This window comes from Chenopodium album, chromosome 20, assembly GCF_948465745.1.
Source record: "Chenopodium album chromosome 20, dcCheAlbu1.1, whole genome shotgun sequence".
Taxonomy (NCBI): domain Eukaryota; kingdom Viridiplantae; phylum Streptophyta; class Magnoliopsida; order Caryophyllales; family Amaranthaceae; genus Chenopodium; species Chenopodium album.
Window position 1 is genome coordinate 29,251,093 of NC_137853.1, and position 144,179 is coordinate 29,395,271.

Here is a 144,179-nt window from a genome sequence, read left to right on the forward strand (position 1 = left end):
AATGATATATTATAATATTAAATCCGAGCTATAACGAAAAAGATATGAAAGGAATACGAAACTCTATCCAAAACTGACACCCTTTCACTATTTCGGCCATATCTTTTTATCTACAAAAGATTTTAATCTGATTCTAATTGCATTGGAAAGTAGACTTCAAGAACTTTCCAAATACATATTATATGACTTATTTGGACTTCTAAATCAAAATATATGATAAAAACAAAATCCGCAAAAACTGTTTCTGTCGCCAAACGACAGGTTTGTCGCCTCGCGACAGACTCTGTCGCCTGGCGACAAGATAAATTTCTGGCGACAGGTCTAGTTTGTTAGCGACAGAGTGGAGTTTTATTCCTTATCAAATTCTATGATTTTCCGGACTATTTTCTTATAAATAGGGTCCTCGACCTCTGTTTTTTTCAATCAATTCACAATCAACTTTCATCAACTATCAACTATCATCAATTCTCTCTATTCTCTCTTAAGAATTACTCAATTCTTTCTCTCTCTCTCTCTCTCTCTCTCTCTAAACTAGCTTTTTACAAACACAATTCCGCATTCACAAGACTTAGAATCTCTTAGCCAAGTTCGAAGTTGCCTTCGCCCTAGACGTGAAAGGTTTGATATTTTCTGAGGGTTTGGTCCAAATCTAATCAAAACTTTATTTAATTTGATTCTTATTCCTTAATTCTTCAATTACTTTTTATTATTTTCATTGAAGTTTACTAACTTGTGTATTTTGTTATTAGAAAGAGGTACGAGGCTTCAAAGTAAGTAGATTAGCTTACTCTCTATTTCTTTCACGATGTAGAAAGCATGTTTATCATTGTATTTAATTCCTAGTATCATGTTAGGATGTTTTTTATGCTTTCTAGTATCATGTTTAGGGTGCCCTTACTCTTTTCTAATATCATGTTAGTACCATGTTAGGTTTAAAGCTTTGATCTTTAATGCTTAGTGATATGCTAGGATTTGTTATTCTTGTTAGTATCATGCCTAGGATCTTGCTATTATTATTAAGCTTTATTATACCTTATCATGATTATCATTATATTATGATTGTAGTTATTATTATTATTTATTATGATTATGTTGCTTGATATATTTTATTGTTATTGCTTGATCACGCCTTTTATGCTTGCTAAAGGGAATTTGTACTTGGAATCACGCTTAATAAGATAATTATTAATTTGGTTTAGGTTAATGTGATTTTAATACAAGTGATCGCCAATAATAGTTTATTTGTGCATTAATATTCAACCAACATAGATAAACAGGTTAGGTTTAATATAATGTTTGTATGTTATTCGAAAAGCGCACATGAATACGAGCAGAACAAAGTAGAGGCCTATTTTATAGGGCGGGTCCTTTCTTTTGTAGATTGGATTCGTACCCTCATCCCCGAACCCTGTTTGGTTCAAGACCTTATGGAGTTGATGGTCCTTTTGGATTGTCTTTTGGGTTTACAAGTTCCTAAAACTTGTTGGCGACTCTTTTGCTCTTCTTTCCCTTTGGAACGCCACCATACTTTAGTGTATGATCACAGTGGGGTTCAAGTTTGGGATCATAATGCTTGAAATATTCCCTACACCAACCTAAATAGGCCTCTACTTAATTATGATATTTATGTGCGCTTTTCGCTCAACATACATACATCAAATTAATCCTAAGCATATTTAATCTACGTTAGTTGATTATTAATGCACAATCAAATCTACTTATTAGTGATCAATTGAATTAAAATCATATTAAGCCAAAATTCAATTATTAATTATCTTATCAGGCGTGATTGTGAATCAAGATAGCTGGATATGGTTTTTGGAACTTCTAGAGAGGGATCTTGCTTGGAAAAACTAGAAAGATTGACTGTAATCTGACATACTTGTTTAGTCTTTTTTTTCTCTCTCTCTTTTTTTTTTTTTTTTTTTGTATTATACTGTTTTATTTCCTTGAGATTTTACTTTTCTAAGATGCATCACATGATCATGCAAGGCTTGTTGTTGGTTGTGTCAATTATATTTCCCAAAGATGAAGTCATATTTTAAGACATACATATCTAGGCAAATTTTAAGTTGAAGTTTAGTGGCACTATATTTAAAGAGATCTTTTGGGATGCAGCTAGGGCACATACCAAGGTATGAATTAAATTAAACACTCCTGTTTTAAATTTCCTTTAGCTTGTTTCAACATATATAGTATTGTAGGCGTCGTTTGAGGTGCGCCTACTTAAAAGCATGTTGTGAATATGCTTGGCACTCATAGGAAGTGGGAATTGACATTATGATTAGGGACAAAGAAAAGTAGGGAGCCGCCAACAAGTTTTTAAGGAACTTGTAAACCGTTCACGGATCATTATAAAGCAACCACGATTAAGGGACAACGAAGGCAACAACGATTGACCCGTGAAGGTTACACCCCTTTCATAATCCATGAGATTACTAACTCCATATGGTTCGGAACCACGAAAGGAGGATCGGGGATGATGGTACGAAGTGAGTCATGGAGTCACATTCGCCCGTATTGGCCTCTACTCGATTCTTATAGTGAAAAGTATTCCCGTGATCTCAAAGGCATACAAACAAAATATTCAATTCGCTCCAAACTATTATTATGCTAAATTGGTTTAATATTAATGCAACATATAATTCTATAATATCGTGACCACTTAATTAAACAACAAGATTAAAAAGGAACCTAAACCGGTTGTCCAAATTATCTTATTAGGCGTGATTTTCAATTACATATTCCCTTTAACATGCAATATGGTGATCAATAAATATAGAATAAATAAACATTAATATTGGAAGCAATATAGCAATAAATCCAACAATATAAAATCGTTAGAAAAATAATAGAAATAAAAGGAACATGATTCCTTACTTTGATTTTGTTTGCTTGCTACTATAAAAACAATAAACGCGTTAGTAACTTCAAGGAAAATTAATTAAACAATAATTAAAATGGAATTAAATTAAATTAAATAGAGTATAATTGATTTGGGGCCAAACCCTCAAACAGTTCTACCTTTCACGCCGTGGTTTAAGGATAGAACCTCGGGTAAAGTACGGACTCCTTGGAGTGCTTAAGGAAGGTATTTTGAAAGAGAGAAGGGTAGGCTAGTGTTTAGGGTAGAGCATAGAAGAAAAATGAGAGAGTTAATTGATGCCCCATACATCAGAAATGAGGGGGGTATTAATAGAAAAAAAATGCTGAGGGAACACACAGAACCCTAAAATGACAAAAACCCTAAAATAGTATCCCGTGACACGGTAAACTGTACCGTGACACGGAAAGCTCCACCGTCAGACGGGATAAATTCCCGTGACGCGGTGCAGTTTTGTAGGACGCGGGATATTTTTAGCAAATGGGGGAAGAAAATGCGTTAGGGTTTACGCGGAAAGGACACATAATGCACCCGTGTCACAGCAGATTTCCCATGTCACGGGATTTCATACCGTCAGACGGGAGAGAATCCCGTGACGCGGGCATTCTTGCCGTGACGCGGGACATTTTTGTCTGCTTTTCCGTCTAAATTCATTTTTAACCCTAATTTCATTCAGCTTTTTAAGTGCCGATTGATAATTTCGGGCCATTTTCTGATTTATTAATTTGGGCTAAGATAAGAAAATAATTAAAAAGAAATAAATAAAAGGTTTGGGCAAAAAATAAACAATAAAATAAAAAAGGTTTTGGGCTGAAATTAAAACTATGCTTTTACTAAACATCAAGACTGATCCATGGACTATTCAGAAATACGAATTTAATTAAATACGATTTTTAAGCACTCTCGGGATTAAATACTGAACCCGACCAATAGTGGCGGTGAAAGGTTGTTCATCATCGGGTTTGGTTTTGGGGAGACATTTTTAGATGTCTACAAGTATCCTAGCTTGTTTTAACATAACATTGCCATGCATTTTCATTGTAATGATTGGTGTGACTTTTTTTAAATAAAAACGCTTGATTTGGAGTTTATCTTGTTAATTTTTAGCATGAACATTAGGAGCATATGGCTGAAATCAAGAAATTGAGTCAAGATGCTTTTGATTTTCTCATAGCAATACCTAAAATGCATTGGTGTAGGTTTGCTTTTTTCACAATAAGTAAATCGAATATGCTCTTAAACAATTTGTGTAAAACATTTAATGCTGTGATCAAAGATGCTAGGGATAAGCCAATTGTAACTTGTTTTGAGTGGGTGAGGAGGTATGTCATGAGGAAAAATGTCGAGAAATGGGAGGGAATTCAAAAGTATGAAGATAGGTTCATGCCGTATGTTGGAAAGGTTTTAGAGTGGGTGGCAGAGGCTGCTACAAGGTGTTCAGTTTTCCCTAGTAGAATATATGTGTGGGAGGTGGACACAGTCCATGATAGGTATGTTGTTGATTTGAAGGACAACACTTATAGTTGTTAGTTTTAGGTGGCAATTGACGAGAATACCTTGCCCACATGCATATGCATGTATTGTGAAAAAAAGAGCTAGACCTGAAGACTTTGTAGATGCTTGTTATAGTAAGGAAAGATACTTAGAGGCTTATACCCCACATATTAAGGCAATGCTTGGCATTAAGCATTAGGCCAAGTCAGATTTGCAACAACCCTTGCCTCCATTGTTGAAGAAGCAAGCTGGAAGACCAAAGCTAAATAAAAGAAAAAAAGAAGTGGGTGAAAGATGAGGAAAGGAAGTATGTGAAGAGAGGTGGGAAGCTAAACTAGTGTTCTAATTGCAAAGAAACTGGTCATAACACTTTGACATGCAAGAAACCTCCTATTGTGATAGAGCTAGACAAAGGAGGAAGATCAGTCTCAATGAACAAGTGGATCAAAACTTGAGGAAGAAAAAGGCTTTCAAAATAGGAACTATAAGTGTGCTATTTGATTTGAATTTTCTTAAGTTCATTAATTTGTGACTAAATCAAATTACATCTGAACTTGTGCAGGGAAATGATGTAGTAAACAATCAAAGTGGAAGCCACTAGCCACAACCTTCTTAGCAACAACTACCTTTACATCAAGCACAAGCATAAGAAGCATCTTCAACTTTTAGATAGAAGCTACAAGTAAGGGCCTAGAAGAAAGAAAGCTTTATCAAGCCTCTGATTTGAGTTGTTCATCAGCATTTTGATCTATATTTTAGGTTTTAGACTATATTAGTTTCAGTTTTAAACTTATATATTCTACTTTTTGAGAACTAGCTCAATTGTATAACATTCTATTTTGAATTTCAATTATGTGAATGATAAAACTCTACATTTGGTAAATTTATGAATGTGCAATTTTTATGGATGTTTGAAGATACGGACATGCAATTTCAGCAATCTATGATTAATAATAGTTGAGATTACCATTACTAAAAATTCAGTCACACACAACCAATGTGTGAAGGGTTACATTAACAAAACAAAATACAAATTACTACCAATCTAGATAATCAATCATCCTCCCCTTCACATTGAGCTAATTACCATAATTTATTGAGTAAAGACTAAATACGGTCCCTGTACTTTTTCATTATGCTCACTTTTAGTCCCTGAAAAAGCTTTTGTGCTATTTTAGTCCCTCAACCACCTTCGTTGGGGTTTGTCAGCCAAAAGTTGAGGGACCTTGCTGACTAAGCAATAGTTTAAGGAACTTGAGTTAGCAAAAAAAAGTTTAGGGATGTTGAGTCATCAAAAGTTTAGGGACTTTGAGTCAGATTTTGTTATTTTAATATTTTCTACATTGAAGCTTCTTCAGCAAGCTAAATTTTTACGGACATGAGCAAGAAAAGTGTAAGGACGAGATTTTGCCACCTGGCAAAAGGGATGGGTTAATTACTGAAACGCGTCGTTTTGATATGTAATAGAATTAAGAAAAAAAAAATTTACTCAGCTGAACTTTGGGAAACATAATACATCATTGCGCTGTCTGATATTGGCGGGAGAAGTGTAAAGGGTTTTGCCTTTATATTACCCTTTCCCCTCATTAGTTACCCCTCACATCATCATTTCTCTTTTCCATAAAAACAGAGCTCTTCTTTCTCTTCCAAACTCAAAAAAAAAAAAAAATCAACATTCTTCTTAGCCATTAATGTGGTGGGAGTGTGATTGTGAACGGGAGTCTAAAAAAGCTAAGTTGGACCAGCTGCAATCTACTTAAGGTATATTCTTTGTTTTTGTCTTCTTCTTCTTTAATTCGACTGTAAATGTGTGATTTTGGGAGAATTTTGCTGTAAAGATGGTTTTTTTTTGTTGTTTGTGTTGTCATCATCTTTTTTGTTGCATGTGTGTTTGGTTTCTTGTGGCTGATTGTGAGAATTTTGGTTTTTTGAGTGTAATTTTTTGAGAAATTTCTAGGGTTTTGGTGTTAGGGAAACAGAGTAGGTTTTGAACATGGTAAAATTCTTGTCTAACTCCATTAATTTACCTAGGTATGGACGCTCTTTCCAACGCGCATCCTATTTTCAGCAACCCCGATCTGCTTGTCCTGCATGTCTTTCCAAAGCTTGACTAGGGGAGTCGGGACACTGTGGATAAGGTTTGCAGGAAATGGCGTCTGTGGTGGAAGACACGCCACCTTGCCCAGTTCCAGCCTTTTTTCGGACCACAGGCCTCCGTCAACGAGTGGATTCTGAACGACCTCATCTACAACGATGGGAGGGACTTTCATGCATGGATCCACAAGGACATGACGGTCTACTTTGAAGGCTTCCCCCTCCTGTTCAAGGAGGTCCAGTAGGCTGTGGTTGTTGGGGTGGGGGCACTAGGCGAAAAAACCATTTGGGCACCGGTTCAAAACCCCCTTATGCCACCGGTTTTGAACCGGTGGTCATTTGGGGGGTGGCAATAGTCAGATACAAAGCCACCGGTTCAAAACCGGTGGCAAAAACAAGTATTGCTACCGGTTAACCGGTGGCAAAATTAAGTATTGCCACCGGTTAACCGGTGGCAATATAACTTTCCCGCTTTTTTTAAAAGGTTATTGGCACCGGTTCCTGTTCAAAACTGGTGCCAATAATGGCCAAAAAAAATAAAAATAAAAAAATTATTGGCTTTGAGCTCACATATTCAAAATAATTTTTTAGGGCACTGGGTTGATATAATGGCTTGTATTTTAAAGCTTCGGTGAACAATATAGTTCTTAGTTAAATCTGCTGCTAAAGTGTTCACCATCACATGCATGTCTTTCTCCTATGCAGTGTATGCAGAATTCCCCTACAGTGTATGTGTGATGTGGGGTAGAGCGGCCAGAGCAAGCAGAATATTTTTACCAATTTGAAATCAGGAGCTTTTTTTCTTAATCATATAACATCTACCCAAAAACATACGAATTATAAGCACAAGTAAAAATCAGAAACACATTTTTCAGAAGCTTTAAAGATTATGAATCTAGATGATAACTTCCTCGGCATATATAACACATAAACCTTACTTCACATGAAGACGAATATTTAAAATTGCATATATTCTTTAGTAACCAAAGAAACCACATCAGAAAATTCAAATTTAAAGTAATGTGTGCTCTTTACATCCAATGAGATTATAGACTCATTACCAGCAAGGGCAGCCCACAAAAAGATGTCAACAATTGACACATTATGGGCAACTAATAAGGTATTAGTCGATAAGTAGGTATCCAGATAGCTGCAACCTGCTTCAAACTCAGATCCTTTCTCAAGAATAAGCAGATACTCCAACAATTGATTAATCTGTGCAGAAATGCAGCCCACAAAAAGATGTCAGCATTAGAACCACAGTTTAGGTTGAAGCATCTGAGCTGTTAAGACCAAAATATATAAAGAATATAAGGAACAAAAACCTCTCCAGTCTGAAATAAATTTTTCCCATATAGAGTCAGTTTATCCGTAACTCTGCCAATATATCGCAGAAGGACCAAGGTTCCACGGAGGTTTTCCCTATGATACAAAAAAACATATATGAACGATGCTTTAGTAGCCTCATAAATAGAGTTTTCTACAATGATAAATTTGCAACATGGCTGTGAGGCATGTCTTGGCAGAGCTTGTATGATGTTAACTCCCAATAACTCATAAAAATCACATACCAGATTCAAGTATACGCAAATTGTAAGCTAAAAGATGCCACAACTACCTCCCCCCAATCTCTTTTAGTTTGGTTGGATGAGAAAGACATGAAACTATACTAATCCTTCATTCCTTCCAAACAGCAATAAGTTCAATCAAACTCTGCATACATTCTGTTTTAGCAAAACGCATAAAATAAACATAAAAATCTATGGCCTAATTAGTTAACTTAGTAGTGGGGTAGTAGCACCCAAACAAACCATGGTCTTTTCTTGAAATGACAACTCATTCAACACAAATTCATCATACAATTATGAAAGGGTAATTCATTTGAGCATCATTCTTCCCAGAACACCCCGCAAAATTACACATTTATTCATTATCAATCCCATGATTTCATTCCAGCAACACAGTTATCTTTATCGAAACTCAACATTACTAAATTAAACTAAAATTACCTATTGGGGTATTTAATTGCAGGAAAAAAAGACCTAATTGGTCGATATCTTTCAAAAAAAGGCAATTACAGAAAATAATATAAACAAGACGAAGATGCAAGGATTAGAGAAGAATAATTATACCCATTTGAGAAGATAAACTTGGGAGCAGAGCCAGATGGAAGAGACGGGTCAGGAGACAGAGAAATCACAACAATTTTTGCAGCAGCAATGACCGATAATGGAGGATTATCAGCTGAATAATTGGACCAAAACGCAAAGCCAAAGAACCCGGAAACCCTAACATCAAATTTCTGATTTTTGAATCGATAATTGATTCAAGTTTATTGTTGTTGTATTTGGTTCAAATTGAAGACGACAGCGACGGTGGTTGTGGCCAATTGATGCTTGCATGGTTCGAATTGGCGGCGGCGTTGGTGGTTGTGTGAGGGTAAATGAAAGAGAGAAATAGAGAACTGAGAGGAGAGTGAATGCGAGGTGGGTTGGATAGATAGACAGAGAGCTGAGAGGAAAGTGCGCCGGCGAGGTGGAATGGACGTCGGCACGGCCGGAGAGGAAAGAGAGAGAGAAGAGGGAGATCTAGTTGAGGAGGGAGGAGAAAGAAGAGAGAGAAAGCTAGGTCGAGGGTTGAGGAATGAGAAAGATAATGCGGAATGAGAGAGAAAATAGAGGGGCGTTTTTTGTTTTTATTTTGTACTATTGCCACGAGTTTTGAACCGGTGGGATTAACATTTTCCCCACCGGTTCGAACCGAACCGGTGGCAATAATCTTCCCTCAAAATCCCGCCTAATTTTCTCCTTCTTTTTCCCACCGATTTTAGAAAACCGGTGGCCATTGATCGGTGCCAATGACTATTTTTCTACTAGTGGGGAGGTCTTTGTGCAGCTAGTTGGTTTTTGGTGTTAGGAGTTGCTAGGTTTAAGCTAATTCTGATGTTTTTTTTTATGCTAGGGTTTAGGCAGTTTTTGTTATTGTCATAGCTTGGTTGTATGCAGGTTGGATGAATGTGACATTCATGCTGTTTTTTTTTTTTTTTTTGTTATGTCACTGCTATGACAATGTATGATCTGATCAGTTTCATTAGGCTTCATTAGGAACTAGGTTGTTGTTTGTGTATGTAGTGCAATGAAGCCTAATGAGTTATCTAATGTAAGTGACAACTTTTGAAATTATGAATGAAATGAATGATGTTTTTCTGTTTACCTTGTTGTTATGCAATCTCTCTTGATTATGCAATTTTTTTTATTATGGATCATCATTATGCAAGTTAAACATTGTGTATGTCTTGTTAATGTCAGATTATGGACTTAAAACCTTGTTTGGTTATACATCATGGTGGTGAATGGAGAATTGGTAAGGAATCATTTTACATTGGTGGTAAAATAAATGTGTTTGAGGACTTTCCAGAAACTGTAGATGGTGACTATGTGAAGTCTTTAATTGATGGGTTGGGGTACATTGATATTGTTAAGATCCATTACTTAGATTCTAGAAAGGATTTTAACTCTGGGATTAGGTACCTTTCTTTTGAGAAGAACATTGTTGATCCATTTTTGAGCTTAGTTCTGCAGTACAAACTGATTAGAATTTACACAGAGAACCATGAACCTGAAAGGCCTTTGTTTGAGAATTTGGGGAGAAGGGGTTCTTTTGTTAGCTTACTAACTAGAGAAGGTGCAGGACAATTTGATCATGTTGATAAACAAAATGAGGGAGTTCAGTTAGGTGGTCATGATCATTTTGAGGGGGACAAGGGGGAAGGATATGATCATATTCCTAGGCATGACAAGACAAACATAGACTATGACTCTGAAGGCACTGATGTAGATGATGAAGAGGTTGTGCAGGCAAGATCTAAAATAGCCAAAGACAAGGAGAATCTGATTGCATATGATGATGGGATGCATATGTTGAGGAGGTTAGCCCTAGACAAGGGGTTGGGTGAAATAGGAAGTGACTTTGAGGAGTTTGATGACCTAGACAGCCCTGATGAGGATGAAGATGAAGATGAAGATGATTGTGGGTATTTAGTAGCACCTCACACTACTAGGTATGAGAAGTCCAAAAACAGATTACTTGACACTGACAAAACCCAACTGTTTTACCTTGGGAAAACATTTGAGAACCAATCTACTTTCAAGGTAGCTCTTAGGCAAATGGCTATTGAACAAGGGAGAAACTTCAATTTTTTTAAGAATGACAAGATGAGAGTGGGAACAGTTTGTGAACACAAGGAAAAAGGGTGTCCATGGAGAATATGGGCTTCATGGGATACAAAAAAAACAAAGTTCAGTGTCAAAACACTTGTGAGTGAGCATACATGTGGAAGGTCATGTAAGGTTAAGAAAATGACACCAATATGGATTGCAAATCAGTACCACACTCAATTCAAAGTGAACCCATACATGAGGCTGCAAGACCTGATGGAGAATATATGGTTGGACTGGGGCATTAGGATCAGTAGGTATGTTGCTCAAAAGGCTAGGAGAAGAGGGCAGGCTCTTATTGTGGGTGAATACAAGGAGCAGTATGCATTGCTTCCTAGGTATGCAGCAGAGATAATTAGGAGCAACAGGAGAAATACAGTGAAACTGAAGTTGAATGGGAGTGTGTTTGATAGGATATACATTTGTTTTGAGGCTTTGAGGAAAGGTTTTTTAGAGGGGTGTAGGCCTTTTATTTCATTGGATGGCTGTTTTTTGAAGGGTCCTTATGATGGCCAGTTGTTGGTGGCAGTAGGTAGGGATGGGAACAACCAAATGTTCCCAATAGCATGGGCTGTGGTAGGTGTTGAGAGCACTGAAACTTGGAGTTGGTTCCTTCAATTGCTTGCAGCTGATTTAGGAACAAGTGAAGGGGCAGGATTTACATTCATGTCAGATCAGCAAAAAGGGTTACTTGCAGCAATACAAGAGGTGTTTCCTCAATCTGAGAGTAGGGTATGTGCAAGACATGTCTACTGTAACTTTAGGGGGGTTTTTGGTGGTGGCTTAGAGTTTAGAAAGCAATTTTGGATTATTGTCAAGTCCACCACCGAGAATGATTTTCTGGAAAAATTACAAGTGATGAGGGAGCTGTCAAATGATGCTGCAGAAGATTTGTTGAAGAGAAATTACAAAAAATAGTGCAGGGCTTTCTACACTCCTATGGCTTCTTATGATAGTGTAGACAACAACATGTCTGAAGTGTTTAATGCATACATACTTAAATGGAGGTATAAGCCTATTATCAGTATGCTAGAAGACATTAGAGAAAGCCTAATGGAGAGATTTCACAAGAAAAGGGACATGATTAAAGAGAAGGACCTCAGTTTATGTCCTAGAATCCAACAGCAGCTTGAGGAACACAAGGTATGGGCCAGGGGATGGAATGCATTTTGGGATGGGGGATTTTGCTATGGGGTGAGGGATGGGGCAACTCAGACCAAATAAGTTGTCAATTTGGTGGCCAGAACATGCTCTTGCAATGCATGGCAAGTTAGTGGCATCCCCTACAAACATGGTGTGGTGGCAATTTGGAACAAATTAGAGCAACCAGAACAATATGTCAATGATTACTTCAGGAAACATATTTATTCTAAGGCCTATGATCATCTCCTTGAGCCTCTAAATGGTCTAGAGGAATGGCCTGCTAGTGAGCTTAGTGTCACTGCTCCTGAGCTGAAAAAGGTGCACAATAGACCTAAAATAAAGAGAAGCCTTCAGTTGGTGAGGTTCCTAAAGAAGGGAAGATCAAGAAGACTGGAATCAAAATGACATGCAGCTTGTGTAGGGTTCCTAGCCACAACAAACAAACATGTAGGAATGCACCAAGGGAAAGGCACACTGCTCCACACACCTCTGCTGCAACAACAGCCCATGCGACAACAACCCCTGCACCACCCCCAACAGCCCCTGCACCAAAAGTGCCAATGCACCATAGAGGGGTAGGTGTATATACCTATCCTAATGAGTTTCAAAGACAAGCAATGTAAGCCCTGTATTTTTTATTTCTTTGTTTGATTAATTTAGAACTTTTATTGTGCTAGTGTACTAATCAATGCACTGATGTGAATGATTTCAGACATTAACTCAATCAATGCCAACAAAGTTAAGAGGAGCTGCTTTTTACTCTGATTATGCAGGAAAACAGACTGTGTATTCCTTCTCCCGAGACTATTCTTTCTCTCAATCACAACCACAAGCATCATCATAATCAACTAAAATTTCATCACAAGCCTTGCAACACTTAGCTAAGACAAAGCAAGTGCAATTTAGAGACAACAACAAATGAGGTAACTTCACTACTTTTATTATTAATATTAAGTCTGACAATTACATTGGTTGATAAGTCAAGCAATTACATTTAGTATGCCATGTTTCTAATAACACACCAAGCAAATAAACATGTAGCAACTGCAAAAACAACCCATAACTCACACTTAACACAAACAGAAAGTCTAGGTCTTCTCATTTTCAGCATAACACACTCTGAGGTCACTTTTCTTGCATATGTGTTTGCCTCATTAACCATCTTCTTCAGCTCCTTGACTTCATTAGACAAATTTTTTTTGTCTTCAAGTAGCCCTAAGATGACATCCCTCTACCACTCAGTCTGATCTTCTTCATCAATCCACTTAAAAAACTTGCAGCCCCTTCTGTTGGTCTCAACATCATAATCAGGGCAGGCATAGAATCTCCTGCCTGGGTTATCTCTTGTCCAAGACCTTGATCTTGACACAAGTAAACCACAATGACACCTTCTACCCCCAGTGCCACTAGAACCTCTGCTGTAGGAAGACATCTAAAAAAACAAAATTCATTAACACATTATTAGTATGCATATATATATATATATATATATATATATATATATATATATATATATATATATATATAACTAACAGAATAAACAGTAATTAAAAAAGATTTACCCTTTCTGATTACAGGTACCTGGAGTAGAGTTCTTGATTCAATGGAAGCACTTTTGTGGAGCAAAAATTATTTTGATGTTCAACAACTTTTTTTTTTTGTTCTGAACTTCGAATATTTATAAGCCTGAATTTTTTTAACGGCTAGTTTTTTTATTCAGCAAACAATATTGTTCAACTATTGTGTAATTGTTGGAACATTAATGGCTGAGGTCCCTAAACTTTTTGCTTGTCAACGTCCCTAAACTTTCTCATAAATTGATGACTCAACATCCCTAAACTTTTTTTGCTGACTCAAGGTCCCTAAACTATTGCATAGTCAGCTAGGTCCCTAAACTTTTGGCTGACAAACACCAACAAAGGTGGTTGAGGGACTAAAATAGCACAAAAGCTTTTTCAGGGACTAAAGGTGAGCATAATGAAAAAGTACAGGGACCGTATTTAGTCTTTACTCATAATTTATTCATTACATACATTATCAAACAGCAAGTGACAAAGGCTAAAACCCCATAAAGCACCCCACCATCAGTGTTCTAACCTTCCTTTGAACCTCTCATTTTCTTCAACTTTTGTATGATCTTCCCATGTTCAACAAGAACAAATGATTTTCATCTTCAACCTAGCTTGCTCAATTCATCCTTTAAATATTTGTGTCGAATAATTTCTTCTCCAAAACCAAGTTATTGATTACCACCCTTTATTTGCCACTCAATTGGATCTTCATCAACCCAGCAAAAATACCCACAACCCTCTTTTCCACTATGCACATCAGAGAACTTGCAAGTAAGGAGCCTTCTCCTCGGGTCATCAGTTGTCTAAGATGTTAGCATTTTTGCAGAAATTGCACACCTGCATTCCTTGCCTCTGCTAGAACAATAGAATTTCGACTCATCTTACAATTTCCATACATCAATAAAATGTTAGGTTTTAAATTTAGGAAATTCTAGACTTATTTAGTTAATTTAACCCAAAGTTATCCTAATTTGAACGAAACTATTGTTGTAAATTACATGAATTAAACATAACTTGACAAAAACCCTAACTTTCAATAAACAATAATTCGTTCGATTCACAAACAAATGAACAATTAACTAGAAATCATACGAAAGAATATGAGATTGAACGAATTACTTGTTCTTCAATCTTGATAACTTGAATTCGATCTCTGGGTGATCAATTTTACTTATGCCCTAAACTTTTTTCGAAGACAGAGGAAAAAAAGGATAAAGGTAGTTGTTCGCAAAAGTTGGAACTTAAAAGGTAACTGTTCCTGAAATTTCCATAGTACAATGATCAAATTTTAAAGTATTCTATAGGTTCAAAAAATTACCTTTCTATGTAATCCATATCTGTCAGTCACAAGTTTAAAAACTAGTACTTTGTATATGGTAATTTGTACCAGTATACATGATAAATTTTCTTTATTGCTTTACTCATATGTATATAATAACTAAATAGTAAATAAATTACTTGCATATATGTATTGGAAAAAAAGTACATGCAATAAAATGGGAAGAATTTCATCAGATAAAGGAGTTTTTAAGAATATATATAAAGTTATTAAAAAAAATATTCATGATTGACGGAGCTGAGTATATCATTACAGTGTGAGTAAATGTTTATTTTACAATTTTAAAATTATAAGATTTTTCATAACAATTAAATGTGAGACTTAAAAAAAATTGAATAATGACTACATGATTAATATAATTATGCACATTGCACACATAAAGTAGAAGCAAAAAGGCCTCCTTACTCTCTCCAAAACCCTAGCCGCCTCCATTGTTGAATTTTGAAGGGGCATCCATCGGTTTTAACCGGTGGAAAGCCTCAATCTTTGTTTCTTTGAAGTTTTTTAGGAATACAATAATGGTTCTCCCTCGAAAGAAAGGGTTTCCGATTCTTGTTAGAAAGACAAGGGTTTTTCAACCTCCTTCGACAGACAAGGTTTATCTCCTTTTTTCGGAGAAGAAATACCTTAGTTTTGAATCCATGATATTAGATCTAATGGATTGTCGTGAAATTATTTCGTTGTTGAAGAAGTTATCAAGTTATCGAATACAAACAGATTAATCAGAAAGAAAACATCCTCATGGCTACAAAGGATCGTTAGAATATCTTTCCAACAAAGCTGTATTTTCATGTAATATATAAGCGGGAGATGTTTCACTGTGCAATATCTACTCGACGATCATAGTTTTTATGAAGGAAAATTTTATTTGATTCAATAACCTATGTATTTGTTAACGTCAAATTCTAATGTTGATGTCGTATTACTTTAAATTAATGAAATATATTTGCTATTTTAAAAAAAAAAAAAAAATAGCTCGCAAGAGAGAGAGATTTTATTGGTTTGTTTTAAGGCTATTAAAAAAAAAGTTGGAAAAAAAAAAAGGGAAGCAAAAGGAAAGTATAAAAAAAGAACAAGAGACCTTAAGAGAACAAGTCTCTTCTAGTTAAAGCTGGAAAAAAAAACAAGAGACCGTAAGAGACCTGTTGTATACACAACATGTCTCTTTTAGTTTGAAACTGAAAGCACCGTGTAGGGTATATTTCAACAATCAAATTTAAGCCCCACTGTGATCATTAACTCAAGCATGGTGGCGTCTAAAGGGAAGGAAGCTAGAGCAAAAGAGTCGCTAGCAAGTTTTAGAAACTTGTAAACCGTCCACAGGTGTGAAGGTTACACCCCATTCACGATCACAGAGATCGCTAACTCCATAGTGGTCTAGAACCATTACTAGATATTTGGGGATGATAGTACGAATTCAACCTAAAAGATATTGAACCCGCCATAAATAGGCCTCTACTTTATTCTTATCATATTCATATGCGCTTTCCGATCAACATACAATCATTAAGTAAGCCCTAAACATGTTTTATCCTTGTTGGTTGATTATTAATGCACAAATAAATCTATTATAGGCGATCACTTGAATTAAAATCATATTAAGCCTAAATCAAATTATCAACTATCTTATTAAGCGTGATTTCAAGTACAAATTCCCTTTAAACCTGCGAAAAAAGGTATAATCAAGCAATAACAATAATATCATGAATAATCATGCAATGTAATAATATTGACACAACAATCATCACAATCATAATAATATCTTTAAAACAGAATATTAGCAAAATCTTAGGCATGATACTAAACAGATTAATAACAAATCCTAGCATGTCACTAAATAATCAAAATCAAAGCTTTATTCTTAACATGATACTAGTATGCAATAAAAACATCCTAACATGATACGAGGAATCAAAATAATAATCCAATTCTAAAGAATAAAGTAATTGAATTACTCGCTTTGAAGCCTCGTACCTCTTTCGATCAAAATAATACATACATTAGTAAACTTCGATAAAACATTAAACCAAACAAATAAATGGATTTGGGACTAAATCCTCAGAACTATCAACCTTTCACGTCGAGGGAGAAGACAATTTCAAATTTGGCTAGGGTATTAGTGTCTCGCAAAGAACGTATGGTGTGTGTTTAGGAAAAGGTTTAGAAAAGCATGAAAGAGAAAGAATAAGCTTTAACTTGAGAGAGCAAGAGAATTGATGATGATTGTGGGTGATCAAGATTGTTGATGATTGAAAAAGGGGGTGATATGACCTCTATTTATAAGGAAAAAAAAGAATCAAAGGATTAGAAAAGATCCAAATTCGAATAGGAGTAAAACTCTTTCGATGGACATCAGTTTTTGCGGTTTTTGTTTTTGTCATAACTTTTGATCCAAAAATCGGAATAAGATAAACTATATGTCGTTGGAAAGGTCTTGAAATATACTTTCCATCTCAATTGGAATAAGATTAAAATATTTTATAGATTAAAAGATATGGCCGAAATAGTGGGACGGTGTTAGTTTTGGATAGAGTTTCGTATTTCATGGCTATCCAACCATCCAAGATTTGGATAAAAATTATAAGACACGAAAATAATATCTGATTATCTTTGAACGCCATTAGATTTAAATGGGATTGAGATTATTAAAAAGAGAAGTTTTATTCAATTTCAAACTCTTTAATCTTATCTTTTCAAAAAGGATAATTAAAATCTCTTAAACACTTATAAAAGCTTTTTATTAATCCTAATTGGTTTATGAATGGGATTAAAGCCTTAGCACCCTCCACATGATCATTAAGTCGTAGGTAACGCTTAGTTTGGGCTCAGTTTAGTATTTTAGCCATAACTATTTCATTATAAGTCAAATTTGGGTTTATTGTATATCGTTAGAAAGCTTTTTTCAAGCCACATCCAATACACTATTATTAGACAGAGATTATGGACCAAAATTAACTAGTTTGGATGTTTTTATAAAGAAGACATGAAATGAATGATTTTAATGATACGAAATGACTCATTTTGGCTTTAAAGGCACAAAATGAATTTTTTGGCTTAAAACATTTTGGAAAAAGTTAGAAAAGGGGAAATTCACGTGACTCTTCAATATTTCACCTTACACGATAATCAATGACGTGAAAGATACTCATCACTAGGTTTGGTTTTTGGGGAGACACAATCAGGTGTCTATACACCGACTGTTGGTCTAAAGTACAATCATTTTACTATCTCTGAATCAAAGAGCCGCCTATTTATAATAACAAGTTTCTTTGATAATTTTTTTTCTAGGGGTAGCACCTTGTGCTTTCCTAGGTCCGCCTTTGAGATGAAGCTTCAAAATATGTAAAACTAGCTAAAGTTCATTTGCAAGTTCAATGCACTGATTTTACTAAATTATATTATGAATTACAATGTTATTTATACAAGCGTCCTCACCGACATGTGCCACTCATCAATAGGAATGACAGTCTAATTCAAATCCGATATTGATCTGATTTGATTCGAAGAAAGAAATATGAGCCAAATCCGAGAAAAATAATCCAAATCCGACTCTATTTGTTTTTTTAAAAAGAAAAATCAACTCCAAGTCCAATAGAAGTCCACTTTATCTAATCTTACTCCGACTTTTTATACACTTATACTACCTCCATTTCTTTTTAGTTGACACGTATTCCTTTTTAGGAAGTTTTTATTTAGTTGACACGTTTTGGGGTAACTTATTTACCTTGCATTTACAAGCTACCTCACTTATTTTTTCATTCTTTTTCACTCTCTCACCTAGGGGTGCTAATTGAGTTGAGCAGCTCGCGAGCAACTCGTACTCGACTCGGTCAACGCTCGGTCAAAACTCGACTCGAGTTGGCTCGACTCGAATTCGACTCGACTCGATATGTTAACGAGCACGAGTTGAGCAAGCTCTAACTCGACTCGATAAGCTCGTGAGCAACTCGATAATATAATATTAATATAGAATTTGCAAACAACAAGTTACTATCTTTAAACAAATTTGACACTTATTAAGCCTTAATTTATATCATAAAAAAAGAAAGAGTAAATTTTTAATAAAATCTATATATAATAAGGAAAACAATATTAATTGAACAAAAAATAAATAAAGGCATATAATAATAGAAGGACCAAAATTTTAACGAGCAGAATGTGAGCTGCTCGACTCGACTCGAAACTTTAACGAGCACGAGTCGAGCAGGTTTTATTTGCTCGAAACTTTAGCGAGCACGAGTTGAGCACATGTAAAAAGTTTTTGAGTTGAGTCGAGCACCCCTCAGCTCGTGATCGACTCGCTCGATAAGCACCCCTACTCTCACCTCTCCTTAATATTTGTGCCTAAATCAAACGCGTCAACTAAATAGAAACGGAGGAAGTATTATTTTATTAAATTTATGGGTTTTATCAGTCTTTGACATTGATTATGTATTTGGTTGCTATTGATAATCGAGTCGAATAAAATTGAAAGACGCTTTCGGTGTAGAATCTGAGCCAGATGTGGGATTTTTAGTCAGATCGAAGTCTAATTATCAAAGTCATCCTCTAGAGTCATAATCGAAGCAAAAATCCGATAGCTTATGGGGTTGAAGTCAAATTATGTCGGATTATGCATAATTCAATATGAATCTGACCCTCTGTCATCCCTACTGCTAATGTCAAGCTTAGTATAAAGTTATAGATGATTGAGAGTGAAAATTTGGTGATTTTGCAACCAATTATGTTTTAATCATATATACTTTTCCTATCATAATATACTAGGGGTGAGCGTAGCAGGGTACCCTGTAAAAATATCAGGACCTGGAACCGGAACCTGTTGCAACAGGTTCCTAAAAATAGGAACCGGAACCGAAACCTGTTGCAACAGGTTCCTAAGAATTGGGAACCGGAACTGGAACCTGCAGGTTCTGGTTCCTAAACAGGGTAGCCTGTCTGTCAACGTAAGCTTAATAGTTACTTGATAAATTGCGACAAATTTATTGTTTTTTAAATAGATGATCACAATAAAAGCTTACAACTTTAGTATAGTACTTCAAATATAACAAACCAACACTAATTGTCTAGAATATTTAATACCATATAGGTTCCGGTTTCATGTACCCTATAGGGAACCTGTACTAACAGGGTACCCTACAGGTTCTAGATCCAAAATTTTATTACCCGGAACCGGAACCTGTTGTAACAGGTACCTAATTTTATTACCCGGAACCAGAACTTGATCAACAGGTTTCGGGTTTGGAACTTGCGGTTCCGAACAGGTTCCGGTTCCATATCAGGGTACCCTGAATTTTTGCTCACCCCTATAATATACTACTCGTAGTATTTCTCTCCTATTCAACGCCTTGTGAATGTCCAATTGGCAAAAAAAATGCACAAAAAATTAGCCTAATAATTGACACATTATAGCACCTACAAGTCTACAACTTAAGTGCTCAATGAACCCTGTTCTAAAATCACCTTCACAAATTGAAGTGCTCAACCCCTTCAGTTGTCTTCTTCACTTATATTCCTTGTGCCCACTACTCTCCCTCTCCAATAGACAGTCTAGAAATGCAACATCATCTTCTCAAACACCAACTGATCAGTAAAATCCCTCGTATACATCCACCTACTATAAAATTTTCCATGCCTAAGACATAAGGAGTCTACACTTGAACTTGGAGTTAAGTCTTGGTAAAACCGAGCGAGAAAGAGGACGATATGTTTGCAATCAATTGAAAGATCATATGAAAAATTCAACCTCAATTAAATTACAACTTCTGATGTCTGGATTTCTTAGTTGCGCTCCCACACCTGTGCTTTGAATTAAGATTGATCTTTTGGAATTATGCTTTAAATTTAGTATTATAGAAATGTGAGAAATAATTGTATGCTGTTAGCTGCAATATGGAACTGATAAACAAAATGGCAATGTGAATCAGAAAAGTCTGCAATTGCAAGGGTAGAAACAGTAAAGATTAGCAGCGTAAAAAAAATAAAGAATTGCTTTCACGGACAGCTCCCAAAAATTAGTATCTTGAGTTTTACTTTCTGGACTACCCTGAAACTAAATTAGAAGGTTGAACTTTTCGAGTTTCTGTACCTATAAGAAAAAGAGCTGTTTGCCTGTGGTAACTGAAGCTGTACACTACACAATTGATCCCCTTTGGGTCAGTCTCAAAAAAAAATGATAACACCATTGATTCCGTTGAGCAAAAAAAAGTGAAGAAAGAAGACCAGCTACTGCATAAAAACTCCCACAGCAATGTCTCAACTTCCTTCAAATCTTCAGCAAAAAAGATTTCTCAACCAATATTATGTTCAGAAAACTACGATAAACCAGCATGATGCTTCTGTTTTCATCCAAGGTCTCTATCAAATTGAAGCACCCACCTGAAGACTTACCCCATCTTCCATCTTCCGTGCTTCACTTGTTGCAATGTTACTCCAACTCGCTTCTTTCGGATCAGGCACACCAATTCTGGCAGCTTTCTCAGTATTTTCCTTCCCCACCTCCTCTGTAACTTCTGTTGTTACATCTAGTAGTTCCACTGGAGTAGCAGCAGGGTCAAGCTCCCAGCAACCCTTGGGGGCAGTAGGAGATTCTTGACCAGTAAGCAAGAATGAAGGAACTTGATGGGAAAATCTGAACATTTCTTCCCGTGGAATCACCCTGACATGATCCTGATCCATGTATTTGCGGAATACAGTCTTGAAACCAGTAACCTTCACCAGTGGAGTGACTGTTGCGCCTATTTCCGGGTTGTAATCATCAAGGACTTCCACCATGTCATATTGGTGTATTACCTCATCTGGGGTATGCTCATTCCACTCAGGTGACCAATTCCGGTACAATGCCCAGACATCTCCCTTACTAGGATATATACGGATTACCCCCCTTGCACCTTTTGTCCACTTTACTCTATGTGAGAAAGAGTTAACACTTTTGTTGAGTTCATACCTACCTACTCTAAAATCGCCATTGGTTTTGTAGAAGCCACAGCCAACCCAGTTCAAGGCCCCAAATTCAGAGGTGCTTTTAGAGTTGAGCCAACTAATGCGCATCTTGAATGGCTTCCTCGAGATCACACTATGAATTATGGCATAGTACCGGGGCATACCATCTTCATTGTCATAAGCAGCCCAAACTTGATTGTCACCAAAAGATTTTTCAGTTCGATCCCTGTCAAAATCATGGAAATCTGGATCTGGAACAGTCATAGACGATGGCACATTCTCATTTGCCTCAGTGTCAATTTCAGAACTGGAGGGCGAAGAGGTCTTGAGGTTTACATCTGTATGCTTGTCTGGTGCAAATGTGTCAGACTTGCTTCCAACAGTTCTTGCTCCATTTACATCAAAATTAGCCTGAATTTTAGAGCTAGATGCTTTCTCTTTTGTTTCTTTTGGACCACATTCCTTGATTAAAGCCTTCAGTTTGACATCCATGTTCTTCCATTCATTCAGCTTCTTGCAAATTTCGTTCTTTGCTTTTTCCATCAACATATTTCGAGTCTCAAGCAGTGACAACTCTCTTGAGATATCTGGCAATCTAGTCCCAAAGGAAGATACCTTCTCTGTTTCAGTGGTACCATTCTGACATCCATTTGGATTCCCAAAGCTAAAAGCTGCGTTTCCCCTCAATAGTACATCATTTTTTGCAGTTCCACTGTCATTCATCTTCTGTTCACTTGACCGTCTTCTTCTTTTAGGCTTTTCACCCTTCCCTGAAGAACAGGTTCCATTAACTTCACCAGCATTAGCCTTAAAGGCATTGGTTTTACTCTTGAATACTGCCTCCATGGTAGCACTCACTTGTGAATTTTCATGCACTCTCTTTGAATTCCCACGTGGTATCTGCATACCATTCATGGCTTGTGTAGCTGAGGAAGCTGCTGCTGGCATGCTTCCTGCATTTCCTGAAGTATTTTCACAATTGCTAAGTTACTTATTTGCTCAATTTAAACGGAAGACAGAAAGAAAAACTAAAGAACTAGTAACTACAGTTAGGCATTTGCTTGGTTTGCCATAGATTAAAGCAAAAAATATACAAATTTCATCCAGAAAACAGAACTGAAATTCAACTAACCAAAGGCTAGAAAGACAGAAACAAAAACTAGAGAACTAGTGGTTACAGTTAGGCATTTGCTTAGTTTACCACAGACTATGGCAAGGAGCATACAAATTTCATACAGAAAATAGAAAACCTGAAACTCAACTAAAAAAAATTCACAAGTTCACATTCAGTTGCAAACAAAAGAAGCCTCCTCAATTGAATAGGCAAACTGAGTATTTCTTACTTCTGAGCACCCTTTGCCCATACAAGACAAGATCCTTGTTACAGGCGTTGAGTTAAATATATATTTAGATGTATAGGGTGGTTATTTACTAATGTTACAATGTAAACTAAAGATAGAACACTTGCGCAGCTCTTGGCATAATAATTTGGTCTCTCTGTGCATCAAAAAGTTTAAAGCCAAGCAGAATCATATTCATACCTGAGGCAAAAGGGTAGTTAGAAGTGTCTTGGGGCAATTGAGCAGCTTGTGATGCATTAGAATTTGTCTCCGGAGGTGGGATTTGTATTGCCAGAAAGGGATCCTTGCAGTTGTAGCACTCAAGCTTTTTGTTGAGGTAGAAAAGAACATACTCAAATTGCATTTTGCAACTGGTACACATAGTCCAAAATGTATTACGTTGTGGTGGACGCACTGAATTTAAATGGGGATTTGGGACATTCTGACTCCTCATATTAAAATTACCATTGTTGGCAGACCGCTGAACACTGTCACTACCAACTGATTTGGAAGGCTTTTTAGGTACAACTTTCTCAAACACCCTTTTTGCACTTCTTTTTTGATCATATACTGTTCTCCTGGCTTTGTCAGACAACAAACTCCAAGCTTCTGAAAGAATTTTAAATGCTCCCTCTGCACCAACTGATTTGTTTTTGTCAGGGTGTAGAGTAAGGGCAAGTTTCCTATACTGTTTTCTCACTGTTTCATCATCACTTGATGGTTCAACACCAAGTACTCCATACCAATCAACTTCCCCATTAATTTTTCGCTCAGCGGAGAGGTAAATGTTTAGAGTTGCCAGCAATGGTTGAAGGCCCTCCAGTCCAGGAAACAAATTATGAGCCTTCATTGCAAATTTCCTTGCTCCCATTACATCTTTTGCCTCGAACTTTTTCTCAGCAATTAGTTTAGCCTTAGCAGCCTCATCTTTGTTACATTCCATTTCTACAGTCCTTGTATCAACTATTATAGTTTAGATCCTTCTTCACAATAAAAGTCACGGAATCAAAAGACTGACTTCTCCTGATGCTATTGTGTGAATAATAACTAAGTGTCTTCTATCACCAAGAAGTTCCTGTATAAAAGATCGTAGCAAAGTTGAAAACAAGATAAGATAAGACATTCTTGACCTCTCTATAAGCATTAATAAAAATAATAAATTAAAAAAATTAAAAAAAAAATGAGAAAAGAAGAAAGAAAAGAAAGGAAGAAAAGCAGCATTCCTGTATAGCAAGAGACAGAAGGCTGTTTGGGAGAAAGGGGCCGTGCTACTGGTATGGTTGATGAATTTGCAGGGGTTCGCCAAAGGGTTTAATCTCAAAAAGCTCTACAAGTCAATAGTGCTATACTAACCAACATCATCCAACAAGACCAGCATAGACAGAGTAGATCAAAAGACTGCAACTCTGCAAGAATATCAAATAATTTCTACCCCCAAACTTTCACATAACTACTATGCCCTTAACATCTCATCATTTCTAGCATCCAAGTCTAAACATGTTTAAGTAGAAAAAACAGATTCGAACACCAAATCTCTACAAATACAAGAAAACTTAACAGGGAAGATCACTGCATCAGCTCGTTTGACATGTATGCATCTTCCAGTTAGGACCCATCAAATAGGTTTCTATTCATTGCATAAATCACCTAATATCATAAAATCATTTATTTACTACTTCCAACTAAGTATCAGAAAAAGGCATGACGAACTAATTTCTGCAATCTATTTCTCAATACACAAAACGAAATGAACAATAATGTCACAGTAAGACACTAAGACAACGTAAAACAGCAAATTTCACCATACATTATATTTTAAACTACAATTGAGGCCACAAACAAATTTACCACAAAAATGGATAAGATTACAATGATCCTAGCTATAATCTTCCCTTCCAAAAGAGATTTAATTCCCGATTGGATCGCCTCGTTACAGTTTCACCCTCGACGATTCTTCCTAGCAACTAACTCCTCATTTTACACCTCAAACCCAATAATACTAGATCAGAACACAAAAAAAACTAAGGAAACCCATCTTCCTATAATCATAATTTATGGCCTCAAATACAAAATTCGCAAACACAAACAGCAGAAACTTCAAATTTTATCAGCACAAATTGCAATAACAAAATCTCACACTAACTCAGCTCAAATCAAACTATACAAAATCAAAAATTTAAACAGACCCTTTAGCGCCAGATCTATAAAATTGAAATCAAAGTAAAAGTTTATACTAAATTCACGCAATTATAACAGAAACAGTAAGCAAATTTTGACTAGCATTGAAGTTCACTAATCAATCAAACCCTAATTACAATTTTAAGATGAAATGAAACAGTAACAAATTAAAAATTAAAATTAAAATTTACGATAACTTACCCATATTTAGGAATTTTGATCATCAATAATAAATACCCATTTTCCTCCAAAGTATGTAGATGAAGATCTTAATTTTTTTTTCACCGTAAAATTACGACTTCTGAGAAAATACACAAACCCTAAAGAAATTATTTACAGGAATATCCAAAATAATTTTATTAAAATTGGACTCGTGATATTCACTATATTTAAAGGTATTTTGTTAGCCTAAACACATTATTTATTTATGAGATGAGTTAAAAGCCTAACCATGGTTAAATTTTAACTCAAGTTAATAAATTGCACATGTCAAGTTGGCTAAAAATGTAAAAAAAAAAAAAAAAAAAAAATCACTAAGAACTTTTCTCAATCACAATTTTCTTGCCTTATAAATAATTATAAAGTACCTTTTTTCTAATTTTGGATTTTAAAGGTGACCCAAAAATTAATAATTATTGTCAAAATAATTTAGAAGTACTCCGTATTACATAATTCTCAAAGAGGAAAAAAAAAAATTACTCAATAGTAAATATACATGCATCAATACAATATACTAGTATATTATGTTATATCTTCATTTGACAACAATTTTTAGATCAAGAAAATATTTGTCACTAATGAAGAAGATGTAATGCAATTAAGCAACCATATATTAGAGCATATGCAAATGCATTGTTAATTGTATACATATATTTAACCTTTCATAACTAGAGTAAAATCCTATCTAAACAAACTAAGTAATCGAGCATCAAAAATGCAAGTAATCCCGGCCCCGATGCTCATAACATCACCCAAAGTTATTTGGCTAAGTGAAGCAAAAACTAAAGGTCAGTTCTCATCAGATTAATTTCAGCTCAGTTCAGTTTAATTTATGTTTAATGATATAAAGCCAAAATTTATACTTTTAAGCTTATATCAACAACGACAATAATAATAATAATAATAATAATAATAATTAATATTATAATAATAATAATAATAATAATAATAATAATGACTATTATGCGGTTATACCATATTTCACTTAATGACTACTATACAATAATTCATTATTTGACGAGCTAGGAGTAAAAATAGGATCAAGTTAGTTTTTAAATAAGATTGGCTCAACTCTTTGTTTTTTTTTAATATTTTATTTTTCTCATTTTATTTTTAATTATTTTATTTTTCTCATTTTGAGAATTTTTAAAAAAGTGTTTTGTGCTCTTTTGTCATTTTAATATTTTATTTTTTAATTATACAGTATATGTTTTTAAAATGTTTTGGGGTTCCATGTTTTTAATATAGTTTTCATAAATATTTTAATTATATAGTATATTTTTCTTATATATTTTAATATGTATATTTGAACATACACATATATATAATAATAAATAATCAAAGATCATTAATCCGTAGTTAAAAATCACTAATTAAAAAGTTCAGTTCATTTCAGCTCTAATAAGTGCAGTTCAGTTCAGCTCATTTCAGTCAATGAGAACAGGCCCTGATTCATTATCATAAGGATGAAGGACTAACAAGACATATGATGATTATGATTTATGACCCACATAATTAAAAGTCCTTTAAAAATTAAAACTAAATATTGTCTCGGGTGATATATATGGGAAGAAAGAGCGTCTATTTAAAATTTTCAATCGATTCGTCTTTATTATTTCACCAAAACATATTGACTAGTGGAGTCTAAAATTAAATCACCAACATTAGAGTGCAAGTCGTGATATTAATTAATAATTAAATCATACTATCTATATCTATACTTAGTCTATACTTAGTATTTAAAAACACAAACCAAAATTGACACATGTCATCATTCTTTCTCACCTTTCTTTATTCATTCTCCCTCCTTATGTTTTCAAAGAAATTCTCTCTTCATCTCCCCCTTTATTTCTCAATAACTTTTATATTTTGTAATCTTTATTTTAATTCAATAACAAATTAAATTTCCTAAACCTTCTCCTCTTCTCATTATTCCATCTATCAATTCAATTTATTCACATTCATAATTCATTTCTTTAGTTTGACCCCTTATCTTCCCCCTCTTCTTATATAAATACAAATTTTCAATAAAGATTTTTTCACACTCATTAAGTTTCAAAAACTAAAAAATTAGTTTATCTCTCAAAATCCTATGTGAAATTTCTACAACAATGAGGGTGATGATTGAAAAGGGAAATATTGAGGTGGCAAGAATACTATGGAAATTCCATAGGATGACATTGTTTGCGTGTCATGGGGCTTTAATTTTGAAGATATTAAGCGCAATATAAGAGACATATATTGGTAAAGACTAAAGAAGAATATCATGTCTTCACATTTGATGTAAAAATTGTAAATTATAATAAGTGTTTGGTATTTACAAAGTAGTTTTTTATACAAATTGTTGATTAATATATCATGCGATAGAGATATGATTTTATGATTTTATGCCACTTTTTCTACAACTATTAGTCTATTACCACAAATTCATAAAATATTATAATATGTCAAAAGACGATAAAATAAATTCATTCAAATAATTTGTAAAGGGTTTTTTTTTTTTTTTGGTGACAAGATAATTTGTAAAGTTTCAAATAAATATATAACTTAAGCATAACCCGTGCGTAGAACGGGTCCAAAAGCTAGTTAACATAAAAGGGAAATACGCTCAAACTGAAAAGAAACATTAAACAACTAGTTGTGATTGGTAGTCTTTTTTTTTTTTCCCCTACTCAAACAAATTTAAACATAAATCACATACTCTATACAAAGTACAAGGTAAGACAATGACACAAATTATCTATGGCTCATTCAACAGATTCAACAACATACTTGGGTCAATAATGTTTCATTATTGCATGATACACCAAGCATATAGACAACAGGTTCATTGTGCGTTTTGATTGCATGCGATAGATAGATAACGGTTTCATTTGTGCACATTTTATTATTGCACCATATTCACTTTTACACTTTTCATATGATCTCCTTTGATTATGTATTGTGATTTATATGTAACGAATAATACTGTTATATGAAATTTAACTTGTTAAAAACGTCTTTATTTTTTTTCGCAAAAATAAAAAGTCTTAATTTGTACTTTCAAAATATCGCAACATATGTTGTGAAATAAGGTGTTTTTCAATGCTACAAAGATAAGAGAACAATAAGATCGAAAAGTTGATCTTATAATCAATGGAACAAATTTGGTGTGTCGTGATTTGAAAACGAAATTCTAGTGCAACCGTGGTACTCAATTGTATTCGCCGGCACGTTCCCTAAGGTTAACACACCACTCTCATACACAGGACCGTCTCATGCAAATTTGGGGCCCTGTGCTATTTTCATTACAATGTTTAATAGTTTAACATATCACTAATAATAAAAAGAAAATGATACAAATATTCAGGTATTTAACAGTAAATTTATGCCTTAATGATATATGGTCATATACTCTGTAACTGATATACATGTAAGACGTAGATAATGTTATAAAATTATAAAGAAAAAAAATCATCTACTTAATAAAAAAAAGGATAAATTGTGTGCAGTGGCAAAAGATACGTACACGATAATAATTTTTACATTTAATTAAAAAAAATTGAAATATATTGTATTACATAAAACCATACTAAAAATGGAAAAGAAAAGAAAAAAAAATAGAAAAACACATTAGCAAAAAATAAAAGAAAAAAAAAATTCTTTCCAAGGTTCGAACCTCACACCAAGTGTAACAAAGCCTAGTTATTCTAGGACCAAGCCATCAAGGCTGTGAATTAAACTTTGTTTACAAATCTGACAATTATACTAAACATTTTCATTTGGGGCCCTTGAAATGTATTGAGCTATGGGGCCCTGTGGAGGGCCTTAGCCGACCTTGTTCATATAAAGGCACTTTTGGATGAGAGGTTGGAGTCACATAAACTTATCCCCAAAAACAGGAATGTCTTTAACTTAAAGTGTTTGATGATTGTATAACGTGTATGTAATCTTTGTGAAAGAGTTCCAAGCAATATATAAACTATGCAAGGAAGATAGAGAGGCAAAGGCAACCTCTCCAACAAGTGAATTGAATTAATCATAATTAAGATGAAGATAACCACCATAAACATCCACATAATGAAGGGAGTTACAAAGAGGTTACAAAGGAAGAGGAAAAAGCCAATATATATACATGTTGTTGAATGAATCTATCCATGAAAAAGTCTACTCAACAGCCCACTTGTGATCAAACATGATAGGCCACAACCTAAATATGTAAATTGATCAAGCACTAAAAAGACTACAAATCAACCAAAAACATGACTTTTACTCTCTTAACTCCCAACAACATACACACATCTCTGCCGCCACATTTATCTTATGAGCGAGTAGTGATAGACCACTACCAGGTATGGGCTCGCTGGGCCCATACCGGGGGCAAAAATGTAATTTTGCGTATTACTTATCCATGTTGTAAAAATGTAGTCTCTTCTCTCAATTACAACATATAAATTAAGAATAACAATATACAAACCAAGAATAATAGTATACAAACTAGTAATAACAGTATAGAAATTAATAATAAATGAGCACCAACAAACATTCACTGTCGTCAATTTTGATCGAACTCAACGACTTCTAGCATAGAACTCACCGTTTTTAATGGCTAGAGCCATAAGTTTGTGTCTCTCTTTTATGGGTTATGTTTATTTGGGTGGTTTCCGGTGATTTTTAACGGAGGTAGTTGCGTGTTTTTGGATTTCGACCAAGGTAGTAGCTGGAGGTGAATGTGTGGTGGGCGGAGGTTTGGCCGACAATGGGAGCCATCCATGGAGATGGGGAAAGGGTTTAAGGGAGGAAGAAGATGAAGAGGAAAGGAAAAAAAAAAAAAAAAGGGAATAGAAAAAAAAAATTATATTGTGGTATTGGGTAGTATCCATACCTAGTAGTGGATAATACTTACTCTTCGTCTTATGCACGCGGCAATGTTTTACATATTAGTACATGTAAGTTTAAAATCTCAATCATAATAGAATACTAATACACGTACATTTTTCAACTTTATATGAGTCATATTATGTAATATCTAACAAATACTATGAGTATTAACAACTTAATACTCATAAAACTTAAAAATTTACCCTAAAAAATAATTACATGTATTATGCTATACTTGATTAAGAATTGACTTACAATTGTATTGCTCAGATTTTAAGGCTAGTATTATGTATAATCTATACTAATATATTAAAAGGCGTTATTCCGTTTCTCATTGTGCCACATCATCAAAAAACGATGATAAGGGGAATCGAACACCTAACCTTTTGTAAGAAAGATAGTTACTTAACCATTTAAGCCAATCATAAGCTATGTTGCAAACATGAAAATAAATGTATATAATTGATAATCACAAGGTCTAATTAAAGTAGCAACCGGTGCAACGCTCGGGCTACTCACTAGTAATATATTAAAAGGCGTTCCTAAGAAAGTCTATGTGCCACGTCCCACGTAGCCCCCTTCATAAAACCACATTATCTACTCAACTTATTATTGCGCCATGTCACCCACTCAACGCCACGTGGCTCTACCTTCCATACATTTCTCATTGCATGTTATGCACTTATATTAAAAAAAAAAATGTTCTCCGCAAGATTAGAACATTACATACAACCTCTAATTCTAAAGTTGAGTATCTTACCACCAAGCTATTGAATAATTTATGTTACCTTTTAAGACAAATATTAATATATATAACAGATATTTACAAGAAAAAATTTAATGACCTGAGGCATGTCCGGGCCCAAATACTAGTTATGTATAATTTGATGTAAAGAAACAAAAACATAGAGATTGATACAATGAAGTGATATCTTATAATCATATCATATACAAAGTACTAAATAAATGAAAACATAGTAATATATAAAGCTAAATGATCGGTCAAACTACGAGAAAATGATACTTAACATTCCAACTTTTCGTCAATTGTCACTCGACATTCTAACTTTTAGCCAAGTGTCGTGTCATATAAGCGACAACTATGCATAAACATGCTACGTTATATGCCAACTAGCCTTTAGGCCCGTGCAATGGTATGTATATAGGTGTATAAATTTTATTTTATACTACTTTTAATTGGAAAATGAATAGTTTACATAAAAGAAGAAAGGGTGACAATTAAATGTGGTTGTATAAGATATTAAGTTAGAAGAAAGTGAATCAAATAACTTTCTTACATATATTCAATTAAAGCTAGTGCTTTCTATTAATTTATTTAAAAAAAAAATATGAGAACGGAGATTAATTAATGAAAAGGTGAGGTAACATGTGGCATTGGTGAAAAATAAAGTGTACATGTGACATGATGGGAATGATGGTTTGTGTTTTTAAATACTAATAAAGTATAGAAGTATAGATAGATATAGATATAGATAGATATAGATATAGATATAGATCAGGTTAGTAATATCGGATAGTTATTTTAGGATTAAAAAAGTGATTTTAGAGTTTTGTATTTGATAAACTTCTAATCTCTTTACGTACTATTTTAAACAAATAATAGCTATTTAATCCGTGCAATGCACAACTGGCATGAAGAAAATAGCAAGATGAAGGGATTTTAACAACATAATAACATAACATTATAAACACATCTATGCATTTAATCATGTAAGAAAATTTGATTAATTATAATTTTATTCTTTTATATTTGCAACTTCAATACTTTCATATATATTATTATATTTTAAGTAAACTAGGGCAGCTAATGCGCGCGTCATAGCGTGCCATATCTTGAAGGTTTTTTTTTGGTTTGGCTTTTAAATCACAAAATTAGTTAAATTAACAATAAGAGAAATTTTTCCTAAAAAAAAAACAATAAGAGAAAATATGTAATCAACTATATCTAGGTGGTATTTTTGTTCAAGACAACTAACATTTATGAAAGCAAAAGTACATAAATATTTTAGAGGGTATAGTTGTCTAAACACTATTCATTAAAAAAGTATCTACATATTAATGAGGGTATGTATGTAAATACACATTTTGAAGGGTAAAATTGGCATTACACTATTCATTAGAGTATGTTTCTACTTTTTATAAGGTAGGGAAGTTGATCAAATATCATTAAATCGAGTTATTATTTATGCCCGTTAGGTTGAATACATAATTTTAAATACTTTTTTGGTTTATAAAAAGAAAATTGATACTAATTTATCATTGAATTTTTAAAAAACTCATATGGTCTAACATGTAGTTTTAAATCCTTTCAATATACTCATTTGTCTAATAGACTCTTTCGTTATAATTCATGTTTCATTTAATTACATACGCAAAATAAGAAGATAATAAATATGTTAAAGTTGTATTTTTATCTATGTTATTTTTTATACAATTTTTGTTTCTTTCATTGACTAAATATAGTGTAATAGCCGTACATGGAATGGGACCTAATTTAAATGACAATGTGTTAATTTATCATATTTCACGGTAATTACATAAAATATATTTTCTACATATTTGTTAGAGATACGATGTAACACCCCAATAATTCTCTCTTTAAACCTCTAAGGACCCTGAACAATATTCAAGAGAATTACTGACGTGCTACCGCCACGTGTTCAAACGTTAAGGCTTTATCAGAAAATAGTAGCGGAAAAACTAAATCAGTTATAAATAAGTTTTAAAACCAACGAATGAAACCAAATTAAGTCATACAACTTGGAACCATTAAGGCCCTTATTCAAAACCCAATAAAAGTAGTAAGTGATTAAATTCAGTTTTCAAATAAATTCAAACCCAAAAGAAATAGTGTCGAATAAAATCGAATTAAAATAAATTCAAACTTGCAAAAGAAATAAAATGCAAACAACCAACTCTCTACTCAAGATCCCACAACTCTGATGAATGCTGCATGTGTAAGAACCTGTGGTAATTCTGCTCCCCAATTACAAGTGTAAAAATTGGATCGTCACAGGGTCATTGAAAGGCGAAGGCCATGACCAAAGAAAGACACACAAAGCACGCAATCAGCAAAGCTGAGTACATACAAGCTGCAAAATAAATTAAGAAATCCATAACATGCTACTAATAATCAATCATCATGCATCATTAAATTATAGACTCAACACACGACTCAACTATTTATATTACTAAGACTCCATTAATTAATATTAGGTAAATCATTATTTTTATTCATTGGATTACGCAATAGACAAGGTTGTCCAACCCATGCTCCATTTGGAACATCAATAAAAGAAAAACCCCATGCCTCCTTTCGGAAACATCAATAAACATCCAACGACCACGGGCGCGACTCCGTGACCGTAGTTAGTATGAGATCTCACCTAACTCCTAGTTTTGAAAAATATTTGAAATAAGAGACTCGTAGATCAGACGGCCTCGAGAAAAGTATACGGCTAATACCCCATGTACCCCAACCCCTGATTGTCATTACTCCAGAATTGCACCAATCCAGAGTTTTATTGCTCATCCATCTTACACTTTACGTTATTTACAGGTTTAGACTTGGTGATGACTCATATGCATAACAATACAAACAATCCAATATCAATTCAATCAAGTAAAACAACTTTTCAATTTCAATTCTTGATTTATTAATGGCAAGCAACATTTATTATTTATTCCTTTACTACCTCGGTGTATAAACACCTTGACCCAAAACCTCAACCTCGTCTTAGAAGACTTAAATTCTTCCTTTACTCATCCTGCTTGCATAATCATGAATGAGTAATAAAGTAATCATTACACCAATCATATACCTTTGCCTCTAAGCGCACCTTGCATAATTAGAGCACAAATAATACTTGCAATATAAAATAGTGCACGTCATACGAAATTCACAATATATAACCAAACAATTTAACTCAGTCATCCCTATACATGATACTAAGTTCTCGATCCGTCGTCCTTAAATATGCACCTAAAAGAAAGGTTTCGTAACTTGTACGTACTTTGAGCAAACAAATTGGTATGCCACTTTACTAACTAGAAATCACCTTCAATAAACTCCTATCCTAAGCCAAATAATAACATCTCAATCAATATCCAATCAATGAAATTTACAGCAATACTAACTTACTTTAAAACCTTCAAAATCCAAATCAAACAACACTTTAAAACCTTCCCTTTTGTTAAAATTAAAGGCTTATATATAGTTCTTTAAATTTTTCTTCATAAAAACCTTAAAATACACTCTTATACATGAGATTACAGCAAGTTCAAAGTTTAATAAAAATCTAAAAATTATATAAAAACCCTAAAAATCTCCCTTTTAATAGGTAATCACACCCTTTTATTAAAATCACAATTATACTACTTTAAATAAAATTCCAACATTCTTCATCAAAATACATCTTTATACTTAAGTTATCCATAGAAAAATTAAATTATCTCTTACCCTTTAAACTCAAGGATAAAATTTAAAAAAAACTTCGTTAAAAACCAAAAACTGCCCGAAAATCATATTTAGAGGCTGAATTTGGCCACGAGAGGGTGGTACTCACTACCAAATATTTCTTAAAACGTTGTTTCCACATGGAAAACACTACTTTTTTGTCAAAATCGGATGAGTTTAGAACCTGATCGGGATTAAAACGGGATTAATATTAACGAACGGAAATCTAAAAATTAAAACACGAATCTATGTGTTCAAAATAATATGGAATTAAGTTAAACTAATCAGTATTTATAATCACCAAAATTTCAAAACATCATTACTATAAAAGCCCTAAATCAATTGTTTATAAAAACCCTAAAATCATGATTTTCAATAAATTGAAACCCTAGGTTTATAATTCATAAAATATGAAATTTATAACATAAATATAATCTGAAATTTATAATCTTTATACCATTAAAATATAATTTGATACTAAAAATATAATCTTTATACTAAAATCAAAACCCAAAACAATTAAATTAAATTAAGCAAAGTAATGAAACAAAAGAGGATGAAAATAAGACTAACCTTTTTGTGTGGGAAATTTTTGGAGATTCATGGGGTATTTATAGGAGAGAATTATTGTAGGGTAAAAAGAAAGATTGAGCCTCATAAAAATAATGGGTCGATTAAGTAAACAAATGGGTTAGGCTTGTGTGATTGGACATAAATTGTAGAATAAAGGTGCATAAAATAATTTGTTCAAATAATTTTTGACCCAGATTAATAATTTGAAACTTTTGAAATTAAATTATGAAAAATAACAAATAAATATTATAAATAAAATAAATTTTCATTTATAAAATATTTAAAAATACGGGGGATTACATACGAGATATCAGAAAATATATGTTATATTTTTCGATATCTCACATCTCTAACAATATTGGAAATCAACTTATGTTATATTTTCCAAAATTATTTATGACGACATTATGTCACGCATATGAACTTAAAATTTTGCCTTTTGTGTTTGTATATGTTTTTTCACCTACTAAATACCAATAATTGATCGAATACACCAAATTATTTATCTTAAAATTGTACGAAGTATTTCATTATAGAATTGCTTAATTATTCCTAAGCCAAATATTTCTAATCAAAACATCAATAGATTATAAATCTATATTGAGTAACCTTTAATTATTTATAAATGTATTGATTAAAAATCTGAGCATGACTTGGGAATTACCTAGGGGTCGTTTGGTTATCTAATTATATTGGAATAGATTGATATGAAATCTCATGCTAAGGAGTAGAGGTAATCATTGCGCGAGTCGAGTCGGGCCGAGGAAAAAAAAATCAAGCCATTTCTCGGGCTGAAAATATGTGTCCAAACCTATTTAAACTAGCCGGCCAATGCAGACTTTTTCGAGCTAGACAAAAATAATCAACTAAAATTGCATATAATCACTTCCCGAGCCCGCCCAAAAAGTTTCTTAAATAAGGCCGAAAAATCCTACACAAAACCTGTCCAAAATCGGGTCGAGCTCACTTTGATCAACTCTACTAGGAAGGTATGGATTCTAACCCCTACTTGTCTAACTTGTTTGGTTTATTCTTTGGAATGTATTGTTAAGCTTCGGAGTTAAGATAGGTATTTTAAATGAATTAGAATCCCTTAATATGAGATTCCATACCTAAATTTGCCTAAGTGAACAACAAAATAAATGGAACTGTATTGATTTTAACTCCATTACAATCCATTCCAAAAATTCCAACCAAATAACCACCTATTTTGGGTTTGTTCTCATTGACTGAACTCAGTTGAACTGAACTCAGCTGAACTGAAATGAACTGAACTGAATATTTTATAAGAGAAGGAAATTAGGAGCTGAACTGAACTGAACTGAATTGGCTGAACTGAACTGAACACAACTGAATTTCAACGTAAGAGAACAAGCCCTTATTGTATGCTAAATAGTGAATTGAGTACATATTGTCCTTGAAATTGACGCTTAATAATGCAACAAAATCACAAAATTCCCAAAAGATTAAGACCAAGATGAGCTTCTACTCAATAACTCATCTTCTCCCACTCCCACCTCCTCAACTCTCACTCTCCACCACCACCTCTCCTACCCTCACCACCACCACCACCACCACCACCACCACTTCCACCGTAAATTCGAAACCCAGTATTCTAAGCAATATAGTGGCACTCTCTCTTTCTCTCTCCTTCACTCTTTGTTCTCCATTACCCTCTTTAGCTCTTCCTTCATTGAGCTCAAAATCACCCCTTTCTCCCTCTCCTACCACTCCCTTTTCTCAATCCAAAAATTTGCCAATTGGGTTGGAAAATGGGTAATTAACTAATTATTTGATTTATTCTCTCATTCCTATTTTCAAGTTTTGATTGAATTTTGTTTTGTTTGGTATAATTGGTTTTGTAATTGCAGAAAAATAAGAGGTTGCCCTTCGATTAATCCTGGGTGTGTTACTACCAACCCCAAATCTTCCAATTTTGAGTTTCCATGGCAGATTCCTTTGGATTCTACAGAAAATGCTGTTCAGGTATGATTTCTTTTGATTTGGGATTGAAAATAGAAGTAAAAAGATTTTGATTGTTAAAGGTAGTCATAATGTGGTCGTTTATTGTTGTTTTCTTTCAATTTTAATATACAAGGAGTTTATTGTTTATTGTGTGGTATTCAGTAATCAATTAATGAGATGAGGTCAATTTGAGGGTTAGTTGTGCTATGTGTATCATACAACCAAGACTATTTTGTTGCTCATTTTTTCACTATCCGTTCCATTTTAGTGGCAATGAGTGAGGTTGCAACCATTTTGCCATTCTGGGGTTTGTAATTCAAATCAATAATGTAGGAGATAATTTGGAATGAAAAGTTAGTAAGGCTGAAAGAACTTGTTTAATTTGGTAATGTTTTGACTCAATCAAAATTCTAAAAGCTTGTTAAAATATGTTGCCTGAGATAGGGTCTTAGACGTACATGTTGGCAATATATAATGATTAAAAGGATCAGAAACCATACCTTTGAGGACATAGATTAGCATAATTTGCAGTGTGTAAGTTCAATATCAATGAGGCTGTTTTTTTGTAGAGATTTGTTGAATGGGCAATTGGCTATGTAATGGTTCTCTCATACAGCCGTGTTCGATACTTATATCCGTTACAGGTGGAATTATAAAACTAATGGCTATACTGACTGATTTGACTCATAGTTGTAGAATGATGCTCTAATATGTTGGAACAAAAACTAATAATTTGGCCTTACACCCACGTCCATTATTGAGTGAGTAGATTTTAAGAAGCAAAAATTGTAGAAAGTATAATTCAAGATTTATCTTTCTAATTTTTTGTATAGAAACTCTAAGAAAAGTTATGGAGCATATAACACTTTCACCGATCAGATAACTCTAAAATCAAAAGTAAACTTTTAAGTTAAGATAAGGGCGAATAAGTTAAAGGTCACGAAGTTCATAAAAGTGAATCAGGGCCATGAAGTTCTGGAAAAATGTTACACAAAATAGTTGTTAATACTGATGACGAAAAAGATATCAGTATACCGTCACTGTTATTGTTTATACGTTATTTGGCTTCTGTTTCTTTAAGTGACATATTACTTGAATCAATATTCTTTAAATGGTTTAATTACATCTAACACTGTAAACGTATGTGGCATAAACAACGGAGTATATTATAAAATATATCTTACACTGGTAGGTGTGGTAGAAGTACTTGACCAAGCTTGGGAAGTTGCTGTGCGAACAACCGCCAGAAGCAACATAGTATACTTTAAGTTGTGGGGAATTGGGGATCCATTGTGGTAGTAATACTTATTAAAGTGAAAATTTTAAGATAGGAGGTAGTTCTTTCCAATCTTCTCTCCCAGTGTTAACTAAATTATTCGTAAGCAATTTGCTACCTTTGGCTAGAATGTACCACATTCATGAGAAGTGTGCTGCTCATTTAATTTAGTTTGAAACTGCTAGTCAAAAAATCTGTCAGTTTGCTTCTTTTGTAAAGAAAAACTAACTTATCTTTTTTCCTAATTTATTCTTTGCTCAGAGTTCCAATTTAATCTTGTAAAGTTCATAATATTATTGATGGAACTAGTGCAGAAATTGCAAGAAGCAATATTGAGTACACAGAAAAATGCTGAAATACAAGTTGTGGAAGACACACCTAATGGTAACTGTCTATTCTGTTTACCTTGTCTTTGCAAATAGTTTTTTATTTTATCTTTTGGTTACTCTCTTATATGTATCTAATTGGATAAGCATATTTGCATTGTGATTGAGAACATTGCAAGAGAAACAATATCTGCACTTGTTATAGACATTTTAATGGAAAAGGCTGATATACTTATTTTACATTGTGCTAGTTCTAATAATGAGAACTGACAAAATGAACTTATTACACCCCTTAGTTCAGACAATTTTAGCTAATAATGAACCATGACACCCAGGGCAATACCTTCGAGCTGTGGTCGATGGAGGATTTGGGCGAGATGTGATGGAATTCTTGGTGAAAGGAGATGTTGTAGCCTATCGCTGTATGGCCACCAAGGTAACGTACATCTACCCCTTTACAACAGCTTTTGGGGACTCAAAAGGTCAGCAAGAGAGAATGAATAAAATTGTAGAACAGTTAGGTTGGTATGTTCCCAATCTGGACTTGATGGATTGAATTCACTAATCTTTTGAATCAGTCAAAAGAAACATGCTGATTGATTTCAACATTGATTCCCAGATTCAGCAGATGTCATTCTAGATTATTTCTAGTCACTCATAGTTTACATAATTTCTCTGGTTATATGTAGTTATTTATTTTTACCAGGGACAGTTGTAAATTGTGCGAGATACTTGAAAGTTTAACCTGATTTCTGTGCATTATATATCTGGTAGTCTGGTTATCATATAACGAAAACTTATTTACATATTTTTGGAATCAGACTGAGTAATCAAATTGGATTCTGTTCCAACGCTGTTGATCATGTTCAAATAATGATTGATGCGAATATAGTGCCTTCAACTCTTGTTCTAGATCCTTAGAGCTGTGAATCTGTGATCACTATGGAGAATGTTCACTTAATATTTTAGCCCCTTGTATAATTGTAGTCTTTGCCTATATTCTTTTGAACTTATTTTTCAGAATTTTTTTTTTTTTTCAATTCAACTCAACTCTATTATGTTCAGTTTAACTCATCTCTTTTATTGTTCAGTTTAGTCTAGTTCAACTCTATTCAGTCCAAAAGAACGGGGCCTTATACCTTGGTAATGGCAGAAATTGCAGTAGGCTCATTATACAATTATCAAAGCAACATCTAATCCAACTCATGAAGCATTGGCACACATTTTTTTCAGACATTGAATCTTATAAAGGATATATTATAGGGATATCAACAAACAGAAAAATACAGTAAGATATGAAAGTTTAGTGTCAAATCATATGACCATGAAATATCATAGAGTAACTTATAATACAATTGTCATCCATAGATTGTTTACTGCCACTGTCGAGTATGCATTTTACCTCACAAGGTATTTGCTCCCTTCTCCATATTTTCTAATGACACCCACATCGTAGGAGTTGTTGGTTCCATTGAATGATTCCAAGCAATAAGTGGAGGAAGAGATTCTTCCCTAATCTCAATCGTTGTTGATCCATTCGAATAGTCTTTACTTCCAAGTTCCATGTCTTGAAGATGCTCAAATGGATTTGGGGGTGTATCAATTTCCATTCCTCCGTCCAACCATTGGACCACAAGGCTCATCATTGGCCGAGCCTTGGGTAAGTATTGGACACACCATAGAGCAACTTTCACCATTCGCTCTGCCTTTTCACGGTCTTTTTCTTGAATTTCACAAGTAGAGAACATATCCAACAACTCATCTTTGTTAAACTTTTCATATGTCCATCTTGGAAGCCACTCTTGGCTACACCCACTAAGATTTGTGTCATGGTTATTTCTCCTCCCAATAATCTCAAAGAGTAGCATTCCGAAGCTGTACACATCACATCGATGGGTAACCGGGTAAGGAGTCCACAGTTCTGGAGCAGCATAACCCGGTGTTCCTCTATAGCCGGATAACACAACATGTGTGCTATCGCGATTACAAAGTGTTGCTAGTCCGAAATCAGCCACCTTGGGATTTAAATTAATGTCAAGAAGCACATTTCCGGGCTTAATATCGTAATGAATAATCCTCTTTTGACACTCCTCGTGCAAGTATGCTAGGCCCTTAGCAGTTCCTATAGCAATGTCATGTAACTTTGACCATTCGATAGTTTTTCTGAGCTCAGTGAACAGCAACTTATCGAGTGACCCGAACTCCATGTACTCGTATATTAAAGCTCTCATGGTGCTATTTGAACAAAAGCCATAGAGCCTGACTAAATTTCTATGGTAGGTTAGCCCAATGGTGCCAACTTCTGCCATAAATTGCTCTGAAGCAGTCTTACTTGTATTGTTGTTAAGAACTTTGACCGCAATTGGTACTCCGCTTGGGAACTCTCCTTTGTACACGACTCCAAATCCTCCGGAGCCTAGCACCTTCGAAACATAAAGCATAATATTTTAGGTGCTCGTGAAATTAATGGAAAGTGATGTAACTAATTTGCTGGAAGGGAGTATTTTATTACTAAATTTTTTAATTCCATATAAATATCCTTAGTTTTGTAATGAAAAAAATTAGTGAAAATTACATATTAATAAAATTCACATTATTATGAATTTAACAAGACACCATTTGATAATTTTTTTTTTTTATAGATTAGAGTACACATAAGGTTAAATTTTAGTCGGATCAAATAATCAAATCAGATTAGAAAAAATACATTCATATCAAGCCAGATTAGAAAAAATAAGTTCAGATAAGCAAAAATAAGGTGAAACAAATGGGATCTTACCACTAATTAGACCAGAAAAAATAAGTTTTGAACATTATGTGCGATTTTTTTTACTAAACTAGCCTTTTGGCCCGTTCGATGCACGGGTTATTACCTAGGTTATTTCATATGTAGGTATGTTTTTCATTAGTTGAAACTTTTGATATGAAATATGAAGTAATTGTTTCATTGATAAATTTTAAAAGGGGGAAAAGAATGAGGGTAAAACTATGGAAAAGGATAAAGGAATTTAGTTACGTATCTATACATGAAGATTGTTGGATATGAAATGACATATTAGGGCCAATTGACCAGATTGGTAAATAAAAAAGACCCTTAGTGACAAATTGGTAAAAAAAACTTACTTCGGCGACAATTTGGTAAAAAATTAACCCTAAGCGACAATTTGGTAAATAAAATAATTTCAGGCGACAAATAACCCAAAAAATACAAAAATTTCTGACAAATTACTCGCGATTGTTAATTTAGTTCGTTTTTCGTGTTTTTTTTTTACCAACCCTTTTAATGAAAATAACAATTTCAAGAAAAAAAATGTTGAAGTATCAATTTCACTTAAGTTTCATACCCTTATTAACGAAATTTTTATAAAAAGGGGTTGGAAATAAATTTGGTATTGAGATTCAGCAAAATAAAAAGGGGATGGTATATTAATTCAAAATCTTAAATTGGAAAAATAAATTTAAAAACACAAATTAAAAAACAAATTAAATTTAGGTTTTTAAAGAGTTTGCCAACAAAAATAAGTTTTTTGGGCTAAATGTCGCCGGAGTTTATTGTTTTTACCAAATTGTCGCATATAGTTAGCTTTTTTTACCAAATTGTCGCTGGCGTAAGTTATATTTTAAGTCTAGGAATTGAAAAGACAATTTTTATATAATTCAATTCATATGTTTATGTGATGTATATTAATTGGTTCAACTTTATTTTATTATGATGGAAATGAAACGTTTCATTTTCTTAATTGAATTTGCAAGTTATAGAATGCATAAAACAAAAAGGTTAAAAGGGGTGACATGTGTCATATGTGGTAGTCACTAACTTGTGATGACATGTGTGATATGAAATATTATGATTTGTATTTTTAAATACTAAGTAACTTAAAAATCTTGAAGATAACATATATATCATGTCATATTAATAAAATATTCATTAATACAAATATACGGAGTAGTTAAAAAGACTTAAAACTCATTTGATATGCAAACTAATTATTAATCTAATTTCTTTATTTTTTAAGGTTTTTTTTTTTTTTTTTTTTTTTTTTTTTTTTTGTATTTTTGTATTCAGAGAACCACAATGGACAAGTGATGAAAATCAATCTCAAGATCTCCTAAAATCGAGAGAGAAGCTCTAACCACATGAGCTAAGTAGTTAGCCTAGAAAAACATCGAAAGAGTACCTTAGAGAAATTTTGGGTGAATCGAGCAAGCTGGTGGGAAGAGAAACGAATGGGTTTTTCGCGAGCAATGTTGCTTAAAAATCTCTCCAAAGTGGCTGCAGTTTCATCTGCGAAATTTGGATTTGAAACATTTTGGTTGGGTTTTGCTTGCATCTCTATCTCTAGGACCCTTATGAAGCAGCGGCATATCATCACTAACAGTACAAAAGCTAGTAAGATGACAATTACAAGCCATCCTGCAAATTAAGGGCACAGCACCAATAGGATTAGGGAAAGAAGGTGGCGCGTCATTCACATTCCATTATACTCTCGGGTGTACACGTAGAATAGAATGGATAAAATACAATTTTACCTGTTGGAAAACCATCAAAATTGTCCTCAGCCATAATTGGCAATTTTTAGAGAACGTCCAGCAAAGATTAGTATCAAACTATCAATCAATACTCACTAGCAAAGTATGAATGAAACATTGTGTGATTAATGGCTAAAAATTAGCTACTTGGTTATTTGAACTATATTGACTTGTGATATTAAGTCAATACTAAGGATAAGAAAAGTCATACTCTAGCTTATTAGAGATTATTTTGGTCCTCATGTTATGATCAATATTTTGGTCCTCAAGTTAGCCATAAGTCATAACGCGGTTAGTTTATTATTGTTTAATTTCCTGATCAATTTCAAAATAGTTTAATGTGTGGTATCCAATTAATGGAATTAGGTTATATAAGTCATGAGTTGAGGGCAAACATATACTTCATTCCTAATAAGTTCATATTGTATCATATGTATTGTTAACCAAGACTATTTTGTTTGCTCATATATTCCTATATTCTACAACCATAATTGAGCCATTTCGGTGTATGTAATTTAATTAAGTTATTATTAAGGAAAAAAGTAGGAATAACAAAGACAGTAATAACACGACATATGAGCTACTGGCGATTACAAAGTGTTGCTAGTCCGAAATAATCAGCCACCTTTGGATTCAAATTAATGTCAAGAAGCACATTTCCAGGCTTAATATCCTTTTTTAATTTGACACTCTTCATGCAAGTATGCAAGGCCCTTAGCAGTTCCTATAGCAATGTCATGTCTAACTATATTTCTATCGTCTCAACCAAAAGCTTAAACTAATGATTAAAACCCAAAATCAGCTGATGTACTCTATCAGGTTAGCCCAATGGTGCCAAGACTGCCAACTTCTGCATAAGTATAACAGCTGTTGCATATTAGAGACTATAGGGGTGAGTTCGACACTTCAACTAACCCATCTGTTCCGGAACTCTAAGTGCCTTCGTGAACGCGTTAAATGACAAAAGATATGGTTCAATTTTTCTCGTACAGACGTACGCGTTATAGACACCCTACTTTTCTATGGATAAGGTAATTCGTACTCTTGCATATTAGAGACTATCTTGGACCTCATGAATCATGATCAATATCCTAAGCCGATTACTAATGTGTATGTTCACATTTGTAATCAGCCATACATTAATTATGCGTTGTGATAGTCTTTGTGATGGTCCCCTGGAGATGGAAAAAGTTTGTCATGATTAAGCTCTAACTCTCTCGCTTTCATGATACCTACTCATGCGAGTACTTTTCCGTGGTCAATTGGTATGACTATAAGACAAGTTTACTGAAATGTACTCCTTTCCCCAATTTTTTTTTTTTTGGTCTCATTTGGTTTTCTCGGTCTCCAAAATACGTCTTAAAACATAATTCCTCCGTTTTTAAATACTTGCTCCTTTCCCCCAATAAGGAAATGAAGTAGTTACTTCCTCCGTTAACTATTAGTTGCAACAAATGGAGTGTTTGCGGAATCCTAGGCAAAATTTATTTGTGAGAGTAAAATGAAGAGAGAAAAAGTTGGGTGCATGTGATGAGAAGAGAGATAGAGAGAAATGATTACCTAAAAAGGAAAGAAAACATTTGTTGCACATAATAGTTAGCATCCATTTATAGTATATGTTGCAAATAATAGTTAACGGAGGAAATATTTAATAACGGTCGGAAATAGAAAATGGAGCAAGTATTTAAAAAAAAAACAAATACAACAGAAAACAATGCCCATATAAATTCTTACCCTGGTCATAGATGTGAAGAAAGAACATACACCGTGAGAGATCACTCTTTTTTTTTCTTTCTTTTTTTTTTTTTCTTTTTTTTTTACAACATACTGGGCTGGAGGAGCTCCGAAAGAAAGCTATGGGAAGAAAATATTCTTTGGTTCTTCCCAGAACTCATCAAGGTAAAGCAACAACCAACAAAACATTGACTCTGAAAGAAGACAGCATTACAGAGATAACTGATATAAATATCCTATAGCAAAGAAAGGCACTTTAGTTTCACTGAAATGTTTCTAGAATTTTGTGACTTGTGATAATGCTACAATGCTAAAAGTAGAGTCGACATAAATGATTAGAAGTGTAAAGCATAGATTCATGCAAGTAATCCAGTAATTCTGAAGGTCAAAAGCTTCTAGTTTGTTACTCCATATCACATAAGTGAAGTTACAGGTGATGGACCAGTTCAATCAGACTTCATATTGCTTTCTTCTCATGTATTACATTGGCAATTCGGTACAAAAAATGGATGAATTTAAAAACTAAACTACAATTCATGCTGAAAGTGACAAATTACTTTGAGAAAGGATATTTAATCCACGGCCATCTAAAACTCCCAAGCTATCCTTATTATCAAATTAGTATATCAATTCTAACACCATACAATCTAACTCTTATGAGCTTTAGGTTTCATCGAGATGACATTCGTTGCTGCAAATCATCAGCCAATATCTGCCTCAAGCTCTCACCATAAAAGTAGAATGATCTCTCACTCTCCAAGACCCTAGGAGGAGAGCCGTTTTCCTCAGGCTCCTTAAAAAGTTCAGGCTCAGGTTCCCTTGCGATCTGACACAAATTATGCAACACACAACAGGCCACAATGGTTTGAGGAGCATGATGAAGGCCAACATTAAGATCCTGCAAAATTTTCCACCTCCCTTTGAGTAGCCCTATGGCCTCCACTGATGCTGACCTGGCCTTCATCAGAGCAGCATTGAACATATTTTGGGCAGGGGTTCCTCTACCAGTTCCAGAAAATGGGGTCAGCAGGAAAGAGAGCAACGGAAAACACCAATCCCCAACAATGTAAGGCCTAACAGGATGTCCCCTCACGTTGACGACTTTATCCCAGACAACATCACCAGACATGAGCTTATTGTAGAGAACACTGTCCCTGAAATGAGTGGAATCATCAACACTCCCTGGAGCCTTGACACAAACATCCCAGAAGATCTTCTTATGGTCAGCCACCACCTGGAGCTGTATGGCAGGGTACCCATATCGACAATGATAAGATGAAGGGTCACTAACATCAGTAGGAAGGCGATGGAGCTTGACAGGGGTGGAATCAATGGCACCGCACAAATTAGGCAGAGACGTGAGCTCCTCAAAGGCCTGGGTGGTCTCATGGAGGCGTCGGCGGCCAGCAGGGATCTTAATGAACTCAGGGTAAAGTTTGGTAGAGAGGAGACGGGTGACCATGTTGGTAATTTTGGAAACAAGGTAAGGGTCCAAGGAATGGCGCTTGGCAAGGGTTTTAGCAGAGAGCCCATGAGTGAGGCGGGAGAGAACCATGGCAACAGCATAATCAGCGGGAAGAGAGAGGTTGGACTCGGCTATGTGAGGCTTGAGCTTATCGACAACAGTAGTGAAGACAGGGTAGGAGAGGCCATAGGAAGAGCGCCACTGTGCATCACGTACAGGGGGGTCCATAGACCATATGAGCTCAGTAGATAAGGCTCGGAAGGCAGAGAGGGAGTGATCAGAAGGGGATGATGAGCGAGAGCGAGAAGGAGAACGGGAGGAAGAAGAACGAGAGGAAGATGGACGTGAGGCAGCAACAAAGGAGAGAACTGAGGCAATTGTGAAGAAGAGAAGAGGAGCGGCAGAGGAGGAGGTGAGGAGAGAGGAAAGAGAGGTGGTAGTGGAGGCTGATAAGGAGGCGGCATCAGAAGAGAAGAGAGAGGAGGAAGGGTCCAAGTGGTTCTGCAAGTGAAGCAGATTCGTCAGCATCACCAGAAACCCTTGATCCATCACTTCTCTCTTTTGATGGAAAATGGCAATGCTATGAGTACATCTCCCAATTCTCACTGAGGAGAAAACTTAATAAAAGTATCAAAAACTTTCACGCTCAACAGCCCAAACTGATAAAATATTGTTCATGCTACCCAGTCAGTGGAGTCAGGCACATCTAGATCTGCATATAGAAAGAGGGTCTTAAGATTTAGAATCACAAACACCTTTTTTTAATAAAGCAAGCTCCTGAATTTTTCCATAGATTACGTGCAATAAAAAGAAACTAGACAAACCATTATACCCAAACAGCCAAATTTATAAACTCAGAATATAATAGAATACTACGATTACTAAACCTACCCAGTACAATCACAATATCATTAGTTCATCACATTTCAAACATCACCAAAAAAATTATCGCAATTTAGAACATTTCCATCAACTAAAGAGTATGAGATCAAAGAGAATACATGCTCCTAAATTACTGATATATAGGACATGAAAGCAATTAAGAAACTTCCATTCACTAAAGTGTAAGAAGTTAATATATATGCTCCTAATTACTGATTATAGAAACGGGAAATATCATTCAGAAATTCAATACAAATCCCTGCATCTTCGTCTCTTCCAAACCATCTCCACTTTCTCGATCCACTAAGACGCCTAATCAAACCCGTGCTTAAGAAACCTATCTTTGCAATCGAAAACCCACAACAGGGAATATAGGTATTGATATAAATAACAACAGACTACCAGGAAAACATCAATTTTCCCTTCTCATTCAACAATCTTTGATTTTAACTAAAATAACTTAAATGTTAATACATTCCACAATTTCACATCCACCCAAACAATCAACAAACAAAATTTATTGATTTTTTCAGTAATCTAAATAAGACCATACTAGAAAAGCTGAAACTTGAACTCCTTGACTCATTCATATAGAAACACAGCACCAAAACCCTAATCTTAACCCTAATTTAGAAATACCTTGGCAACATCAAACATGAGAAATTGAAAACCCTTTACCCTAATAACTCAATCGGAGACGAACAAAAACAAAACCATAATTCATTAGAAAAAAATACCCAATATTATCCAAAATCAACAATTCAATCCCTTTTATCATCAAATTAAGGACCCAACATAGAAAAATAACAAAAATGAAAAATATATAAATTGATGTCAAGAAATTGAAATCAAATACAATTAACAGAGATAAATAAGAAGAAATTTAACCTTGAGAAATTGAGGAGATTGTTGCAGCGAAATTGCCGGCGGCAGCGCGAGGAGAGAGAAAGAGGTCGGAAGTCGAGAAAAGATGGGTAAATAGCTTGAAAAAAAGGCTCTTTACTTTGGCTTCAATAATACAAGTAACAAGTACAATCACCGAGGCTTCTTAATTAAAACAAGATAAGCTTGAAAATTAAATTAAATCAACAATCTTTCTCTAATTTCTGCTCACATTACTAGATTGATGAGTGTTAAAAAACATTGCCATTTTCTTTCAAAAAAAAAAAAAAACATTGCCATTCAGTATTAGGTAGATTATAGTCCCGGGAACTGGGTGAAAAAAATTAGAATTAGTTCATCTAATTGAAAATTTAGGATTTTGATAAATCTTTTTTTTTGGTGTTCCACCCGCTTCACTCTTTGGCTAATCAGGATTCGGGGATTAGTTTTAGATGGTTCCAATCCCCTCCCAATTGTTGTTGCGGGCATCGAACACCGATCCTCCCTATCAAGTGTAGTCCCAATCACCACTACACCAACAACCAATTGATTGTATAATGCATGAGATGTCTGTTTTAAGAGTTCTTTTAATTTTTGGGATATTAAGAATTCTACACACGTGAGCAATAACAATCGAGAGTCACTAAATAATGGTAGAAAATAATTACAGCTAAAAAGGCTTAATTTCTCATGCTCATGTCAAGTGGCCAAGTATTATTCCTTTAATGATAAATATATATACCCCCTCCATTTTTTTTTTATAACTGCAACTGTTTGACCTTTACATTCTTCATTTATTTTAACTTAACTTTGACTAGATTTGATGAATCATAGCTAAGCAAAAATATAGTGAATTTTGTTAGATTCGTCTCAATTTATACTGTTTAAATATCATATGTTTATAATTTTTACATATGGGTAATTAAAATTATAAACAATTAAAATAGTGCATTAACAAGCGTGAAAAAAAATGTTGCAAGTATTAAAAAATTAAGTATTGCAACTTAGCCCACTTGCATGAAATCACACTTAGGCCCATTTTATATCTCATACTCAAGTGTGGGATAAACCACATATTATGAATAATGCCAAGATTTCAAATTGGAAGAATGTATAAGAATTAATAGAGTAAGACCCTGTTCACTTCACCTTAAAAAAATGATATTAAGTAAAATAATTTCAATTCAGTAAAATATGTTCAGTTCAGTAAAATTAATTTCAGTTCAATAAAAATAATTTCAGTTCAGTAAAAATAAGTTCGGTACAGTAAAATTCAGTTTTCTTAAAAAAAGAATTAAAATAGAAAATCAGTAAAAATAATTTCAGTTCAGCAAAAATAATTTTAGTTTAGTAAAATTAATTTAAGTTCAATAAAAAATAATTTAAGTTTAGCAAATGTAATTTTGTTTTAGTAAAAATAATTTTAATTCAGCAAAAATAAGGTGAAGTGAACATAGCCTAATAATTTCATTTTATTGCTAGGATAGCAATATAACACACAAATAAGGGCACGTTTGAGATGATTTATTCAAAAGTAGAGGGTCACTAGTCTCACTACTCCCTACAATTATCAGTTTTCAAAATTAACATCAGTGAGTATACAACAAATTTTAAATTTTTAAAAGACATATATTTATAAGAATTTTTAATTACTCAATATAAAAGCTGGAGATCGAGTAGCAATGATATTGAACGAGTCCTTAGTTTTTGATAATCCAAATAAGGTTTGGAAGAACCAAAATCAAACCACTTTGGTTTGGATTCAATTTGAGAATGGTTGGGACCATAATTTAAAACAAACACCAAACTAGTACTCCTAACTAAATAATTAATATGTTCCTTGCATTTCTCTTTACTTTTAATTTATAATTATCCTACAACTAAAAAGCCAATAATTACTAATAAAGAAAAATAAAAAATGAAAGGTCAATCTTTAAGGGACGGATGGAGAATTACTAATTACTAGAGCACACAACTAAAAACTACCAAGTTATTTAATTTCCAAGCATTTCTTTTTTCTAGGAAGGCTTCTAATTAAAGGTAAACCATAATACTTAGCACTATGGCTACCCTTGAACTGTGTACACTAAGATTATTATTCCTTAATGATGAACAAAGGATCTAGTAGTGAGGGAAGCCCTCATATTTACAATGGTGGACTCATCAGCCCCAAGCTTAACTGCCTCTTTCCCGGCTCGAAGAAACCGTGACACAGCACCTGTTACGTACTCGTGAGCTTCCTTTACATTCATTTTATCCGCCATTTCATTAGGGAAACTGCTCAAGAAATGGTCACCATTCAGAACAGCTGCTAACTGAACTATTTCGGTCTGAAACTGTGATAGCTGCCTCTCTTCGTCTGCTTCGGTTTTCCTCAGTGGAGATACATCAGGTAGAAACTCTATAATAAACAGCAGAGTAAAATGATCACTATTTCAAGTAAAGTTAATTTTTTCGGACATCATAAACTAGTATGCTCTATAAGTGTAACGGACAATTAATTCTGAACAGAAACTCTATAAGAAACAGCAGAGTAAAATGATCACTATTTCAAGTAAAGTTGATTTTTTCGGACATCATAAAGTAGTATGCTATGTAACGGACAATTAGTTCTGAACAGAAACTCTATAAGAAACAGCAGAGTAAAATGATCGCTATTTCAAGCAAAGTTGATTTTTTTCGGACATCATAAACTAGTATGTTCAGTAACGGACTATTAATTCTGAAAGAAAGGTGTATATGACTTACGTGGGCAATCAGTTCGGGGAGAAGTTAAATTCCCAATAACGACCTCAAAAGTACCAGCCCATTCATCTCTGTGAGTTAAGAAATTGGAGTTGAGGTTGAATATTTTCTTAATGGTAGCTGGGATTGAAGAGTGCTCAAACTCGGAATCCGGTGTTGGTCCATTTGGTTTACTTATGACTGCACAAAACAACAGCATCTTCATAGTCAAAATCATTAAACACGTGAACAAACATGTTAGAGATTTTCTCACCACGTTCACAATCAAATGTCACATTGATGCTGTAATTTAAACTAATAACACAACTAAATCTTGTCTGAAGTAGTAATTACGAACATATGCTAGCATAAGGAGAGCAGAACCACATGAAAATATGCTGATTAGCATGTTCTGATAAAAATCGCATTAAATTTCAAGTATAGTCCTGAATTAACCATCATCAAATCTCAACCAAAGGATTGTCCCCCAACACATGGGTTGGTACAGCATAACTACAAGTATTAAGACAAAGTCCCTAGTCCTCATAATGTATGGTGTCAAATTGTCAATAGAAGTACTCTAGCACCCTGTCGATTTGTCATTGTTAACCTTGAAGACGTACTATGTCGAGCTGATCTGGATTAGGACTAACAAAGTTGTTTGTACAACATTTATTTCGTGTTTGTTCCATATGCTCATCATATAATGCTCATCATATAAGATATAACTATCAAAATCGGTTGAAGTGACTATGTTAGGAAATTTTTGAAGATGAGATTAGAATTTTGACTTCCTACTATGGTGTCAAGATACTTGTTTCAATACTAACTCTTACTCAAGTAGGTTGGATAATGGCTAGGGAGCTTATTGTAGTAGAATACAACTAATTTATCAGCAGGATGGGCATCCTGAATAAAAATAAACCCTGCAACCCGAAACATATTAAACAACATAACCAATGTGTCAATTTGACTTTTACATTTGCTTCGCACACAAGTTTATTCAACTAAAAAGTAAAAATCAGGAAATTACACACATCTTTCGTCCCACTAAGATTATCCCATACGGTCATATCCTTACTTTACTTTATTAAAAGAATAAAAGTTATTATTTTATTATTTTAAACATGGACTTTTAGGTGAAAAAATACACCATATAAAACGGGGCAAACTAATAGAACAACCTCTAATCTTTTTTTTAGACGGGTAATCTTAATAGAACGGATAAAGTATAGCCGGTACCGGCATAAAAGGCATAGTAGGATCCGCAATCACAGCCTTTAAAAAAATAAAAAGCATTGATTTAGCATGTTGTCGGTGCAACTAGCCAAAAAAGTTTCACGAAAGAGTCCACTACCGACCAAATAAGTAATCAATTTATTCTGCCAATACCACAAAAAAAAAAATTGGCAATCCAATCCAATCCCATTTCACACAGAAATTAGACCAAACAAAAAGCACAACAATATACGACTACCTAACTTTCATGTAATAACAAATTTTACAACTTGTTTAACACAGGATTTCACAAGTTCATACTTTTTATTGTAATTTTCTTTAATTTTATATCGAAAGAAAAAAAACAAGTGTGCATCTAAGGGTGGCATTCATGATATATTAATGCATATTATGTAAAAATAAGATGATATTTTCCGTCTCATACACAAAACTGCTCATGCTAGATTTAATTAAAAAATTGTCGTTATGCATTATAAGACGAGTAATAATAACGATTTAAATGGAACTGAAACTAATTTTGAGAATACAAAAATTAATTTTACTGTACGAAAGTTAAAAAAAATGTACCAGTTCCTTTGTTGATCCAAGGGGAGACCATAATAGTCGGAACACGAACACCGAGCCTATCGAACTTGAAGAAACTCGGGGGAGGAGCAGTGTTGCCATCGGGGCTAGGTACATTGATGTAAGGTGTTTGTACATGATCATAAAATCCACCATGTTCATCATATGTTATAACCAAAAGACTTTGATTCCATTGAGGACTTGCTCTTAGTGTTTCATACACTTCCTTCACTAGTTTTTGTCCATTTGCTACATCATGTGATGGATGGTCGTCGTTTGCTGGCATTCCTTTCGTATCGAAATATCTGTACCAAAATTTTCATACCCATTAAATAGTGCCATCATCATCATTGTCGTAACCTCTACATGCCAAAGTCAACATTATTATTATATTATTATTGCACGGTCCAAGACCACTATGTTATCTAAGGTCTAAATAAATTAATTAATAATAGCTCGATATAAATTTACAATGTTGATAATTAAATATTTGATACTCAATATGGACACTACATATACAAAGAATTTGAGAAAGTCTTTGTCAACAAGTATTTTCATTCAGTTGTTCTATAGGACAATAACAAATCCTCGTTGGTACTTCTAGACCTCATGAGTCAGGACTAACATGAGGTCGAAAGAATCCAAGTGTAGATTTCTCTGAGATAAAATTTAGCAGCAAAAAATATTGTCAATTGTCTAGGTACTCATTATATTACGAGTTAACAAGTGTATCATTAGTCATTATATTACGAGTTAACAAGTTTATCATTAGTCATTATATTACGAGTTAACAAGTGTATCATTAGTCATTATATTATGAGTTAACAATTGTATCATGTCTTGAAATGAACTAATATTACTCGGTAACAATTGTCTAGTTACTTATTAGATTACGAGTTAACAAGTGTATCATTAGTCGGTCTTGGACCACCCAATAATTATAATACAACACCAACAAAGTACATAATAATAAATGAAGAAACATAAAGACTAATAGTGGAGTATGTACCTGGGTTCAATAACAGATAAGCTGGGGAGTTTACCATCATTAGCATGCTTCTTGAAAGTATCATAGAGATGAAATTTGAAAACATACTTCAACTTTCTCAAATTCCTATAAAACAAAGTACTTGGAATTGCCTGAAAATAAATCCCAAAATCAAGATTATTTTCATGCAATGAATCAAATATAGTTTTTTGTGGGTATCCAAGAGCCAACTGTTTCTTCACATGACTAACAGCACCATGTGATGTTCCTGAATAAACAAATAATCTGTTTGGTTGAGTTGGTCCAGGAATTGAAGAAAACCATCTATCAAAAACAGCAAATTCCCTAACTAAACTTTCAAAAACAGGCACATTTTCAGGCTTAAATCCCTTCATAACTGCTTCTGAAACATTCTCTGACATTGAGAGTGCCTGTTCTATAAACCCTGTCATTGAAGGAATGCTGCTGTTTTCCCCAAATACTTGTTTTGCTACCTCTTCAAAGGAATGCCCTGGATCCGGGTCTACGTACTCGGCGTCATCGGTGACGCAGACGGAACTTGATCTCGGGTCTTTGGTGGATACAGGGTTGCACTCTGTACCATCTACACCGTTGATGTTCGGGTTTACGGATTTTTTCATCCACCCAATTAGGTGATCGAATGACCTGTTTTCTAAGACTAATACTACTATGTTTTTGATGGGGGATTGAGTTTGGCTTAAGCATTGTTTGGGAGGGAAAATGGTGGAGAAAGAAATGAGGAGGAGAAAAAATATAGGGGTTTTCATTGAATGAAGTAGCTAGAGAATAATGGGGTTTTGGAAAATGGGTTTGTTAATAATTTGTGGGGTTTATATACTTGGTATATAAAAATATTATTTCTCCAATAATTAAAGCATATAATACAAAATTGTGACTAGGGGGGTTTATGATTAATTTGGAAGATTATGAGTGATATTCTAATAATTTATGTGTTTGAATATACCATTTAGAAAAGATTGTATTGTTTTTAAAACTATGAATCTATGGTAATATGGTTGTCATCTTGATTTTATATCTTTATTAAAAAAAATGATAAGGGTGCATTCTATTTAATTTGTTTGTATTTGCCTGATTCTATTTGAATTTATCCGAGCTCATCAAATGATAAAAATTTATTGATTGTAATTGAATTAAATTCATGTTAGCCTTTATCAAATCTTAATTGAATAAATCCGAGCTTATTTCGTGTTTTTTTTTCCTTGAACTAAGTGAATATAAGATACCCAATATAAAGCCAAAGATAATGATTGTGTGAAAGGGTAAGAGGATTACCTCCCGTTTTCTTTTCCTCTTATTTTTAGTTTTTAAAAGTACCAAGTACAAAAACTAAAGTAGATACTTAACCAGTAAGTAGAGCAAAAACTGGAGTAAGTGAGAGTGAAAGTGGAGCGAAGAAAGCTAATTGCAATCATGTGGACCCATGTTTTATGATGGTGTTGGTAAATCTTTTATTCTGTGGATACCAAACTTTTTAAAAAAAAAACTACAAAATTTATACTTCCTCTGTTTCTATTTAGTTGACGCGTTTGATTTACGCACATATATTAAGGAGAGGAGGGAATGAAAAAGCAAGTGGGGTAGATTGTAAATGCAAGGTAAAAAAGTTACCCCAAAAGAAAACGTGTCAACTAAAAAAAACTTCCTAAAAAGGAATACGTGTCAATTAAAAAGAAACGGAGGTAATATTTGAGTTGCAGAAATTAGGAATTTGATACTAGTGTATGTTTTGTAAAATACAGTGTTAGATCAAGTTTTTAAGTTGTAACGTCAATCCAGCAGCGCAGTTGGTGACAAATGGACAAAGAGTTATTCTCGTGCTCAACTTTGGTAATTGATTACTTCCTTTTTTTTTTTTTTTTTTTTTTTTTAAGTCTTTTGACGGGAATAATGGGTAGTAGCAACTAATTTCGCAATGCATGTCGTGATATCATCGATTGAGTAGAATAGACCATATTAAGGGTCCTAAGAGTGTTTAATGTTTAGGTTAAATCGCACCAAATTGCAAATCAAATCGTATTTTGATTTTGGTTAATGGCTTCAAAATTATAATTTGATTTAAGGAAATTTAAAACAGCAAATGGCTCACTTTGATTTCGTGAATATTTGAAATCAAACCACAAAGCGCAATAACCATATTATACACAAAAAAAAAAAAAAAAAAAAAAAATTATTTTTAAATATTCACTTTAAAATCAATCTATACTATATACTAAAGTAATCACCAGAGTTATCCCTAAGTACACATGTCACATTCACAATGAAAATTTTCCTGCCCAAATTATTTTTTAGGTTTTTTTTTTTTAAAAAAAAAATGATTCCTTAAAAAATAACATGATAAAAAAAAAAATTAATGAATAAAAACTTTCAATAATTTACAAAGTATTCTAAATAATATATCTAACAATTGAATTTTAAGGTCAAACATGATATAAATTCAAATTCAAAAATAAAAAAATGTTATATATAAGCAATTTTATTTAAACTAGCTCTATTTTAATTGACTTTTATTTATTTCAAGTCTTATTATTATAAATCCGTGCATTTGCACGGGGATAAAACTAGTTAACTACTACCTCCGTTTCGCATTATCTGCAACAAAGGGGTATTATTTGTGAGATATAAAATATTCCTTTGTTGCAGATAATGCGAAACGGAGGTAGTATTACTAAAACAGAAGTTGCTGACCTCATCATTGCTCACGTGTCGCTTTCTCAATAAAAAATTTCCCGCCTAAATACAATGATGATGTTTTTTTTTTTTTTTTTTTTTTGTGGTAGAGTTATCATTTTTGAAATTTAAATATTGGAAGTTTCTACATTACAATTAAACCTATCAATTTATCTTAGAAAATTAATTTTAATTTTAAATAGCACACTAATAAATGACCTCCTGCATTGAACTATGAATTAGACAATGTTGAACAGATACCGTATCATAATTTTGATGAAAATAAAAATTATAAAATATACTTAACTAGATGAAGCCCGTGCGATGCACGGTTTGTTTGAATTTTTTTTTTTTTTTTTTGTATTTATTAGCTAAAATTTGTTATATATTTAGATAAAATTCCTAATATTAAAAGATAATGTTTAATATTTAATTATTTTAAACTTAAAAATCTCATTCGTCAATTTTGCTTACGTGACATTTGAATTATTTAATTTTAAAAGAAATTAATAATCTCTTATTTAATTGGCTATTACTAAGATTTATAATCCTACATGGCGCGCTAAGAAAATTAAATCCTACGTGGCTCTCTAAAAACTCGGGAAAAAACTCCCCTTTATATAAATATATTAGATTCTTATTTATATTCATGTATAAAAACGATTTATTTTTAAAATATACAAATTAAAAATAGGTTTTATATAAACTATGCATCACACGGGTTCTAACCTAGTTCTTTAATATGTGATTTATGTTATTTAACTTACTAACATGCATTTTTCAACTCATTTTGAATATTTGAGTTGTCTAGTATTGTAAATTAGAGTATTTTTTACAATTTCACCTCCAATGATGTATTGCCTCAGAAGAAAAAAAAAAAAAAAAAAATAGTTAATCTCCAAACAATGATGGCTTATTAACCAATACAGGAAATATACTTGTTATGTTATGCAAAAGGCAGCAAATAAACTGTTAAGCACCTATGTTAGTGTTAAAATCTTAATGAGCAACAAACATATTAAAATGCAGGGCCAAAAGGCCCAAAACTCCACCGCAACCAGATCAACAACCCATCTCATCTCATTCTTCATTCAAATAACGAAAATTAAAAGGATAAAAGATCATAGGCACAGTTTTCTCCCAAATAGTCCCTGTACTCCTCCATGTGAAAGGGTACATTCGCATTACAATCAAGCTTTTAAACTAAATACAAACAGCAATCCAAACAATAAGCCTATCCATTCAATATAATCTTTTCATCATCATCTTGTTAGCTGGTTTGGTGTTTATTATGAATCAAGAAATTACACGAATATGAGGAATTCAATCATGAAATTATAGCTTTCCATGAAACAAATAAGTATAATCGTGTATCACACATGGCCTAACGCTCAGTTAGCCAGCAAAAATTCACATTGGCATCCTTCTTTATAGATCTATACAAAAAGAGGCTGCTGGCGCAACTCACTCCTTGGTCCTCAATAAACGCGAAGCCAACCAACAAATATGTATCCTGCCAATGAAATGTTGTCATGCCTGCAGCTTTAGTAAAAAATTTCAAGGCCATAGTGTTGTTAGCCATTTCTCCTCAAATAAGCAAGTACACCCAATCCAGCAGCGAATGCAGCACCAGCTGCAACTGTACTGTATGCAGATGACCATGCATCAGGCTGAGCATAATCCAGGCTCGTTGCCCCAGAAGCACGTCTACGACGACGTAATCCAGAGTAATCTAAATGTAGTTTTAATCCCTGTTCAAATGAACCAACAATGTTTAAGAGTCTCCTGAAGAGTAATGAAAATTGATAGCAAGTTGACAAAGAAAGCACTAAAATCCAGCAATCCACGGCAATACCAAAGTTTAAATTTTGTTGTCCAGGTTAGTTCCCAAATCCCAATAGACACACTATTAGTTAATAATCAAATTTAGACCAATAAACAAGATAATTTTCAGAGCAGTGGATTGCATTTCAGTAAATTTTCCAATCATAAATCAAGTCACCTTCCTAATGAAGAAGTAAAATATGAGCTCAACACATCCACAAGATATAGAACCACTAACTAGCATGATATTAATTGCAAGTGTGAATTGGGAGCTTCAATTTATACAGAGGTCTGTTCAAATACCCCTAAGATAAAAGACATACTGGTTTGGATGAGAATTCCATTCTAAAGCACACATGTTCAACATTAAAATTAGGGATAAGAAAAATATACAAGGCAAGTTTTTTTTTTTTTTTTTTTTTTTTTTTTTTTTTTTTTTTTTTTTGTGAACAAATACAGGGCAAGTTGTTGAAGCACCCCCCCCCCCCCCCGGGGAAAAAAAACAAAAGGGACTTCACATGTGAGAGGGAGTGTTGGAGCTTGTATAGTGGACTCTCTCTCTTTATTAATAATGCACGCGGCCCAAGTCGATATCTAACACAAGTAATATTAATAATGATTAGTTAAATATTTGCAGGCTTCAAAACAAAATACCACGACAGAGGTCACCTTGACAACTCTACTAGCTGTAAAGAACACATGTCCAAGGCACTTGTTACACATTTCTTCTTTTTGTACATAATTACATATGTTTGTTCAAGAGAAAGGGAATACAGCTGCAAAGAAGAAACTATGTCTTGGCTGGTGAATAATTAATGAAGAAAAAAAAAAGTAAATCAGCAAAAACATGAATGAAGGGATTAAGGTTAAGGTGGTGGGGTGTATTCCACGTTTTTTTTAGTGGACAAGTTAAAGAAGTTTATAAATAATCCCACAGTATTTCACTTGTGGCAAATTATGACCAGTTTAATTTGAAAAGGCTTCAAAAGGAGGCTCTTGTATGGGGCCTACAAGGACGGCCTTCTAAAGCAATTCCTGTCAATCCCTGCCTACGCAAAGAGTATCGGAAAGTAACTTTTGGCAATTGGCATTCTCTCAATATTAGTAATAGCAGGATCAAGGGAACAGCAAGTACAAAATATAGTCACCAAGTTTAGAGAAAATGCCTACGCTAGAAAGCATGGTGGCATAGGACTGGACCTACAATTGTTCTAATTGGCTCTTATTGCAACACAACCGTGCAGCACTTCCAACACCAGGATGGTTATAATTCAACCTGAACTTCCAAGGGTGTTATACAAGCCAACTAGCTTCTTGACAGAAAATGTGGTCTGTGGAGAGCTTTGAAACATACCAAAGCACAAAAGAAGTAGACTTCTTTATTCTTTCACATTTGATCCATCAGGTAAAGGCAAAGCTGGCAGTATTAATCTATTCAAATCAGCATGAAAACTACTACAATGCCTTTACATAGTCTCTCACCTAGAGCACTGTAAAGGGGGTTTGAGGAACATAGGCCATGTTTGGGAGAAAGCTTATTGGGGGTATATTAGCTTATTTGACTAACTTTAGCTGATTGACTAGTCAAACAAGCTAATACAAGTGTTTGGTAGTAAGATTATTGAAAGAGCTTATTCCACTAAATAAGCTGTTTTTGAAAAAGCTCATTTTAGGAGCTTTTTCAATTAGCTTATTCATTTATTATTGTGAAATGACACTTATAACCTCATTTAATTTAAAATCCTATCTAAACTACTTACCCCACAATTAGCTTATTGGTCATTTCACATACTCAATCACCTTTAAGCTATCAGCTATTTACCAAACACTTTTATAAAATCAGTTAATACAATAAGTTAGTCAAATCAGTTAATAAAATCAGCTAGTCAAAATCAGCTAACTCAATCAGCTTCAGCTTTCAGCTTTCTCCCAAACAGGGCCATAGTCTTTACCTTGTGTAAATAAAAAATTGATTTTGACTTACCTTTAAATTACAACCACCCTCAGACAATTCACAATAAATAAGCACACGTAGTTCAATGGAACATCTTTCTTGCCCACTATTACCAGAAAGCTAAATAGATAGAAAATGTTTGACTCATTTTGAAACTCAAATAGTTTGCTCAATTATGCAAATTGGATCACGGAAAGTTAAATTCATCCACTCAATCTCCTTAGTCGAAAACCCCCATGGTGAAGTGTGTTATAATCTCACGAGTGAAAGACTACTTAAGGATTTCAGCACTGGGCACCAGGAAAAGAAAGATTCTGGTTGCATCAGTCTGTCTTCTTAGTGTAAATACAACTAAGATCATATTTGGTTTCCAGTTCAGCTTAGCTAACTAAAAGTATCAATACCTATAGGATCCCAATGCTTGGGTTATGCACCCAGGTGCACTGTGCACCCATTTTAAACGTAAAGCCAGTCAACATAAAACGTGCATGCCTCACTACCCAAAAGCACACAAGGAAGAATACATAGAACATAGATAATATAACACAGTTCAAACTCAAATGACATAGAGTAAAAGATCCCAAGAATATATATCTCAAAACCAAAGAACGTTTGACCAGGTACACCAACTAATTTGCGATATGACCCTGTAAAATGGAAGTATATTTTTGTAAATTAAGCCAACAATGCTAGACAGAGTTGTGGACATAATAAGATAATTGATGACAGTAAACATAGAATAGTGGGTGGCAGAGCAGATGCTAAAATTTGAAGGGGGATGGAAGATTGATTATGAAGGGCAAGGAAGAGGAAATAAGGTATTTGAGAGGATGTTTTATAATAACTCACCAAATAAGTTGGATTAGTTAAAAAAGTTCAAATATATCATTCACGATGTTGTAAATACGAGAATGAGTACACTCTTCAATGCATACCTTCTAGTCACATTCTAAATTCAAAGTTCATGCGTTAAAATGTTATTATGGCATTATATTACAATTGTTACTTTTGTTTTCTTAAAATTGCAACGTTTCACACGTACCCTATCCACATAATAACTTTTACCTCGTCTTTTTACGTATGTTATTTAAGTGTTATCCCGTAAAATGTGAGAGCTTAGTCTATATGTATAATTTCAATATATCAATTTTTTTATTAATTATTACTTATAAAAAATTACAGATATTAATAGTCAAATTGATGCGTTGGCAAATCAAATAGTCAAATTGTTGAAATTTTTAATAAGCTGAGGAAGTGCAATGGATATGTATGGTTATAGACTATTTTGAACAAGTTTTACGGGCCTATGGGCACAATAGGTCAATAGGGACACTTATAAGATTCATTGTTTACATGGTTTTTTTTTAGGGTTCACTCTGATATTGAAATTTCTCTCCATCCATAATGAAAGACAGTTGCTGCGACCAGCTTTCTAGTCAATAAATCAGAATGGGTACCAAACAAAATTCTCTAGCCAAAAATCAACCAGCAATTTCGACAGCTGATATTTGAGGAGATGAACTACATGGATGACAAAGGTGAAGTAAGCATTACCTTCCATCCAGCTAATCTAGCATGATCAACAGCTGCAGCAAGATCACTGTCTGAAGCAAGGACAACTTTATCGCCGTCTTCATCTTCATACTGCAACATGCGGCAAGCAGTAGATATATGTTCAAGAACGTATATAAATCATGCAATCATAATTATAAAACCCAAAATGGTGAACAAACTATATTTCGTTTTACCAAAATATGAGGAAGACGGTTGCGATCAATATCATCGCCCACTCTTTGAAGTATACAAGTAATGAGATCAGTCAAATTTCGTGTATCTGCATTCACAAAGTAATATTCTGTTAGGCAATTTTAAAAAGTTGATAAACAAGCTCAATCTTGCCCTCTTCTCTTAAAGAATTGGCATGAGATGTCTGAGTATAAGACCTTGTAGGGTATATGGTGTGGAGATGGAGTATGCGAATGTATGTCGGAGGTATAAGGTTTGGTGGATGTAGAAAAAGCGCTAAGGCTGGCCGTGGCAATGAAGAAAAGCCACATATAGGCTGTGGAGTATGCTATCCATAGCATGGAAAGGAGAGAAGCAACTTTTATTTCCTTGTGTGAAGAATCATTTCCAACTAGACTACATAATTCATATTTGTGCCAAAGCATAAACACAATCATATAATAAGTTCATTGTGCTCATATAAAGAGAGAGAAAGCTTTAAAGGGATCTTGAGAGATTTTGTAAACTGTCATTGAAAATCATAGATTCCATAGAGCAAGTTCGTGGTTTAACTTTTTCTGGCAAAAAAGGTTTTTCCCAAATTGATTGACATTTGTCTATTATTTTCTTTGATTATTTTGTTGTTCAATAATCTATATCATTGTTTGACTATAATATTCTAGATTGCAAAAAACAGATCTTGACAAACCTACCACATATAAACCGGTGCATCCTGCCTCTCTTGTCTTCAATTTTGAAGGCAAAGTTATTTGGTTGAGCTGATGAAGTGAGAAAGGATTTTGTAGTATCGCCACTTTCAGATGCCAATTTAAGGGATCCCTCACTAAAATAATACAAAGAGTCACAAAATGTCTCAGTAATATTTTAAATAAACATAATATAACACAAGATCACAACACTTACCTCCTTGAATCCTCATCATCGTCTGCAGGTCCCAATTGCATGGCAGAATCCCAAAAATTTTGCATCATATTGGTAGTAGCCTCAGTATTAATTCCACCAGTATTACCAACCTAATAATCAAATATGAGAACAGGAGAAAATTCATTACTCGTGAACAATAGCAGACCATAGCAGATGCCACTGCACACACATCAAAACACTGGTACAAATGATCCATCCACAGACACAAATGGAAATCATATTCATACAAACTTCCGCCATTTATAAAAAAATGCCTACAAATTTGAAAAAGACAGTAAGCAGAAAGTTGCATCTATGAAGTATGAATCAGTTAACAATAATTTAGCACAAATAACAATGCCTCGTCATATGGAACCACGTGACGGCCATTATCAAGTGAACAAAGGATGCATGTAAGAATCACCACATATATAGATGCATGTAAGAAAAACCACCCATCCCCAAAACAACTCAATTTATGTGCAGGACTGGCAAATGGAAAGGACATATTTCACACTAAACAGATCAGTGAAGCTGCATTTGATATGAAAACTATACATATGGTTTAGAATTAAAACATAACATATGGTGGCATTAAAAACTAGAAAAGCTGACTTACAGTGGCAACAGCAGCATGGGTGATGTGAATCACATCAACAACAGCAACAACACACCCATCTGTTCCAAAAAAAAAAACTCACAACCATGAGAACAGATGCAAAACAGTAACTCAAAGCACAAAGTTACTCCTCTAAACAATTATACCTCTATCCAAAACTGGCAAATGCAAGAATTTCCCATCATGCATTGTGTGCAAAGCATCAACTATAGGTGTATCAACAGTTGCACATTCTGGATTAGGTGTCATGATCTACACATAGTAACAAAAAAAAATGTTGACCATCTTAATTGACAGCATATACTGGAACTTCAAGGGTTCTGCCTCGACAATGCATACCTTTTCCACAAGTGTTGAATCTGGAGGAAGATTTTGTGCAATTACCCGCATTAATATATCCTTGGACCTGACAGAATGCAAAGATGAAAGTCAACAACTGGCAGAAAACTAAGACAGCATAAACTTGAGTCAAGTCCCAAAACCAATGTATCACTTTCCATTTATTAAAACTAATCAGGAATTACCAACAGAAAATAAATAAAATCTGAATAGGACTTACGTTAAGATGCCCTTTGGTTTATTTTCTACAGTAACAATAGCACAGCTTAAATGAGATTCAAGCATCTTCTTTGCTGCTTCCAAGACTGTGTCAGTAGGTGATACTGTTAGGAGCCTGAGAAATTCTTAAAGTCTGTTAGATAAGCAGCCTAAAAGCTTAAACTACCAATTAAAATTTCCAAACAAACAAGAAACATTACCTACTTTGAATGATCAGAGAGAATTGTAGACAATGAAGGCCTGAATATACGATCCCTCAATGCGTCGATGAATGTATTAGGGCCTGGAATCCAAACAGTACTATAAGATTGTCAAAATTCCTAAGAAAACAATCTATAATAACACAAATCAATATGCAAGCAAAAGATGAAAGCTAGCAATATAAAATTACATCAGCAAGATAAACTGTTTCAGATAGCAGGAGAAATTAACAATGCCACACTCTCCACTGACCTGAAGCTGATGAACCCCAATTTTTCTCAACACCTTCAACAGCTGCAACAATGGCCTTCCCCTTCTCAGCCGCCCTCTCCATACGTGCAATGGCATCATATAAACACTTTGCTATGTCAAGTAAAGCTACAACCTCTCCATTTTCTACAACTGGTAAATGTCTGAATTTCCCTGGTATGAAGTAGCTACAATTATATATACTTCATTGATTTCTTATTAAAAAAATAAAAAAAAATAAATAAAAATAATAATAATGAATAAAAAAACAAAAAAAATAAAAAAAAAAAGGTTTTTTCTTTAAGAAAAAGGCATAATCACAACTTGGTTTCAGCTTAGAAGAGTTATAATTACCTAGGACCATTTTTTGTAAGGCTTCCACAGCAAGAGTTTCCGAAAGAACAAAATCAGGGTTTCTGGTCATCACTTTTGAAGCAGGTGTCTCTTCAAGATTTAGTTCTTTAGCTATAACTCTTGTTGCAATATCCTTTAACCACAACAAGGTTGTATTAAGTAGAATTCCCAGAACTCAGACACAGAAAATTGATATGAATGTGACAAATCCTCCTATTTAATTTGGGTGACTCTATAGAATAAATAAAGAAAAAGAAAATAGTTACCTTGTCTGTAAGAATTCCACAGAGTAAAGCATTTGAATCAGTAAGCAATAAGGCATCTAATCTGCGAGCAGCCATCCTGCGACAAGCATCATAAACACTTGTAGTTTCGGGAACTGTAAGTGCTCTTGATAGTCGCAAACGTTTTACTGTACGTTCTCCAGTCAATACCCTGCATAAACAAGCGATTAGTTTCCTTTTACAAGTGAAACCACAAAATCAGTGAGGCCCACTTTTTCAAGTCCATGCAGCTAAAATTGTCTTATCACACACATTATGTTCATTATATGGTCTGCAAAAACTTGCATGAAAATCTATGTTGGATTCTGGTGTGATTATACACGTATCATTATAGCAAAAGCTATAATTATGAAAGCTAGGAACAAATACACGCTCAAAGAATAATAACAAGCAACAGAATGTGCACACATATATTAAGATATGGACATTTAACAGCAAAAGAGGTTATTCTAGACTCAAAGTCATCCTGACTCAATCTATTCACTAGGGAGTGCAAGCCAGTAGGGGAGTACAAAGTACACAAAATATATGCAACAAAACAATAAAACCTATATTCACCAACTATGATAATATAAACTCTTTGATTAGAGTGATTTCCATTGATCAATATTTATAGGGTTACAATGAGAAACCTAATCATATTAGGTAACTATAAGATATGTACAGATATCAAAGATAATCTTGTACAAAATATATCCTAAACCTAATATGAGAATATTCTATGGATATTCTCTATCATACCCCGCAGTCAGATGCTCAGACTAGATCTCAATCACGCATCGAGCGGTAAGGATAGTATGGTAACCCATGATCAAAAGAGAAGTAGTAGAAATGTGCCAGTGATGACAATGAGAAGCAACAGCCATAGCCATAATAAGCACTGCTAGGCCGGAGGAGAAAGAGAAGAGCCGAACACAGACTTGGGCTAACTGGCTAAGTTGTAAGTTGCAGATCCAGAGAAGAAGAAGCTAAGGGATCAAACCATCATTGTGGAGAAGACACAATAGTGAAATCATAGTTGAAGAAAAACAAAAAAAAACTGGCAAGAAAAGATTAAATTTCACCGCTTGAAATTAATCAATTCTCATAAGAGAAACCCACGTAGCAAGAATCAATACTCCACTAAGAGGAGCCAACTTGATAGCAAAAGAGGTGTGCAAAAGTTGATATACCACCACCAAAACAAAATCTATGTGATTATGTGTAGAAAAACCAATGGGGCAATGTAAGAATCATTGTTGGTCATGAGGAGGTGGAAATAGAGTGCGGCACATGGAGTAGGTTTTGCAGATGTGGTTACTGCCAGTAGTGGGAGGCGGTAGTGTATGTGATTGCCACCAATGAAGGAGGCGGCTTTTGCGGTTGCTACTGTCAGTGGGAGGCGCAAGGTTACATAAAGATTCTAAAAAAAAATTCTTTGAGAAAAGAGAAAAAATAAAAATAAAAATCTATATACGTCTTTGCGGAAGCATAAAAAATTTGTGTATATCCCGCCGGTGGGTTTAATTTTCTAACCCACCGGCAAGGTGAGAATTTTTGTATATGATCCCAAGATCTCACCTAAGCTGTGATACCATGTATATAAAGTCCTTGATTAGAGTGATTTCCACTGATCAATATTTATAGGGTTACAATGAGAAACTTAATCATATTAAGTAACTATAAGATATGTACAGATATCAAAGATAATCTTATACAAAATATAACCTAAACCTAATATGAGAATATCTATGGATATTCTCTATCAGTGACGACACGGCCCAATCTACAAGGAAAAATACATGCTTCATTTTTGTGTAAGTAAAGGCAGCCAAATAAAATCAACAAAACCACCTAACTTATGATGTTAAGTCGTTTACCAAACAAACAACATACAATATTCCTGTAGTAAATAGTCAGCAGAAAAGATACACATACAGATGCATGAAGGTGAAAAGTAAGATCAGGCATATAAAATATAAGCATAAAAAGTGTTTGGCTGCCCCGGTTATCAGATACAGCATATCTGTTTAGACATATAGTGACTTAGAGACTTCTACTTATAGTATGGGATGATTTTTGGGATGATTTTTCATTACAACTGGGGTGACTTTTAGTGTGTCTATACTATACACCCATTATATTCAAAAAATTTCTGAAAAAAGAGTATCATTTCCCAAAATAAAGCTTCATATTCTCCTTCCTACCTAGAAACTTTGACACAAAGATATATCTGTCCAACAGACACCCTATCAACCTATACACATTATCTTGCCAAAAAAGAAAATTTTCCAAGATTTTTCCCCTTAATTTGACTATTGACCATTCTGGAAATTTCTGAGATAGTAATTTATAACTTATAAGGCAACCCTTCCAAACATCTTGAAATAACTTTTGCCCCTTAAAGCAAACAATAAAGCGAAACTCATAAAGATATATTATTGAATCACAGAAATTGACCACACTCTGAAAGCAAGGTGAATACAAATCCACAAAAAGTTAACTGGAGCAGGAAGACTAATTTATTTTCAATATACAGTGTACATAAGATTTTCCCATGCTGCAAATTGAAGGTTCTCTTTGAATGCACATTTGTTCAGGTAAGCAAATTAAAAAAAGAAAAACGGAGACAAGTCACAAGGATGTGTTGGAAATGAAGAACTTGAACACCAAGAAATTAGTCAGAAGACTCAAAACCGTTCTGTTATTAAATCAAATTTCTAATGCAGTAGGTTATGATGGCAAGATTGGCAACAAAGACAACTTTATTTCTAAGATTCAATCAGCACCAAAAATTGTAATCTAATTACGTTTGGCCTCTAATAAAATCTATAATTTATCCATAAACCAATTTGCAAGCAAGTAGCCAAGGTCATAATGTTCAAAAGAATATTATTTTTAAAAAAATTTTAAAATAGAAAAAGATCCCCAACATTAGAATACTCCATTGAACCAATTGCCTCACATTTCACTTCTTGATCTATACTAAGATGTTCTCAAAAATTGTTCACTTAATTACTTCTTTACTCTTTATTTTTTTTTAGTAGGTTGGAATGAAGTTTACATTTTAGTTATTGCAAATTTGGTATAATTGTGCAGAGTAATGAATGAAAAGATTAGAATATGCTTTAATTCCTAAACAAGGGCATGAATGAACCCTTTAAAAGGGTAATTCATAAGATCCACTTATTTTTATGTGGAATAATCTTGGAATTTTAGGAATACTAGCAAAGTCTATTTCTTATAGTTGTCAAAAATGGCATTTTCTGCTTCTTTACACTACCATGTGATTATGGACCACCTAATTTATATGATGAGTCTTAGGAGAGAGTGAGGGAGTGATATATACATGCTATACAGATATAAATATAGTATGTTAAGGTGGATGTCTTATTTGACTGATGTTGTACTTCAAACATATCATATAGTCGAACAACCCATCTTTAAATGCTATATATTGATAGGCAACCTATATCTCTGAACAACAGAATTCTTTAGAATGGGTACAATTGATTAGAGCATAGGCTCAAAAATGACAATCACTAAAAATCAGCATTTTGAGAAGAACTTATAAGTAAAAAAAGCCTTCAATGACATAAAACCTTTGTCACCCTCCACTTGGTCAGATACATCAAATATCTAAAATGAATACAAAATTTTGGAGTATCAACTCTCAAAGATAACAAGAAAACGTACTGAAGCTTGGCATAGTTTCAACTTTCAAGTTCATTATTCAACCAATATCATATACCGTTAAAACCAAAAACCAGAAACTGCCAGTACCCTAGTAACACCCAACAGCCAACACGCCCTAAATTACAATATGAACATTCTATGATGGAACTAAAAACATAACCTAAACAATACATAGAAAATTAACAAACTCGTTTCAAGCAACAAAACAAGACAATGAAAACAAAAACAAAGGAAGAATAAGTCATACATTGAGCGTGGAGAAGGGGTAGGCTTTCGAACAGGGTCCGAAGTACCACCATTATCCGCTGCTTTGTTCTTGGCATGTGAAGATGACATACTTTTCCTACCTTGACTTGTCATCCCCTCAATTCAACACCAAAAGCACAAATTCCTGATTTCATCAAAAAATAACAAAATATATAATCAAAATTTCAACAATCTTCATTAATCTCCTATTCAGCCTTTCATATACGTCAATAACAATACCAAACGGACCATAATTAAGCAAAAAAATTGCATTAAACATAAAATAATTAAGCTCAAAAAAATAATTGATTTCTTCAAAAAATAACGAAATTCAATCAATAATTCAACAACACATCCATTAATTTCCTGTTCAGCCTTCAATACCTGTCAACACAAACATTCCGATTTCCGACCAAACAATAATCATAATTTCATTTCCAATTCAACCAATTTATTACCGCCTACCAAACGAGCCGTAATCATCTAAAATCACATTCAAGCATGAATTAAATTAAATAAATACCAAAACAAAATCGAAAACGTACACGTTTCATCAAATTGACAATTTGACATTAATTAATCAAAATAGAATCCAAAAAAATTACTCACCAACAAAATTAAAGGATCAGGAAATCAACCAGCTTGAAGAAGTCAGCCGAATGCAGAGAGGAGAGAAAAATGGCGGATGATCGGCGGCCGGCAAATGGTCGGGAAAGTTAGGAAGAAGATCCCGGAGAAGATGCCGACCGACGAGGTGTTGGAGGGAAGAGGGAAAAAAATGAGGGCCCTAATAAACTGGAGAAATGTTTGAATTTTATGGGAAATTTTGATAAATTGATTGTTATTACAAAGTTTTGCACTTTTTAGTTCTTTTTAGGGAAAGGGACTCGAAATTTCTGCAGATTGTTCGAATACTTAGCGTATTGCAAATTTGCAAGCCGGCACGTTTTTTTTTTTTTTTTGGTACTTCCTCCGTTTTTACATATTCCCTCGGTGTTTTTTTTAAGTGTTACAGTTTGACCGACACATAGTTTTACGTAATTTGATTAATTTAAATAAAATAAGAGGTAAGCGGAGTGGTTGAAATATTAAAAAATTGTAAAAGAAAGATAGTGGGGTTAATAGTTTATTGAAAAATAATGAACGTAAGAGGAAAGATATAATAAAAAAGTAGTAGTGGGTTTGGGTGGGGACCATGAGAAGAGAGAGGTATATTATTTTAATGTAGTTTTTTGCCAAAAAAATGAAGTGTAACACTTATTAAAACACGGAGGAAGTACTTGCTTCATTTTGTCCATGCGCGGAGTTTTAGGAGAAATTAAAGAAATTAATAAAATATGGAGATAGTGGGGTTGGTGGAAGAATATTAAAATGTAAACAAACAAAAGTAATGAAGAGAATTGGAGAAAAAGAATTATATATGTTGGGTCCACTAGGTGAGAGAAATTAATTAAATATTGTAAAAGTTTTCCAAATAAGGAAATGGAACAAGTATTTTAAAACGGCCGCAAATGAAAAGTGGAGCAAGTATTTTAAAACGGATGGATTATTAATCATTTTAGATAGATACATGAGAAACAACATGGTCATTGTTCCACAACTAACACATGAGGCCACAATATACCGTTTACCCGCAGATTTTAAACTGGTCCCAAGACTAGCAAATAAATATTTAATAATATAATGAAAATGAACATTTTCATCCTACATGATATTCTTATAAAATTAAATGTTCATTTTCATACTATTAGATGTTCATTCTTATAAAATTAATGTTCATTTTTTCAGGAAAATTTAACAAGAATAATCCAACCTTTCTTCGGTTCTCCCAAAATAATCCAACCTTTCAATTAACCTGGAATAATCCCACCTTTACTACTTATTCTCCCTTACCAATCCTATTTTACCTGTGACCTATACAACCGGTATTATTTATTTTCCCTTTTTATTTTTGTTATTATTTTTATTTGATTAACAGAAAATTATAAAAAAATAAATAAAATAAAATAAAAAACCAATCTTTCTCCTTCCTCCCCTTCCTGTTTCATACTTTCATCCTCCTTCAACAGTTCAATTCACCATTACCACTTCACCTCACCATGATCCACAAGACCACAACCACCACCACTAAGCTCCACCCTCACGACCTTAATCCACCGTCACCTAAACCCCAACACCACCCACCACGAATTGAACTACTACCCACCCACTCACCCCACTACGAACCACCTTACCACCACCACTACGAACCCCAAGCCATCCATGGCCACAATTAACCCCACCACCACCTTATATCCATTTCTCTCTCTTGACAAACCCACCACCACGAACCCCAAACTCCACCCTCACAATCGGATTTTTTTTTTATTGAAGGTTAAGGGTTTTCTGGTGGATGTGGATAGATTTCAGCGGTGGGTGAGGAGAGGCAATTGCCGCCGGAGCTGCTACTGGAATGGTTGATTACCATAGCCGCTAATACCACGATGGTTGTGGGGTGGTGTTTTTTCTGTCTAGGTGGAGGAAGTAAGGTGTGGTAGATGGCAAGATGGTGGTTAATGGCGGTAAAAAAAAGTTACAGTGGTGGCTAAGCTTGATGGTGGCCATGAAAGGGGAGGAGATAGATTGGAGTAGGAAGGGGTGAGGGTGAAGAAGGACTTTTATTTTTATTTTTATTTTAAGTATTAAAATTAAAAGATAAATTAAAAAATAAAAGTTTAACCAATAAGAGAGTGCCACATGGCTTGGCAACAGGTCACAAGGGGTATGGTGACCTGCTGGGGGTGGTATGGGAGAATAAGTAGTAAATGTGGGATTATTCAGGGTTAATTGAAAGGTTGGATTATTTTGGGAGAACCGACGAAAGGTTGGATTATTTTTGTTAAATTTTCCTTTTTTTTTCTTATAATAATACTATAATTTTTTGTATTTGCTAAGTTGTATAAAATGTTCATTTATATATTAAAGGATGTTCCATTAACATTAGCATTTAAATAGTTAGACATAAGAATTCTGTTTATTGTTGAAAAACATTTTGTTTATTTATTCAATTAGTATTAAATCATACATTTCATCAAATTGTGTGACATTCTTTCAAGAGAATTGAACAAATTAAAGTCTAATTTCTTTTTATTAGATATTCTTTCAACTTTACAAAGCACATAGTTTCTTAAACTATATTTTGAAAATTAAAAATATAAAAAAAAAAGAGCTGGATGCTCATATTTATCAAAGTTATTAATGTTCACAATTTTAACAATATATGTTCATAATTCTAACACTATTTTTTTAAAATTCCCTACTACTTGTATATATTTAATGCATATGCAATAATGTTATTCTATTCAAATTCGCATAAGTGAATGTTCAATTGTTTGTATGTATGATGTTTAATGTGTATGCAATAAAAAGTGCACATGTCATTTTCTACACTTCCGTGGAAGTAAATGTTCATTTCATAGTTGTATGTATTATTTTATATAATGTTAATAGGTACAATCGTACAATGTCAAAATATGTTCAATCATAAAATGTTTATTTTTATAATACTAATTGGTCATTTTTCAAATGAAGGACCAGTTGTAGTTGGCTGGTCATGAGACCAGCTAAAAATGTTCATTTTTTTCTAGTAAATGTTCATTACTAAATGTTCGTTTTTTTCCTAGTAGATGTTTGTTTTTTTCTAGTAAATGTTAAATTTAGTTGGGGAACACCGGCCAACTATACCAAGAAAATATTCATTTTTGTTATATCAAATGTTCATGTTCAAAACGAGGGACTAGCCAAAGTTAGGTAGTCTCGGGACCAACTAAAACTTGTAGGGGTTTATCTGTAAATAGCTCATTTTAGATAGGAAAAATTGATTTAAATAATTGAACCTTTAGCCTGTTCAAATATATTAACTCATTCTTTTGAATTAGTCTAAATAAATCAAACTTGGGGGGTCTTCAATTTTATTAGGTCAAATCGATCACCAACATACAAATCAAGTCACCTAGCCACGTGTCATATTTTGATTTATCTAACTTTAAAAAATTAAAATAAATTAAATTAAGTTTTAATTATTTTTCCTGTCCTCTTCCCCTCCCCCTCCTTAGATCAGCCCTCATTCCCTTCCCCTACCTTAGCTTCATCAAATCAGCCCCCTTCCCATCCACCTCCATTAAATCCGGCAACCCCTTAACCTCCGACCACTCGGCCCCTTCCCCTCCTTTTCCCAACCGCCCTTCCTCTTCTTCCTTCCTATTCTGACCGCCATCTTTCCCCCTTCATTCTTCTCACTATTTCGACCCTTCTTGCCCCCCCTTTCCTTCCCTTTTTCAATTACTTCTTTCCGACTCTTTCCTTCACACACACCCACCTAAACACAACCATGAACACGGCCACCAATCTCAATTTCTCAACCCAAGTTACCCCTTTTTTGTTAAACCATGGGTCGTTCATGTCCACTAACCCACCAACACCTCATTTAGGTTGTGGCTACACTGGTGCGCCTTTTAACGACTATAATGTTATGGGGTGGGTAATTGGATGGGTGGGTTTCATCGGTTTTAGGGTTTTAGGGGTGGCTAGGGTTTTCATGAGTTGGGTTGGGTGGCTCATTTCAAGGGTTGAATGCATGATTGGTGGCTAGACGTGGCTAAGTTCCAATGTTCAGGTGGTTAGGTCCCTTAGGTGGTCTAGGGTAAGGGGGAAGGAGCGGGAGAGAGAAAAGTTTTCTTTTTTTTTTTTTATTTTTTGTTAAATTAATAAAAAAAAAAATTACCTGAACAAGTAGTAAGCTAAGTCAACATGGCCTAATAAAATTGAAGACCTCAAAGCTTGAATTAATAAATTTGAATAGGCCAAAGGCTGAATTATTTATGGTAACACTAGTGGAAAAATTGTCATTTGTAATAGGCTATTTGTAACAGGCAAAGGTATGCCCGTTACATTAAATACATCCGTAACGGACAAGATACAGCCCGTTACAAATATATAACATTCGTAACGGCAAATTTTAACGGGCAAAAATATTTCCCGTTACGAATACTATATTATTCGTAACAAGCATATTGTGCCCGTTACGAATACTATATTATTCGTAACAGGCATATTGTGCCAACAGGTATATCGTGCCCGTCACAAATAAATTAGTCCAACTGTTGGGAAAGGAGCCTATAGCCCAGTTATTGCTATTAGGGTTTCACTGTCCAGCCGTCAACCTTGTCCTCACCCCTCTTTATCCTCTATCCTCTATCATTTCCACTCATTCTCTCTCTCTCTCTCTCTCTCTCCCTCTCTCCACCTCTCTCTTGCTCACTCATTCTCTCTACTTCTCTCATCTCGACGGTATACCGGCGCCATGACCATTATTTCTCCTTCCACATACAATACCAAGATAATCTTTTCTCATTTTTCTGTTTAAATTCCTCAATTTTCGTTGCTTTACTCTCAAATTAGTTTTGTGGGGGATTTCATGGGTTTTGTGGGTTTGAGAGGGTGGTGTTCATGGCCGGATGGCCGGATCTGACTTTCTGGATTTTTAGGGTGGGTGTCGACGGGTCAGGACAGTTTTTGAAGAGCGTTGGGGTGGTTTCATGGGTTTTGCGAGGTAGATTTTGTGGATGGTTTTGAACAATTTTCCGGCTTTCGTGGGTGTAATTAAATTTGGGTTCGTGGTGGTCAGATGGCTGTTGGAAGTGTACGGTGGTGGTGATGGTAAGTGTACGGCGGTGGTGGTCGAATGGATGATTTCATGAGTACGGCGGTGGTGATGGTAAGTGTACGTATGGCGGTGGTGTTGTTCTTTCATTTTGTGTGTGGATTTTCTCGTTCACAATTTGTAGATCTATACTTGTTCTTTTGAATTTTGAGGAATTATGCATGTTTTGCGTTATGATTGTATTATGATAAAAAGGGATACATAACCAACAGCGCAAAAGTGGTATTTTTAAGACAAAGGCCAAAATCTCGATTCAACAGAAACCCAAGTTTTGGGATTGCCGCTTCACCTTACAAGAACCTTTCCTTTTCTGCTGCCTTTCTTGCAAGGTATGTCAATTTCACTTTCTTTTCTCCTGAGTTTTAATTTTGATATTTTTTTTTTTTCAATTATGTTAATTTTGGTTTGTTGAAATTATTGAAGGTGGAGCATGTAATATCTACACAAGGGAGCTTAAGAATCAACGTATTAGACCACAAAATGTTGGAATTTTCAAACATTGACGAGTTTCAACAGGATACGTTCCAACAACTCTGAAAAATGGTGGAAGATCTAAATTATTCAATACTAATTTAGACAAAACTTGTTTTATTATTATTACAATTATGATTTGCTTTTGCTCTTTTATCATCATTAAATCTTATATTAGTCTTAGTCTTGAGATGTAAATTTGCGACATTAATTATATGAGCAATTTAATATATTTTGAAGTGATAATGAACAAATTTTTGCTTATTGTATATTAAGGGCCTGTTCTCATTGACTGAACTCAGCTGAACTGAACTGAACTGAAATGAATATTTTATAAGAGAAGGAAATTAGGAGTTGAGCTGAACTGAACTGAATAGAGCTGAATTGAACTGAATTTCAACGTAAGAGAACAGGGCCTAAATGTGTATTATACTTTGTAAAAAAAAAATGTATCTCATTATTTGATAAAATGATCCAGCATGTGCTAGCACGTGCTGGATTTTTTAAAATTGCATCAAACACTATTCGTAACGGGCAGGTATAATGCCCATTACAAATAATCTTGTTATTTGTAACGGGAAAAATAAATGCCAATTTTGCCCGTTACGAATAACCTGTTATTTGTAACGGGCATTTGTTTTGTCCGTTACAAATAACTACTTATTTGTAACGGACACTTCCCGTTACGAATAATATTGTCTATTCGTAACGGCAGTATACGTAACGCCCACTGCCCGTTATGGACAGGCTCTTTTTGTCCGTTACGGATGACCTTTTTTCCACTAGTGTAATATGCTAAAGATGTGCGAGATCGGATAAGGACAAGGGTGTGAGACTTGGGAGTGCAAAACGGATACAAGAAAAATGTTGATATATATATAATTAAATCTAATTAACTTAATAAATGTGATTTTTTTAAAGTATATTATTGCTAAATTAAGGTTGCAGTTCCCTACATAATTTAGTAATTGAAACCCTTTTGCTAGTATATATAAGGCTCTGTTCACTTCACTTTATTTTTGCTGAACTAAAATTATTTTACTTACTTGAAATTATTTTTTGTTGAACTAAAATTATTTTTACTGAACTGAAATTGACTTTACTGAATTGAAATTATTTTTAATTACCGATTCTCTATTACATTTCTTCTTTAAAGTTATTGATTTTTATTAAACTGAAATTACTTAAACAAATTTCACTTATTTTTACTGAACTGAAATTAATTATACCGAATATTTTTTTAAGGTGAAGTGAACAGGGCCTAAATGAGCTTAATTAATAATAGAGTATAACAAATTAATGTAAGAAAATAATGTAATTAGTCTAATTACCTCAATAAAAAATTCAAAAAAAATTACCTCAATAAAAAGTGAAGTTACTGTAAAAATTAACAAAACTTCCACATGTAGATAAAGTGCCAAGAAATTCATTGTGATCACGCATATGAGTTGATTCCCCTTTAGGAAGAGAAAATTGAGTTTGTCTCCATTTATTACCTGCGGACTCTATAACTATCCCCTTGTAGAAGCTAAGAATCATAATACCATCTATGACTATGATTGCGCCTAGTACTGTGGCTATTTTAGCTGGAGTATGCAAGTTTAAATTCTCCATCCTAATTTAACAGTGGAAAAAAAAATCAACAAAAATTTATCTACTAACTAACTAAATTGTAATGATGATTCCATATTAATCACAATGTCACAATCATCATCAAATGCCACATTTACACAAATATTAATTACATAATGTCACCATTTATTGAACCACCATTACATTGAAAAAGGGTTAATGATTTCTACTTTCAATTTTTATATTATTTTTATTTTCAACTTTTAGTAACTTTTTAGACCATCTCTTAATGTGATACTTAACTTTAAGTATTGACAAAAATTGAGTTGTTTCTCATAACCAATGGTGATACCCAATTCACTTCTCAATTCTACGTGTCGTATAAAAATGATTTTATTTGTATTGTTATAATTTTGGCAATAAAATTAAAAACAATTTTAAGATAACAACATACATCCCTTTATTTGTGCAATAGCAATATTACTATGAGTCTATGATAATTAAGAAAACAACTTAGCAACATTTACAATACTTTTTTTTTTTTTTTTTTGTGTGCAATATACAACAATACGTACCTGAATAGGATGACAAAGATAAAAGTAATGATATGACTACTACTAATAAGTAAAGCCATGTTAAAGATATATAATGGGGTGAGCCAGCCCCACTTATTAACTTATTCTTATAAAAATTTGCTACATTATTTAGTTATAAAGAAGAGTAAACAATTAAATTACTTCTCTTGGAGAAACAATCTGCGAGTTCAATTGACATATATTAGGTACCCAAACTTTTCAATTAAATGACTCAATTAATATGCGGATGCTATACGTGCATTATATGTACAATATATGTACAAAAATAGTATATATACATAAAGTTTAATTAGAATTTAATATTAATTTTTGTTAGGTTCTTTATTGACCCAAAATGACTTGAATTATCATTTATCACTTGAAATAAATTAATTAGCTTTTTACACCATCTCCTCATCCTTATCTTGTTGGGAAATATCCTTGTTATCATATTTTTTACCCCAAATCACAAGATAGATTCCTACAACGATTACAAAGAATCTTATCATGCTGCAAAACACATGAACGTAATATTATGAGAAATTTATTATTTTTTTATGTAATCTAAATACCGCTATAATTAAAATCTATGTACCTTCCTAATTGCATGGGCTCGTTCAAAATAAATGGGCTAAGTATAGCAACCATGACGAGGGTAGCTAGACTAACCAGTGCGGTGGAAAATAGAGTTGTTTTCCACAATGCACCATGTAGTCGAAACCATCATCAAATCGGAAGAAGTAATTGCCTAAAAAGTAAATTAAAAAAAAAATCAATTAGATTATTAATCATCAAAAAATATAATTTTTTTTAAGAAATTAAATAAACATACTTAGTAACTCATAAATAAAAAAAAAATCAAATTCAAAATCTTACGAGGTTGAACATCATAGTGCTCTTAATGGTGAAATCGATATGCCAGTATTCCAACTTCTCATCCATAATTGCAGCATATATAACACATTTGACCGCTCTCATTCCCAATATTAGTCCCGAATCGGGGTAGCGTTCAAATAACTTGACCTACAATGTCCATCGAATCATACATATTGAATTAGGAGAGTCAATTAATGTTCGATAAGCAAATAATTAAAAGGTACCCAAACTTGATTAAATGAGTCAATTAATGTGTGGATGATATATGTGTAGTATAACATATGTACAATATGTACGGTGGGGTATGTAGGCGTCATTCATGAAAGGAATGGTGTTTTTTAAAACAAGTGTATTATTCCAATAGATGGTTCAGAATCAATTACGGAGCAGTTAATTATTCAGTGAAGTCAAGTGATCGAAAAGTCGGGCTAGAGGTCATCTTCGATCAATGAGATTAGTTATATTAATCTCACAGCTTTACCTAACTGAACCCTTTGGGTCACACCCAAGCGTGCAACCAAACTAAGGCGACCAATTAAGCTGAAGGATCTAATACGTCAAACAAGAGGATACGTATTCCAACGTCTTATTCCGAGCGTAGAGCGTCGAAGCCGAACATTGGACGTCAAGTTAAATTCTAAGATTTAACGAGATGTACAAATAAGTCAAACAACATTTATCAAGTCAACATACGAAGCCCTAAACTCGCACAAGCCTAGCCATGTAAGGGCTAGGCTAGTATGGCTAGCAAGCATGCTAGCATGCATGCCCTTGGCCACAAGCTCAGTACACTACTAGAAAACTGCTTAATTCCGACGGAAAAATTTCGTCGGAAACACCCTATTTTCCGTCGGAAATCGTGTTTCCGACGGAATTCCGTCGGAACCTGTCGTCGTAAAAGTACTCGTCGGAAAATCGACCTTTTCCGACGGAATTTCCGTCGAAACCACTTTTCCGATGGAAATTCCGACGGATTTCATGCATCGGAAAAGGTTTTTCGGGTGTGGAAAAGTCCGTCGGAAATTTCCGACGGAAAATGAGTCCGTCGGAAGTTCTCGACGGAAATTCCATCGGAAAATCATTTTAAAAAAACAAAAAAAAAATCCTCCCACCACCAGCTACCACCCCACACCACCAGCCCCCCATCCTGGCCCCACTGCACACCGACCCAACCAGAACCATACACCACCACCAACCCTATCCCACAGCCATACACCACCACCAACCCTATCCCACAACCACACACCACCACCAACCCTAACCCACAACCACACCACCACCGACACCACGAACGACCCTATCCCACCACCATACACCACCACCACCACCGACACCACCACAACCAAAACTAAGCCCAAAAAAACGAAAAGCCCCCAAAAAAATTGTAAATTAACCCCAAAATACGAAAATTAGCCCAAAAAAAAAAAATTTACACAATAAAATCAAAAAAATACCACACAAACACTCAAAACTAGTAGATCTACATATTTAATCAGAATTTCATTAAGTTAAACGATAATTAACCAACAAAAATTAAATCAAATATGTAAATATACAATTATCCAATAAAATTTACAATCTATCATTACAATTACAACAAGATCTACAAAAAAAAGACCTTGAAGGTGGAGGGTGCGAAGCTTGTGACGGTGCTTGTTGGGTTTGCTGTTGATGCGCGTTTGTTGTTGGTGTTGCGCCACTGCTCGGGTTGTTGTTGGTGGTAATTGACGAATCTTGCTGTTGCAGTTGTTGTTGCTGTTGGCTGTTGCGGTTGTTGTTGGTGTGCGCCGCTGTTGGTTGAAGGAGAGAGAAAGGACGCTGAAGAGAAGAAGAAAGGAAAGAGAAGGAGAAGAGGGAAGGAAAAGAGAAGGAGAAGAGGGATAACGAAGGAGGAAGGAGAAGAGAAGTCAGGAACCAAGGAGGAAGGAGGAACCAAAGAGAAGGAGAAGAGGGATAACGAAGGAGAGAGAGAGCTGAAATTGAATAAGAGAAAGAGAGGCGGAAATATGAGAGAGAAAGGGGGAAGGGGCTGATTTTAGGGTTTGGGAAAATGAATTTATTTTTTAAAATTTTTTTTAAACACTTTCCGACGGAAAATTCCGTCGGAAATTTCCGACGGATTTAATTTTCCGTCGGAATTTATGCTTTCTGACGGAAAATTCCGTCGGAAAGCACATATATTCCGACGGAATTTATTTCCGTCGGAAATTTCCGACAGATTTTTTTAATTCGTCGGAAATTTCCGACGGAAAATAAATCCGTCAGAAATATCGATTTTTCCGACTGATTTTCAGGTCCGTCGGAACCGATCCGTCGCTATTTCACCTGATTCTTGTAGTGGTAGTAGCACATGCGTGCTAACTAGGGCGAGCGTGCCTTGGCTCACAAGCTAGCAATGCTAGCAAGGTCAACTGCTAGCAAGCGTTGGGCCTCGCTAGCTGCTGTTAGCAGATGCCCATGAGCCCTACTAGCAGCACGCATCAGCCCACTAGCAAGCGACGAGACTTGCTGGTGCTTGCGGACAAGGCTCGCGGGATTGCGCCATAGCAGCCAAGCAACGCACAACAACCCTACAGCTCTCGTGGGGTTGCGGTGCGTGCTGATAGGCCAAAGCTGAGCAAACCACAAGGATCCCCCGTGTGGGCTTACGGTGTGGCTGTAAGGCCCAACCAAATCAAGGAGGCCTTGACCGGTCATTCCTTGGTGCCCTAGGATGCTAACTGGTCATGCCTTTTTATGATTGGTGGGTTTGGTGGCTTGGGTAACAAGGAGACCATATGGCTCTTCCTTGTGGTCCTCACCTAACCACTCTCATGTGATTGCCACTTGTTGATTGATTATTTGACTTTGCATTTAATTTATTTTGGAATTAAATTAAATGCAATTTTTTTCTCAAAGTCCCACATAGATTAGAAGTGGAAGGGTTTGAGATGTCGCTCCTATAAATACCCAAGGTCTCCCTTGGGAACTGACACAAGAGTAATAACTCTAAAAGGCATCTCTAATTTTGAGAACCTTATAAGGAGGGATCCTCTTAATTAGTAGTGTAGATATTACTCTAGCCGGTAATATCGACCAAGTTTTGGGCGTGCGGGTGGACTTCGTTAGAGGGGTCACGCTTAGGGCCCTTTGTCGTTCTTGGGTTTGTGTTCGTGCGTAGAGGGTATGAACGTTCTCTCCTTCTCTCTCTCTTTGTTAATCAAGTATGTGATTGTTAATAATTAAAATGCATGTTAGTTACCTTCATTAATTTGTGTGCGGATCTCAGGAGGGTTTTGTTTTGTGTAGTGTTGGACACTACAAAACCCAACAGTTCGAAGCGCGCCTACTTAAACGTGTAGTGAATATTTTTGGCGCTCATAGGAAGTGGGAATTGACATTATACAATTAGGGACAAGGAAAGTAGGGAGCCGCCACAACAAGTTTTTAAGAAACTTGTAAATCGTTCACGGATCATTATTAGACAATCAGGAATAAGAGACAACGATAGGCAACAATGATTGTCCCGTGAAGGTTGTACCCCATTCATAATCCATGAGATACTAACTCCATGGTTCAAAACCACGAAAGGAGGATCGGGGATGATGGTACAAAGTGAGTCATGGATTCACATTAGCCCGTATTGGCTTCTACTCGATTCTTATAGTGAAAAGTAGTATTTCTTGCTACCGATCTCAAGTTAATGTCATACAAACAAAGATTCAATTTGCTCCAAACTAGATTAGGCTAAATTAGTTGAATATTAATGCACACATAATTCTAAAATATTAGTGATCACTTGATTAAGCAACAAGACTAAAATCGAACCTAAATCGGTCGTCTAAATTATCTTATTAGGCGTTATATTCTATTACATATTCCCTTTAAATATACAATATGGTGATAAGGAAAAAAAAATAGAATTAAATAAACATAATATTGGAAGCAATTTAACCATAACAGTGTTATTCAAATCAAAGCACACTTACACGAATCATGATACTAGCAATAAATATAAAAATAAGATCATCAATTAAGTAAATAAATTACTCATGTTGCGTGCTTCTTTAAATTTTAAACATCATGAATAATATTGAGCGTTAGTAAATTCAATAAAAATAAATCGAATTGAAATTAAATTAAATTAAAGTAGAGTTGATTTGGTCTAAACCCTCAATCGGTTCTACCTTACACGTCATGGTTTAAGAACATAAGTTTAGGTATTGTATGGACTCTTTGGAGTGCTTAGGGAGGAATGGTGTAATTAAGAGCAAGGTTCAATGCTAGAACATGAGAGAGAAGAGATAATGTGTGTTGGTGCCCCAAAACTTATAAATGAGCATGGTAATATCATATTACAGAGGAAATGTGAGGTATGCACTCCGGAACCCTAGAAAAACAAGCGTCGTTGAAGAAAAAGGTATTGTGGCACGGACACACGGTGGTGAGTGTCGTGCGTGGCCAATAACAAATTCTATTATTTTGAAAAAAGAAAGCGCATTAAGAAAATAATATGAAACATCTTGGTGTCGTGGCACGGTACTTGGTCCCATGACGCGGTATTTTTCAGTTTTTATGCATTTTTAAAATTTCCATAACTTTTGATCCGTAACTCGGAATAAGGCATACTCGTATAATATATCGTTGGAAAGATCTTGAAGTCTACTTTCCAGCACAATCAAAATCAGGTCTATCATTTGTAGATTTTATGATATAGTTGTTTTAGTGTAAGGGTGTCGGTAGACCTGATCAAGCTGCTAGCCCAACCCGACCCAGCCCGATTTTGGACAGGTTTTTCCTGCTCGATTTTTTTTTGGACGGGTTTGGGAATGCGTCTTTATGCATTTTTAGTTTTTTTTTCCCAGCTCGAAAATGGCCCAAAAAGTCCACACGACCCGGCCATTTTGAAGAGTTTGGGCACCAAAATTCTAACCCATCCCGCGCCGCCCAATGATCACCTCTAAGTGTCGATTTTGGGTCAAGTATTAGTGTTTTGCTCATATCTTCTTCGTTTTAAATATTAATTTGGCTTATGATGTTGTGCAAAGATTATTTCAAGGTCTATGCAACCAAAAAAAATATTTGGATCAAAGTTATGGGGCCACGAAATTTGGTTTGCTCGGGTTGTGTGTTATGGTCATGATAAGAGAAAAATGGGTTATGGTTTGGGAAAATTGGTTAGAATTGGGTTGGTTTAAGTAAATTAAATGCAATGTGTTGGGCTAAAGCTATGGTTTAATTTAAGTACTCCAAAGATTAAATATTGAACCTGACCAATAGAAGCGGTGAAAGGTTGTTCATCATCGGATTTTATTTTGGGGGAGACATTTTTAAGTGTCTACAGGCCAAGGTCATCGGTGCCGGGGGTTGGGTTGGCCGCCGACAGGGGGAGTAAGGAGGGGTTAGGTGGCAGTGGGGTGGAGGTGGTCTGAGTGTTTTTTAGTTTTATTTTGTTAATTTTAAAAAGATAGATAAAGGAAAATAAAAAGTTGCTTAGGTCACATATCATTTGGCCGATTTGGGTTTATTAAGGGAGAAAGAAAAAATAAAAATACAAACTTAGCCTTATTTTGGGCAGATTCAAAGGTTGAATTATTATGAGAGAATGGAGAAATGGTTGGATTATTCTTATGAAATTTTTCTAATTTTTATCTTACAAATGATACTAATCTACAAATTAAGTCAAAGTTTGGTCAAATTTCTACAAGGAAGAGAGTATACTTGTTGATTAAATCGAAAACTAAAAAAAAATAAAAAAATTGAGCATGACAATTTTATTTTTGACAATATCAAAAAAAAAAATTAAAAAACAAAAAAACAAAAAAACCACAACCCTCATAAACGATGATTTTAACCTTACACGTGCTCCAAAATCTACCATTGATTGACTCATCTTACATCTTACACTTCCCTTTCCTTCCTCACATATCCTTGTCACACTCTTTCCTCTTCATTTGTTTATTTCCTTCCTCACATATATGTGTCCAACGGGACACTCTTTAAATAACACATCGTGAACACCCTAAACTTTCAACTTTACTTCAACTCAAAACAAAACAAAACCGGAAGTTTCTCAAAAAATACTCTCAAACAAAACACAAACACTAAAAACAGTTTCTCCAAAGAATGGCAGATTGGGGACCGGTGGTCATCGCGGTGGTGCTATTCGTTCTTCTTACACCAGGCTTACTCTTTCAAATACCCGGCCGCGGCCGTGTCATTGAGTTTGGCAATATGCAAACCAGTGGCGCCGCTATCGTCGTGCACGGGATCATTTACTTTGGTTTAATTACCATCTTCCTTATTGCTATTGGTGTTCACATCTACGCTGGTTAGCTTTACTTTGTTTATTTCATGTAAAGCTGATTTGATTCCACTGTATTCAAAAAATATGAAGTAGTATCGTTATTGGAAGCTTTGAAAGATTTATTAAATGTACTGTTATTATGCTTTTGGAATTTGGATCTAGAAAGTTGCTTTTAATTTGTGATTTCTCGTTTTTTTTTGTTTTATTATCAGTTTTTTATTGGTATGATTTTCTGGGCAATTATTGTGGTTTTTTAATTGGTTTTTGACATTGAGGGGATTTCATTACTGATTGGTGTATTAAAGAGAAATTGGTCGGTATTTTTGATTATTTTAACGGATTTTCCGAGGGTTTGGGTAGTTTGTTAACTTGTTATTTTAATGAATCTAATTTTTTTTGTTTGTGAAAATTGGGAGCGTCAATATGTGCTATCATTGAAATGGTCAAATTATGAAGCTAATTGTATTGTTTAAAGTTGTAATTAATTTTGAATTAGCAATTAACACTATATTTGTGTGACTTTTGTATGTTAACTTAAGCTTGATTCTATTGATTTAAAATTGATACAGAGTAACCATAGTATCAATGAATCATTTCAATCTGATATCATCTTAAATAAGAAACTAATCTTGCATATGGTTGTCAATGTTGACAATTTGACCATAATTTGAAAATTTATCGTAACTGTATTAATTATTGTCTTAGAAAGATCAGAGCATTATATCATGTGAAATTTTATATTTGGGCATCAAGTGATAAAAATGCTTACACATTAAATGAGATGTACTCCGTATGTTAAATTCAGGGACAAATTTATGTTCATCTTCCTTGATGTTAGTAATTCAAACAATAGACGAGATTTGTTAAGCACGTTCGACATAACTTAGGGCCTATTCAATTCAGTTTTTAATTTCCTTCTCTCATTAAGTATTCAGTTCAGCTCAGTCAATTAGAACAGGTCCTAACTACTGATATATATATTTACTGATTTATACTGTGTGTGTAGCCGTGTACGTAATGCGAGTAGTTGTGCTTATTTATTCTCCGGAATCACCCTATCATGTTCATCATGCAATAAACATGCCGTGAGAATGACTGAATGAGTCTTTTTCATGTGTATTGGATATTGTAGTAGTGTATTAAGGGATGAGCTAAATAAACTTTTTTTTTTTTTTTCCTTCTTTTATTTGGATTAGCATATGGTTTTTCTTAAAGAAACTTTTTTATAAAAGAAACTTTATGTAAAGAGCACGTATGATACGACGAAAGGGTAAGATAAGATGATAGAATATTCTAATTACGAATCTTAATTGGAGTGAATTCTCTTAGATTAAGAAAGGTGGCTTCAAATTTCAATATGGAGAGTGATTCCTGCCTGACCTGGCTACTAAGGTTTTTTATACTTGTAATATTTTATTGAAGATGATCACGAATCATCTATTACATTGATTTTCGTAATTGTATGGGTGATTATATGAGCAAGTTAAAGACACTCCTATGGTTTCATACTCGTATGGTAGTTTGCATTTGTATTTTTCATGGAATTAAAATCAAACACTGAGATACTTACAAGAACAAATTATTAATACACTATTACTCTCCGTAGCGGAATAATAAAAAAAAAAAATACGAGTATATAATGAAAAATTAAACAATAATAATTTGCTATCACAAAAATATTGGATTATTTACATGAGCCCATTTCATCATGAGTCCACCAATAAGCTAATACATATATTTCAAAAACTTAAGGTCTGTTCACATTTACTGAACTGAGCAGAACTGAACTGAATTGATTGGAGCTGAACTGAAATTAAGTAAATGTGAACAGACTCTTAAATAACATATAGTTTGACCTTATTTGTACAAACACTAATCTGAACTATAAACACTTGATTCGAACTGATTTTCGAATATGAGCAAACTTTAAACCTATTTGTACACCAATTCATAAGATAAAAGTTGTCAAAAGATAGCGTCATTAGACTTGTATCAATTTGTACTCGTATGTAATTTTCAATTATGAATGTGCAAAATTGAGGTATATAACGATAATAAAAGCAAATAAATAAACCAATAATATATGTCTTGATTTGATTAATCCTGAACTAAGCTAATATCAACATTAATAAGTTGAACTAGCCTAAATTTCTTATTAGGGGGTAACTTACAAGTTTGACTTGCTAATTGATGGGTGAATGTTAAAGTTCCACTGATGTATCATTTTGGAAGGTACTTAGCCACCCCTGCACTTCACCTTATATATGTATCCCTCTTCCCCACACATTTACATATAACAAGTAAACAACCCTCCCATACTTTGGATCCCTAATTCTCCGTCCATTGTCCCTTTTATTGACCCCCTTACTTGTGTATGGAATATGGAACATGCATTAAGTATGGGAGCACGGCTAGAGAGAGATATTTTATGGCCTAATATTCTCTTTCTAAGACGGGTGATATCTAAATAATGTTCATACGTCTCAAAAAGAGAGAGATCTTACGGCCTGATACCCTCTTTCTAAGACGGGTCATATCTCAATAATGTTCATACGTCTCAAAAAGAGAGAGATCTTACGGCCTGATACCCTCTTTCTAAGACGGGTCATATCTCAATAATGTTCATCATCTCAAAAACATGGGACTATGGGAGCGTAGCATCAATAATTTCATTATTTAAAGTAACATCCATATAACGCTTGCTTACAAACTTATTAGGGTGTGCTATTGTAGGATATTGGTTTTCATTCATCAGTTCACCACAATAGTTTGTGTTTTTAAAGCTCAAGAATTTCCTAGGCCAGAAGGCCCAAAACATTATCCCTATGGTGTATGAAAATTAGGTGTATAGAGAATTATGTCACATGTTAAACTTTTGTAAAATTCACAATAAAGATGCATAGGAAAATATGCAGTATCATACCACTAGTAGAAGAGGCCATCATGCCATTGATATATACTAGATCAGAGCAACAAATGTTCATGATATTGTCCAACTATCTTTGCTAAAATTAAAGACAAACAAATCAAAACCAACTCTTACAAATTCCAATTTCAATATAAAAAAAAATACAATATAGATTAAAAAGCAAAACAAAACAATTTATATCATTATATGTATGTACCTTAATGACCCCAATTAAGTTTCTCCTTGAAAAATTGTTTATATTAATGTCTACCGAAATCTTATTATAACATTTGTGTCAAAAAAATCTTATTATAACATTATGTAAACATACACAAATTATGAAATTAGCTAGGCAAAATGGCATTAATCAGTTGGGAATATTTGATTGTGATACCTTTAATGACTGAATATAATGGAAGGATTCTCTACATAAATAGGGCGATCAAAACAAGCTCTTAATCTACTCTACATGATCATAATTAATCTACCTCTGGTATTCATTAAAGTTATACAAGATTCAAAGCAAGAGCATACCCGAAAGCCTTAACAACATCATTTACATAGGCTCCGACGAATATTTTGCTTCATTCATTGGATTCACCAAGCTGCCTATACACGAGATATCAATATCTCCTGTAATCATTTATCACGGTCATACCATTGACATCTTCAAGGGCAACTCGCTCTCATGAGAAGCCATAGATGAGAGCGAGCCTCCATAGGATCCGTGGTTGTTGTTGTGGTGCTCGTCTTGGGCCACTGAATCACCAAAATGAACCTGCTTTGAGGTATCTCCCTTTGAAGAATAGTTATTATTTGTGGCGTCATTTGTGTTACCATTTTCCAAGTTAACACCACCTTCACCAGTTGCTTCGGTGTTGCCACAGTCATGATCATTACGCATGGTATTGCTAGGTAACACGCTCTTTCCCCAACAAACCATCCTAAAACCGAGGGCTCGAGAGAGGATTCGGTAAAGAACGGTGATTACCCAAAAGAACCACGGTAGACAAACTAGAGTAATGCCGATGATCGGGTACCAAGACGTGGCGGGAGTTTCAGGTTGGGTCATGTAGAGCACCAAGAAGGTGCCTCCGGAAAGAATGCAGGTCAAAAGAAATACTGTAATGACCCATATGTAACATCTTGGCGTAAGAGTGAATGCTGACATTGGAGAATTTTATCGCTCCTTAAAAATAATAATAAGAAGAAGAAGAAGAAGATATGGAGATTTTTAAGGGTGGTTTCATTACTTTTAACGTGTGGAATATAAAATTTGATGTTTGTTTGATTTTAGGCCCATTTTCTTCATCCTTGATGCATGAGAAAATGGGCAAAAATAAAAAGAATGTAAGAATCTATGAAGTTAGGAATAATTGAATGAGATGTAATTAAGCAGGGTAGATGTGCAAAGGAGAATTGTTGATAGAGATAGAATTATGGTAAAATTGTTGTGTTTCAACAAATTTTCTCTCTCAATGAAGACGATGGTAGGCGCTAAGATAGGTTTCTCTCTCCCCCCTAAATCAAGGAAGGCTAAAAGGGTGAGAGAGAAGCGGGTTGTTTTTTGCTCTTGTTTTAACGGATATTATTATTGATGTGGTAACAAATTTTCTCTCTTTTTTTCTATTTTCTTTTTTATTAAAATTTTGCTATAGAAATACTCATATATGATTTTATTTTGTTTTTCCTAGGATTTTAAAAGTCTAGAGACACTTGATCAGTTAGTTGGACGAGTATTTAATTTTCATGACCTTTAATGCAAACATTATTTAACATTATTTACCAACCTAGATGTAGGTAGGGGTGTTTATAAATCGGTCTAGACCGAAAAATGGACTGGGCTACCTCGGATCGACCCCCGGACCCCGGTCTTTGGGTCTAGAAATTTATTTTTTCGGTCCGGTCCGGTCTAGTCCAAAACCCTGACCGATTTTTTTTTATTAAAAATATATGTAAAACCTGAAATAATGATTAAGATTATCCTTAAATAGAGTATTGTTATCATTGGTAAACATCGATCATATAAAATTGAACTCAAAAACTGTCTCATATTCCTATAAAATAAAATAAAAAACTATGTTACATAATAATAATAATAAATATTAATAATAATAATAATAATAATAATAATATTTATCATGTTAATCACCACAATTAAGTCACGAGAAAGAGCGAGAAGCAACCTTCACCTTGTGTTAGATGATATTTATCATGTTAGTGGTTTGTTTGATTTTATTTTGTGGAGTTTTACTCGTAGGGAGGGAAATAAAGTTGTCCATGAGCTTGCTCATTGCTTGCCAAGGGACACTAGTAGTTGTGTTTGGTTATCGGACTTTTCGAATTGTATTGTTCCTCTTTTGGAGAATGATCTCCCTATGAATGAAAGTTAAGTGCCTTCGAGCCTTTATTAAAAAAAAAGAATATTAATAATAATTATTATTATTACAATAATAATAATAAAAATTAACTTGTGTAGTCTGCTTCTGATAACAAATTTCAAACAACAAATTGTTTTCTCAAATTAAAGTTAATTTGACATTCAGAAAATGATAACAAGAGAGCGGGCGTTAATAAATCCAATCCTGTTATATCGACGCCATAGTTTGTACACATATCATGTCTTAATTATTTCCTATAATAATATCATTATGTTTATAGGGTAAAGTTATTTTCAACCAAGTCTTAACAATTAGTCTATCTTTGCTCGTTATTTCGACCGCAGCATCATAATATATTTCAACATTCACCATACACGACTTTTGGTTGCTCTTGTTCACCCTTATGCTAAAGGTGTGGTTCCAGATTCGACCCACCTTGCTCGTCAATTCTTGTATACGTCTTCTTAGTTGGGTTAATCCATACTACGGCATAGGTTTGAACCGGATGACCAAGGCTGAGCATCCGACTCAAATATGAGAGTTTTAGGGGTTGACATGACTCTATGGTTGACATTTTTTTTATGTTAAATTTGTTTTAGTCTTTATGTTATTCGAATTTAGACTTTACATTTGCCAACTGCACAAATCAATTGTTCAATTTACACACTTTAACAATAAAGCAAGTGACGAATCTAGTATTTTTTATAAGTAAAAACAAATAACATTAAAAAAAATTATATTAAATTATTTATAGATTAACAAATTACATGAAACTAAATATTAAAACATATAGTTCTCAAAAAAAAAAAATATTAAAACATATATAATGATCTGTATTGATAAATGTTAGATTAGTTCAATTGAACTTAAATACTGTCTTTTCATTTTCTTTCATTGACTTTGTGTAGTTGAAAAAGAAGAAATATGGAGAAAACAAAAGCTTTTCATTGATAAAATTTGTGGGAATTAAATCCAAAAATCATTCATATATCCCCAACAATATACCCATATATCGTATTCTCGAGCCAAATTTCATTTATTTCTGCAATTTTCTGTTTAGCACCGAAGAAATACTTGTATAATTCAATCCCAATATTGCTCAAGCACTTTAAACCGACAAGCTTCAAACATTTTTTTTCTTTGAACAAACATTATCTTAACATTACTCGTAAGATAAAAAAAACAAATGGATTTTCCTCCTGAAAGCTGTTTTGTCCCCTATACAACAACAATAAAATATGCCAAGATGTTTAACTTTTATAAGAGAGTTTTTTCCGAGTTTCTAGAGAGCCACGTTGGATCCAATTTTCTTAGTGCGTTAGGTAAGATTATAAATTTTAGTTGACATACCCTATTTTAAAAGAATTCTATTTTTTTATAATAATTCATCATTGTAGGAGATTATAGGTACTAAATGCGGAATTAACATGAATCATATTCATATAGCACCAAACCAAGGATCTCATGCATAACACATAAAGAAGTAAGAATTATACCTTTGAAACGTGATTCCACGATGATCGAGCAAGAACAATGGGGAGATAAAGAACCTCAAATGCGATTCCTCTACTTGGTCCACGGGCACAGATTAAGACCTCCACTAATGCTAGTTAGTCGCGAAAGAACACTTCTTTCGACCTTCTACGGAGATGGACGAACGATCAACCAGGCAAGAACCACCGCGCAACACCACGTGGCCACTAGGGGTGGCCGGCCGTGGGTGAGAGGGGAGGAGAGGCGTGCGTGTGAGAGAGGGAGGATGAGGGCCTTTGGATGGTGGTTGCTTGATTCACAATTCACTGTATTGTCAATTGTGACATCTATCATCAACCCTAGGCAAGGCTATTATTTATAGATCGTATCTCTAAATAATAGTCCAAGTCCAAATCCAAGCCCACTTCCTAATCCCACTCAAACTATACTTAGCCCACTCATGCTTATGACTAATTGATTGCTCATGAGGCCCATTAATGGGCCTCTAACTTGCTTAACCCAATACCCTTGTGTGTGACCAATATAGGATCCATTCTAAAGGGCTTTGGGCTATTTGACTAGCCCAAAGATCATCTCTCATAGTCTAGCAACAGAGGATGACGCCCCAATAGAATGAACTTATTATCTCCATAATAGTGATCCTTGATATATCTAGTAATTGCACTTATCGAAGACACAATTCCTCCAATCTCCCACTTGTCTGAGACAAGTGCGCAATATTCAAATTCCTTAAGTCATTTTGTGTCGATTTGATAATATGATTGCATCTTATGCGATCTATATTAATCTACAAATCGTTTCTTGAAATCCGAGTTAGAATTACAAAACAATGGTTACTATATAACACATTTGAGCACGGCCATGCATTTTCTATTCTCCCTCTTCAAGAGGCCAAAACATGACACATTCCTAATTTAATAGGAAGACTCTATCCAATCTTGTGGCAACCAAAGCTCCCACTCAACTTCTGAAACAACCAGGAAACACCCTTTATAATCTCCAGTTACGGGAAGACGTTTGAATGTACCACAGTTATTTCATCCATTGAATGAAACCAATGTTCCACTCATGTCAAAGGAATCCACTAATATATCCGGAAGTTCTATACTTGAACTTCAAAGTAGGTCTATGGTTCGATCCTGCATCATTCATGCATATCCATGTGATTGACCGAGCCTTATCACTATGCTCCTATAGCCCATGAAACCGAGCTATCCAATCAATCTTACATGCTAGTCCATTCATTGAAATCATTTATGTCCACTTTAATGATTTCGAACTAGGAACTTAAATAATATGTGGATTTTGTTCACCTGTGGGGTTTCATACACCAGGTCTCTATCTAATAGATAACCTGATGAGCCCATCAATCCATAATTATTTTTGGACATTTTATTTAATATTGAAACCACAATTAAATAAGAGAAAAAGATAATTTCTGATTAAACATAATTCTGCAAATGAATGTATTACATATGTAATTTATTTTCTCAAAACAAATAACAACTTCTAATTACACCATTCGCTTCAATCCAGTTGCACTAGTATGCTTCTCATGCTTAGGCATTGGAAGGGGTTTAGTAAGCGGATCAGCGATGTTCTCATCCGTGTGAATTTTGCTCATCTTGACATCTCCTCTGTCAACGATCTCTCGAATGAGGTGAAACTTCCTCTCTACATGTTTGGATTTGAAGTGTGACCTAGCTTCCTTGGATTGAGCAATAGCTCCATTATTGTCACAATATATCTCGATACCCTTTTGAGAACTTGGTACAATATCCAGCTCAGTCAGGAACTTCTTTATCCAAACAGCTTCCTTAGCTGCTTCAACAGCAGCCAAATACTCTGATTCTGTCGTAGAGTCTGCGACAGTGCTTTGCTTCGAACTCTTCCAGCTCACTGCTCCTCCATTCAGACAGAAAATGTATCCAGATTGAGATCTGAAGTCATCCCTGTCTGTTTGGAAACTCGCATCCGTATAACCTTTGACAACCAACTCATCTTCGCCATCATACACTAGAAACATTCCTTTCGTCCTTCTCAAGTACTTAAGGATGTTCTTGGCAGCTGTCCAGTGTGCTTCACCTGGATTTGCCTGAAACCTGCTGCACATGCTTAGAGCATATGCAACATCCGGCCTTGTACAAATCATGGCATACATTATCGATCCTATTGCAGAAGCATAAGGAATGATAGCCATACGTCTCATCTCATCTGGCATAACCGGGCATTGAGATTTACTGAGCGTAATGCCATGGGACATGGGGAGAAAACCTCTCTTGGAGTTTGTCATCTCGAACCTGTCAAGAACCTTATCAATATAAGTCTCTTGACTTAGTCCAATCATCCTTCGAGATCTGTCTCTATGGATTTTGATTCCCAAAATGTACTCAGCTTCACCTAAGTCTTTCATGGAAAAACAACTCTTCAACCATTCCTTGACTGATTCAAGCATTGGTATGTCATTTCCCATGAGAAGTATGTCATCCACATACAAGACTAAGAAGACTATGCTGCTCCCACTAAACTTCTTGTATACACAAGGTTCCTCTTCACTTTTGACAAAATCAAACCTTTTGATCGCCTCATCAAAACGAAGATTCCAACTCCTGGATGCCTGCTTCAATCCATAAATGGATTTCTCAAGCTTGCATACTTTTCTAGGATTTTCTGGATCTTCAAAACCCTCAGGTTGTGTCATATACACTTCCTCCTTCAAGAACCCATTCAAGAATGCGGTTTTGACATCCATCTGCCATATTTCGTAATCGAAAAATGCGGCGATCGCTAGAAGAATCCGAATGGACTTAAGCATTGCTACTGGGGAAAAAGTTTCATCATAGTCAATACCATGAATCTGTCTGAACCCTTTTGCAACTAGTCTTGCTTTATGGATGTAGGCATTTCCATCCTTGTCTGTTTTAATCTTGTAGACCCATTTGCAACCAATGGGTTTTACCCCATTAGGCAAGTCAACTAGGGTCCACACTTTATTTTCAGACATTGACTCCATTTCGGATTTCATGGCCTCAAGCCATTTATCTGAGTTGGGGCTCACCAAAGCTTGCTTGTAGGTTGTGGGTTCCTCATTCTCCAATAAGAAGATTTCAGAATCCTCAGTTAACAAAATCTCGACAAACTGTTTGTTTCTGATTCTGGCAGACCTACGTGGGGTAGGAGCAACAGTAGAAATTTTCTCTCCAACTCCTTGAAGATTTTCGCATGAATTAGATTCAAGTGGGACGATAGGAGTCTCGCTGGTGGAATTAGCTTGCTCCGACGCATGATTAATCGTTTCATGCGCCCTCGCCTCTGATGTGGTGTTATCCACATCCATTTGTTGCTCGTCTCGAATTTCTTCGAGAACCACTTTACTCCCACTTGGCTTTCTAGATAGAAATTCCTTTTCTAGAAAGACACCATCGCGAGCAACAAATACTTTGTCATCTTCGCGATTGTAGAAGTAATACCCTTTTGTTTCTTTGGGGTAGCCCACAAAGAAACACTTGTCTGATTTAGGGTGTAGTTTATCGCCTTGTAAACGTTTTACATAGGCTTCACATCCCCAAATCTTGAGAAAAGACAACTTTGGAGCTCTTCCATTCCACATCTCATATGGAGTCTTTTCTACAGCTTTGGATGGGCTTCTGTTTAGTATTCTTGCAGCTGCTCCTAATGCATATCCCCAAAAAGATATATGAAGATCAGTAAAGCTCATCATGGACCTAACCATATCTAGTAGAGTCCTATTTCTCCTTTCTGACACTCCATATAATTGAGGTGTCCCTGGAGGGGTTAATTGTGAAATTATTCCACAATTAATCAGATGTTCATCAAATTCTTGGGTTAAATATTCGCCACCACGATCAGATCGTAGTGCCTTAATTGTCTTCCCAAGCTGGTTTTGTACTTCATTCTGGAATTCTTTGAACTTTTCAAAGGCTTCCGACTTGAGCTTCATTAAGTAAATGTAACCATATCTACTTAAATCATCAGTAAAAGTAATGAAGTAATTATATCCACCCCTAGCTTTTGAACTCATTGGTCCACACACATCTGTATGTATGAGTCCCAAAAGGTCGCTAGCTCTTTCACCTATACCCGTAAAGGGTGACTTAGTCATTTTCCCAAGCAAGCATGACTCACAGTTTTCAAATGATTCATAATCAAAAGAAGAAAGGATTCCATCCTTGTGTAATTTCTGGACGCGCTTTTGGTTAATATGTCCAAGCCTACAATGCCATAGGTAAGTTGGGTTTGAACCATCTGTTTTCTGTTTTTTATGATCTATGTTGTAGACGTGAGTTGTATATTCCAAAACATACAAACCATTAATTAACTTAGCATTAGCATATAACATGTTTTCTTTCGAAATAAAACAACGTTTGTCTCTTATTTCAAATGAAAAACCTTCAGTATCTAAAACTGGAACTGAAATAATGTTTTTAGTAATGCTGGGAACGAAATAACAGTTATTAAGTACTAAAATTAATCCAGAAGGAAGTCTCAAATGGTAACTCCCAATAGCAAGTGCAGCAACTTTTGCTCCATTTCCTACTCGAAGTGTTACTTCTCCTGGATCTAGCTTCCTACTTCCTTTCAAGCCCTGCACGTCATTGACGATATGAGCACTACAACCGGTATCGAATACCCAAGTGGAAGATGAAGTAAGATTAATTTCTACAACAAAAACATCAAGTAACTCCTTACCTTCTGTTTTCACTGGTGCATAATGGGGACACCCTGGTGTATGGGCTTGCCATCCACCACAATAGAAGCACTGGCAATCTCTCCTTATCAGGTACTCCTCAGCATGGTTAAGTAAGATGTTGATCGAATTTGCAGATGATCCCTCATCATTATGAGAAAGTCTTACAATGTCAAAACCAGCATGGAGTGAGAACAAAATAATGTCACGTGCAGAATCATCATCGATCGGTTTCCCGAGGACATCCATTTGGTTGATCATATCAACCAATTCATTGACATGGTTCCTCACTGACTGACCAGGTAAGAGTTTCTTTGCCATTATCTTACCATGAATCCGGTAAGTCTCATACCTTAAACTGTCAGCCTAGGAATAGTAAATCTGAGGGATCGAGTTAACGATCTCTCTTACATTTGGATCGTTGACACCTCCGCTACCCAATGCCCCCATGCCACCCCTACAGATAGCACGAAGACATTGATATAAGTTGGTCACCTCATACCGTCTGAACCTATTATACCAACAGTTTGGAATAGATTCCAGTATTAGGTTCTTGACCTTTATTGCATCCAAAACTAATTTTGCATGCATTTCAGGGTCCTGACCAGGAGTACACTTGTTCTCAACGGGTACATATAGGCGAGCATCAAGCTTGAAGCTTGTGAGAACATTTCTCAATTCGCCCTCCCATTGCCTGTAGTTTCTGAGATTAAGCCTTAAATTGAGTTTCATTGGTAAATCTGTGTTGTCATATAAGATATTCATCTACAAACAAAAACAAAACGAGGCAAAATTCAATAATTATGTTTAATAAATTTAAAGTACCATAAGTAATTTTGAATTTATTGGTAACTTTAAAGCATTCATTCAATATTTAAATGATCCCTATTGAATAAAATGATTCCAAGATCCTTTATTTGTGCAATAATTAACCGGACTGAGGCCCTGCCATCAACCATTACATTTTCAAGGTGAGTAAACTCTTTACTGATTACAACTCTTGTAATTTTTGGTTGAATAATTAACCATCACATGTTTAATTATTACTCTTAGCTTCAAGGTTCTAAACTGATCTTTAGGTAACCTTGTTGAATATAACCAATTAAAAGTGTAGAACGTGATCTACCCCCACTTCCCCAAGATATATTATGACGCTCTGCTGAAGCCGACCCATCACAAACGATCAAGGTTTTCGTCGGGTTTTTAATTGGGAAAGCTGCATCAATATTTCTGGGATCTAGATTTATTATGTTGTGATTGTATAGTGAACTCTAGCGCATCATCAAGCAACATAAATAAACCTAAACATGCATAATCTACTAATGCAATAAAACATGACATAGTATGGCCCCTTAATCCTAAGAAAACTAATAAAGTAAAATGCTCCCACTTGGATCTTCATGGATCTCATCCATCTTGCTCCATTGGGCCTTCACTTCATTGGCTTTTGGATCAACTGCAACCTGTAAATTTATTCTATTCTATCTACTACTTAAATAAAATAAAATAAATTACAAAAATACTCAACGGTACGCAGACCGTATTTAGATTACAAAAATACATCACGATGCGCAGATCGTATTTTAGAATCTATGGGCCATACTAGTCTATATATAGCAATAAACAATATCATATATTATAAAGTGCCATATAATAAATCACTCATCATGCTTTCCTAAACTACAACATCTGATGATCATAATGAAGGAAACATGACTATAAATATCTCATATTTTAATTAATTACTGTAATTAGATAATATCATATATTAATCATAACCAATTATAAAATATCATATATTTTAATTTAGGTATGAGATAGAATCAAATCTTATTTGAAATTATGGAATATAAATCATATTTATTTTCCATAATTATCCTAAATAATTTAGGAATTCTATCCTAATTACTTGCCAATCACATATTTTAAATCAATTATTATCCATAAATAATTATGAGATAATCACATTATTTAATCAATTATTATCCTTATAGAATCTTTTGCTCCATAATTACCCAAACTTAACAAAAATAACAACTTTAAATTTGTTAATTATCTTTTCAAAATTTAAACTTATCTTTAATATTTTTTTTTAATTTTTAAATAGGGCCGCGTCAGCCACCGTGGTGTGGCCAGCCGAAGCCGGCCACGGTGGCCGCACACCTTACGGTGTGCGCTGCCCCTGCAGTGACGCAGGAACAGCAGCAGCATCACACGCAAGGGGCGGTGCACTGCTGCGCTGCTCCTTGCTGCCTGACCCAGCCCCGCCCCCTCCCTCCTGGACCACCAGCAGCGGCACCACCGTGGCAGCGCCACCCAGCCGCGGTGCTGCTGCTGTTCTTTCCTCTTTTTTTTTTTTTTTTTTTTTTTTTTTTTTTTTTGATTTTAATTAATTAAAACAAAACATATTTTGTAAAAATCAATTAAACTTTATGTGGTCCTATTAATCCCAAAATTAAATCATATTCAATTTTGAAATTAGGGTTCTTGATGAAATTAATCCCCAATTTAATTTAACATTTAAATTAAATAATTTGATCATGAAAAATTCATAATTTTAACATGTAATCAAATAGATTAAATTCCTTAAACATATTACCATCGAAATAAATCAAAATTAAACACAAAATTTCACAAATTAGGGTTTAAAATTCGAAATTTTCGAAATTAGGGTTTTAGGGGTTCGAATTTTTCGAATATTTTGGGGCAAAATTCGGATCAATTGATGGCTAATATGGAGCAAATTAAACACCTTTAATGATTCTATATTGTTAAATCATATTTAAAATAACAATTGACTCATAATTAAATTATTCTCCCTCCTAATTGAATTAAAATTGTGGATTATCAAAGAATTATTACTCAATATATGTAAATGCAAGAGGCTAACTGATACCACTGTAGGAGATTATAGGTACTAAATGCGGAATTAACATGAGTCATATTCATATAGCACCAAACCAAGGATCTCATGCATAACACATAAAGAAGTAAGAATTATACCTTTGAAGCGTGATTCCACGATGATCGAGCAAGAACAATGGGGAGATAAAGAACCTCAAATGCGATTCCTCTACTTGGTCCACGGGCACAGATTAAGACCTCCACTAATGCTAGTTAGTCGCGAAAGAACACTTCTTTCGACCTTCTACGGAGATGGACGAACGATCAACCAGGCAAGAACCACCGCGCAACACTACGTGGCCACTAGGGGTGGCCGGCCGTGGGTGAGAGGGGAGGAGAGGCGTGCGTGTGAGAGAGGGAGGATGAGGGCCTTTGGATGGTGGTTGCTTGATTCACAATTCACTGTATTGTCAATTGTGACATCTATCATCAACCCTAGGCAAGGCTATTATTTATAGATCGTATCTCTAAATAATAGTCCAAGTCCAAATCCAAGCCCACTTCCTAATCCCACTCAAACTATACTTAGCCCACTCATGCTTATGACTAATTGATTGCTCATGAGGCCCATTAATGGGCCTCTAACTTGCTTAACCCAATACCCTTGTGTGTGACCAATATAGGATCCATTCTAAAGGGCTTTGGGCTATTTGACTAGCCCAAAGATCATCTCTCATAGTCTAGCAACAGAGGATGACGCCCCAATAGAATGAACTTATTATCTCCATAATAGTGATCCTTGATATATCTAGTAATTGCACTTATCGAAGACACAATTCCTTCAATCATATCTTTCTAAGCTGACATGCATGTTTTAAAAGAATTCATATCTTTCTTAATGTAATGTCTGGGTTTAATCCTAGCTATGTCTTAAATCATAACCTATTTTAAAAGATGTCTTGGTTTTGGTCTATATTGGCTAAATCGGTCCAAAGATATAGATAGGACCAAAAAATTTTAGATATAGCCTATTTTGCTATAATATTATAATAATTTATCATATCTTTCTTAGTGCGATGTCGAATTGTTTATTGAATTTTAAGATAAAATTTTAATGTATGTGTCAAGTATTAAAATATAACATTGATACAAAATTAGTTAAAAATTGATGTGCTTTTGTGACGATTTGCTATCTATTAATGACTAATAATAATGTTAGTGGAAATGTTCGATACATAAAAAAAGTTAAAAAAAAATAGTAAAAAATAAATTAAATAAAATAAATGTTCAAAACCCGTTGGGTTGATCCAAACCCAAAACTTTGGGCAAGGGTTGAACATTTCTTGACTTGTATCCTGAAATAAGGGTCTGTTCACATTTACTAAATTTCAATTCAATTTAGTTCAGTTTAGCTCTAATCAGTTCAGTTCAGTTCAGCTCAACTCCAATCAGTTTAGTTCAGCTCTTAATTTCCCTCTCACATAAAATATTCATTTCAACTTAATTCAGTTCAGCTCCAATCAGTTCAGCTCAGTTTAGTAAACGTGAGCAGACCCTAACTCAATCCAAAATGACTCATGACTAGATCCTAATTGACAAGTCTAAATAGTAATAAAATTCTATTATTTTTTTTTTTTTGAAGACATAAAATTCTACGGTATTAGATTGTGAAGTATATTGTTTTAACCAATTAGTATATATTATAAATGGATGTTTTACGCTTTAAACTAATTCTTTTGCTTTAAACTCGTCAGCTTGGTTTCACTAAGATCGAGCTTGAATGTGATGCTCTCACAGTTGTGCAGACTATCAACAGCGGGAAAGTGGGCTATTCCCCTCTAATGCTGTTTTACGAGGATATTAAAAGTTTGACTAGCGAGTTTGAGTCTTTTATATGTTGTCATGTGCGTCGGGCGGGTAATACTCTAGCACACTTAGTTGCTAGATATAATGTTAGTGAATCGTGTTTTGTATGGACCGATAATTTCCCTCAAAGTTTCACAACTTTGACGGAACTTGATGTGCTTTAATAATATTGCCCGGCTAACGTTCTTTCAAAAAAAAAATTTTATATGATAATTTTTTAGAATTATAATCTAGTAATTTTTTTGAATAAAATTATAATTCAATTTGTACATTGTATTTTATCGAATATATAACTCTAAACTAACAATTTTATCCTAAAAGTCTATCCAAATTAAATAGAATTCTAAACTAATTTTTTTTATATTAGGAAGTTTAATTAAATCTATCCAACGTGGTGCGAAGTTTAGCGTTATATATTAGTTATATGATATGATATGATATGATATGATAAGCTTAGAAAACTTTAAATTTTTGAGCTTTTTTGTACTAAATATACAAAAAAAACAGACGTTACGGGTTTGTTTGGCATCATTTTTGTTTTTCAGTTTTCTGTTTTTTTGAAAACTAAAAACCAAAAACAGAAAACAAGAAAAAGGTGTTTCCACTTTTTTGTTGTCAGTTTTCAAAATTATTATGATTTTAATAAGTCTAAATAATTTTTTATTCATTATGTGACATATATAATATACTTTTAAAAAACAAAAAACCAAAAAACAGAAAACCACAGCAATGCCAAACGAACCCGTAGATTTTCATTTACTTTTTTCGAGTTTTCCCTAAAATTATTTAAAAAAAAATTAGAATTCTTTTAAAAGCAATTCTTAAATCGGTCCAAAGCGGTCCGTTCCGGGTTTTGGGCCGACTCTTTCGGTTCGGTCTGGGTTTGGTCCTAACTTAATCGGTCTGGTCTTCGATTCTTAAAATTCTAATTTTCGGTCTTTGATCCAATCCGAGTCAATCTTGGACTGATATTTTGGATAGATGTCCTCAAGTTTTGGATAGACGTGCAATCAAGTTTGGAGTTGGATGGACCTATATTTTACTTGTTTATAATGTATCGTCTAGGTGGACACATTTAAACCGATTCAAATACATGACTCTGCCATATGTTTATACTAATATATATTTTAATAAAAAGTGTTCATAACAAGGGTCTATTCATATTTACTTAATTTCATTTCAGTTCAGTTCAGCTCCAATCAGTTCAGTTCAGCTTCTAATTTCCTTCTCTCATAAAATATTCATTTTAGCTCAGTTCAGTTCAGTTCAGTTCAGATCCAATCAGTTCAGTTCAGTTCTAATCAATTCAGTTCATCAACTCAGTTCAGTAAATGTGAACATGCCATAAGTCTATGTTTCATGTATTCAGGGCCGTCATAACCGTTTTAGGGGCGACCTTGTTCTAATCCTGAAAATTAGGCCCTTATAAAAAAAATTCTTTAAGAGAAATCATATCAATTATCTTAGTATACACCATAGTAAAAACTCTAATTAAATTATTTAGATTGTAACAAATTATAAAAAAACAAAAAAGTGCAGTCAAATATTTTTTTTTTTTTTACAAAAAAACTTAAAGAATTACGCTAATCTGTTCTATATAAGGGCCTGTTCATATATACGGAACTAAGCTGAATTAAACTGAACTGAATTGCACTAAACTGATTGGAGCTGAACTGATTGGAGATGAACTAAACTGAATTGATTGGAGATGAACTAAACTGAACTGAACTGAACTAAGTTGAAATGAATATTTTATGAGAGAAGGAAATTAGGAGCTGAACTGAACTGATTGGAGCTAAACTGAACTGAACTGAACTGAACTGATTGGAGCTGAACTAAACTAAACTGAAATTAAGTAAATGTGAACAGACCCTAAAACAGGGTATACTAGCTCCAAAGCTGAAACGTGTCCCTGTTTTAGTTTTTTTTTTTTTTAGACTATATAATTGTCAATGATATTATTATTAAAGATACTCAAAGATAATATCCTTGACTTCTTAATATTGTTTCTCAATCAATATTATTCACGTATGTTCAGCATATATTTAGTCCATATTAGTTGACTTTAGATTGATTAATTCAAAGAGAGTATATGCTCTTATTTTGTAGAGAACTAGAGTGTACCTGTGCAAATGCACGGGATATATTACATAGTAAGATATTAAAATAAATACAATGTAGGAAGGTTTTTTTAACCTGTATTATATTGAAATGGTAAACCCTTATTATACTTTTTGAGTAACCCTAAAATAACAAAGTAACCCCTAATATACTGACAGCATAACCCCTATATTATTAAATCTGTAAGCTCTATATCGGTAACAGAGTAAGCATTATAACACTAACCGAGTAATTTCATAAAGTGGCCAGCTAAAAGTTAGTAAACTTAATTTGTAGAGTATATTTTTGCTATCCTTATTAGCGCACATACAACTATTTTTTAAAGAAACACATACAACTATTGTATATGCTCTGGACTTTTTTTTTTTTTTTTTGGTAGACTGTATAATTGTCAAAGATCTTATTATTAAAGATACTCCAAGTTAATTATCCTTCACTTCTTGATATTATTTCACAATCAATATTATTCACGGATATTCAGCATATATTTAGTTCTTATATTAGTTGACTTTAGATTGCTTAATTAATGTATATGTTCTTATTTTGTAAATTATATTTTTGCTATTCTTATTATCACACATACAACTATTGTATATGCTCTAGAATTTTTTCTTTTAATGCCAGATGAGGCTACAAATAACCAAGAGAAGGAAAAATCAAACAAGCAAAAATAAGAAAACAAAAACCCAAACACCTATTTACGGAGGAATAAAACCCTTTCATGATGCTAGAGCAGGTTGTTCCTTCAACCTTTTTTTTTCCTCCCCACATTATTATGGCTGCCAACACCATTCCTTGTGATGTTGAAACTTTTTTTTTTTCTCTTTTTTTTTTTTTTTTTTTTTTTTGAAATCATGATATTGAACCTAATTGTGTTCTCATTGTTGTTAACCTAGCTAAATTATTAAACTCAATTCAACCAATTATTTATCCAATAAAAAAAAAGGAAAATTTGATTTTTAACCCCACAAAAAAACAAAAAAAATGGTTTTTAACACTACAAAAAAAAAACCTTTTATTTTAACACCACAAAAGTTTTAAAAAATTCGCTTTTACCACCACTTAACGGCTGCCATCCAAAATTCCATTAAGTGGGGTCCAATTGTGCCACATGTCAACATATTATTAGTTTATAAAAAAAGAAAATAAAAAAAAAAAATCAAAAACCCTAAACTAACCTAGCCACCCCAGCCACACCGCTGGAAGCGCGGCGCCACCTCTGCCTCACCATTACCCTCCCGTTCCCAGTCCAAAACCACCGAAAAACCCTCTCCTTCCCTTTCCCCCACCCCAAAACCGACAATCACACCCCAACGACCACAATCTAAGGCCGTCCGATTTTCAAACAACCAAAACATGGCCACTTACGGGCGAAATCAGCCAATTTCGGCCCTTAGTAAGCTAATTTCGGCCCTTAATTGACCATTTCGACCCTTAATCGGCCAAATTCGACCACTACTAGCGGCCGTTTTCGATCGCCGATTTCAAGGTGTTTGAAAAACGGCAGCCATTTAAGGTGGTCCTTGGGGAGGGCTTTCGGTTTTGGGGTAGGGGAAAGGGGAGGGAGGGGATTTACCGATGTCTGGGGCTGGGAACGGGGCTGTCAAGGTGAGAGAATTGCGGCGGCAGCCTGCCGGAGGTGTGGCTGACGGTGGAGGTGGGGTGGCTGGGGTAGTTTTAGGGTTTTCTTTTTTTTTATTTATTTTTAATTAGTTTAGACCAATAATATGCTGACACGTAGGCATTGTGGCCCCACACTAACTGTTTTCATCCTTGTCAGTTAAGTGGTGGCCTGGTAAAAGCCAATTTTTTAAAAATTTTTGTGGTGTTAAAATAAAAATTTTTAGTGTTAAATGGTAGAGGGAAAGAATCGGTCGTTGGACGATCACCCTAAAACCAAACAATATTTCTACCTAAACCAACCTAAGACAAGTCTAGGGTAAGTAGAGGATCGTATCCACAGGGAATGGGTAAGTACACCGAGAGTATGAAACGGTTGCAATCTAGTTTGGTCACAAATTGGGGGTTTTGATTAGATAACTACTATGGAGACAAACACTAGGGGGAAATAGGGATCGACTCCAACCAAACCAACGGATCAAATCAATAGGCAAGCATGAACACAAATTGGGTGATAGAGAGGGCACTCAACATTGCCTTCTTTCGAAGCCATAACACTAAGCAATCCTAAACCAAACTCAACTAACAAGATAGGCCAACCAAGTCTTAACGATGGGAAGTAGACTACTAACTCGGGTTTGTCTTTCAATCGGTCCAAGAAAGCATTAAGGCACAAACAATTGGGATTTCTCACCTAATTGTTGCAACTAAGACTACTACATCATTCAAACAAGGAACCATAATCAAGAGAAATTTAGCATAATCATATAAGAATAGGCTCACAACTAGACTCCATCTCTCAATGCAAGCATAGAAGTGAATACATGAGCGATAAGCGGCCATCCAATTACACATGCAATTAACCAATTCTTTAACAATCAATCATCAACCCAAAATGAACATGCAAGCACAATTAACAATCAACCCATGGCTTGGTTGGGTCTTCACCCAACCCCTAGCTAATTAACTACTCACTAATCATGGTGGAAAACAATCTAAAAATTAAATCTAGGGTTAACATGAATTCAATTAAACTAGGAGAGAGAATAAACAAGGATGGTTGGACATGCAAGAACAATTAACAAAGATTAAGCAAGAACTAAGATTAATAAAAGATAAAATCAGAAAATTAAATAGCAAAGGAGAGAGAAAGAGATTACTAATTGATGCTTCAAGATTGAGAATAATTGTTGTTGAAATTGATAGAACAAACTTCAAATAATTCTTACAAAGATTGAGTTTTGAGGAAAACTAATCTAATTAAAGAGGGTTTAGAGAAACTAAGGGCCTAAGAAGTCTAAAGGGAGTTAAGAGAGAAGAAGATCCTACAAATGAGCCCCTTAAAGCTATTTATAATCCCCAATTTCATAGTAAACTCCGCAATAGAAAGTTCGCGGAACCCGTCGGGAGAGGCCTCTCCAAGGTCTGGAGAGGCCGCTCCAAAGTCTAGAGAGGCCGCTCCATGTCTTAGAGAGGCCGCTCCAAATTGAGGAAAATTGGGGCAGAATGCTCCTTAGCAGGGTGGAGAGGCCTCTCCAAAAAGGTGGAGAGGCCGCTCCTCGGATGGAGAGGCCGCTCCCCTATGTTGGAGAGGCCTCTCCTAATCTCTTCTTTCAAATCTGCCAAGTGAGGCAGGAAGTTCAGCAACGAGGTGGAGAGGCCTCTCCAAATATGTGGAGAGGCCGCTCCAGGTGGAGAGGCCGCGGCATAAAGTTGGAGAGGCCTCTCCTCACAAAATCCTTGAAACTGCCAAGTTTGGCAGTAGCTACAGCAGCGGGGTGGAGAGGCCTCTCCACTCTATGGAGAGGCCTCTCCACTGCACATCTTTCTTTATTCTTGACTTGACTCCTTTTCCTTGGCTTCTTTCCATCATCTTCTTGCTTCTAACCTTGGTTCATCATCCATAGGCTTCAATTGGTCGTCTTTGGACCTAAAATCTCAACAAAAACACTAACAACCAGTGAAGCATAGGATACACAAAAATTGCATAAAAATAGAGTGAATAATGAACTAAGGCATCAATACCTCACATATTCAACGTTAAAAACCACTCTATAATCATACAAAATAGCATGCTAGTATTAAAAATCATTTTTTTCGTTTTTTTGTGGTGCTAAAAATCAAAATTTCCTTAAAAAAATAAGTTTTTTTTTACACGCCGCTTAGCTTTATTAATCACACCGTCAAGTTTGCAATATCATTACAAATTACCCCTCGTAATTCAAGGGGATACTTCTCAAGCCAAATACGACTTTCACTAAAATTGCAACTTAATTTAGCTAAACTATGAGCCACAATATTGCCGACTCTCTTAATAAAAGAAAAAGACACTGCTCTACAATCACTAATAAGCTTGTGAATATCCTTCAAGATATAGCCAAATTCATTCGGAGGATTGACGCCTTTCTTCAGATGGCTAAAAAGTTATTTGATGTTGTCAGTTTCAATCACAAGATCATTGAAGCCCGCTTGTCTTGCAATTAGGACACTCTGCCTCATAGCTAAAGCTTCTCCTACATCCACATCAAATTGCCCTTTAAAGCACGAACAGTAAGTCATCATTACATCCCCGACAGCATCCCTCAACACTCCAGACACAGCCTAGCTGCTGCACAGGTTGAGTAACAGCAGCCTTTTCCATTGCTACAGCATATTCACCAACCAAGCCGAGGGCTTTGTGTATAATTTCAACATCAGGCTTCCTTTTCCTCTCAAAAACCCAGCTGTTTCGGGGTTTTTTGTGATCTCCTCGGATACTGGTCACGCTCTACTGACAATGAGACTCGGACACCTGCAAAACAACGAATATTCCGGTGATCAGAATATTCGCCTCCGACGATCAAGTTAGTGATCAAAAATCGGAAAAGCTAGAGAGAGAAAGTAGAGAGAAGTTGGAGCTTTTTAATGCTCTATCTTTATGTTATGTCGTAATCCCCCCTCCCATCATAAATTATTGGGGTATTTATAGGGGTGGGAACATGTGCCCCTCTAGGGTTTGTACCCTAGAATATCGTGACGTGATTGGCTGCGCAATTAGGGGTCGCCACGTGTCATGGGGCGCCGTTTTACGGCTTTCAAGGGTTTCTCGGGATTTGGGCCTGATGTAATCAGGGCCTTTTTCTCTTTCTGATGTTATATTGTGTATTTAAAGATGGCTGACATGTGTCACCCTGTCAGGTGGACACGTGTCACACTCTCATAGGGCCACGTGTCGCCTTCTTATTGGGCCACGTGTCACTATGAGATTGGGCCACGTACCTGGGGTATTTTTACCCTAAACATTTGCCCCTCAGAGGGGGTGGCTCGTACAATTACTGGTCGCCTCCTCTGATCTTACATTCTGGACGTCCTGGTACTCTGGGTTGGGTTTACCTCCCATCTTCCCTGGACGTCCATATACTTTGGACTCAAAGCTCTCTTTGCTACCTGGACGTCCGTATATTTTGTTCTGGACGTCCTCGTAGTCTGGAGTGAGCTTGTCTTCTTGCTCATTTGGTCGTCCATACTTTGTACTGGTCGTTCTCGTACTGTGAGAGAGTCTTAACCCCTGGTTCATTTGGACGTCCACATACTTTGGACTGGACGTCCTCATACTCCGGGAGGAGCTTATCTCCTAGCTCATCGGGACGTCCGCATGTTTTGGACTGGACGTCCTCATACTCTGGGAGGAGCTTATCTCCTAACTACCCAGGGCGTCCACAGCATTTAAAATGAACATCCTTGCTTTTTAGTCTGGACGCTCTCGTACTCTGGGAGGAGCTTATCTCCTAGCCACCCAGAGCGGCCTCAGCAGTGGGACTAGACGTCCTCCTATTTTGGTTTGGACGTTCAGATACTCTGGGAGGAGCTTATCTCCTAACTACCCACGACGTCCACATCATTTAAAATGAACATCCTTGCTTTTTAGTCTGGACGCTCTCGTACTCTGGGAGGAGCTTATCTCCTAGCCACCCAGAGCGGCCTCAGCAGTGGGACTAGACGTCCTCCTATTTTGGTCTGACGTTCTGATACTCTGGGAGGAGCTTATTTCCTAACTACCCAGAGCGTCCACATATTTTTGAAATGGATTGGGCTTCCTTGATTTCAGGCGTACTCTATGGTTCTTTCATCATGCTGCGTACGTCTGAACTTTCCCCTTTGGACTAAACGTCTGGGAACTGGGCGGACGCATTTTCCTCTTAGATATTTTTAAGTCCTGGAGACCAAGTGTTGAAGGTGTACATCTCTTGAATTTGTGACTTAACTCACTTCAACTCACTTTGACGCGCTGTTAATTGTCCGTCTGATTTTTTCACAAGTTAACAGAACCCTAACGTCATTCTGTCTCTTTCTTCGAGTAATTTCTTCAAAAAATTACCGTTTGAATGTTTAGGCGGGAAAGGTGGTTTTACCATTTTGCCCCCATGAGTTCATTTTAAAAATATGGGAAGTGAATCCTCATTTTCACACTTTACCCAATTGTGAATTCTAGAGAGAAGTCAGAGCATTCTAGTGAGAGAAAGTGATTTTTCCTTTAATCTTCAAGAGCGCCGCCGTGAGTTTGAGTTGTCCGGGCATTTTTTGAGTTTTCCGGTCAATCTTCAACAACACCAAGAACACTTACGAAGTTTTCAGAACGTACAGAGGTAGGCCGTCTACACTTCTTTCTTTTCTTGTATTTTTTCTTTTATTTCAATTCTGGATCCATACTCGGCTTCGTCCGACTCTCCTCATGAGGCCGGCCGTTCGCCTGGGACTGAGGAGTCTAGAGTGGACGGAGAAGAGTTGTCTCCTCCTTGGAGTGAGTCTATGTCTGGTGCGTACATACTCACCCCCACTTATTCTTCTCTGTCCCCTCAGGCAATGACAAGAACAATGCGTACGCGCGATCTTCATGCGGCCAGGAATCCAGACGGCAGTCTGGTTCACCCTAGGGTCCCTTATGACCCTAACAACCCAAGTACCATGGAGGTGGAGACTACCTCCACCACCCAAACAACAACCGCCTCCACTGGCTCTCATCACTTGGCCTTGGAGGTCACTTCTTCCTTCGAGGAACGCCTACAAGCTGAAGGCGCCTCGTCCACTCCTGCTCCGGAACTTAGGTTCCCTCAATTTGCCAGTTCAGTCATGGATGGGGCCGAACTGGTAGCCTGCAAAGACCATCCTACCGATCTTGGGGCGGACGCTGCTGGTTCGTCCGTCCCCTCTTCCTCTCAACCTCTACTTCAACTGGGCGGGGCGGATAGACCCATGACGGGAATCTCAATTAGGGAACCGTCCGACCTGCCTATTCGCAACGCCCCTCCTTCGGGAAATCAGGCGGACGCTGCCAAAGACAAAGGCAAGTGTCCATTAGTTGAGGAGGGTGTTCCTTCTTCCATGGGCGCACATAGCTCAAGAGGCCGAAGCTCGGCCGAGGCAGCAGACTTGGACAGGGTGCTGTCTTCAGAGTTTGGGAGTGCCCCTTCTCACCAAGTGGAAGAAGAAGAGGTTGAGAAAGAGGCCGTGGGCGAGACGGCCGAAGGTGAGGCGGCGGCCGAAGAAAACGTCGCCAACATTGACAACTTCAGGGACCCGTACGCCTGTACGGTTGGAGAGATGGCCCTGAAGTTCTTGAAGAAGGGCTTTGAGGAGTACAAGGAGTCCCTCCATTTGGGGGAGGGATTCGAAATACAAGTCCTCAGGAAAGCCATTGTTGTGGCTACCTGGGATGAGGAGAAGCCGCGCAAACGGGCGTTTTGCGTTTACAGGGCCGCTTTGGATGTAGGCCTTCGCTTCCCTCTTCATCCATTCGTCCGGACAATTCTGGATGAATATGACATTGGCCTTTTCCAACTGACGCCAAACAGTTGGTTAAATATTTTTGGGTATTTGGTGACGTGCATCTGCAAGGGTTTCACGCCAGACTTTGCGGTCTTCTGTGAGATGCACTCACTTACTCGGCTGGAGAAGGATACGGATGGTTGGCTCGTCTTGAGCGCGACCAGGGATTACATGGTTGTGGTCGACCGTGTCAGCAAATGGAGGGACTGGAAGCACCGATTCCACCGCATCAAAACTCAAGATGCGGAGTTCAACCTCCGCATGAACAAGTGCCGTCCGGATCCCATTCAGCTCGGACGCGGGGACCATAAACCTGTCAAGCCGCCCAGCCATCCAAGCCACGAGCATCAACTTGAACATTTCATGGTCAACCGAGTCAAGCGGGGTAACAAAACCGAACGTGTCCCTCGCCATTGGATTCCTCTTGCCAATTGGCTTAGGGACACTACCTTCATGTCTGCGTACGGCCTGTACCAGAACATGCCCCAAGGTGGACACTTAGATATATAAACTTTTTTGTACGCACGTAAAGTTTTTTAGAAAAATACTCTAACACTTTTTTTTTTCTTTTTTTTTTGCAGCAGAGACGTACGCTATGCTTGACCCGGCTCAGAAAGGAGAGGTGGAGATGTCCGAGGTGGACCTTGCTCGATACAAGGCTCGTTTCAAGATGTACGAGCAACTCAAGGAGGTAAACACTTAGTTTATTTTTTTTGAGTTTTTCTTTCCTCATTGTCCGTTCTTCTATACTGGGAGGAGCCTGCTTCCCGAGTTTGCACGGACGCATTTCGTCCGTTCATACCTATTGGAAGGGAGCTCCTTCCCCAATTCACACGGGCACTGACATGCTTTCTGCCTTGTGTAATTTTTCTAACTTTGTTTGTGTTTTTACAGTCTTCTTCTACTCCGAGGGCAAGGAGGAAGCAGCCGGCTTCGTCCACTCCTGATGCGAACGCATCTAAAAGGAGGAAGACGGTTGCAACCAGGACGTCTACAACCGCGGCCAAGGCGAAGTCGCAGACTGCTACAACGCAGTCTCAAGGAGAACAGCCCCGGCTGACACAAAGCGGGGTCTCCAAGCCCGTGGAACCTATTGCTGATCAGGTCCACGATTCGTCCGTCCCACTGGACGATGGGGGTAAGTCATCCCCGGAAAAAATGACCGGCTCCTTCTCGACTCCGCCTGTCGAGTTAGTTAAAAAATCTGATTGGCTAAACGCCAATCAGTCGGCCAGTGACACTGCTGGTCGTTTAGACAACGAGGGGGACGCCTCTTTGCCGCCCCCTCCCATCAATCTCTCTCCTCCAAGCTTCTCCACTGGTTAGCCTTTCTTCCTTGTTCTTGTACCATTTTATTTGTAAATTTTAGCTAACTCTTCTTATTCGGTCGTCCGCAGACATCTCAGAGGAGTTGCAAATGAGGCTGCCCGGCCAGTCACTGACTGGCGCGGACAGGAAGGCCATGCGTGAGGCCATGGTTCGCGCGGTTCCCCAAGCGCAGCGTGATAAGCTGCGCGGAATCAATGAGGGCTTCCTCGGCCCTATGCTCAACTGTTCTGCTGAGGTACGTCTCTTTTTCTTTATACTTTTTCTTTCTAACACTTAGCAAACTTTTCTATATTTGACTAAGTTTCCTTCTTCTGTCCGCAGCTCTTCCTCCGCCTGAACGCCTTCCTTGAATGGAAGGATAAAGAGAACGAGCGGCTGAAGCAGGCTTGGCTCGAGATCAGGAAGGCCGAGGACGCTGTGACGGGGACGGCCGCCGTCCAAAGGGTGCATTTTGAGACCCAAATAACCGCGCTGGCCGACAAGGCGGCGCGGCAAACTGAAGACCTGGTCAAACTGGGCAAGACACTCGAAGAGGAGTCCTTGGCCAGGGAGGCCATGCGGGTTGAGAGGGACGAGGCCGTCCTGGAGAAAGAGAAATGGAGGCTGGGCTTCGAGGCATCTGAGGACTTGAAGAGTGAGCTGAAGTTGGCCCAAGCCAACCTTAAGACTGCTTTGGACGAAGCGGACGCGCTGAGGGCCGAGGTTGAGGCCTTGAAGAAGTCCGTTTCGGACTATGCTGAGCAGATAAAAGCTCCTCGGTCGCCCAGCGCGGAGGAAATCGTCCGCATTGAGCAGAATGCCGAAGACAGGCTTAGGGCATACTTCTTCGATGCCTTCGAGCTGATGGTGGATGATGGTGAGGCCGCATACTATGAAGAACGCTTTAAGAAGCGGCTGAACTATGTCTGCCTCAGGGAAGAGGCGTAGAAGGCCGGCCAGCCTCCTCCAGAGCTGGTAGTTACTTCTCCCGAGTCCGGAGAGGACGAGGGAGAGGGAGATGATGAGGAGGAGGGGGCGGACGGTGATGCCGCTCCGGCCGAAGACGCCAAAGTTGCGGAGGAGCCTGCCAGGGATGATACGGCTAAGTAGAGTTCAGGTCCTCCAGCAACCGTCTGCTCAGCTACCCAGCTTTTTCTTCGTTTTCAGCTTTACTTAGCTTATTCTGTACTCTCTTTTTTATTTTGAGGCCGCCTATTTGAGCGGTTTTGTAAACATTTCGGCCGCCTTTTGCGCGGTCAGTTTAATGGAAATTTTATCCGTCCGTTGAGCGGTTCTTTTAATTCTGTTTCATTTTTAGCAATTTTTTGCAACGTTGTGCTTTTTGAATGTTTTTCGTACGTCTCAATATTATGCTTTTTCGTACGCTCCTAGGGGTATGCCCCTTTATTCGGTGTTCGCCTAGTCCATACCTAAGATGTTTGATTAACTTGGTAGTTTTTATGCCTTAAAGGGTATGACGACTAGCAAGTTAATCAAATCATAGTAATGATTGCCCTTAGACTAGGTGAAGCACTGAATCAATTTAATTGGCCGTTCAGCTATCTTTGTACGAGTAGTCCGTTGAATCTATCGCTCGGACGTACCCTAGATATCCCAAGTATTATCTCAACTTAGAGATTCCTAACTCGGCCGGGCTAAACGCCTAGGTATACCCTTGCCCTATTTGTGGTTGCTTTTTTAAATAAGTTCAGTATACCTTGCCTCAACCGTCCGCTTTGAATTTGTGCGGACGCATTGTTCTCTAAACTGAATCAGTTTTTTTTTTTTTTTTTTTTTTTTTTTTTTTTTGTGGCCGAATTGCTATATTGGGAGCAATCTTGCTCCCTTTTTACTTTGGCCACTCAGTAAGACCGATAAGCCGTGTTGCTATATCGGAAGCAATTTAGTAAATCATTTCATTCGGCCTTTAATCACGAATCATAATATGCAAATAAATATAAGTAAAACAGCAAATAGTTCAACAATGCCTGACTTTTCATTAATTTTGTCAAAAGTACATTGTTGTGGCCGTATGGCTTTAATTGCAAGGCTCGGTCAGTAGACCTAGCTGTATACACAGCTTAGCTGTATACACAGCTTTTTGGCTAAGTACTTAGAGAAATAAAAACTTAAACATGATATTTCTTCAGATTGTCAGTGTTCCATGTCCGTGGGATCTGACGGCCATCAATTGCCTCAAGGCGATATGTGCCGTCTCGGACTTCTTCCCTGATTCGGTACGGCCCCTCCCAGTTAGGGGTCAACTTGCCATCCTCATTGGCACGGCCAACAGCTTCCATTTTTCTCAACACTAGATCCCCCATTTTGAGTGGCCGCTTAGACACTCGGCGGTTATATGCCCTTGTCATCCTTAAGCGATAAATTTCATGTCTAAGCGCCGCATTGCCCCTAGCTTCTGGAAGAAAGTCTAGAGCGGTCTTCATGGCCTCCCAATTGGCCGATTCATCATAGAGCATTACCCGCAAAGTGGGCTCGTACATTTCAATTGGAAGTACAGCCTCAGCTCCATAGACCAAAAAGAATGGAGTCTCCCCTGTAGAACTCTTTGCTGTTGTCCGTATGGACCATAGCACATTAACCAACTCATCTGCCCATAGGCCGCCCGCCTTTTCCAGCTTGCGCTTGATCCCATTTGAAATCAGCTTGTTATAGGCCTCAACTTGGCCATTGGCTTGTGGTCGGCTGACTGAGGCAAAACAATGAGTTATGCCCTGGTCCCCCAACCATTCCTTGAGTTGGCGCGTCTCAAACTGAGGTCCATTGTCGAACACCATTGACTAAGGTACCCCATACCGAGTGATTATGCTCTTCCAAATGAAGGCTGACACATCCGTCCATTTGATGCCCCGGACGGCCTCAGCTTCAACCCATTTAGTAAAGTAGTCTACTGCCACTAGTACATATCGTCTCTGGCCGGATGCAGGAGTATACGGCCCCAAAATGTCCATGCCCCATTTAGCAAAAGGAAGCGGACTACTGATGGCTGATAGACTATTTGCTGGACGATGAATAAGGGTTGAAAACCTCTGGCACTTGTCACATTTTTTCACCATTTGCATGGCGTCCGCATTCAAGCTCGGCCAGTAATAACCCAAATGTGTCGCTTTTTCAGCTAAGGCTCGTCCTCCTATATGTGAGCCACAATGCCCCTGATGGAGGTCGTCCAACACATCATGCCCTCTTTCAGGAGTTATACATTTAAGATAAGGCTTCACAAAAGCTCTTTTGAATAGCTCCCCATCCTTCATCTCGAACCAGGCCGCTCTCCTCTTCATTAGCCAACTCTCTTTTGGGTCGTCCGGAAGTATCCCATCCCTTAGGTAGGAAATAATTCCGTCCATCCAAGTTGAACTTCTATCTATCATCTGAACGGGCTCGGCATCAATACTCCTTTTCTCCTTTACTTCCCAAAACACTGATCTTGGAGTATCACATGATGCCGAGGAAGCCAATTTGGAGAGCGCGTCCGCTTGATGATTTTCTGATCGAGGAACTTGTCTGAGAGAGAAATGTTCTAGGCACTCGGCCTCATCCTTCACTAGCTGCATGTACTTCATCATGGCCGGCTCCCTAGCTTCGAAGCCACCATTGACTTGGTGAACTATTAGCCGGGAGTCCGAGCATACTTCAACTTTGGTTGCCCCGGCCGCTTTACACATCCTTAGGCCGGCCAACAATGCTTCGTACTCAGCTTCATTGTTTGACGCTTGGAACTGAAATCTCAATGCGTACTCATACTTGTCTCCTTCAGGAGATTCACATATAACACCAGCACCACACCCGGTCGCTGTTGCACTACCATCCACAAACACCTTCCAGACTTGGTCTCCGGCCGGCTGAAGATCAGGTCGTGTCATTTCAGCCAAAAAGTCCGCAAAAGCTTGCCCCTTGATTGCCTTCCTTGGCTCAAACACAAGGTCAAAGCCCCTGAGTTCCAAGGCCCACTTGAGCATTCCACCACTTGCTTCTAACGTTGAGAACGGCTTCTTCAAGGGTTGGTCTGTATAGACCACAATTGAATGTGCCAAAAAGTACGGCCGCAGCTTCTTTGATGCCATGTACAAGGCCAGGCCAAATTTTTCAATTGGGGGGTACTTAAGCTTAGCATTGTGAAGTACATGGCTGATAAAATACACCGGGACCTGATGGCCGTCCCTCTCAGCAAGAAGGACGGCACTTAGAGAATGTTCAGAGATGGCCAGATAGATATATAGCTTCTCATTCTTGAGCGGGCTGACGAGGCGAGGCAACATATGCAAGTGACTTTTCAACTGTACGAATGCTTCCTCGGCCTCCTCTGTCCACTCGAACATGGCTTTCTTCTTAATGGTTTGAAAAAAGTAACGGCACTTATCCCCTGACCTTGACAAAAATCTTCCAAGGGCTGCTAAACAGCCGGTCAGTCTTTGCACCTCCTTAATTGTTCTTGGGGACTTCATGTCAAGGACGGCTTGAATTTTTTCAGGGTTGGCCTCAATTCCACGTTGATCAATCAAAAATCCGAGAAACTTGCCGGACTCAACACCAAATACACACTTCTTTGGATTCAACATCATCTTATGCCGCCTGAGTTCGGTGAACGTTTCTCGTAGATCCTTGAGATGGTCGGCCGGCTCTTTTGACTTGACAATCATGTCATCAATGTACGCCTCCATGTTCCGGCCGATCTGGTCTCTAAAGACTGTGTTAACAAGCCTCTGAAAGGTAGCAGGGGCATTCTTGAGGCCGAATGGCATAACTTTGTAACAGTACAACCCCTGCTCGGTCACAAACGCTGTCTTTTCTTGATCTTCTTCCCACAAAGGAATTTGGTGGAATCCGGAGTATGCGTCCATAAAACTCATTAAGGCGTGTCCGGCCGTAGAGTCAACCAAACGGTCAATCTTAGGCAAAGGGAAGCTGTCCTTAGGACACGCCTTGTTCAAGTCCGTGTAGTCCACGCACATTCTCCAAGTTCCATTCGACTTTTTCACAAGAACTACATTGGCCACCCAATCTGGGTAGAAGCATTGCCGAATGAAACCGGCGTCCAGCAGCTTTTTCACCTCTGCTGCGGCCGCCTGATTCCTCTCTTCTCCGTGATTCCTCTTCTTCTGGCGGACAGGTTTTATCAAAGAATTCACGGCCAACTTGTGCACGGCCAGGTCAGGACTTATCTCTGGCATTTCACCAACTTCAAATGCAAACACATCTTTGAATTCTCTTAAAAGCTGAACTAACTCATCCCCAAGCAATCCCAAAGCTATAGTGCTTACACTAACTGTCCGTTCTGGGTGGTTGGAGTCAAGCACTATATCCTGGTGGCTGCCGGCCGGCTGGGGCCTCAACTCATCTGGTCGGCCGACAGTCATTAATTGCTATGCTTCTTCTGCCCTGGCCGCCTTACGCTTCTGGCCGACCTGGTATGCTGGGAGTGAGGTTCCTTCTTCCTTTGGCTCGGACAGTTTTGGGCCGCGCGCTGTTGACTTCACGGCCAGCTGATTACATTCCTTAGCCATTCTCTGACTTCCTTGGATTGTTCCAATTTTTTCATCCGACCTTTCAAACTTCAACAGCATTAAGTGAGGCACTATAACCGCCTTGGCTGCATTCAGAGTGGGGCGGCCAAGGATGACGTTGTAGCCGGTCAACTCTTTAACAACAAGAAAGCGGACGACCATGTCTCTCCCCTCTCCCTTCTGCCCGAAACGGATTGGAAGATCAATCCGTCCGATCGGATGAATGACATTCCCCCCAAATCCTACCAAGGGGTGAGTGATATCCTGGAGAGCATCTTCTGGGAAGCTTAAATTCCTTAGGGCAGACAGGCTGATGATATCGGCCAAACTGCCCGTATCAATCAATATTCGTCCCACCTTCAAATTTGTTATCTTCATGACAAAGACCATGGGATCATTGTGCAAAGCCCTGACCTCTCCACGGTCAGCCTCACTTATGATCACTTCAGGAAATGGCTCGGCCTTAACGGCGTCCGTTTGCATCACATTTGACAAATTTCGAGCATCCCGCTTGATTCCTTTCATGGTAGGGCCGCCTGAAGCAAAGCCTCCTGATATCACGGCCACAAAACCTGAATCAGTGTTATTCCCATCATCTTCCTTGTCATTTTTCTTATCGCTTTGTTGCTTTTTCTCGGACGTGTTGTCTGTCCGTTTGAAGGTGAATTTGGACTTGGTCACATAGGGTTTCAGCAGACCCTTGTCGGCCAACTTATCCAACAGCCTCTTCAGATTGATACAATCGTTCGTGTCATGACCTACATCCTTGTGGTAATGACAATACTTGTTCTTGTTTCTGAACTGGGCCGAGCCTCTCAAAGGCTGAGGCTTCTCAAACTCAAACTTGTCTTTTATCTCCATCAAAATGGAGTAGCCATCCTTGTTGAACTCATACTGAGGTTCGTACATCTTGCTTTTCTTTGACTTGGGTTGCTTGTCATCAGCCACCCAGATTTCTTTTCTTTTGTTTCCTTCTCTCTTTCGGCCGGCCGAGTCTTGCTGAGAAGATTGCTTCTTCTCAGCCCCCTTGGCCGGCTGTTCTGATTTGGTGAGCGAACAAAAGTCCGCGGCCTCAATATAGGCTTCGGCTTCCCGCAATACACCTGCGTATGACCGAATCTTTTTCCTTACCAAATCAAACTTAAAACCATTATGCCTTAATCCCCGGAGAAATTCTGAGTATGCCATTTCGTCTGGAAGATTATGAATTTGGGCTTTTTCTTGGTTAAATCTTTGGACATACGAGCGTAGTCCTTCATTCTTTCCTTGAACAATTGTTGCCAAGTTGAGACTTGTCTTTCTTGGTGGGATGTTGTATGAGAAATTTCCCACAAACAACAAACTGAGGGTAGTAAAGCAATTTATGCATCCGGCCGGAAAGCTGTTAAACCAATCCTGGGCCACCCCTTTAAGAGTGGTCGGGAAGCATCTGCACCATGTAGCATCATCTACACTTTGCAAGTACATCAAATTCCTGTACGAGGTAATATGTTCCTCTGGGTTGCCCATACCATCATAGGCACCAACTAATACACTCTTCACTTTTGCTGGCTGAGGGGACGTTAGTATGTCTTGCGAAAACGGAGGCGGCTTATCTCCCAAATTCAACAAACGCATCTGCCAATCAATGGCCTGAGGCTGTGCGGACGTTCCAGCCAGGTAGGGAGCCTGGCCGAACACCTGGCCATACGGCCTATATTGCCCAAAGACTTGGGGAGTTGGCTGTATCAACCCATTGAGTACTTGAGGGGGCTGATATTGTGATGGCTGAATTGGTCTGGGAGTAATGGTATGAGCGGCTTGACTTCTGCTGGAGACGGCCGTGTTGGTGTATTGAGAGAAAGATTGGTTGGAGGCTTCATCCGGCATGGTTGGGGTAGAGGCCGTGTCAGAATATGCGGCCCTCTCCCTTTGCCTGTGCCGAATGTAATCCCTTGCGTCTTTGAAACGCTGTGACGGCTCAGTCTCAACTCTTTTCGGCTGTCTGCCCCTCCCCCCAGCCGATTGTGTTTTCGCCAATAGGTTAGAGAGGTTGGTCCCTAGGACTCGGGGAGACCTTCCATGCGGACGACGGAATGGGGTATTACCAGCATCAGTTGCATTGGTCTTGTTGTGCGTTTTCTTGGAAGTACCTCTTCCTTCCTTTTGCTGGTTAGCGGCCAACTCTTTGCGGAGCTTAGTCAGCTCGGCCATTAGGGTAGCTGGGGTAACAGGAGGTTGTTCGGCCTCTTCAAATGAGGCAGTCAAAGGATTGCTTGAATGTATGGTGGTACGTATGTCTTCTACATATCCGTCCTCGCCTGGACGAGGACCAGAATTAGGTGTCTGACCATCTATTGCCATAACGGACGAGTATCCCCACAGACGGCGCCAAATGTTTCGGGGTTTTTTGTGATCTCCTCGGATACTGGTCACGCTCTACTGACAATGAGACTCGGACACCTGCAAAACAACGAATATTCCGGTGATCGGAATATTCGCCTCCGACGATCAAGTTAGTGATCAAAAATCGTAAAAGCTAGAGAGAGAAAGTAGAGAGAAGTTGGAGCTTTTTAATGCTCTATCTTTATGTTATGTCGTAATCCCCCCTCCCATCATAAATGATTGGGGTATTTATAGGGGTGGGAACATGTGCCCCTCTAGGGTTTGTACCCTAGAATATCGTGACGTGATTGGCTGCGCAATTAGGGGTCGCCACGTGTCATGGGGGCGCCGTTTTATGGCTTTCAAGGGTTTCTCGGGATTTGGGCCTGATGTAATCAGGGCCTTTTTCTCTTTCTGATGTTATATTGTGTATTTAAAGATGGCTGACATGTGTCACCCTGTCAGGTGGACACGTGTCACACTCTCATAGGGCCACGTGTCGCCTTCTTATTGGGCCACGTGTCACTATGAGATTGGGCCACGTACCTAGGGTATTTTTACCCTAAACACCAGCTATTTCGCCTAAGCCAATTCCCCCACGCAAGGCACCAAAAGACATCCCACCACTCTCCTTCTGTAATTTTCTCATTGATTTCAGTGCACCAAATTCTGAAATCACTAGCTTCCACCATGTTTTTGTCGAGCCTAAGAGCAGATATCTTCCAGATCGAGCTGACAAACGAGCAGTTCAGCAGCATATGAAGAGTTGATTCTTCCTCTTCACCACATAAAGGGCACTGTCTATCTATGCACATTCCTCTAGCAGCCAGAGCTACCCTCACAGGTAGGCTTTCCTTCACACATCTCCACGCAAAGAGTTTAATTTTGGGGGGGATTTTTGAGTGCCAGATAGCTTTCCATTATTAAGTCACGCTGCCTATTTGAACCAGAAGCTCGCTCCCTTTCTTCACTCTCAATCAGCATATTGTAAGCACCTTTCACATTATAGCAGCCATCCTTCGAAAAATGCCAACACCAACCATCCTCTTCCTCGAAAATGGGGATGGGAATGCTACAAATATTTTCCACTTCACGCTGAGTGAAAGTGCTCAGCTAGCAGCATTTCGTTCCATTTTCTGTCATCCCAAAGTTCATTAACAAAGGTTGGAATATCATCCCCAGGTCCCCTTGGTGACAAAACATGAAAATTGGGAAGTTTGGCCACCCACGGATCATCCCATATTCTGACATTGCATCCTTTCCCAACAGTCCTTCTTGCTCCTCTCTCTACCACATCCCGCACACTCAAAATGGATCTCCAGGTAAAGCTCAAGTTGGGAGCAATCTTAACATCAAAAAAATTCGAGGAGGGGAAATATTTACCTTTGAGAACCCGAGACATGAGGGAATTCTCATTGGTTATAATCCTCCAAGCCTGTTTAGCAAGCATAGCTTTGTTAAACAATTTCATATTTCGAAACCCCAATCCACCATTATTTTTTGCACGATATAATTTGTTCCAAGCCACCCACGACATCTTTCTTTCTTCACCTTTTTGTCCCCAAAAAAAAATTCCAGCACATTTTTTCCACCTCGTTCAGAATGCTCACCGGGATTGTGAAACACTGCATAGCATAAGTAGGAATAGCCTGGGCCACCGACTTAATAAGAATCTCTCTTCTTGCTTGAGATAAAAAATTTTCTTTCCACCCCTTGAGTTTTTTCCAGACGCGATCTTGAATATTCTGAAAAACGGCTTTTTTAGATCCCCCAATGTACGTTGGAAGGCCTAAATATTTTTCGTGTCCATCGACAACCTTAAATGATAACTTCATCTGAAGCAAATTTCTCTTTTCATGGTCTACATTTCGGCTAAAAGACACCTCCGATTTCTCCATATTCAACTTTTGGTCTGAAGCTATCTCATAGGTAGAAAGAATATCAAGCACTTTATCAGTTTCATCCTCATTTGCTCGTACAAAAAGTAGACTATCGTCTGCAAAGAACAAATGTGTCATTGGCTCAACATGTCTCCCGATTTTAACCCCATGAATGATCTTTTTCCTTTTGGCATCCCGAAGTAAAGCTGATAAGCCCTCTGCACACATAATGAACAAAAAAGGGGACAAAGGATCTCCTTGCCGGAGTCCCCTGCTTGGTCTAAACTGCCGGGACGGTAGCCCATTAACCAATACATCAAAGAAGCAGATTTAACACAATTCATAATATTAGCAACAAAAATCCCCGGGAAACCAAATTTTTTCATCATTTTCTCCAAGAAACCCCATTCAACTCTGTCATAGGCTTTACTCATGTCCAACTTTAAACCAAGGTAGCCCTGTTTGCCAGGCTTCTTTTTTCTCAGATAATGAAAACATTCATACGCCACTAGAATATTGTCTGTGATAAGTCTTCCAGGAACAAAACCACTTTGCGACTCACTAATAATAGTAGGTAGTACTTTTTTTAGCCTGTTTTCCAGAACTTTTGACACAATTTTATACAAAACATTACACAGACTAATAGGCCTATAATCAACAGGAGACTCACACTCTTTTTTTTCGGAATTAAAACAATGTGTGTCTGATTTATAGAACCTAAATCACCTACATTATTAAGAATATTCAAAACCTTGCTCACTACATCACAACCAACAATATTCCAGAATTTTTGAAAAAAGATAGCCGACATACCATCCTGGCCAGGAGCTTTTGTAGGGTGCATTTGGAATGGAGCCTCACGAACTTCATCGCCTGTAAAAGGAGCAGCTAACTCGCCATGTTGGGCTTCTGATATCTCAGTATCGACCTTCTCTATCACACATTCGGCTTCATCATGGCCATCAGACGCGAATAGAGCAGCAAAATGGTTCACAAAAAGTTCTGAAATCTGTTCTTCTTCATCATAGACATTACCCGCAGCATCTTTAATGTCTCGAATGTGATTTCTCGCTTTTCGTTGGCTAGCTTTTTGGTGAAAAAAATATCTTAAGGGTGCATATATTGCCAAAGCAAAAAAAGTCACTTCCAAGGCAAATTATCCACTCGCTGACCGTAATATATTTGAGAATCTAAATAGGTCAAACTATTTAATTCAATAAAATACTCTATAATATTTTGTTAACTATTTTTTGTCAATAACAACTAAATCACTTTATTCTGCATTTACTAAATTGGCAAATGACATACATCTCCGCATATACTAGATCACTACATGCATTCTATCACTCTAAATCACTAAATTCTGCATATACCAATTGATTATTAATATGATAGAATGATATATTAAATCACTAAATTCTGCATATACCAAATTGGCAAATGATTACAATCTAATATATATATAAAGGGGAGTTTTTCCCCGAGTTTTTAGAGAGCCACGTAAAATTTAATTTTCTTAGCGCGCCATGTAAGCTTATGAATTATAGTTGTAGCCAATTAAATAAAAGATTATTAATTTCTTTTAAAATTAATTAATTTAAATGCCACGCAAGAAAAATTGGCGAATGATATTCTTAAGTTTAAATTAATTAAATATAAAATATTATCTTTTGATATTATAAATATGTGTAACAAATTTTAGCACATCAATTAAAAAAATTATTTTAAAAAATTCTGAAAAAAAACCGTGCATCGCAAAGGAAAGTTTTTGGAGAGTTATGAGAACGTCCACGTAGAGCACATAAATTTTATAAAAAAAGATTATTTTAAAAAATTCAAAAAACCGTGCATCGCAATTTTTAAGTTTAATCTAATTAAATATCATGACTTATTTTAAAATAAGATTTTTAAGTTTATTTTTTAAGATTTTTAAAAAAATCAAAAAATCATGACTAAAAATTGACGAATGAGATTTTTAATTTTAATCTAATTAAATATAAATTATTATCTTTTGATATAAGGAATTTTATCTAAATATGTAACAAATTTTAGCATATAAATAAATAAAAAAAATTATTTTAAAAAATTCAAACAAACTGTGCATCGCACGGGCTTCATCTAGTGTTATACTACGTATATACAATGATCACGTTGTTATCATAATAGTAAAATTTTCAAAATTTTCAAAGTATATGGAGTTCACAAAGTTTCATTTGTGGTTGGCCATATTGTGTGACTAAGATAACTTGGTTAGGGGTTACTCGGTCGGTTAGGGGTTACTTGGTCCAGATTTACTCGATTGGTCTGGGGTTACTTGGTCAAGGGTTACTCGATCGGTCAAGGGTCACTTAGTTAGTCTAGGTTACTCGGTTTGTTGTCAGGGGTTACTCATGCTTTGTTGTGTGTCATCTGGCCATACAAAAAAAAAATGTTATATTGAGTTAGTGAACAAAGTTTAATTATTTTTAAAATAAGGTGGCCAATTATGCTCTCAAGTAGGGAAAATAAAATGAGTTAATGTAGGTATTGATTATCAGTCCATTGAGTTGAATTATATTTAAAAACTTTACATTCAATTTAAGAATAAAAAAGTCATTTAAAGCACAAATTTTTATATGTGGTTGAGGTTACTCGAGTTACTCAGTCAAGGGCTACTCGAGTTACGCGGTCAGGGGTTCTTGAGGGGTTACTCGGTTAGGGGTTATTTGAGGGGTTCGATCAGGGGTTACTCAGTCGGGGTTTATATACTTGAGGGGTTATTTGGTTAGGGGTTATTTGAGGGGTTACTCTAGGGTTTATCCGGTCAAGGGTTGCTTGAGGGGTTCGGTTAGAGCTTAGTTATAGGTTACTTGAGAGGTTACTCGGTCAAGGGTCACTTGAGGGGTTACTCAATGGTTTACTCAATCAGAGGTTATTCGGTCAAGGGTTACTCGAGGGGTTCGATCAGCGGTTAATTGGTCAGGGGTTACTTGAGGGGTTACTCGGTCAGGAGTAACTCGAGTAACCCTTAACCGAGTAACTCGAGTAACCCAACCACACAAAAAAATCTCCCATTTTTAAGTAGTATATCATTATTTTGAGAGGTGAAAAATGTATGATTAGGACACTTATATAAGTAAATTCATTATTACTCAATAAAAAGTTTTATCTTAAAATTTTGTTAATTCAAAATAAGTATTAAGATTTGTAAGTCGTGCATCGCACGGGTGCTATGCTTGAAAGTTAAAATGGGAACGAAACGACCTACTAATTTAATAGCAGTTGTTCTAATTCTAAATATTACAAACCCATAGCCAAAAATAATGCATACCTGATACGACTATACGAGTACTTATATATTTTACGGAGTAGTATCCTACTTTGAAAAAAAACCTTTGTCGTAAGGCCGATAAGGTATATAACATACCAATCAGCAAGGTCGCTACGTAGAACTCAGAGCATAGACTAATTGGATATACTTTGATTTTCAATTGAATAAGCTCGAATTCATAACATTGTAAAGTTCATAAAATTATTTTTTCTGTTGAAAATTAATTTTTAAAATTTGAAATTACCATTAAATTGTAGGATCACAGAATTATTGAATTAATTGTTCAATACTACACTTTCAAGTTTCAACAGTGTGATGGAGAGATGAAGGTGAGAATACTAAATTGGAAACTTTATTATTTTTAAGGGCTTAAATGAACCGAGCTGGTCAATAAACTACTCGGGTTCGAGCTTAACCAAGCTCGCTCATGTTCGTTTCTTTAATAAATGAGCCGAGTTTGAACAAATTTGGAAATTGGAAGCTCGTTTAATAAATGAGCTTTAACAATGAACAACTTGTTTATTTATATTCGTTCACGAACTACTCGCTTATATATGTTCATGAATTATTGATTTATTCACATTTGTTAATTTAATTCTTAAGTTTATAATTAAGATTTAATTATTATATATGCTACATTTGAAATATTCAAATATCGTACAAACTAAAGTTCGTTTATTATAAAAGCTCGTTTATTTTTAAGCTCTTTCATGAAACACTCGTTTAAACACTTGTTTATCGAATCGTTTAATAAACGAGATGTTCATGAACATACATTGTACTAAATGAGCTGATCGAGTTTGAACAAATTTTTGAGCTCGTTTGAAAGCTTGTGATCCTGCTCGAACTCGCCTAAGTTAAATAAATTTAACAAGAACAATGTAATACTCACTTCGGCTCGGCTCGGCTCATTTACACCCTAATTATTTTGGTAAAACGTGAAAATTAATGACAAATTAGATATGGAGCGTGGAAGATGGAAATTTTAACATTATTTATGGGAATTACAGATCGGTGAGAGTAATTAGTGGAGTAGATTAATTGAATTTGGAGATATATTATTTGGAAGCAATGGTTGACGTTGTTTGCTGTACAATACAAAGACAAGTGAAAGGCCTTTTTTTTTTAACCGAATTGGGCTTCAAGTAAATATGGGCCTTACAATTTTGGGGCCCTGTGCTAATGGTTTGTTTGCATAGGTCCTTAGTCGGCCCTGCGTGTATTTATACCTTAAATATGAATGAGCCAAAGCTCTTTAGATATTTGGGAGTTCCTTAAGCTTAAATAAAATTTGAATATTATACAAGCTCTTAATTGATGGTGGCTATTTCATATTAGAGGTGATCATTGGGCGGGCCGGGTCGAAGCTAAAAATTTATGCCCATTTCTCGAGTTGGGCCAAATCGGGCCAAGCTTCGGGTCGAAATTATTGTGCCCAAACCCGCCCAAAATGGTCGGGCCGTGCGGGCTTTTCGGGCCAATTTCTGGCCGGCCTAAAAAATCAACTAAATATGCGTAAAAATGCATTCCCAAACCCGTTCAAAAAAATTAATTTTTCGGGCCGGGTCGGGCCCAGCCCGATTTTGGGCTGGAAAAATCTGCCTAAAACCAGCCCAAAATCGGTCCGGGCTAACCTTGATCACCTCTATTTCATATCTTGGTCGTAAAAATTGCTTTGGCATGTGAAATGTCAAAAAATAAAAAATGTCTCGATCTTATTTGACACATATTCAATGATGCCATGCACATATCGTAAGCTAGGACTTGTCGTAATTTTCTTCCTGTCAATTAAATTTTTTAAATACGATATTGAATAATAAGATTGGAAACAAATGGATGAATGAAATTAAGAAAATTACTATATATTATAAAATTATGTGTATATTTTCATGAAAACCAGTTGGTCCTGATTTTGGCCGCAAGTAATAATAATAAAAAAAAAATACCACCATCCCACCAACGAGGGGGAGGTGGTGGATTGTCGGTGAGGGGGTGGTGGTTCTGGTGGTAAGAGAGATGATGATGGTGAAGTAGAAAGGGCATGATGGTTCATTCATTGAAATGTTGGCGATGATGATAAATTTTGTTGGCGTTAGTTAATAATCCTCTTAAGAATTTTTTTTTTCTCTTCTTGTGATCATTTATGTAAGTATGTAGGGGATGAAACTTGGTGGAACGTGGTTGATAAGAATAAAGCTATAATATTTTATTTTATTTTTGTTACTATAATAAAGCAAAATAACTTTGGATGAAATAATGCATGTTTATTACATCAAAAACAAAGATAGATTGAACATTTGTGAGAGTAAAAACTACATACATATATTGGCTTCATTCAACAACGTTTATATGGTGCTAAATTCTTAATTAAGAAGTTGTATTAGAGGTTTCAAGGTGATTGTGTTATTGTCTCTTAGAAGAGATGCACTATTGTGTAACAATATAACTAGCTTCATGTGTCATTTTATCACATATTGGCTATTCTTAATAGACAAGCTAAAAAAAAGACTTGAATGGAGCCGATATGATATTTATAAATCGATCATTTGTTCTTTCAATATAACTTATATGTTAGAATTTGGAGAGGATTACTTGCTATCTTGAAACTTAGAAGAAACTTTTTACCTTTTGATGAAGAAAAAAAATAATGCTGCAAGGGATGTAGGAAGATAATTAAACCTTAGCTTAAAGTCCAACTTCATGCTATGTTTCACATACATTGTCTATGTTGTATGAATTAAAGGAAATATCTAAAAACTTGTCTACAAACTCACCCTCTCTAGCTGTCTCAGTAGCTTTCTTAGCCAGTTATCCCCCTCTCCCTTCGCAACATCTTCTCCGTCTATTAGTATTTTCTTCAAATTAACACCTACTTGCACAACTAATCGGCACTACCACATCTAAGAACTATCTCAATAGCTATATTTTGCCAAAAAAACGTCCATAGGAGGACTTTTAGATTCTAGTAACCTTCCTTAAAACCTTGAGATAAAGGGATTAGTACTTATGTGTCTTTCCAATCAAACAAAATGAACTTATAGGAACAAAAGAATTTTCCAAGGCATTTGAAACACCTCAATCCCTAACTTGTAAATATCAGGTGAACATAACAGTTCCTAAAACAACATACAATGAACTATTCATAATCAATTGCCATAAAAACAAGTCCATTTAAATGTACTACGTATATTATTGAGTTGTCAAGTCAGATCTACGCTACCGATTAGGTTTAGTCGATTCAATCCATATCATATACCGCGTAACAATTTGTGCGATGTCATTATTTCCATACGGATCAAATGTGCACATGTCTAGTCAATTTAAACCATGCCGAATTACAACTCGTACAGAGTCATAGTGCCCATATAGATCAAGCATGCAATACAAAATCTTACCATCACATTTTTATTTTATTTTTCGAATCACAGTCGGGTCTAGTCCGTTTCGCAAATACAAAATTACAAAAGGGGAAAAAAAAACAAGAGGTCACCTTACCTCTCCGGGCTCCTCCTTCAAACACCACAACACATCTTCACTTCCTTGAGCCCTCCACCTTCAACACACAAATTGTGTCAAAGCAAACACCAACTACTCTCTCTCTCTCTTTCTTACCTCCAACAACAATGGCGACATTAGCTCGACTTTCCAGAAAAGCCCTAAAACTCACCCCACCATTTTCTCTCTCTTCCCACCATCACAACCCTCTTCGCTCTCTCTCCTCCGCCGCCGCCGCCGTGCAACCCCACCAGCAATCCCCGCCGCCGACGAAGCGAGAGATAGTGGAATCACCAGATCGAGTGAAATGGGATTACAGAGGACAGAGATTGTCGATTCCTTTGGGTCAATGGAACCCTAAGATCGCTGTTGATGCATATGTTGCTCCCAATGTTGTTCTTGCTGGTCAGGTTAATGTCTGCGATGGTGCTTCCGTTTGGAATGGCGCTGTTCTTCGAGGCGATCTTAATAAGATTATTGTTGGGTTTTGCTCTAATGTTCAGGAAAAGTGTGTTCTTCATGCTGCTTGGTCTTCTCCTACTGGTAATTTTACCCCCCTTATGATTTAATTGGGTTAATTTTGATTGTTTTATGCAATTGATGTGAATTTCTGATTTTGATTGTGGTGGGTTGAGTTGGAAGTTGTGAATTTGCTGGGAAATTAGGATGGGTAGATGCTGTGGGAAGGTTAAATGATAATGTGATTACTATTGTAGTTTATTGGATTGTAATGGGTTGAATCAAATTGTACTTTCAATTTGATGGTTCGAGTAGGAAAGCGCGAATGTCATTGGAAATGGGGTTATGTAGAAATTGTAGGAACTTAAAGTAATATTGTGATTACTCCTGTACTTCATTGAATTGGAATGGGAATCAAATTGTACTTTGAATGTGATGGTTTGAGTAGGAAATTGCGAATGGTGTTGAAAATGGGGTTATGTAAATATAGAATGGGAAGCTTAACAAGTAATGTGATTACTACTGTACTATTCTTTTTTATTGGATTGAAATGGGTTGGATCAAATTTCACAATTAATCACTACTTGCTTCTTTTGGTTGTTATTGGGAGGGTAATAGGAGCTCAGGAATCTCCTTTTAATTGAGAGGTGAATGCCAAAGCAGCCGGTTTCAGTTTTGGGAAAAGGCTGGTTGTAATTTTGACCTCCCCTTTCAATTGCTTCTATGGTGCTTATGCTGTCTTTACAGCTCAAGTATTAGTCTTTCATACTTGCATTCCAAATAGGTATGGAGACTTGAATGCTTCAATTATAGCCAAACACATAGAAACTATTATGCTTTCATGTGTGCATTTATATGTACGTAAGGAAAGTATCCTATATCCTTGTCCACATATCGTATATTTGGAGGCTCTTCTAATCTTTTGGGAGGAAATTTACACCTGGCCTTGAACTTTCTTCGTAATGTCACTATGTATTATGCTTGGTTCATGGGTGTCTACTGTCTAGGCTCTAGAGTCTTATAGTGCTTGTGACATGCTCGTGTTTGATTTGCATCCGTCACCTAAAAGAAATATGAATAGTCGATTATGATTCTTGAAAAGCATTAGGAAGACATATTGAAGCTTTTTGGAGGCATGTTGGATACTTCTAGTGATTAACAATTCTGATATTATATGATGATGCTCTAGAATTGAAATTGTGTGGCATGATAATGTTCTGTCGTTGAATTACTTGAATTTGCTTCCTTCTTAAATATTACTTCCTCAATTATTTGGTAAAGGCAACATTGGGAGATAAAGAAATACCAATGTGATGAAGAGAGATAGAGGTAAAGAGAATCATTAGCCCAAAAAAGTGATGTTGCAATTATTCTGTATCTTCCCAGAAAGGAACACCTTTTGATTATTAAAGAATGGAGGAAGTATATGTTACATAGTAATATTTATAATTCTTGATCATATATTGCTCATAAGTATATTAAGCTATAATTTGCTTATCCTTTTATCTATATGTTTGCATCTCTCTTGAGGGACAAATGCTTCCAAACAAGTTCCATTTTAAATTATATAAAGTGTAAAAACCCTTAAAGTACAATAAACTGCCATTGAATTTACCAAAATATCATATTCTAGCAGCGACAGGTGTCTGCAGCAGCAAGCAACAAGTTTACCTCCTTTATTGAAAGTATCACCTATCTTTTCTCTTTCCTTTTTACCCCATTTGTATTGAATCAGGCTTTCTGCCATTATTGCTGATTTCATTGGAATTGTTCTTCCACTTGGCCACTTTCCATTTTTTAAGGTGCTATGAGCATTACCTCGCTATCACCATGGAAGGACTCTGCAGCACCATATCCTTCTTTTCCATCTATCATTACCTGTCCTTACCCCTAGGCCTTGGCCTTGCAGCATTTGAATTAATTTATTACCATAACATTGATCTATGTAGGTCTAAGATGGTCTCTTTGCATCATTGTATCAATTTGCGAGGCTGTGGGTTTCATTCAAATTTTGCATCTCTGTTCTTAGCCGCTTAGATGCTTGGAATGATGACTTGTTTATGGACTGTCCACCTAATGAGCTTATTTTGGCTAGATTTCCTTTTGGGTAAAACAATTGAACCATTTGAAGATATTTTTTAATCTATAAACCTTTCCTTTACTATTTGTTAGATTATTTCACCTGGATTCTTGAAGAGCCAAGTCTTTTATTAGGTGCAGATCTTGAAGCTGAAGCTAGTTTCCCTTGTGTAGTATTTGAACTAAGCTGTATGCTTTCCTTGTGTAATCCCTTATCTGACTGTTGCATTTACAATTGATATGATAGTCACTCAAGGTTGTCAAAAGCATCACTTCTCCAGTTGAAGTAGTTTTGCCATTGCCTCTAGGTAACAATTGGCTTCCATAAAATTTGGAGATAAAAGCTTAAAGGCAGTTAAGTAAGTTTCCAATTTCTATGGGGGAATTTGGCTATTTGCGTATGGGAGTTAAAATTTGGTCTTGGAGGGAATTTTCTGAAATTAATGTATTTGTGTGAAAAGCTAAAAGCATGATTGCCATTCTAGTCACTGTTTAGGCCAAATAAATATTTGCCACGTCGTCTCTTCCTTTTACCTTCTACTTTACATACCTTCCAAGCTGTTGCTGCTCTTCACCCAACTTTTCCTTAGTTTTTTCCTCTCTCTTTACTAACCTGGTTGACAGGTGTTTTAACTCCCATTCACAGGTTGTAGATTTTTATTAACCTAAATTTCCAGGTTATAGGTTTTTATTAACTTAGAATCCTAGGTTACAGGGTTTAAGTAATCTAAATTCAGGCTAGACATGTTCCTATGCTTTGTGGCAATGGCCTATTGAAAAGGGATTTCTTCAGAAAATGGATGAAGGGATTGTATTTAGCTTGTATTGCTATTTTATATTATGTTGGTCAATGTTATCATCTTAGTCCATTTTAACAAAGTTGAAATTGTATTTAGTGCAAGATATTTTTACTTTGAGTTACAGTAGAGTAAACCGGTTATCTCATGATAGGTTTATAATAAATGGAGTCTTTTGCAATGTGTGAGTAAGATCTCATACATCTTATCCCTAACCCCACCCTTGATTCTGAATAGATGATGACTCTGTGATCAATTCATGTCTGCACAAATTAGTAAAATTTCCATTGTTTTACTTCTCTCTGTGCTACTTATCAGTGTTGATTTGGGAATTATAGAGATGGTTAAGTTTACTGACTAAAAACTCACTTTCCTTTGGGATGGTTTGCATTCACAATTCTAAAGGAAGGTGAGTTTATAATAAATAACTTTAATCATCTCTAATTGACCAAGTTTAAAACCGAATTGAAATCTTTGAGTTGTGAAAATATGTTTTAAACCCACAATCCATATTGACCCTTACCCAGAGGACCACAAAATCCAAGGTCATTACCGCCTTTAGTAGCTCAAATTTTCTTTGACTTTATGCTAATGCTCTATATTCATTGAAGATGAGTTGGGGCATTGACGATTGGTGAACTAGTGGCTCGTGCTAATGATGGCTCACCATCATATGCAACCACTATAGTAAATTAACTTGTAGAAATAAAAGACAAGGCTTTAGAGATGATTATAATTCACGTTAAATGCTAGACCAAATGGAAGCCTCAAATATCACAGTGACATTAAGTTGCTTATATCGGACAGGATTGTTTTGGCTTAAACTTGACATGATCACGTCAGCCAAAATGTTTAAATTAGATCCCCAATGTACTATGGTGCTTTAGATTCCTTCATTAGAAAAGAAGCCTTTAATCTCAAGCCTAAATATCCTTAGAAAACTTAAACACATAGTTTGCAATAGGTGTGAAATGCCACTTGTTTCCGCCACTGTAGTTAAAGAGACATTAATCAAGTTTCCAGGCCTTTTGTATATTGGAGCTCAAATTACATATAGATTGCTTTGGCTGTTGTCTATCTTGATCTTGTTGCAAGGCTTTGGTGGCTTACAATAGTGTATATGGTCATCACTTTTTTAGTTTCTGTTGATCAGTGTCTTATTTGTTGTACTTAGGAAGAATTGTGTTTCCATCATTCTTTCCAGTACATTTAGTGGATGATTTGTTTTATTGTCTGTTTACAAGTACACTTGCGTGAACGTAATAATGCCTTAAGTCATATTGATTTTTGTAGGAACGTTATAAAGATCAATTAAATTTTTTTTTTACATGTATATTTGTTAATTCTCAATATCATAAGTTTATTATTAGCATTAATTTTTTTGTCACTAAGAGGATTGGTTGCAAAAGTTAAAAACTCCAAAACTCAGCTTGTAACAAGTATTAAGTATATAAGAGAAATCTAGAGAAAATTAACCTCCTGTTGGGTTGACCTGAACCTGAGAGTTCAGGGTCAGGGTTCAGCACGTTTGGAATGGTAATTGTTTATAAATTGTGTTACATGGATTATAATCATATTCTGCAGTTTTCCAGTTAATTGACATAATATCTTAATTGGTCACCATGGTAATATTAAATATATTATGCTGTGCGATCTAATTGAGGTTTTGGGATACAATCTAGGTCTACAAGGTACTTGGTCTTTTACTTTTTTTTTTTTTGGCTATTTTTAGGATGGTTGTTTTACTTAAGCAGACATGAACACAGGGAGTCATCCATATGCATGTTTAAAAATGCTTGTTTTACTTTATTCTTCCAGTGTCCACATGGTTAATGTACACAGTTAGCTTGATGTAAAGCAACATATAATGATTTGCTGTATTGTCAAAGTATGCAATCTGAGTCATTGAGAAGTAGATAGTGCTCTTGGCTTTCATTCATGTTGATAGACATTATCTGCTCATCTGCTGTGGGCTTTTCATTGTACACTCTCAGAGTTAGTGTAGCTGAAAATGTCCATTTACACTGTAGGTGTTAATTTATGAAGTCCAGACTATTTCTTTTTCCTGGAGAATATAAAGTATCAGTTTGTTGAAAAAACTTAAAGGATTAATAATACTCTTCACTACATAAATTAACTTGATATATATGTAGTAGTAATTAACTAGTCCAATTTCCAACCTGATACATTGAGAATTCAGCAGTGCAGTTTCATCTATGCTGACAGACGTGATATGGAGGATATGCTGTGGGATTTCCACTGTATTCTTTAAAACTAGTGTAGCCAAAGATTTCCATGTATGCAGTAGATCTAAAATTATGGACTCAACTCCCAAGAGTTTTCTTCTCCCGGAAGAGTATAAAGTATTTCTTTTGTTGTAAAGTTTATTTAGAATTTAAGGGCTAATGATGCTCGTAGTAAACCAATTGTTTAATGTGGGTGAGGTTTTGGGTTGTCTGGGATTTTGACCTATGTAGCCATTATATGACCTATGTTCAATTTTTTTTTTGTTTGTTAAACCCTTGCAATTTCTAATGACCAACAACCGTCCTTATCTAGTGCACTACTGCAGTAGGTAAGATACATTTTATACTTTATTATATTATGACATTATTGCCAGTTAATTAGGACTGTTGCTATTTTTAAGACCATCTTTGTAACTTTACTAAGAGCATTGTGATTTATGAACATGCTGCTGAGTTGCATTCATAAAACATGGTTATGCTATATTCTAATATGTTTGCACTGTTCAGGTCTACCGGCTGAGACATCTATCGAAAGGTTTGTTACTGTTGGTGCATACTGTCTCTTGAGATCTTGCACAATTGAGCCAGAATGCATCATAGGACAGCACTCGATTCTAATGGAAGGTTCTTTGGTGGAGACTCATTCTATCCTTGAAGCTGGTTCCGTTGTTCCTCCAGGAAGAAGGATCCCTACTGGTGAGCTCTGGGCAGGTAATCCTGCCAGATTTGTGAGAACCTTGACTCATGAAGAGACACTTGAGATCCCTAAGCTCGCTGTTGCAATTAATGACCTGAGCAAAAACTACTTCCATGAGTTTCTCCCATACTCCACCGTATATTTGGAGGTTGAGAAGCTAAAGAAGAAGTTGGGGATTAATATCTGAACTATTTTTTGCTTAGGAGATTTTCATGTTTAATTGTATCAAATCAACTCAACATCCTCTCTGAAATAAGCAGCGTCATGACTCGGGTTACATGATTTTGGAGTTCTGTATTTTCTGTTGACCTCTGTACGAAGTGTGGAAGTTCAAAAAGTCCCAAAACGGATTATACAGATGAAACATGGATCTTGCCATGTAGTAATTTGTAGTAGTGTTTTTGCATTGATGTTTTTGGGTGATAATTTTAAATAGAGTTGCATTTGTTTAGCATTACATTGATGGAAGATCAATTTTAATGTCTAAATCTGATACTATAGTTGTTAATTAAGCAAAAGGACGCTACAGATTTTGTTGAATTTTCTTTACTTTGTGACATGTGCATGAATTAAGCATGATAGCTAAAGTGACAATAAACTGACAAACTGGAAATATTCTTGTCGAATAAAAACAGTAGCACAATATTATAAATGAAAAATTAATGGGAATAATTCCACCTTTTGAGCATCGAAGATTAATAATCCCACTTTTGTGATTCTTTATAATAATCCCACCTTTGATATCAATCCACTTTAAATAGTCCCGGATGACCAGTAACCGGTTGAAGAGGTAAATTTTTTTTTTTTATTAAGTTTTTTTACACGTGTAACCATTTTATTTGCCCAAAATTAAAAAAAAAAAATTTTAAAAAAAAGTAAAATCAAATAAAAAACCCACCACCGCCGCCGCCAAAGTTTCAGCCACCACCATCCCCACACACCACCCAAACCTAGCACGAAACCACTGCCCCATCCAGCCCGAAACCACCACAACCAAGACACCACCACGACACTGCGCCGACTAGGAACCAAAGCCAGCCAACCCAACCCCAAAGCCCCTTCGAAAAATCGCAACTCGCCAAACCAATTAACCCCTTCGAAAAATCGCAACCCCTTCGAAAACGACGTGAATCGAGATCAGGGGAGGACGGAGAGGTCGGAATGGGGGATAGGGAAGGCCGGCACGACCAAAAAAGGGCTGGAGGACGATGAGGGGTTGGGATCGCGACGGGTTGAAAGGGGTTTTCGAGGGGAGGGGGCAGGGATCGGTACGGGAGCGCGGCTCGTTTCGCTTTTGTTGCAAAGCTGGGTTTATGAGGGTAGGGGTCAGTTGTGACACCGGCGCCGGAGCAGGAGCTGTTGTTGGAGGTTAGCTGGCCGGAGTTGCGGGGCTAGGGATAGTGGTGGTGGCTTGGGGCAGCTAGTGGGTGGTTTTATTATTATTACTACCTCCGGTCCAATTTACTCGCAACAAAGGAATATTTTATGTCTCACAAATAATACCCCTTTGTTGCGAGTAAATTGGACCGGAGGTAGTATTTTTTTTCTTATAAAATATTTAACTTTTTTAAATTTTATTTTATTTTTATTTTTTTGACCAATCATAAGCCGCCACGTGTCAAATAACTTGTTATAACAGGTTACTTGATCGGTTGGGACTATTTAAAGTGGATTAATATCAAAGGTGAGATTATTAAAAAGAATCCCAAAGGTGGGATTATTAATCTCCGACGCTCATGGGATTATTTCCATCAATTTTTCCTATTATAAATATATAAAACAATAGACTGATTATTTTAGTCGGATAAAAACATTAGTCCAATATTATCAATAATGAAAATAAATACACTCACAAATGGGATTGCAAATCTACAACGTGGTTCAATATTTATTGAAAAAGAAAAAAAAAAAATCACTTTTTGTCAAACGTGACAACAAAAATAAGCTGGAGGTTGTAAAAAAAAAAAAGGTAAAAACTACAAAGTATTATGCTAGGGGGTACGGTAAAAATTGTTATATACACCCGGGTGCAAGGTACACCCGAGTGTATTTTGCTCATTTAATATGTTTTTTGCTCATTTTAAAATCTAAAACGAGAAAAATTATATCAAATGAGGCCAAAAAAAAAAAAAACCCTTTGAGTGCACATATTTTTCGGATTTGTCTCAATCTCTATTTTTCAAATATCATACTTTAATAATTATTACTGCTAATACGTATTTAAAGATATTTATGTTTAAAAGTATGCGTAGAGAAACTAAATAAAATGTGTCAACTTATAAAGTACGGAGTAGAGCTGGCAATCCTGACCCGACTTGTGACTCGAAATTGACCCGAACACAAAGCTATACTGACCCAACCAATACCCGATTCGAAGTGGAGTTAACCCGAACTTGACCTGATAACCGAATTGACCCGACCCGAAGTTGATCCGATACCCGAATTGACCTGATATCTGAATTGACCCGACCCGATCTTAACCCGAATTGATTGACCCGAAACCTGAAGCGACCCGAACTATACCCGAAATGACCCGAATCTAAAATTAACAAATACTCAAAATAAACTAATCAACTAGTTTAGGGCTTTACTACTTTACCCGAATAAACACTTATTGAAATAACCTAAACCAAATCGACTTGTATCTTTTAGTTGATAGGAAAAATTGCGGAAAATAATACAACTTTTGGCCGGTTCTTTTTTAATAATACAACCTTTTGATTAATTATTAATATTACAACCTTTAGGGGTGTTAAATTTTAACAGGCAAAAGAACTTGTAACCTGTTGGGCAGGTTACCCATGACACGTGTTGTTATATAATTGGTTTAAAATTAAAAAAAATAATAATTAAAAATTTTTAATTAACTTTTAATAAAATAATTTTAATTAAATCTTTCAAAAAAATAAAATTAATTAAAAAAAAAATTCACCCACTACCTCTCCCCTGTTATCTTCACTCCCCTGCCATCAGCACCCAACCAACAACAGCAGCACCAAACCACCCCCGCATCTCCCTCACAACCCCACGTCTCTATTCCCTCAATGCCACCACTGCCGCCACAATAGCACCACTTCCAAGTACCATCAACCATCATCCCATGAATCGCCTCGCCAATAACCATAACAACTCCCATCATCTTCGCCACGCTAACAACAACAAGCAGAGCAGCCACCACGCACTGCTGCCTCCAATCGCCACCAATCACCACCAACATATCGCAACCCCTTTCCAGGTTCGAGTTTAACCCAGAAAACCCGAAACCCTATAAAAGGGTTTTCTAGGTTAAACAAATTTTTGGTGGTTTTGAGTGGGGAAATAGAGTTTATGGGGGCCGGAAATTCGGAAAATAGGGGAGAGGGTGGTTTTGAGGTTGCGATGGTCGGGAATGGGTGGAATTAAAAGTGATGTTCCTGAAGGTGGAGGTTGGTTTCGATTTCCGCGAGTTAGGTCTCGTTGGATGGGTTGCGTAATGGGTAAGGGAAGGTCAAGATAACAGTCGGCCAGTGGTGGGTGAATGAGACGCCGGTTGATTTCTGGGCTGGGGGAGGGGGAGGGGGAGCTGCGTGAAGAGGATTGGGAGAGGGAATGGTGGCAGGATGTATGGTGGGGAGGGTGGTGGGAGGGGTGGTGTTTTTTTTTTTTTTTTTAATAATAAAAATAAAAGTAATTTTTTTTATATATATTTTAAAAAATAAAAAAAATTAAATAAATTTAAAAAATCAAATTAAATTGACAAAACCAATAAAACAACGATACGTGGCATGGTAACCTGTAAAAACAAGTTACCAACCGGTTTTTGCCCGTTAAAATTCAACACCCTCCAAAAGTTGTAATATTAATAATTAATCAAATGGTTGTATTATTAAAAAAGAACCGGTCAAAAGTTGTATTTTTTTCCGCAATTTTTCCTAGTTGATATTTATTATATAATTTGTGTGTCTTTAATGTTCTTTTATATATATTTTTCTTTTCTTTTTTTTTATTAAATCTATTGAAATCATTTATTCATTTAAAAAGTCCCAAAGAAAACTAAGATTCATTATCTTCCTGCAAATCCTTCAAGACAAGTAGGATTACAAATATGAGAAATGAATTATCAAGCCACAACTTCCTTCCATGACACAAGGAGGCTCATGAGCTTGATAACAAATGAATTAAAAATAATAGTAACTATAAATTTATAACAATAACAAATTTAACTGTTTAAGCTTGATGCCTTGACCCAAAGTTTCGACCTAAACATGACCCGACCATAACTTGACTCGACAATTTTACTCGAAGATTGACCCAACCCAGATAGACCCGACCCAAAATCAATCCGACCCGAATTTGACCCGACATTTGGACTTGAAATGACCCAAAGTGTTGACCAGACCCGAATATCATTGACCCGAAACTGACCCAAAAACCCAAATTTCCCGACCCGACCCAAATAACCCGTTTGCCAAGTCTAGTACGGAGTATACACGTAGTAATTTATCACACAATCGATGAATCCACACGTGTGGTAGCCCTGGCCTGGCTGACTAATTATCTAAATATCCCACCACTAGCTTAGCTCCTTAATAGGGCCAATTATAATATTATAGACCAATCACTTGACCTAACTGATAAGAATCCTATATAGTTTAATGCATGAGCATCATTAGTTGATTGTGTATGTTGATTAATGATGAAGTACCTAATTAGTAGTTAAATGGTGCTTTTAATTAGGGTACTACTAGTACAGGATAATTAGATAGTTGGTGTACAATCTTATTGCCTGCAAATTAGTTGGCATAGAATATATCCACCTTATTAACAGTTGTATATGTATGGACCTTAATTATTAATTGGCTTCTTTTTAAGCAATTATTAGATTATAATTTTGGACGTGGGAACTGCAACCTTAGATGCGTACACCAAATTTATGTCTTAATTCAGTTATAATTTTTTTTTTAAATTTAGCTAACTCTTATACACAACGGGAGTATTGTACGTAGTTTTTCGTTATAATTATATATGGTCTTTAAAATTATTCAAAGATAGCATGAGCATCCTTGAAACAATGGGATTTAATTGTATTTTGGCTACAAATTACTCATTGAAAAACCAAACTTATAATGTAATATACTATTTGGACTGTAAATAAAAAATCCCAACTTGGCAAGCGTAATTTAATATAAACACACAAATTTCAACAAAAGGGTGGACGATATATCCATACACATTAGTAGAAGGTAGCTAAGAGATTATTGGATCAGTGCCTTTTTGGTGAAGCAGGCCACATAGTGTGGCCTGCTGCCAAGTCAACAAAAATAATGGGAGTTACTGGTATTGTCAGGGTTACTTGTATTTTTCAGGTGTTACTTGTATTTTTTTTTTTCAGGAGTTACTTGTATGATTATTTATTTAGGGGTTACTTATATTTTTTTTTTCAAGAGTTACTTGTATGAATTACTTATTCAGGGGTTACTTGTATCATTCAGGGGTTACTTGTTTTATTTTTTTCAAGAGTTACTGATTACTTGTATTTTTTAGGGGTTACTTGTTTTTTTTTAAGGGGTTACTTGTATGGATTACTTATTCAGGGGTTATTTGTATGATTAATTATTCAAGGGTTACTTATATGAGTTACGTTACTAGCTTATATAAGTGTTACTTGTATGCATGGGTTACTTGTATGAGTTACTTATTCAAGATTACTTGTATGAGTTACTTGTTCAAGGGTTGCTTGTACGTATGCCCTATACCAAACCAGTAACACCCTACAAGTAACCCCGACCAAAATTAGTAACACCCTACAAGTAACCCCTGACCAAAACCAGTAACATCGTACAAGTAACTCTTGAAAAAAAATTTGTATTCTGGGTTACTTGTTTCTGGAGTTACTTGTAGGTTTTACTTGTAGAATGTTACTTGTATTCTGGGGTTACTTGTATGGAACACTTGAATGGGTTGAGTAATCGCCCCAGACCAAAATCTCGTACCAAACCAATAACACCCTACAAGTAACCCCTGACCAAAACTAGTAACACCAATACAAGTAACCCCATAATACAAGTAATACCTACAAGTAACCTCTGACCAAAACCAGTAACACCCATACAAGTAACCCCGGAATACAAGTAACACCCATACAAGTAACCCCAGAAACAAGTAACACCTATAGTAACACCCATACAAGTAACCCCAGAAACAAGTAACACCTATAGTAACACCATACAAGTAACCCCTGCCGCACCATGTGGCCAGCCGCATACAAAAATTTGTGTTATTGGATTATTACACAATTTTTCATTGCCTATATAAACCCTACTAGACAATAGATTGGCTAGAATTATTTACATAGATGATTAGCAATTATTGGTAATAGTGTAAATAAGTTTGAAATATCATTATTGTATTACTTTTAGCTAAACAAAATATATAAATAATAATTACTAATATACATAAACAAAATTAGTACTTCGTAATAATGTTTGGTTTTATAAAGAAGTAAAATTGAAGATAATCATAAATTAAACATTCATTATACTGATTAATATGTAATTTTATCATACATTCTTAAATTGATCCATACAATAATTTCAATAATAGATTATTGCTTTTATGTGCTACATGCATGTATCATTGTTAAAACAACTAACTTAATGCAAACAGCCTTGAAACCAAGTTATAAATTATTAGCTCTTCCAAAATGAAATTAAGTATTAGCTGTGAGACAAGTACAGTGATTATTTGTAGGAATGTATTAATATAAGAATTAAGTACTCCAAAATTAGAAGAGAGAAGATCATATAAATTAGATAATTAATTAGAACAAACATTATAAGAGTGAGAAGGAACAGCCTTCAAAATTATGCAATCTTTGATGATATTGCATCATCCAATACGTAGGTATTTTTAGGTCATGAAAATTAGGAGTGGAAGACCAAACAATAATTAACTAGATTTTTCCATCTTTTAAGTGAAAAAGTTTATTTAGGATCTAGACAGCTCAACCACTCTTATCTCCCACTACTAACCCTCCAATTTGTTCATTATATCTCTTAAATAAGTTTACTAAACATAATTAACACAACTCATCTCAAAATTTTGCTCAAGATTTGTTATTTTCTCTTCTCCCTTCAAAGTTTGATATTGTTATGCATGGTTGTGTAAGGATTATCATTTCAATTGTATGGTAAGTCGAGATTAGCTAGGGTGAAGATGTTGGAATGGCTCAATCAAGTTAAAGCATCCAAGTGTTTTGGCTTAGTTGGGTCCTTCTAATTTGATTGAGCCGTGCCAATATCAGGTTTTCACTTCATTACTTATCTCTCTCTTTTTCTCTTTCTTTTATTTATCTATATTATATATATCTGACTTGCTTTCCCTTTCCTATTATTTAAGTTACATGTTTTATTTCCTTCAAAAAAAAAGTTACATGTTTTATTTGCATAAGACATCCTAACTCGACAATCAAATTAGGTCAGGTTTGAGTTCAGGTCAAGTACTATAAAACATGTTAATTAATGTTGAGATTGATAAAAATAGGTTGAGAATATCTTCTTTTGCACTCGACTTAATTACGTAAATGAGTTGCTTTTTTTTTTTCTTAAATCGGTGAAATAAAATATTGCTATGTCAGTCAAATTATAAACCTTACATATTTGACCCGTATGTTTAGGTAATTTGCAAGAAAATATTAATGGGTAATTTTTGTCATGACAAATCTCTCATGCACTTTTAGTCCAATTTTTAAATAGTTGAATCATTGAGGTTAGCATCCCAGAAATATCCTCCATTAAGTAAAATTCTTGAATACGTATTCAATCTAGCTAAGAAAATATTTGGTTAAGAGGAATAATAAGAGCTTCAATTTTATTTGAATTTGAATTAGGAAATTTTGATAATTACCACCTTCTGTTATGTCCATTTTAGCAATTACCACCTTCTATTTTTTTTTTTTTTAAATTACCACCTTCTATTTTCAAAAACATCAAAAGTTACCACCTTCTTGCCCCCAACTACCACGTGACGTCATTTTGGGCCCATTTTTTCCCCTTCTCTCCCTATTTCCCTCACATTTCTCATTCCTATTTGGATTCTGTTAAATACAAGGAGGTTCCACCTCAAAACCATATGGCAATGAGGGGAGTAGCCCCTTAGCCTTATATTGTGGTGGTAACTCTTGAATTCTTTCAATGTGGGATTTCATTACCACTACACTCTCCCTTTATAGTGTGGGACAAGAAGAATGCTCACATGTGGGTTGTTCATGGGCTCAACACTCCCCCTCACATGTGAGCTGTCCATAGTGTTTTTGGCCCAGTATACTTTAGCAAGGCCCCAATCGTAGGCCTGGCTCCGATACCATGTTAAATAGGGGTCTGGGCCGCACCCGTTACGGGAGAGTGTAAGTCCACCACTTTACAAGACCAAGGAGGTTCCACCTCAAAACCATATGGCAATGAGGGGAGTAGCCCCTTAGCCTTATATTGTGGTAGTAACTCTTAAATTCTTTCAATGTGGGATTTCATTACCAGTATAGATTCTCATCTCCCCTTTCTCTTTTTTCCCTATTTGGGCCCATTATTTGCACAATTAAAGTTGAGCTTTCATTATTAGTGTTAAATGACTCGTGCTATATTCGTTGGTGTGATGATAAGTAACAAGTTTCCATGCAAATAGATTACTACACGTTGATAGAATTTCTTGCTTTTCTTTTTCATGATAAATTAGTTAAAATTTTATTGGATCGATTTAATGAATTTTTTTTTATATATGTGTTTTTTGAAAGTATAAACCATAATACTAAGAAGTCATAAAATATGAATGTAATGAATACGTAGAATATAACAAATTGAATCAAATTTTTTTAAGAGAATAATGTAGCGACTTGTTATTGTCCTTGGGATAATTTCCATTATTTGATTCATCTTATTGCATACTTGCTTTCGGCCACCTAGACATCCACCATCCCCTTGACAAGACAATCGTGGACAGATTTGTGGCACCAGCTTGGGGATTTCTATATATATCCAAGCATATTTAACTTTTAAGGTACAATTTTCTCAATAAAAAACTAATCAAAAACTCTCAAATCACTTTTCATATGCTAATCATCTAGTTTACTAATAACTTTAGCATCGGAGCAATTATCTTAGGACAAATCACGAGGGCAACTAATCTATGTTGATTGTGTAGCTTAGGCATCCATTAGACAATAAGCCATTATCGACTCATATATAACATATCAAAGCTCTCCTGGAAAAGTACTTGCTGTTCTAGGATTGGAACTAAATTTGTGTGTATACACAAAATATTGCTCATGTTGACTTGATAATAATTAATGTGAAAATACAAGTTTATCCCCTTAATAAATAAGATATGTTTATTAAATGACAAAAACGTAAATAAATCAACAACTTTTGGTCATATATGAAACTACAATTTTTTTTTATTTATTTACCAAAAATGCCATGATGACTAGATAAAATGGCAAAAATGTAAATAAACCAACATATGGGTCCCACTGTTTTTGATTTATTTACCAAAATGTCATGATGACTAACAAAAAATTTCATTTATTTACAGTTTTGCCA

General features: G+C 35.8%; 6 protein-coding genes across 7 annotated transcripts; 2 read left to right on the forward strand and 4 right to left on the reverse strand.

Annotated features, from left to right (window-relative positions):
• Window positions 1–20,676: 20,676 nt before the first annotated feature.
• LOC145598745 (uncharacterized) lies at window positions 20,677–25,801 on the reverse strand. Of its 2 annotated transcripts, none has more exons than XM_081655134.1 (3): window positions 25,401–25,801; window positions 23,223–24,096; window positions 20,677–22,634 (listed from the first exon to the last, which is right to left on the reverse strand). In XM_081655134.1, exons 2-3 carry the CDS (start codon window positions 23,962–23,964, stop codon window positions 21,100–21,102), a joined length of 2,277 nt encoding a protein of 758 aa, XP_081511260.1. In that variant the 5' UTR covers window positions 23,965–24,096; window positions 25,401–25,801; the 3' UTR covers window positions 20,677–21,099. The 2 variants fall into 2 exon arrangements, with proteins under 2 accessions (XP_081511260.1, XP_081511259.1); XM_081655133.1 differs by having other exon boundaries at window positions 20,677–22,643; window positions 25,401–25,800.
• A 10,960-nt stretch (window positions 25,802–36,761) lies between these two features.
• On the forward strand, window positions 36,762–39,659 carry LOC145597956 (thylakoid lumenal 17.9 kDa protein, chloroplastic-like). The gene is made up of 4 exons (XM_081654235.1): window positions 36,762–37,104; window positions 37,200–37,314; window positions 38,884–38,953; window positions 39,231–39,659. Exons 1-4 carry the CDS (start codon window positions 36,806–36,808, stop codon window positions 39,449–39,451), a joined length of 705 nt encoding a protein of 234 aa, XP_081510361.1. The 5' UTR covers window positions 36,762–36,805; the 3' UTR covers window positions 39,452–39,659.
• A 504-nt stretch (window positions 39,660–40,163) lies between these two features.
• LOC145598221 (rust resistance kinase Lr10-like) lies at window positions 40,164–43,590 on the reverse strand. The gene is made up of 3 exons (XM_081654547.1): window positions 43,426–43,590; window positions 43,074–43,309; window positions 40,164–41,318 (listed from the first exon to the last, which is right to left on the reverse strand). The coding sequence occupies exons 1-3, from the start codon at window positions 43,457–43,459 to the stop codon at window positions 40,299–40,301; spliced, it is 1,290 nt and encodes a 429-aa protein (XP_081510673.1). The 5' UTR covers window positions 43,460–43,590; the 3' UTR covers window positions 40,164–40,298.
• A 6,619-nt stretch (window positions 43,591–50,209) lies between these two features.
• Window positions 50,210–54,709, reverse strand: LOC145597845 (non-specific phospholipase C6-like). The gene is made up of 4 exons (XM_081654100.1): window positions 53,925–54,709; window positions 52,919–53,220; window positions 51,137–51,313; window positions 50,210–50,789 (listed from the first exon to the last, which is right to left on the reverse strand). Exons 1-4 carry the CDS (start codon window positions 54,689–54,691, stop codon window positions 50,491–50,493), a joined length of 1,545 nt encoding a protein of 514 aa, XP_081510226.1. The 5' UTR covers window positions 54,692–54,709; the 3' UTR covers window positions 50,210–50,490.
• A 3,114-nt stretch (window positions 54,710–57,823) lies between these two features.
• LOC145596629 (CBS domain-containing protein CBSCBSPB1-like) lies at window positions 57,824–70,108 on the reverse strand. Its single transcript, XM_081652838.1, has 15 exons — window positions 69,835–70,108; window positions 69,227–69,370; window positions 65,287–65,455; window positions 65,021–65,153; window positions 64,670–64,840; window positions 64,421–64,499; window positions 64,218–64,331; window positions 63,998–64,064; window positions 63,805–63,910; window positions 63,659–63,717; window positions 63,040–63,149; window positions 62,829–62,959; window positions 62,139–62,224; window positions 61,945–62,034; window positions 57,824–58,363 (listed from the first exon to the last, which is right to left on the reverse strand). Exons 2-15 carry the CDS (start codon window positions 69,337–69,339, stop codon window positions 58,187–58,189), a joined length of 1,605 nt encoding a protein of 534 aa, XP_081508964.1. The 5' UTR covers window positions 69,340–69,370; window positions 69,835–70,108; the 3' UTR covers window positions 57,824–58,186.
• A 58,207-nt stretch (window positions 70,109–128,315) lies between these two features.
• LOC145597877 (gamma carbonic anhydrase-like 2, mitochondrial) lies at window positions 128,316–135,156 on the forward strand. The gene is made up of 2 exons (XM_081654148.1): window positions 128,316–128,872; window positions 134,418–135,156. Exons 1-2 carry the CDS (start codon window positions 128,458–128,460, stop codon window positions 134,792–134,794), a joined length of 792 nt encoding a protein of 263 aa, XP_081510274.1. The 5' UTR covers window positions 128,316–128,457; the 3' UTR covers window positions 134,795–135,156.
• The last annotated feature ends 9,023 nt before the right edge of the window (window positions 135,157–144,179 follow it).

Bases quoted from the DNA above. Each gene is read 5' to 3' on its own strand.
- LOC145598745 (XM_081655133.1), bottom strand. From the start codon at position 23,964: ATGGAATGTAACAAAGATGAGGCTGCTAAGGCTAAACTAATTGCTGAG. The intron at 22,644-23,222 runs GTATGAATATGA...AAAATACTTCAG, and splicing joins TAACTACCCTTTTGCCTCAG to GAAATGCAGGAAGCATGCCA.
- LOC145597956 (XM_081654235.1), top strand. From the start codon at position 36,806: ATGAGCTTCTACTCAATAACTCATCTTCTCCCACTCCCACCTCCTCAA. The intron at 37,105-37,199 runs GTAATTAACTAA...TTGTAATTGCAG, and splicing joins CCAATTGGGTTGGAAAATGG to AAAAATAAGAGGTTGCCCTT. The intron at 38,954-39,230 runs GTAACTGTCTAT...CATGACACCCAG, and splicing joins TGTGGAAGACACACCTAATG to GGCAATACCTTCGAGCTGTG.
- LOC145596629 (XM_081652838.1), bottom strand. From the start codon at position 69,339: ATGACAAGTCAAGGTAGGAAAAGTATGTCATCTTCACATGCCAAGAAC. The intron at 63,718-63,804 runs GTATAATTGTTT...TTTTTGGAACAG, and splicing joins TTTGCCAGTTTTGGATAGAG to ATGGGTGTGTTGTTGCTGTT. The intron at 62,225-62,828 runs GTAGGTTTGTCA...TTGTGAATGCAG, and splicing joins GATGCACCGGTTTATATGTG to ATACACGAAATTTGACTGAT.
- LOC145597845 (XM_081654100.1), bottom strand. From the start codon at position 54,691: ATGAAAACCCCTATATTTTTTCTCCTCCTCATTTCTTTCTCCACCATT. The intron at 51,314-52,918 runs GTACATTTTTTT...TGTTTTGTGCAG, and splicing joins TTGGATCAACAAAGGAACTG to TCATAAGTAAACCAAATGGA. The intron at 50,790-51,136 runs GTAAGTCATATA...TGTTTATTATAG, and splicing joins TCCCCGAACTGATTGCCCAC to AGTTTCTACCTGATGTATCT.
- LOC145598221 (XM_081654547.1), bottom strand. From the start codon at position 43,459: ATGGCTGAGGACAATTTTGATGGTTTTCCAACAG. The intron at 43,310-43,425 runs GTAAAATTGTAT...CTTAATTTGCAG, and splicing joins TTTTGATGGTTTTCCAACAG to GATGGCTTGTAATTGTCATC. The intron at 41,319-43,073 runs GTACTCTTTCGA...TATGTTTCGAAG, and splicing joins TCACCCAAAATTTCTCTAAG to GTGCTAGGCTCCGGAGGATT.
- LOC145597877 (XM_081654148.1), top strand. From the start codon at position 128,458: ATGGCGACATTAGCTCGACTTTCCAGAAAAGCCCTAAAACTCACCCCA. The intron at 128,873-134,417 runs GTAATTTTACCC...TGCACTGTTCAG, and splicing joins TGCTTGGTCTTCTCCTACTG to GTCTACCGGCTGAGACATCT.